Below are 113,771 nucleotides of genomic sequence, written 5' to 3'. Positions count from 1 at the left end.
ACCTGCTCCAATAATTTTTCACTGTTGGAAAGGAAAAGGCAAACAACACTACACAAAAATCACTTCCTTGTTTAAAGATGCCAGATTGGTAGTGGGAAAACCTACCATTCAGCAAAAGTTGGTGTTCCCCAGTGGCCCCAATGGGAAGGCTGCGTGGTCCACTTTCCTCCTCACCACCAGCACTGGCCGCTACTGAGAAAGGCACAGTGGACTCGTGTGTGTGTCATGACTTTAATGTTCGACTACAGTATGCATACACATACAAGAAGTAGGGAAGCTAAAGCCCAGGAACTAGGAAGGCTACAAAATACAACACATGGACCAATACATTTACAAAACATTCAAAATCCTTACAAAAGGGGCTGTATTGGTCCTTTTGACTTTGTTGTTCAGCTTAGTCTGTATGGCCATTCATTGGGATAATGGGGAAGGGCAATTCATAATATTTGGTTCCTTTCCGCACAGTTTACAAGTTACCAGGAGAGAGATGGGGGAACTTTAGGCCTGGTTTGGCTTCCCTTTATAAAAAGAAGTGTCTCACAGGGCCCAAGGGGATGTGTTCTCCAGCAGAAAAGAGAAAATGGTGCTCTGCCAACAGCCAGCTTTAGATTTGGGGAAGAGGCAAAATAAAAATCCACGGGATCTCGATTGTGAACTCTTCCCATGTTTCCTGGCATACCAAATTCTACACATCCACATTTTTTAACAACTTTGTGATTTTCAAGGTCCCCATCCGTATTTTAAAAAAATAAGTCACATAGTATTTAAACTGGCTTTCCTGCTATTCTTTGGGACACCAGGAATGTCAGATGACATGGAGCTATGCCCAACCCCCGCCCCAACAAGTGCACGGCATCAGCAGCCTCTTCAATTTATAAGCTGGGAAGTAGGTACCACCAGTTTATCTACTTGCCTTGGACACATTTTGCACAAACCCAAGAAGTTCCAGACAAAGGTTTTCTCTTTCATATATTTACACAAGTTCAAAATGATATTCACAGCATCTTCTAAATGTTGGCCAGGAGTCCAAAAAATGCATTTAAATTTGGAACGTGTCCAAGTAGACAGGAAGCTGACCCAAAACAGTAATTGGGGCAGATACCCGAGACCAAAGGGCCGGAAAAGTCAGGAAAAGCTGAAAGGATCTTCAGCCAGTTTATGAGCTTGGTACAGTGGGACCTCCAGGCTGACAAAATTTACAACAGAGATGTGGTTCCATCTAACTGGCACCTGTCCCTTCCATTACTTGCTGAGCCTGCTTTTGTCCCATGCAGCACTGTGCGACAGACTGGAATAACCTGAAGAATGGAGACAGTTAACAAGTTTGTGAGAAAACTTCAGGCCTGACTAAAACCTTGTGTCTTTTTAATTTTGGTTACTATGACCTTCTTAATCACCCACCCAAGCTGGAGCCATCAAATGATTCTCATTCTTCTGTCTTAAGAATGTAACAATTTAAAAATTACTTTAACTCACTTTTCAATTTCTGGGGCACAGTGTACAAACTCGTGGTTCCAGAACTTAAACGCTGGATTTTTAATCAGCTCAATGAAGGTAATAAGAAGCCCCCAAGGATGTGGCCTATTTACAATCAACCGTTCCAAAAGAACCCTGGAGAAGGGAAGAAAAAGTTAGTCAATGCACAGAAACATACAAATTCACGACCACTTCTCCATTTGTCTTTTTTCCTAACACTTTTTCCCTGATTATTACACTACATGCAAAAATGGTTAGCTTTACAAAAGGCAGGTGGATTAAGTCTTTTCTATAGAATGGTTAAATGGATTCTAGAATTACATAACAAACGTGGGTTTGAATCCCTCCTCTTCCCATTACTGAGCCTACAAGACTAAGTTAAGGTAAAGGATAGATAATAGATTACATGACACAGAGAAGATAATCGCTTAAAGAATACATACTCAATGAAAGTAAATAGGAAATAAGAATTTTACTACTAGTAGTACATATGTAAATTGGGTGGGATAATTCTTCACATCCCCTGATCTAACCAATTTTACTTCTAAATTTACCCTAAGGATGTAATAAAGCACAAGAACAAAGATTTAAGTTCGAGGAAGTTCACTAAAGCTTTATATAGTCCACAAAATAGGACTTTTACCGTCTAAACGTCTAATAATAAAACGCTAGTTAATTTTTAGTATATAAACCTAAGGCATACTAATGCTCAGAAACTACTATTAGGTGAAGGGGCAAGTTTAACAAGTCTGGTCCAGTTTTTTAAGTTTGTGTATATCTCTCTCACTAGGATGTACCCATTTCCTGATCTCCAATGCTGTACATAGTCCAAGCAATCTGCAACAGATTCCTAACTATTATTAGTAGAACACACGTATGATCCTGTTATTTCTCCTGCTTAAAACCTTCCAACCCAGAGGTAATGACAAGTCTAAGTTCTTTAACATGGCCTTTAAAAGGCCTGGGTGTTTCAGGACTGGTTAAATATGCTAACCCCACCACCTGAGAAAAACTCCTGATCTATCAAAATGCTGTGCCTTTTGTCGAAAACTTTTTGTTTCAGCAGTGATTAATAATTCTCTACTTGTGATTTTTTTTGCATCCATCAGACTAATTATCAGGAGGGCAGAACCATGCCCATTTCGTTCACAACTATTTAACACATTTAAGATGCTCAGTGAACATGGAATGCATAGGGAAAAAAACACTCAGAATTCGTAATAAAGGGGAAGAGGCTCCATTTAGAACCCTCTGAAAAACAGACCTCTCTCTTACCTTGTGATCTGTTCTTGGATAGCTTCAGTGTTGGCCTCTGCAAAAAGGTAGAGCATGGTGCAGCTGAAGTAGTGAGTGTGGCTATTTGGGTACCGCAGCTGATTTGCAATTGCATTCAAGAAGAGATACCGACCTAGATATTAAGAAAACCCAGCTTAGCGAGAATTTGCTCTGAAAGGCCAATGTGAGAAGACAAATCACATTCTGACTGGATGGATTTGCATTTTTGATATAGGTTCTCAAATTATCCTTTGGTTTCAACCAGCAGTGCTCAGGGCCCTAGAGTTCATTTCTGTGGGTTTTATTTCACTATTTTTCACATTAAAAAAATTGTAGTTAAAAAAATTAGTCTATTTAAAAATAAGAGACCTACTGCATATTAATATAACCTGTTAATAAAAAATTTAAGTATTTCCCCCCAAGAAACTTAGAGAAGAATGTCACTGTTTCACATTCTGCTGGATTCTCATTTCTGCCCTTATGTTCAATCTGTTCCAGTATGGTTATTTCATGTGGCCTCTGGAAACAGTCACTGTACACTTGTGACAACATGAGTGTGAAAAAAAGCAAATGTCTTTTTATTATTAAATAGTTTTAACCACACAGCCCTTTTTCTTTTTTAAAAAATATTTATTATATATTTATTTTGGCTGCACTGGGCCTTAGTTGCGGCATGCATGCGGGATCTAGTTCCCCAACCCAGGATCAAACCAGGGCCACCTGCATTGGAAGCGTGGAGTCTTACCCACTGGACCACCAAGGAAGTCCCTCACGACCCTTCTATAAGGGTCTTGGGGATAATCCACTAAGGGTTCCCAGACTATACTTGGAGAAATGCTAGTTTAAACTTTATTGGAATAAGTATTAATTGGATTTGGTTGTCTCCCTCTGCTTGATATTACTGAGGTTTGTAAGGCCATCACAGTGAGCTTTAACACTTAAAGGCTATCCACTTTTTTTGTTGGGCTCTGGACGTAATGGAATTCATTTGTGTTAAATCTTGATTTTAAGCTGCCTCAAACCCCCTCCTACAAATAGGCAAGTAGTATATACTCAAAATTAGCCTCTCAAAAATCCATAGTGAAGTTAAAAAAAGTAGTCATCCTCCTAAAGTGTATGCGTGTTAGGCTGAGCAGCACTATATCGTTGGTCACCGTCTACTATACAGAACACCAAAATTGGTAGTTCAACCAAGCAAGATGCAAACCTACAACAGGATTATACTGTGAACTTTTTTGCAGAGCAGGTAGGGGAAGTTCTATTCATTAATCTTTACACATTTAATATTTAACATATTGCCTGGCAAAGAGGCATCAGTAAATGTTGGGATAAAAGGCAGGCTAACAAAAAAAGTAACATGAGCCTATTTTTAAAGAGAGGCTAGTAAAAAGAACATGTTTATTTTCACACTAAAAAAGAAAAATGCTACAATCATACATACTGAAATATTAACTGATGTGGTAAGGATTCTGGATGATTTTTTTCCTTTATGCTTTGCTGTGTCTTCTGCATTGAGCAAATACTATCGAATTCAAGATAAAATAACCAGCCAGACCCATAACCATATTGACAGAACATTCTCTATTGTGGCTTAAAGTATTTTTGGGACCAGACTGTGACAAAAAGTGCACAAATCTTGACTCTGAGAACTAGCTGGCTTCACTCACCTTCAGTGTCCAAGTCCACAGCCAGGTTCTGGAAGATGTCCATGTGAGCAGAGTGGGTGATCGTGCTCATTGAAGGTGTGCTGCCCTTGTTGTGGATGTGTGCAATTGCCTGAGTCCCTACATAGAGCACCAGTGCATTAATGAGCTGGAGGTTGTAGCGATTACCAGGCTCATTGGATACCTAAATGAACAAAACAGAAAGCTCCTGACTTACTGTCACAGAGGACTTAGGCATCGGATTTAGGCACCAATATTTCTAAGAACCCTTTTTATGCCTTTCATAGAAAAGCTGAACTGTTCCCAATATCCTCTGTGACTTAAATTTTAGAAATCTGCTTGAATTTGTGAGGTTATTTAACAAATACACACTTGCACAAGGGTAGTTGTGTCAACAGAAATGGGATTTCCCTTGGGAAACCAAAGCTTTGACAGTTACCAGCACAAAAATAAAGTTTATAAAGTCAAAATTTGCACTATCTCACTTATAAAAAAGATTTGGAGAGGGGAAAAACGTGGTTTCTTGGTATGGAAAGATAATACAGCCTCAATCAATTTGTATACAGCCAATTGAACCAGAATCCATTTACTTAGAAGAGTCTTGGAGCAGGGGATGGTTATCAGCAATCTTTTCTTACAGAAAACCAGTCCATTCCCTGGCTGCCTCTTCCAAAGCTATATAGCTTGTCACTGGTAAAATGTATAATCCAGTTAATCTCATCCAACCATTAAAAATGACAATGTGCTTTAAAACCTTTAAAGCAGGTTGAAAAGACTAACTTACAAGAGACCATGCATAGGACTGTGTGTACAAAGTGAAAGACACAACCAAGAGTTTAAGTCAAACCACTAACCTGTAGGTTGCTCCGCAGATCAGACAGAAAAGTGACAGGTGATCGAGTTTTAAGATAGGAATCCAAATCCTTTTTGAACTGGGGTGGCATCACCCCAGTAAAATTGGTGAGAATCCGGGGTGCAATGTTAATTTCACTCAACATATCCACCTGCCACAAACAAATACAAGAATCATAATCAGAAGCATCTGTAGGCCTTAACAGCAAACTGTATCTATGCTAGAAAGTAGTTGGATTGTTTTTCTAAAGTTATACACTTTACATCTTGAAGAGTAATCAATATTTTAAGAAATTTTTATTGAAGTACAGCACAATGTTGTGTTAATTTATGCTGTACAGCAAAGTGTTATTACTCATCTTTAATTAGAAGAAATAGATTCTTCTAATTAAAGGTACCCATATACAAAATGATAGTAATCTCTCATTCTATACTATTTTCTCATTCTTAAAATAAGGCATGATAGATACCTTTTGTAGAGAAGTCTAGTTGATACCACTAATTGTGTTTTTCCTGGAATTCGATTTCAAAACAAGAGTACAGAATGAGATTCCTTGCTCACCAAGAGCCCTAGTCTTTGAAAAGATGCCCCAAGCTGAACAAGACATTGTACTTGCTACTTTAAAAAAAAATGCATGTGAAAAGATTAAAAAAACATACATAAAAATTACAATAGCCATGTCAGGGTGGTATGATTTTTAAAACAGTCCCTTCTCTCCTGATAATTTAAACAAAACACAAGTACACAAATCCAAAACACCTGTGAAATATGACATTACAAGTGTCTATTCTGCAGTTCGGTGCCACTGGGGCCACCCAGCAAATGACTGGCCCAATACCTAGGTTGAGGTTCTGTAAATATAGCTAAATTTAATATCAAAACTGAAAACAGCAACTAGACGAATACTGTGAATCAATATTCAGCAGCAGTATCATACTTTATCAGGCTTAATAACATGACAGCTTCCCCCAAAGAGCACCCTTACCCAACAACTTGTAGGTGTGTGTGCTGGGGACAGCAAATACCCCACTTACTAGAGAAAGGACTAAAATACTAAGATGTAACTTGCTTTTCCTTGAACTGTTTAGAACTTTACCTTCAGATTAGGAGTGAATGGGTCTGGGAGCCTCATGTTTCTTGGAAAGGCACTCAGGATCAGATTTCTTAGCTGGATACAATTAGGTGGGATCACGTCACAGAATCCATAATGGTAATCACAAAGGAACTCAGGGAAATCATGCAAAAGAACCAGCAGCACTCTTAAAGTGCCCTATATTTTAAAAACAAGAAAAACATTGGCTGTTTCTACATTAAGTAAGAAAATGGGAGTAGCATTTTTTCTTTTTAAGTGTAAATGTAAAAGCCAGAATTAATGGCTTCTTGGGCAGGAGGCAGGCATGTGCAAAACAGAATGCAATTTGAGATGGGCAAAGATTTCTTACCCAAGACACAAAAAGCAACATATAATAAAAGAAGAAAACTGGTAATTTTGACTACATTAAATTTAAAGCTTCTATCCCTCAAAAGACACATTACTTTTAAAGGAGTGAAAAGGCAAGCCACAAGAGTAGATGTTTGAATATACATCAACAAAGGGCTTACATCCAGAATACATAAAGAATCCCTGTTAAAATAAATAAGAAAAACCCAGATAATCCAATAGGAATATGAGCACAAGGCTGGAAGAACATCACAAAAGGAGGATACCCAAATGGCCACAAAAATCTCATTAAGAACTGAAGGAAATGCAAATTAAATCCACAATGAGATCCTACTGCACAACTGACAAAATGACTAAAACGGAAAACAATTTCAAGTATGGTAAGGATGGGAAGAAATAGTAATTCTAATGTGCTTCTGGAAGAGTTAACTGGTATACACATATATGAACGTATGAATGCCTTATGATCAAGTACTGGTTATGCAAATATGTTTGACTTTTGTACTTTTCTGAATATATGTTATACTTTAAAAGCTTAATGATAGAGACATCCCTGGTGGTGCAGTGGTTAAGAATCCGCCTGCCAATGCAGGGGACCCGGGTTTGAACCCTGGTCTGGGAAGATCCCACATGCCGCAGATCAACTAAGCCCATGCGCCATAACCATGGAGCCTGTGCTCTACAGCCCACAAGCCACAACTACTGAAGCCCGTGCACCGCAACGAAGAGTAGCCCCTGCTTGACACAACTAGGGAAAGCCCATGCAGCAATGGAGATCCAACACAGCCAAAAATAAACAAATATATATATATATATATAGCTTAATGATAAAAACAAACGTTAGACCTCATATTCCCAGCTGAAGTGTTTGTTTTTAACTGCTTTAAGTGTTAATTATTTTAATTTTAGAACTCCAAATTAATTACCTTGTAGAGGATTTGCATAGGTTTGGTGAGTTCCACATTTCTAAGGAAAGGCGCTAAATATTTGAATAAATCAATCAGTAGCTGTGCATACATAGGCCATCCCTGAAAGAAAGAAATGTATGAGTCATAATTATCCTCAGTCAGCTGTCGTCCTGCCACCAAAACCGTTGCCCAAGCAGCTACACTGTGACTTTATTATCTTTTCATATAGCTAGAGAATATGGACATTAGCACCTCTCTTAAAGACTGACTGGCCCGAGAAAGGAATAAGCAAAATTATGGAGATAATGGGAAATGATATTTGAAACAAACTGGCTCCAGAAACTCCAGGATATATAGGTCCTTGCGCCTGTAGCAACATTTTAAATAGGGGGAGGAACTTTCAGACAGAACACAAAACACGTAGCCAACTGAGAAACTTGGGTCTGTTTTCTTAATTTCTTTTAAGTCCTGGATCTCAATCATTTATTTTCCCACTCCCAATTCCTCAACTCCTGGCAAATAACCTCATCCAATTTACAACATGAATCCTCTATTTTCACCCAAACTTGGCCTCCTCACCATATCCCAATTATAACAATTATGTTCATTTTGAAGTAGTTTTTATTCAATATATTTTCCCTCCTCCTGGAATGCACTTATTTGTCAAACAAAATGAAATCCGTTCAAGGATTATTTCACTTTCTTTTTTACTAAACACACAGTATAGTTACAGTCTCCTGATCTGAAGGGTCAATCAAGGGTACTTCCTGGAGTACTCATTTGCCATTTAATTGCAAGATGGGAGAGAAACTTCTCATCACAGTTAAGACTAAAAACTCTTTACTCAAATTTGATCTGAATTTTTCAGATACAGTAGAGACGAGTGGTCCTCAACCCTGAATGTGAGAGCCTTTAGTATTTAGAGAACCTGTAAAACTGGCAGGTTTCTGAGTTCCATTACTCGGAGTTTTACATAGCTGTCTACAGAGGTGCTCTAAGGTTTCAACTTTTTTTGAAAATCCCTTAAGAGATTGACATAAGGAGACTCACAACAACTTGGAGAAGCAGTACCCTAATCATTGAGGAATGGCTTTCAGGCAGAGGCAGTCAAGTACTTGTTAGAGCCTTTCTCCACGACTTGACTCCACATTAAATATAAGAACTCCCAACTAAGCCTGAAAGAAGTACAATGACTACTGAATGACTAAGAGTGCTAATAAGTCCCAGGTAGTTACAGTCGTCATCTGTAGGAGATAAACTGCAGCCACACCTTCTGCTGTGGCGTATGTGCCAGCATTCTTGCAATAAATATCCGATGGGAGATCAGTTCAAGCCAAGCATACACAAAGCCAGGAGCTTTGGTAGGCCTCAAGATGTGGAATGTGTTGCTGAAAGAAGAAAACCTTAGTCAGAAGCACAAGCTTAGATATGGTTAAAACAAAACAAAACACATGAATATAATTAAGTGGACAACATGTAAGCTGCATTATGAATCAACATGCCTCAAATCCACGAAGTTCTACTTCTCAAATTTTACTACACTACAACAGCAATCCTTAACAGGAAATCCTTAACAGTATTATATTCAACAATACTCACCAGAAAGCTGTAAGTGTCTGGAAATTAATGGTTTCCAATACATGCTCAGGTGCATTGAGTTCCAAGAGCAGCATGATAAAAATTCGATGGTAGGGAAGCTGCTGAAATTCACTTTGCCGAACATCATGATCCTGCAGGAGAACTCCCACTACTATACCAAGGACCTATAGAGCACACAGATTATAGAGCTTGTAAATCACGAAGATAATTCATTTACCACTGTCTAGCCATGCTTTTTTACCTTGCATCGTTATGCTCCACATGAAAGGAAATATAAAATTACATACTGGTAGCCAAAGGGACCATGCATTGGGGTTTGATTTGCCCTACAGAATTTTGCATGGTTTCTTTGAATCTCCATACCCCTGTATATGAAAGTATGCTAGACATATATACTTTCCACAAGTTTTTCTAAAGCTCTAGAAATCAGCATGGTACATCATATTTTATCATGTTAACACAATCAACCTAATTTTTCTGGTCTGACATAAAGGTGACAAGAGGCAAATGATTTATCCTTCTCTTGGCATTTAGTAGATGGAAGGTCAGGTATGCTATTAGGTTGCAGAAATATTTAAGAACTATCCTGCATTCCACTTGATTTTATCACTGAACAGTGGGGGATGTATGTGAACCCATTTGTAATTATCCGAGACCAAGCTCTAAGTTCATTTTTGCACTATCTTAACATTCAAATTTCCAGCAATTCCACTGCATAAATCAAACAGAAATTCTGCTTTGTTCCTTTTCAGAAAAATCAAGAAAACTGCAATGTCACTCATGGTATTTGAGTTACCAATTTTTGTTTAGCAATGGACATGTCTAGCCATCTCACTCACAGTGATTCTGTACATGGGGGCAAATCTCATACGACCTAAATACTTTCTAGTGTACTCATTACTAAACATTAACATACTGAAAATACGTTATATGTTTTTGTTTTGTTTTAGGGGAGGGGTGTCTTTCAGTTAAGGCACCATACTCTTCCTCTAAAATTCAGTGATTATATTTACATATTATCTATGAATTTAGTATCTGGACAGAAAAGGGGATATTACAAAATGTTTTGAGGGCCCTGTAGGGTTAAGAGCCATTGATACAGACTTCAAGTGTGCAAAGACTAAGGCAAGAAAGGATTTCAGACCTTATTCAGCAGATTAATCTTTGTGACAGTGTTGGTGGCCTCCCCTGAGTGCTTTACTAGCAGTGCAATGAGTCGGACAAAGGCATCCAGGTTGTGATAGCACTTGGCTCGGATCATGGTGGGATTAGCAGCAGGATTGTGCTGCTGCTCTGCCTGAGCACGGTAACTGATTTCAACACACATTTCAGTACACAGACGAAAGAACCTTGTTATGAGGTCATCAGTCTTCAGAATTCCTTGCTGGTGCATCTACCAAGGGAACAAAAACATTACAAGGCACAATGAGATAATACACATGAATAAAATTTTAATTTTCATGTCAGAAGTATTCTTTCATTCAATCCTATTGTCACATTTCTGATTCTTACTTTGTAAAAAAAAAAAGGGGGGGGGTCATGAAAATGACTTTTACATTAAGGATCCATGACACATTTCCTTCAGTTTTAAGTTTGATGGGAGTTGAGAGATAATAACATGGCAATTTTTAACAGCAGTCCATAGCCAATAATTTCAAAAGTTAATTATGCAAATTAAACCAACTTTTAATAAACCATTAAGTCATATTAAGACTTTCTGGTCAATGTGTATTTCTCCCAAGTAAGAGATTAAGTTACATATATTTTAGTTTCTCACATAATTTCTTCTAATAACAACAAAGTTCTTGAAACTCCAACTAGCTGCACTAGGAAAATCAAATAATTTATACTGTAAGTAAGTACCAAAGCAAAATGCTCACAGATCATCCCTGGCTATTTTAATGTAAATTAAGATAAAGTAGAAAGGGCAAGTTTACTTAAAAGAAAGGATAAAATACAAATTTTATGACATATGATTTGGAAGTGGAGCAGAGAAGTTATTTCGCTAGTATGAAAGAAGAAAAAGAAAGAGTAACAAGCGTTAAGGCTGCAGAGGGAGGAGGTCAGTGCTGAAACCAAGCCCAGAATGAAAACTTGACCATTATCTTGGAAACTTTAAAACAATTTAAATGTCCCTTGATAAGCAATAAATAACACAGCTGAATTGACAATAATATACCCTAGGAAAAACAGAAGGCCAGCAAAGGGACTTTTGTACAATGAAATCTGAAAAACTAAGCAGGGGGAGAAGAAATGAGGATGGACTGCTATGATCAAGAAGGAGCAGAAAAGGAAAAAAGGAATTCTCAAAAGGATTCAAAAGAGAATAGAAAAGTATAATACATTATCTTTTTCAAATGGAGAGAACAAGAGCAAATAAGCCAACAAGAGAGCTGAGACAGGTGCCACATCCATACCCATGAAATATCAATGACCACAAAAACCAATTGATTTGAAATTCCTCTATCCAAATCAGAAATCAAACTGTAAGTATACAGTAACAGCTTTTCAATAGGGTGTGTTTTTATAATTCCCTCGATTCTTTTAAGGGAGAAACTTACTTAGTATGATTTACTAAGAAATTAGTCATCTTGAAAAGTAAATCCAATTCCTGACAACTTCTAAAATTCAAATCAGCTCTTCCACATTCAATTGTCATTTATCTGATAATAGATCTAATTTGCATCTTTCTTTGGTGGCACACCTAAGCTTTGGTCTCAGTTTGAAGAAATACAATGGTCGAACTGCAGAAATAAGCTATTTTAGGTAGCTAAGGTACTTAATTTAGAAAATAAAAATCTCCACCATTTAAATACTTAAGGTTTTTTGGTTGTGTTTTATTTTACTTCTAAATTAAAAAACAATTTTTTTTTTTTTTTTGGCTGTATCTCAGGGCTTGCAGGATTCTTAGTTCCCTCAACCAGGGACTGAACCCAGGCCACTGCAGTGAAAGCACCAAATCCTAACCACTAGACCACCAGGGTACTCATTATTTTACTTTTTAAACATGGGCTATTATAAGAACTGTACAGATTAGCCCGTATCCCATCACTGCTGATTATCAAACTGGTAAAATTACTATATACATTTGGCAGTTTCATTATTCATTACCTGACCCATTGTACTTTGTAGCTGTGACAACTGAAATCGGACAAAAAGAACTAAAGGGGATGGGAAATGTTGACTTTACTGCTTAGTGACCAATGATGGGAAAATAAATAGTATCAATTTAACAGTAATGATGGTGACATTTTTGGTTTACATGAGTATGGAGGTAACTGACCACAGGTACATAATACTGAGCTTTAATATTGGAGGCATCACACCCTACTTATGTTGAATAAAAAGCACCTTTCTTTCCAAAAGCTCTACCTGTCCAACAAACGCAGAGAAAGCTTTGGTACTGTCACGACCAGCTGCTGCTGAATGGTAGAGATTCACCCATTCCCTCAGAAGATACTCTGCCTTCTCCCTCAGGCCTGGAGGATCATCATACTCTGAGGCTTGAGAGATCCCAGAATGCATCATAAAGTTAGGGCCTCCATGAGCACGATCAATCATTGCTTCATAGTTGGATCGCACTACTTCCATCAGCTGGGGCAATCTAGTACAATAAATCCAGAATGAAAATCAGTCTATTCGTGGCTGTGATTTCACAGACATACAAGTTGGACAATTTGTTTATTTAAGAGAGACCACAAGAGTGATGATAATTTTACCATTCCCATATTTAAACAAAACTATCCTCGGTTTCTTCATATCTGTTTACTCATGAGGACATAATGTGCAAATGACTGACTTAAGTCACTTCTTGACAACAAAACGATGCCCAATGAAATGGAGCTGATGTTCGTGGTCAAAAAATTATTCACTGCATTGTGCCATGCTTTGTGTTATTCATCTTAATTCTCAACAGTTCTTCAAGATATTATTTCCATTTTATACAAGAAACAGGCTTAGGGAGGGTAAGTCGACTTGCCTAAAATCAGATTTTAAGCAGCAGAGCCAGGCCTTAAACAGAGGACTCTTGACACCAAATCTAGTGCTGTATGTACTGCTCTACAGCAAGAAGGCTTGGCAGCTAGTCAAGCTTTCATATCTCAAGGGACAATATTAGGCCTCACCAAAGCTTACCATATGTGGTAGGTAAAGCAGTTATATAACAGGTAACGTTACTAAATCTATACAGTCATTTCTTAAGCTCTTAAAGACTGCTGAATACACAAGAATCCCAAAGCATTTTCTTCTCACCCTTCAGGAGCATTGCCTCTGGAGTGAGCATTAATCCTCATGAGGGTTTCAATGGTGTGGAACAGATCTGCCTCAGTAACATGGGCAACACTCCTTTCATCCACCAGCAGGATTTTTACCAATTGCATAGCAAATGCCACAGCCATGTAGTTTAAACCATTCTCCATTGACTGGAAACACAGAAAGCACAACGTAAGAAAGACAGCACTTACAGCAAACACACTTCTGAACTACCAGAGGTCACTTTTCCTGTTTAATTCCTTCCATACCTGAGCTAGGTGAAGATCATACTGTTGCATATTGACCAAATGATTGCGAATTAGCAACTCCACTGCCTCCACATTATATTTATATTCATCCCGACACTCAATTAGGCACCTAGAAAAGTCAGTATTTCTTTATTCATAAAGTCTTAACCATACTATATATCAGGTAAAATAAAGAGCCCATTTTATTAAATGGTAACTTGTTCCAAATTAAGGATGTCTTGAGAACCAACTAAAAATCAGTTTTCAAGATTCAAAATAACCAGTAAAGAAGTAGAACAGACGACCCAGTGTTAAAACACAAGCTTTGTTCTCGAAGTCTAGAAAACAAAGCATTCCATTTAAAACATTATTTATTTATGAACATCACTTCTATGAAATCACTGAAACCTTTTAAAATCCATGATCTATCATTTAGTCCCCAAAACAAGGTACTGGTTTTCTGTATCCATCATGGGCACCAGACAGAAAAAGAACAAACATTCAACAATTCTCAGTATTTAGGGTCATGTATGTGAGAAAGCAGTTCACTAAATATTACTCTTCTAAGATGGCTACTGACCTTGTGATCTGTTTGTTACACCATGGAGACCCATACGCCCGGCCATCTTGAAGAGCTTTTAAGACCAAGAGGTGGCACTCTCTGTAGCGAAGCAGGAGGTCAGCATCAGCACCACTGGTGGCATCTAGTAAGCCCTCTACAGCCTATGGAAGAAAAAAAGTGTTCAGATCCATGGAAAATACAGTATTCAGCCCAATTATCAAAGTCAATAACCAAACCTTAATGCAAAGTACAACATACCTTCTAAAGCCACAAGTTAACAATCTCTCCATTCACTAAAATCCCTTTCACTTGCCTAACACACACACTCTCTGAGTTCTTTGTAGTCCATGCTTAGTGCTCTTCCCTGTCAAGAAAGGTGACACTGTCCCTACACAGTAATAACCTAATGCTGCCCCATACCCTACCCCTTACCCAAGTACTTGGATCAACTGTCCCTCATAATCTAAAGGACTATCTTTCAAAGTTTCTTAAATAATAATTCCAGAAAATCTTACCTTTATGGAAAAAAGAGAAGATTTCACACTTTACTGTTGTAACTATTTACAACACTCTACTCTGGAGAAAATCATCTACTTATTACAGAACACAACTTGCTTTATATTAATTTTTAAAATTTTAAGCATAACTTAAGTAGATAATGGTGCAGGTCACTAGATATTTACAAACCTAGTTTCTTCTAAAATTAACAGTTTAAGAACTAACCTTCTGGAGCAATCCAAGAGCAGCTATGGCATCCCGAGAGTTTCGAGATAATACTACAACCTCCAAAAGACTTCTAAGAGCCTGAGCTTGGGGGTTCATGGCCAAAGTTGGTGGGATGGCGTGAAGGTGCTGCTCCAGTTCTGTAATGCACTTATCATAAATCTGAGCTACGTCATCCGTTGCCCAAGCTTGCTGTTTTGGAGGAAATAACCAAAAAAGGAGAGGGGAGAAAGAAAAAAAAAAGAGAGAGGAAAAAAATTAAAGATTTTCCACTGGCACAGGTAGCAATTTAAATGTCTATTGGGGGGCTTCCCTGGTGGTGCAGTGGTTAAGAATCCGTCTGCCAACGCAGGGGATATGCGTTCCAGCCCTGGCCCGGGAAGATCCCACATGCCGCGGAGCAACTAAGCCCATGCGCCACAACTACTGAAGCCCGTGCGCCTAGAGCCCATGCTCTGCAACGAGAAGCCACTGCAATGAGCAGCCCGCACACCGCAACGAAGAGCAGCCCCCGCTCGCCGCAACCAGAGAAAAGCCCACGTGCAGCAACGAAGACCCAACGCAGCCAAAAATAAAATAAATAAAAATTAAAAAAAAAAAAAGTCTACTGGGGGACTTCCCTGGTGGTCCAGTGATAAAGAATCCGCCTTCCAATGCAGGGGGAAAGGGTTCGATCCCTGGTCAGGGAAATAAGATCCTTCATGCCATGGGGCAACTAAGCCTGCATGCCACAACTACTGAGCCCACGAGCCTTAACGAGAGAGCCCGTGTGCTGCAACTACAGAGCCCACGTGCCCCGGAGCATGTGCACCACAACTAGAGAGAGTATCCACACGCCACAACGAAGAGCCCGTGCCGCAATTAAAGATCCCGCGTGCCGCAACTAAGACCTGACGCAGCCAAAAAAAAATATATATTTTTTAAAAAGTCTATTGGTATATTAACTACCCTTATTTTTTTTTCTCTCTCTCTTTTTTTCATCAAAACATGGAGGGGCTCTTCCATTCCCCTTCCTGAACTGTTTGGTCTTGATGCCACTAAGTGGTGCAGTGCAAAGCAAGCACTGGTGGGAGTGTGTTTTGTTTACTTGATAGTGGAAAGCCTTGCAGACACCAATACAATCAAGTGATGAAAGAGCGTGATAAATAATGGGAAAGGCTGAGAGCAGCACCACTTGTAGCATCTAATCTGCAGCCTATGAAAGTATATAATCCAAACCATGGAAAATATAGTATTCGGGCCAACTGTCAAAACCTAATAGGACAGAATAAGAACACAGCATCATTTCTGTGGTATTACTATCAAAGATGTACTACCTGAATCTATTCCTGAGAACATATTGTACAAACCCAAATCAGGTTATTCTATAAAATCACTGGCCTGTAATCAAAGTGGAAGGCCATGGGAAGATGAGAAAAGGAGCTGGAGTAGACTGACCTGTGGGAAAAATTTTAAATATAACAACTAAATGAAATGTGTGGTTCTTTTTTTGAGGGGGGGGGTGCGCCACACAGCTTTCGGGATCTTAGTTCCCTGACCAGGGATTGAACCCAGGCCCCCACAGTACAAGTACAGAGTCCTATCCACTGGACCGCCAGGGAATTCCCTGAAATGCGTGATTCTGATTTAGGTCCTTTTACTACAAAAAAAGAATACTGGGACACTTGGTAAAACGTGAATTAGGTCTAAGGATTAGAGGATACTAAGGTATCAGTGTTAACTTCCTGATTTCAATGGTTATACAATGGTCACACAGAAAAACGTCTTTGTAGGAAACACAGACCAAAGAATTCAAGAGACTGGGCCATCAAGATCAGCACCTATGTTCAAATGGTTCAAAAGGAAAATGTTTCCCCTTACATTTTCAACTTTTGTTTAAATACCATTTCAAATTTTTAGGAAACGTTTTTACAAAGAACAGGGGAAGCCATGAGGTCACCACGTAAATTCCTTTAGTTAGGCCAAACATGAAAGTTAAATCAACTTCATGGAGTTAAAAAAATTCCCGAATGCCATGCTGATGTGATACAAAGAATATCTATACAACTCAACAACCGTGGGTAATCTTCTTCCCTATAACTTAAGCTCCCGGGAACCAGTGATAGATTAACTGACAAAAAACATTCAAATTAAACTGTAAATTACTCAATTTAATCCAAGACGAGTATTTACCTTCATGGGCTGAGCTAAAAATCCTGTGGGCTGACTTAAATCATTTGTAGGCAAGAAGCCAGGCACGTTGCGCGCAAACTCTTCATAAACAGCCAGCTGCTTTGGGTCCACACCACCAACCTTGGAAGAAGAAAACTTACTTTAACAAGATCGTCTTCACAATCAAGGGAAACCTTTTTATCAAAGTGGAAATTTTGCATGGGAGTAAGCACAGGGGTTCTGAGAAGGGACACAGGAGTCATTACAACATTTAATAGCATGACTGAATATGCATGCATGTGCGTGCACACAGTTCAGTGTTTCCTATTTCCCTGAGACCTGTTAGAGTCACCCTTATTTATAGATTAAGAGCTTTTCCACTGGGAAATGACTCAAGTAGGACCATGCTGCCAGTGCAATTCTCCAGTGCAGCTGGTAAAAATGATAAAATTTCTCAACATTGTCTTCTCACCAACAACCAACTAGCAATAAAAACTCAAGTATCAGAAGGGAAGACCAAGTTGGGAAACAAAAACTAAAAGGCACTTCAATAATGGGGGGGGGCACATCTAAGCTATTTCTATGTCTTCTCCACAGGTAACCTTTAAGTGAAATGAAATGCTTTCTCAGAAACAGCATTTAAACCCCCTATCCTAGTCCTGGTGAGGAGTTAAGCAACAAGAACAGAAAGAAAACAAAGATGGGGCAGGGAGAGACAGAGCCCCCAATTCTCACTTTCAGCCTGATTTGCTCTGGCATCCGCTCAGCTTGGTATGTTAACACAACAGGATCACAGTACCTGCGTCCTTCTTGCCTAGCATGTTTTCTCAGCTCAAATTCCTGCAAACAAAAAAAGTCACTGAGGTTCTTGTTATGAGGCACTTTCTTAAATGGAAAAACAAAATACTTAAAAGGCAAATGCTAAACACTTACAGTTGCTAATCTCTTGTCCATCTCAGGGCCTGCTTTTTCTACTGCAGTCTTCTGAATAAAACAGCAAGCTAATTCACAATTGTCCTGAGCTAACTGAGCAGCTGCCTGATCCATCATTTCCCTTTGTTGTGGGGATGCAGTCTATTGGGAGGGGGAGAGACAGAAAAAAATTTAAAGTTTTCTGTGAGTAGATGAAACAGATAGATGGGATAATAGAAAATGCAGTGCTTAGACAAATTAATTTTAGAAGTTTCAACTCTATGTATGACTCATTAGCTGTGACCATGAAATAGTCTAACAATCTTCATCTACAAAATGAAAATACTACTCAACTGGAACATCTTACCAGGTTTCTGTGAAGATGGTGAACACTATGAAAGCAGTAAAGCAGTAAACAAAGGCATTATTAACCATGACATATGAGACCCCAAATTAATAACTGAGTTACCTGAAGAGTGTGTGTGTGTGTGTGTGTGTGTGTCTGTGTGGTGTGTGTGTTCACACAGACATACAGAGTCACTTTAAGGTGTTTTGTACTGTTCTACTCCAAAGTACTTTAAATCTAAATTCTTCATGGTAAACAGAATCAAGACTGTTAACTTAGGCAGTTTTAAAAAAAAATCCTTAGTTTCTTTAAACCAGTAAATATCTGGAGTATCTACTATCTGCCAAACACTATTAAGGATATAATAGTGAGCAAAAACAGACACAATGCTTCATCTCACAGAACTTACAGTCTAAAGGGGAGGACATCAAATACATATGGTAACTATTATAAGTGGAAATGCTCACTGTTACTAGCAAAGGAAAAGGAACATTTTCAGATAAGCAATAATGAGTTTTATACAACAACAAGAAAATAATCAACTTACACGAAGTGCTGAGGCAAAACTGTTTTTCAGGTTGGTGGATATGCTCATGAGTAAAGGTTCCCTGCAAGTAATCATAGCCATTCCAGCTGTCAAGTTCCTCATCATGTGATGAGCTGCTATTCGCATTCGAGATTCCTCAGAATCCAGGGCAAAATCTTTCCTGACTATTTGCTCACAAGTAGTCATGGCAATCTTAATTGATCGATCCACTACAGGATGGACCAGCTCCTGGACGGCCCGTTCAATTGCTTGGCGCACACACTGCTTCAACTGTGGATGGGCCTGAAACAAGGGAATCTAGGGAGGAAAAAACAAGTCAACAGCTTGTTTAACTAAGACAACCCAATTTCTATCAGTAATCACACCCATGTTTTTGTCATTATTTCAAGGTTAACCATGAACTACCAATTTCTACTTTAAATTAACCAATGAAAAGCTAAGGAAACAACCTGGGCTCCAAAGAAGGCGTAGTAGTCAGTATATCTTGTGATAGATACATGATTATAGATAAAATTTAATGGGCAAACTGTTCATTACAAGATGCTTAAAGACACTACCTGCTTAGTCAAAATTTGTGGCCCAAGTACTCCTAAAGAAAGTAACTTCTGGGGACTTCCCCGGTGGTCCAGTGGTTAAAAATCCACCTTCCAATGCAGAGGACGCGGGTTCGATCCCTGTTTGGGGGACTAAGATACCACATGCCATGCCAAGGGGCAGCTAAGCCCGTGTGATGCCAACTACTGATCCCATGTGCTCTGGAGCCCGCATGCCACAACTAGAAAGAAGCCTGTGTGTGACAACTAAGACCCGACGCAGCCATAAATAAATGTTTAAGAAAGAAAAGAAACTCCTTTAGTAGCATGCGGAAATGCAAGAAGAATCAAGTTTACAGAGAAAAGGCTTAAAAAAAAAAAATCACATATTCAGTTTTAATAGGTTATGCCATATTTTTTTCCCCAAAATGATTATATTATACCCCCCACCAGCAATGCATAACCGTTTCTATTGTACCAACAGCTGGTATGATCATACTTTCAATTTTTGCCTAGTTGGGGGATTTTAAATTTTATATTGTGGTTTTAATTTGCACTTTCCTGACAGCTAATGAGGTTTAGCATTTTCCATATGCTGGATGACTTTTAATATTTCTTCTTCTACAAAATATATCTTTAGTTTTTCTGTTGGGTTCTTTTCTTGGTTTGCAGGTTTATTTATATGCATTAAATACTAATCCTTTGTGGTTATATCTATTGGGACTATCATTTCTCTGTGGCTTGTCTGCTCACTTTCTGCATGGTACTTTTGTCTTTTAAATTAAAAAAACTTTATTGAAGTATAGTTGACTTAAAATATTACATTAGTTTCAGGTGTACAGCGTAGTAATCAGTATTTTTATAGATTACATTCCATTAAGTTATTACAAGATAATGGCTATAAGAGAAAAGGCTTTCTACAAAAACTATTATTTTCAAGATAGCAAGCGTTTTATAAAAATTTACCATACACTGAAACCTGCTTCATTGAAAGACTGCTTCCAGGTATTCACTGAATTTTTAAGAAACTTAAAAAAATATTCATGATGAACTTATAAAAATATTCAATTATTGGGAGTATTGTAAAAGAGAATCATAATTTCTAGACCTAGTTTTCCCCCAAAAAACCAAGTGCCACATCTACAGAAGCAAAAACAAACAAAAAACAGGTTAAAAATGATCTCTTTAAAACCCTTTCAAAGTCCTTTAAATACAAAACTTCAATGTATTTACGTTACGACTGTTTCAATTTCTAAAAAGCAAAGACCATGAAATCTGATTTTGAACTAAACAACTGTGTTAAGCAGAATAAGAGAATGAGGATAAACAAGCAATCATCACCCTCAATATACAGAGTAGAATACTACCTTTAAGTATAGGAAAAAGGGACTGATGGGAAGTTAAGAACAGACAATCTCACAGAATCAGGCCACAGAAACATAACTGAGCGTACTAAGTCCACTTCCAGACCTTGGCCTGGAGACTTTACACACACACACATGCACACACCAGCTCAGTTCCAGCTATCTTCCAAAAGATATGGCTTAATGCAAGACTAAGGTGACACGATAATAAAGAAGAAAAACCTGGAGATTTCCCTGGTGGCACAGTGGTTAAGAATCCGCCTGCCAATGCAGGGGACATGGGTTCAAGCCCTGGTCTGGGAAGATCCCACATGCCGCGGAGCAACTAAGCCCGTGTGCCACGACTACTGAGCCTGCCCTCTAGAGTCCGCAAGCCGTAACTCCTGAGCCCACGTGCTGCAACTACTGAAGCTTACGCACCTAGAGCCTGTGCTCCACAACAAGAGAAGCCACTGCAATGAGAAGCCCGTGCACAGCAGCGAAGAGTAGCCCCCGCTCGCCACAACTAGAGAAAGCCTGTGCACAGCAATGAAGACCCAACACAGCCAAAAATAAATAAATAATAATGATAAAATACAATAATAATAAAAAGAAAGAACAAAAACCTATGGTATACACTAAGCATCTTCTGACTATATAAGGAATACTTGGAGACTTTGATTATACTGGCAGCTTACTTAATTATCATGGGTTTGGACATGAGGGGCCAATATAAGTGATGTCTGATCACGACTTACTTTCAGAGTAGAAAAAAGATCTCAGCTATACTACACAGCAACTCATGATCCCTACTCTCTGCCACAAAAGCCTACAACCTAGGAATCCAGAAGGAAGGGGAAGAGGGATGGGAAAGTAACCAGTTTACCTTGTCACAAAGTAGGAATTTAGGAATAGGGTGGTGTTTACTTACTGTCGGGTTTAGAGTAATGTGTGGTGCCAGGCCCGCAAGGGAATAGACATTGATGTCATGGTAACTGTACTGTGGCTGTGGTGGAACCGTGGCTGTACAGGTGGTACTGGTAGCTGGTGTTGTAGAAGTTGCTAAATGTAGAGAGATAAAATAAGAGCTAATAAAAGGAGCACACTTCTTGACTTTACTATAAAATTAGCAAGGCATCATGTGGTCTTTATCTAATTAAACTAACTGAATGGCGGGGAAGGGTGGCACAGGTCACATTCTTCCACCTTTAATTATTATAAGGGAAATTGTTATTTTAATAGAGATTTGAACAAAGCATGTAAAACTGTATCGGTGCATGGTGGGCACAGAAAGCAATCGAGGGGTCATGCCACATTAGCAGGCCCAAGCCTTGTTCGATTATTCTATATTATAGATGTCAGTTTTCAACCTAGGCTGTTCCCTTGATTTACCTGGGGATTCTTAAACTGAGAGCTGAGAAAAAGAAGAAAAGCTGGTTCATTCTAACCACAACTCCCAATCATTCTACACTCCTACAGCCCCCGCACTTCCAGTCCTCCTGGACCCAGGTCAAATAATCCAGTCCCCTAACAGGTCGAGCTGGTCTGGCCACCCCCAGATTTGAGGAATAACACAGGTCATCATGCCAATGCAATTCTTTCTCGGAGACCTCAAACAATGTAAAAGATAACCTGGCTTAGTTGGGATATGAGAAATAACTGATTAATAATATTAGTTATGAATACCACATGAACTACCCAGATAGATTCTAATATAGTAAGACAATGCCTAAACATAACTAACTTTTCCTTAATAATTTAGAAGGCTCACCAGAAAGTACACAGTTTCAGCACCCCATTACACAGAATAATTATAATTTGTTATACGCATGGGAATGTACCATTAAAGAGAACATCTGATAAACAGAGGGCTAATTATCACACTTACTTGTGGTTGTGATTGGAGGGAGCTCTTCTGGCTGCTTGACATCTTTCTTTGGAGCAGAGAGTTGCTCATCTAAGTTCTTTAGGCGATCTTTATCCTTTAGGAGGTTTCCAGGTTTCAGCTCATTTATGTCTAATGCAAGGTTCTTGCAGAGGACCTCAATCTCAAACTTCAAGTTTAACTGCATAATTCCAGTATTCAATTAGAATATTAAAAATGAAAATTTACCTTCATAATATACAGTATTCTCACCCATTTGTCATAGTGCTTCCCCACAAATACCCTCTTTTTCCTGTAAATCTTAATAATGTAAAGCCAGAGAGTGTTCTTAGGGATAAGGAGCAACAAATTTACCTTTAAGTCATGTTCCTGATGTAGCTCAGCTAATACATTCATAATTGCCATTGTCCAGGGGTTGGGTGGCCTAAAAACCTAAAGAAAACCGTTATGTTAAATAAGCTTGCCCCAAAATTACTCTTTAATTTGTATTATCTAAAAGTTAAGCACTTACACCTATGTGGCCATAATAAAACCCCTAGCCTTCCCATTTACAATACTGTATTTCAGAAAAACACCAGAACCCAAAACCACCCATTAAAATCAGTCCTATAATACTACTTGGCCTCTCAATTTGGAAACCCGAGTTTCCCTGAGGAAAATTAACTGAACTAGCTCTATGTCCATAAGAACTAAGGTTATAGCCTCTAAATCTTGTGCTAAAACAAACTAACTCTTACAAATTAGCCATCAATAAAATATTAAAATTTACTCACCACACTACGAATGCTAGATTCTAAGACTTTGGCAACAAAGGGGACTACATAAAGCAACTCTTGCTGTCCTTTAACATAAGCCTCTAGCAGCAAAGATTTTACATCCAAGTCCTAGAATAAAAAACGTATTTTTAAAAGCTAGTAATATACTAGAAAATCCCTCACAAACACCCCCAATTATACCTTGCCAAACTCACCCCTGAAATTGAAATCAATAACCTGACCCTCGCCTTATGAAAAGGAAGGGGTAGCAATCATACCTTATTGGTTTTTGTTTATCCTGCTAAACAATGTAAGGCCATGAGCATGCAATTAGGGATTCAAAACATGGGCCAAACTTTTACAGCCCCAAATAAAGTCAAGACTTTTAAACAGAATATGCTGTATGAACATTCTCAAGTTTTACATGAGCTTTTAGTTGAAACTCACAGTGTGTAAGATGGGTTTATTTTTAGCTAGTGTGATCATTCCCAGCCAATGTCCCAAATTCTTCAGCAAAGAACGATCAGAGAAATTGGCTGCAGCTTTATCAGAGGTCAGGAGCACCTGAAATAGTGCAGGATTAAGGAAGGTATGACAATGAGCTTATAAAAAAATATTCTCAACTAAATGTTTAAGAATTCCATTATTCTACATTAAAAACAAGCTGTCAATAGAGAACACGCCCCCAAAGTAGATCTCGTCCATGTATCATTGTGATATTTTGTGTGTTCAGTGACATTTTTACCTTCAAATGCCTTTCCATTTAAAACAAACAAAAAAAAGGTAATACAAGTATATTGTATAAAGTAACACAAGGTTAAAAGTATCATGTATGGTCCCACAACTAAAAATTTTAGCTAGGTTTGAAGCAGAGACCCAACTGCAAATCTATCTGGAAGAGCTAAATTCAATTCAAATGAAGACTATAGCTATACTTTTTAAGTCCTTCCCAGACAGCAGGCATACTGAGGAACATAACAAGATTGCAGTAAATGTTGTGATCTTTAGCATTATCTCTGGAGACAACTAAGATAACTTTCTAGAATACAGTGTAATATTGCTTACACACTTATCACATTTCTAGGATACCTAATCCATTTCTTCAATTCTTTACTTCTTTCTTAAGGGGGACAGAACCAACACATGAGAGTGCCTTGGGTACACATGAAGAGTGTCTTGGGTACACACATATATCCACTTACTATATGATACCTTTTAATTTATGACTTTAAGTTTAAATCTGTAATTTAAACTTCTGTTTAAAAGAAAGGATCTTGAAATTCTGCTCCAGATTATGTGGAAATTTTTATATATCCCAATCATCCTTGCTATCAAATAACAAAGGCTGAATATAGTTATGTTCCTTAACTCCATACAGCAACAGCAGAATGGCACAAAGTCAGCTGTGCAACAGAAAGGAGACAGGAATTCTTTTGCACTACAGCGTAACCAAGAATAGGGAAAATTCCTATCCACAGGTTTAAATATAGTGCTGGTTCCTAAGCCAATATTCCAAGTTATTCAGCAAAGAATGTTTTCAGCTACATGCTGGTTCACACTGTTTTCTTGAAAAGTTATTCCTCCTAAGAAAAATACTTGGATTTTATAGAACAAGCATTAGCTCATTAGGAAGAGTTTGAACTTAAACTTCTGAGAATGCTAAACAACAGCTATTCCACAATAGGTCTAGAGTCTTGAGATATCTGGCACTTAAGACATAAGGGAAAATACTCACTGCAGCACTGTTTCTGTAATAGTGAAAGATATTATCAACCAATATAATGGATTTCTATAAGACTATTAAAAAGAGAGGGATTAAAGCTAAGAGTATATAATCAAATAATATGCGGAGGGAGAAAAAAGAACTGAAACATCTACTGTCACTTTAAACTTTAAAATTACAAAATATGTAGTCCCTCAACCCCATCTTTCTTACTCTCCACTTGACCAAAAGAGGATAAATTACTAATCTACACCCTGCTATTAACAGACCTGACACCAGAACTATTGTTTTCCTAAAAACATGCACAAAGGGTAAAGATTTCAAAACCATGCATAGAATGATGAAAACAAATTCACGAGTGGTTACTTTCAAAGTAAATAGCGCACAGAATATGTCTGTGAGACTAAATTCTTCAGGAAAATTTAGTTCTATATTTGAAACAAACCCTAGAGCAACTTTCATAAATACTTTAACATATACACATACAGGGGAAAACAGCAATACCCCTCCCCCTCCAATTACACCTGTACAATCAAGTATTCCCAAACTCAAAACATTAATAAAAAGAAATACAAGAACACTTACTTTGATGTTTCTATAGGTCTCATTCAGAACCATCTTATTAAATTCAGGATTCTTCAGTGTGTCAAGGAAGTTTGAATATAGGCTGTGAAAGTTTGGCTCAATACTGACTCTCTTCATAACCAGGTATTGTGAAACCCAAGGCATAAATTCTTCCTTCACAGTTTCCTTTAGTTCTTCAACCTAGAAAACCATTATGACATGGGAAGTATACAATTAAAAGATGATAAAATAACAGTTTTGTGTTTTCTTTCTGTGAACAATACTACAGCACGTGCTCCTTGCAAAATTAGAAGCTAAAGTACATGCTAGGGCTTCCCTGGTGGCTCAGTGGTTAAGAATCCGCTTGCCAATGCAGGGGACATGGGTTCTGAGCCCTGGTCGGGAAAGATCCCACATGCCACGGAGCAACTAAGCCCATGCGCCACAACTACTGAGGCCACGTGCCACAACTACTGAAGCCCATGCGCCTAGAGCCCATGCTCCATAACGACAGGCCACTGCATTGAGAAGCTCGCGCACCACACAAGGAATAGCCCCTGCTCGCCACAACTAGAGAAAGCCTGCGCACAGCAACGAAGATCCAACACAGACAAAAATAAATTAATTAATAAAAATAAATAAAGTACCATGCTACATCTCTCCCAATTTCAGACAGATGCTATCCAAGTACAGTATGTTCAATTCCATCTAAGTATAGAGTCAATCATCTCTAACTGGGTGATTAGAACTGGAACATCTACTGTCACTTTAAACTTATAAAATATGTAGTCCCTCAACCCCATCTTACTTACTCTCCATTTGACCAAAAGAGGATATATTACTAATCTACAAACCTGCTATTAACAGACCTGACACCAGAACTATTGTTTTCCTAAATTTATATCTCCAGAAATTATCGGTAAAGTTTGAAACTTCTCTTCCAAAAGGGATGCTGAGTGCTTCAAAATTCTCCCCCAATCAATTATGGTGGGATTTTCAAAGGCAGCACTTGCATTATAAATTACATCTCAAAACCCACTTGTTCAGGCTAATCTTGTTGACTAAAACGGACATTTCCAAGTATTGTCTTAGCACATAATCTTGTGCATCATTACCTTTCAGAAGCTCTACCTCACTTACTAGGTGCCTAATGGTTTCTGGGAGGGCATGAATTGTGATTAGAAAGACAAATGAAATTTCCATCATCATGAAATCATTTTCAAGTTTACTTCAAAAAGGCTATAACTCACTGCAAAACAATGTTATTTGGGACTTCCCTGGAGGTCCAGTGGTTAAGACACCGCACTTCCACTGCAGGGGGTGTGGGTTCAATACCTGGTAGAGGAACTAAGATCCCACACGCCACAAGGTGCAGCCAAAATAGAAAAAAATAAAAAATAATACCAGTGCTATTTAATGTCTACAAAATCCACAACCAGTAGTTGTATATCCATGTTCCCTTCATTTTCATTCTATTATCTCTACCTTTAAAAGTATTAAAAGGGTGCAGAATGTCATATATAAATCCCCCAACCCATCAAGGAAAAGAATAGAGAGCATTTGTAGTGATATATAAACTATTATTTCAGACTCACCTTTTGTGTCATATTTGACTGGGAGAGGTTGTTGAAGATAAAAGCAATTTTCTCTTGGATATTTTCTGGGGGCTCTACGATTCTCTCTGTTTGATCTGTGGCCACAAGTAATGTATCTATATTTGTAGTATTAATAGAAGGCTAAAGAAATAAAATACATAAAATAAACAAACTGAAATCCTTCCTAGACAAATCCCGGGGCGGGAATGTATACAGATTTCTTTAGTATACAAAATATACATGGTGTGTATGACTGTGTACTGGAAGTGCTGGAAAGACTATGTATTGAACTATTATTAATAGTGGCTGTGTGTGGGAAATCGGGGTGGGAAGGCAGAGAGACAAAGGGAGAAATGCTTTTTTTTAGTCGGCATGTGTTGTTTATAATAAAATTAAAATACATGTTCACTACTGGATATATTACAACATATCAAATCCAACAAAGAAAAAAGACAGACCTACTTACTGGCACATCTTTCTTAAAGCTGACTCCAGTTGGCCTGGTGACTGTAACTGTTTTAGCAACAGTGGTGGTTGTTGAGGTGGTTACCATAGTGCTAACCTGACCAGCAAGGGGAGCTTTCGCTGGAACCTGGGCCTGGGCCTGGGCTTGAGCCAGTGCAATACTTCCAGGGGTTGTGATAGAGCCCTGCATTTTCACAGGAGGATCTCTAGATTGCTGTCCATACTCGATATACTATGGGGGTAGGAAGAGAGAAACACATTAAAAGAGTTCTTAACAGAAACTGAAATTTTTGAATTACACCTCGCTCACTACTGAGAGAATAGAAATTATTTCAGAGCATTCTTTTGGTTCATATATCTCCCTTACATCTCACCCCATTCTGGTCCATATTCCTATATCTATAATATATAAATATAATATATATATAATATATAGTGGATACCATGAACTCCTTAAGGAGTAAAGGTAAAATATTAATATGTTTCTAAAGTATTTATCAGAGAACTAGTCTAACAAAACAAGTTCCAAAAGAGTAGCCACAAATGCCTGCATATAAATTTCCTTAAATCCCTTAATACATGTAAAGTTTTAAAAATTATATAGTAAACTGATTTCTTTTTCTTAAATTTTATTTATTTATTTTTGGCTGTGTTGGGTCTTTGTTGCTGCATGCGGGCTTTCTCTAGTTGCTGCAAGTAGGGGCTACTCTTCCTTGTGGTGTGTGGGCTTCTCGTTGTGGTGGCTTCTCTTGTTGCAGAGCACAGGATCTAGGCACGCGGGCTTCAGTAGTTGTGGCACGCAGGCTCAGTAGTTGTGGCTTAGTTGCTCTGCGGCATGTGGGATCTTCCTGGACCAGGGCTCGAACCCGTGCCCCCTGCATTGGCAGGCGGATTCTTAACCACTGCGCCACCAGGGAAGCCCAAACTAATTTCTTTTCTATTGGATGCTGATGAGAAAACCGTGGCCTAAAAAACACACTGCAATATGAGTCCGCTCTCAATAAAGCTATTACCACAAAACAGTGTATACCACACCACCTAGCCAACTGGAGGTAAGCATTATACTGGATGTTCTAGGACAAGGTTTTCTTTCCATTTCACAGACCAATAAAAGTCCTTCTCACACACAAATCAGAAGACTGACACACCCTTTGTGATACTATTTCCCACAGCTTGTACCTATAACAAAACAAACTATTATCTATATATACAATAACTTTATTCAAAAAAGGGGACGGGGCTTCCCTGCTGGCACAGTGGTTGAGAGTCTGCCTGCCGGTGCAGGGGACACGGGTTCGTGCCCCGGTCCGGGAAGATCCCACATGCCACGGAGTGGCTGGGCCCGTGAGCCATGGCCGCTGAGCCTGCGCATCCGGAGCCTGTGCTCCGCAACGGGAGAGGCCACAACAGTGAGAGGCCCGCGTACAGGAAAAAAAAAGGGGGGGGGGACATTTTCAAGGAAGGACAATCTCTGAAGAAAGTACAGCCCTTTAAATTGACTATAGAAATATAAACAATGACCTCCCTTCTCTTCTCTGGGTATCTTGTTACAGTGGGAACTAGGATCACTGCTTTGTGTGATCACTTTCATACCACCTCCCTTGTTCTCTCTAGTCTTCCAAGGCCCATATTTCCAGCTCTCAATTCCAAAAACACTCGATTGTAGTAAGCCTCTGACCTCCCATCCTAGCTTTTCAAACTCTGCTTTCCTGTCTAGTTTTCAGTGCTATAGTTTTGGCACAGTCCTCCACCCCCTCAAGAGGCATGAATACACTCCTGCCCCCCATGCTATGGTTTCCTACGCTAAACCATCATAATGACCCTACCCTCCTACAAACAAACCCAGTGGGATGAGGTAGAAAGCGCTGGACTAAATTATAATAGAATTAAAAGTAAGTTCAAATTCTGATCTTTCTGATTTCTTAAAAATATGATCTTATAAAGCAGTTCATCTTTTATTTTAATAAAGTAAAATAAAGTCAACAGAGATTAATCAACTTTCTTTGTTCTCTATAAGCTGACTTTGACCAAAGGTAAGGCAAAAGTGTGAATGTTTAGTAATCACCTAAAAATCAATCATTAAAGTAATAGTTTACAAATTTCAAGAATAATCACAAAATGTGGCTTAAAATATATATTCTCTAGGTCCATTTCCTCAGGGACTATCTCCTTTTTAACCTCAAAGGAATCTAAGCAGGTAGTTTAAGAAGGCTGTATTTTGGGCTTCCCTGGTGGCGCAGTGGTTGGGAGTCCCCCTGCCGATGCAGGGGACACGGGTTCGTGCCCCGGTCCAGGAAGATCCCACATGCCGCATAGTGGCTAGGCCGGTGAGCCATGGCCACTGAGCCTGCGCACCCGGAGACTGTGCTCCGCAATGGGAGAGGCCACAACAGTGAGAGGCCCGCGTACCGCACAAAAAAAAAAAAAGGAAGGCTGTATTTTTAAGAAACAGCTGGTCTGAAAGTTTTATATGAAACAGCTCTGGGAATTCTCTGGTGGTCCAGTGGTTAGGACTCGGCGCTTTCACTGCCGTGGCCCTGGTTCAATCCATGGTTGGGGAACTAAGATTCTACAAGCCGCGTGGAGCAGCACACCCCCCGCCCAAAACCACAGAAACAAAAAAACAAACCAAACCACCACCACCACCGAAACAACAAAAAGAAACAGCTCTGATTCATGTTAACATTTAAATCAGAGGGACAACTTTACTTATTTTAATCAAAGAGTCCCACTCCAAATCCTTTTTAGACTCAGGCAAGGGATTCTTGGTAACAGCGAAAGATGTCTACCTCAATAGCATTATTAGGCTAAAAGAACTAGCAAAAGCCTTTTATTAAATCAAGCAAAACCACTGCTTACAAAAGGTAACCCAAAATCTGTATTTTTTCATGATTAACCTGCAAAACAAGCAACAAATAATATGTATACTTGTATCATGCCAATCATTAAGAAATCTTAATGCCATTGCCAGTAAATCCAAATTCAAATTAAAATAGATAAACCATCCAACTACGTAGGTACTGAAGACACTTACCTCCTGTAAATGATGTGGAAATTGCATAAAGTGACTAATAGAAGCCAAGTGCTGACAATACTGGGGATAGTCCTTCAATCTGCCAACAAAAACATTCATTCTTTACCATTTCATGTAAGAACAGAGGCAGCACAATTTAAAATTTTTCAAAAGCTAGTCTAGGCCATTTCCCCCCTTTCTCCCTTTGAAATACCTTATTTGAAGAGAATGCCAAAAGGAAGAACAAAGAAGTAAGGGGGTGGATATTTATGAACTTCACCCCTTTTACATCAAAAAAGTTATTACTGATTGTTTTTTAAAGGTCTTATTCCACTTAATATTAGATTACAATGAGCCACTAAAACTACTGTCTGGAAACGACTCCAAATGTTCATCAACAGGTGAATAGAAAAACAATTTGCTAATGAACCCACAGAATGGAATACTACTCAGCAGTAAAAAGAAACAGACTACTGAAACATGCAGTAACATGGATAAATCTCAAAAGCATCATGCTATGTGCAAGTCAGACTCATACACATTGTGTATGATTCCATTTAAATAATACTCTGGAAAAACTAGACAAATCAGATCAGTGATTGCCAGGGGTTAGATGTGAGGGAAAGTTAACTACAAAGGGGGAATAAGAAAACTTCTTGGGGGTGACGAAAATATTCTGTATCTTGATTGTGGTGTTGGTGGCAGTGGTTATACAACTGTTAGAATTTGTCAAACTTCAAAGAGCTGTTCACCTGAAATACTGACTTTTATGTATATAAAGTATACCTCAATAAACAAACCAAAAAAATTGCTATTTCATTTTATACTTTTCCTACCACATATTTGTCAACTGTAACGAATTTAATTGTTTTCACTTCTTCCTCTTTTACTTCATACAGTCATGAAGATTAGTTAATATACATATCATGATAAGGCATGGCAAGAATTAGTTGAAAAGTAAGCTACTGTTTCTCCTTATATTAAAAAAGAGAAGCTTCACAGGAAACCTATCCACTCACCTATTTTTAAATCTATCTAGTGCAGCAATCCCAAAATAATACATTTTGGATCCAAAAGGCTTGCGTAAGGCTTCAAGAACATATCGTAGGGCCAAACCTAATGCCATGTAAGTGACCAGTCCTTTTTCGATTATACCACCGAACAGGCAGGCTGTTATATGTAACTCTTTATCAGGGTACTGGGGGAAGAACCGATATTCTTCGAACAAGTTCCTTAGCATACAGTTAAATACTTCTCGTTCTCTCTTTATGGTAGAATCTTTAAACCTCTGTAGCATTTCTAATACCTGGAGAAAGCAAGAAAAAATAATATACACATAAAGGAAACCATTATTAAGAGCATTCCTCAAATATTCTTTATTGTTAAGCAGAATATTTAAGAATAAACTGAGCTTGAGACAAATATTAAGGTTTCCAAAGATGCACAAACATATCAAAACACTTTGTGTTGGGATTTCACTTTGAAAAGGGCATTTAAGATTTACCTAAACCATAAAGAATTAGATCGTCCTAGACACTCACCTCATCAACAGACATGGTTGGATGTGGTGGGTGATTATATATTCTCTGGAAATAGCTGTTTGCTTCATCATCTATCTCTTTACTAAAGTGCTGATTTGCCTCTGGCCACACCTGAGACAAGTCCGCTGTTAGAAACAGAAAAGCAACCAGTGGGCATTTAGGCTCTTCCTTCACTCCCCCACATAAAGCATCACTCCCCCACATAAAGCAGAGCCAGAGAGACCAATACAGTTTGAATTTTAAGGAAAAAATAAAGTGTTTTAAGTGGTCAAGTTTCAATATTCAAGTGCTCTAGGGACACAAAAGATTCTCACAAAACTGCCTTACAACCATAGTCCTACCCTAGTACTTTCTTCATAAGGATTTATCACACCATGAAAGTTCACTAGGTTCAAATTCATAATGCACTTACCCTCAATACAACCTCACTTGAGGTTAACAAATCTTTACTACTTTATTAAAAAAAAAAAATCACCTTTTACATGTAAGAATTCTCAATGCATGTGCATGACACTTGATATAAACACAACGCATGCTACAAAACATAACATTCAGACAAGTCTTTCACACTAACATTTTAAAGTCACTGTCACTTGGTATACTTTCAAACCTTGTATGATGAATGTTTAGACCCAATGACAAGGATATTTATAAGCCAATGATACCTATGTATTTACAAAGAGGACGTCTCTGATTTTGAAATAACCTACTAAAGGAGATTAAAACTTAAAAAATTGGTTTTTGTAGCATCATATATATGGCAATACTTATGTGTATTATAAGGCTATATATATCATAAAGCTATTATATTAAAATAAACATTAAAGTAAATATAGTTATTTACTTTATAAACTGCCAAGCTGAAACAGAAATCTGAAATTCTCCTGGCTGCTCCTGATTTGGTAAAAAAAAAAAAAAAGGAAAGAAAAGGAAAGAAAAGAAAAAAAACACTAAAAAATCTTTAGGATAAGTATAAGACTTACATACATAGACTTAAACTGATGAAAGTCTTTTCTCTTTACTTCTTACTTTTAGGATAACACCTCAAAGGATGCTACCTCTTATTAACAGTCACCTTGTTCTGGCAATCCAGGATCAAAGGTGGAATGATACCTCAAATTTTTGTTTTAATAATTTAAATGTATGAATTTACTCCCACTGATCTAGGAGGCGTATCAACGGCCCTACTAACAATATATTAAGATAAGTCAATGTCTTTGTCCATGTATCTCTAGGGACAACAAATTGGACATGCAAGTTTTATATGCATCAGTCACACTTCACAATCACAGACAACACTACCACTTACAAGGTTTCATCTTACTCTGCTGGAATGTAGGCTGGTTCAGTCCAGAGGTGCCCAGTTTCCTCTGCACAAAAGGATCGTTATTCACTGCAGGGAGTCCAAGAGCCCCAGTTCCTATACCAGTCAGGCTGCCTGTGCCAAGACCACCTACTAGAAAGAACGAAGGCAGCCAGAAGTTTTATCGTTACTCATATTCTTGACTTTATTCACATCAGAAAATAAGTTTTTAATTAAAAAATTATATTAATTAAAAAATTAGGGTCTTTTGTTAACTCAGTGGTAACTAGGTTACAGAGTTATTACAACATTTCACTCCTTAGCTTTTAGTACTCTAAACTTATACTCTGGCAATAAAAGGTTCAGATAGCTTAGGAGAAACATGTGGTTACTAGAGGGGGAAAAAATGTAACCTTTACTTCAACATTAAGTTAAAAGCCAAAATATGTGGGGCTTCCCTGGTGGCACAGTGGTTGAGAGTCCGCCTGCCGATGCAGGGGACACAGGTTCGTGTCCCGGTCCGGGAGGATCCCACATGGCGCGGAGCGGCTGGGCCCGTGAACCATGGCCGCTGAGCCTGTGTGTCCGGAGCCTGTGCTCCGCAACGGGAGAGGCCAAAACAGTGAGAGGCCCGTGTACCGCAAAAAAAAAAAAAAAAAAGCCAAAATATGTGGAAAAGTTTTAGGGATTTACTATCATTTCCAAGGTAGGTGCAAAAAGGCAGAACATATACCTGAATCTGGTGTGTGAAATATTCTACCTCTATTATACCAACCTTGAGTAATTCATAAAGCTATGAGTTTTGATCTAAGCCTAAGTTCTTCAGAATGTGGTTAACACACTTTTAATATTTGTACTATCATCTGATAATACAATCCGTACTGAATAATTCAACTAACTTTACAAGTACAAATATCCTCATTGCAATTTGACTAAATTAATGTAATGTTTTTCTCTTCCCAACTTTGGATATGAGCGCAATTTTTCACGATTTAGTTCAAGCAGCTTTCCTTTATCATAGTGACTCCAAAACACCTTATATACACTAAGGCACGATGAGGCTTACAAATAATCTGCACCCCTACCCACCAACCCCCTTACCTGGAAGCTGTGATGAAAGTCCTCCAATACCACTGAATGCAGTTGTCTGATTTGGGGTTGAAAGGGGTGGAAATGCTTTTGCTGGTGACTGTGGGGTACTGAATGCAGAACCCAAATTTGGAGGAAAGCCCTGCATACTCTGGGTGTGAGGGGCAGCTGAACCACCTATACTAAGAGATGCCATTCCAGCAAGAGGGTCAATCTAAAGAAAAACATTATAAAAACGTATTAAACATACTTCAAGCAAAGGCAGACAAACGACACAGGTAAAGCAATCTTTAGCGACAGCTCTTCAAATGCTTTATATAAACTGCAAAACCACACACAATCTTGATGATGCTTAAATCCCCAAATCAAGAGTACCAGTCATTTTTCTTATTATATCATAGATAGACTAGGTTTAAAGAGTTAGCCCCTGCCAAAGAACCAGAGCCACAATATGAGGGCTATAAAACTTCAAGAATAACATTTCATACGAATTTCTCTGAAGCTGTACTACTAAACATTTAGTAGTGACATGGGGCAGTCCGTAAAATTTCCCGTAAGCCCCTTTAAAAGAATTCTCTCAATGCAAGTTATTTAACTTTCAACACAATAAAAGCATTAGAAATTAGAAATCTAGTCAAAACAAATATATCTAGTCAAAATTTGAGAATCTTGGGGTTGGAGGAGATCAGCTCTGATTAAAAAAAAAAAAAAATCAAAACCAAAAAAAACCCCAAAACAAAAACAGAAACAAAAAACAAGGTATACTATTCACCAAAAGATTTTATAAAATATCTAATAACTGCACTTCTAAGCTTCTTAGTTTGTGGCATTATTTCAGACCTTTGTGACTATAGAAAATAATACACAAAATGCCTTTTATAAAGTGGTCACTGAAGAATCACTAAATGCTCTTTCTTTTCTTAAAATAAACCCCAATCTGCCATTCAATGCAGCTGAAAATAGAAGCGGAATATGTTGCTCCCAGAGAGAAGGGGGTGGTTGGTGTCAGGGAGTAACTTAAATGTACCTTGTTTTTAAAAGAGCAGTTCAGTTGAGAGCTGAAGAGCCCCAGTTATAACAAGTCCTTATGCTCTAGCACTGTTGCTTGGCCCGTGAAGCTACAAACAAGACACATCAGGTTCAAAGGCAGTGCTTATTTCTCAAGTCTAAGTTATTCTTATCTTAAAAAGAAGCCCTAAATAAGTTGTTTTGTATCTTTCCTCTCATAGTCATGTTCTTTCTACTTAATGATTAAAATCTATTCTCAACCACAATGCCTATTTACGGATCTCCTTTAAGTGGATACTAGACATGCAGTTATCTAAAATATAATAAATTCAGACAAAAATTTCCTTTGAGTAGATTATTAATGATGATGTACAAGTTTATTCTATTCCAAGTCTATGAACAAATGGAGATGTACCAAGTGTAGTGTTCATTTACCTGAACAGGAGAAATGGCATCTAAGCTGCTAGCACTAGGAGGGCGTCCTTTTGGCATAACTCCAGGTGGTGGCTGTCTGGCCTTGTTCATAACATTACTGCAGTTGGCTACCATGGTGAGGATGGTTTCTGATAACTCCTGAGAAACACTCCTTAAGAGAAATGAAAAGTGAAAAACGTCACTTATTATTTCCTAGAACACCTAAATAAACAAATCTAGGTTTCTAATAAAGAAAACTTGCTAGAACCTATGGCCAAATTTCCACCATATCCCATGTTTTTGCACCTGTCATTAATCACCAGGATTTTCTGAGCACTGGCTTTCTCTTGAAAATATTTTTTACACCTCTGAAATTAAGCCTTGTGTATAGTGTTGCCTATGTATTTTGAAATACTATGCTGTAAGAAACATTCCATATCCTCAACTACTTCATCAAAAATTATGCCCAAATCTGGACATATCAAAGTAAACAGGTAAGCATTTTTTAGACTAGGTTCTCATAGTCAAAAATAAGACTTTTATTTAAGTATAGATAAAAATGCCATACCCATAGTCACTAACTATATTTGGCAAGCACATACAGAATTGACTGACTTCTAAAATGTCAAATAGGATGCGTGGGTTTGATCCTTGGTCGGAGAACTAAGATCCTGCATGCTGTGCAGCGTGGCCAACAAAAACAGCACTACATCAAAATCTACAATTTTTTTACTTTTGCCAACATGAAAAAAATGAGTGGTTCAAATACGGACTAGAGGGAGGGGGCAATGTAGGGGCAGGGGATTAAGAGGTACAAACTATTACGTATAAAATAAGCTACAAGGTTATATTGTACAATACAAGAAATACAGCCAGTATTTTATAATAACCATAAATGAAGTATAACCTTTAAAAATTATGAATTAGTACACCTGTGACATATAATATTGTAAATCAAGGATATTCAATAAAAATAAAAAATATGGGCTACAAATGAAAATGAACAATGAGTTATTTTTACATCCACTGAAGCAAGGGAGAAAAACATTACAGACCATGGAAAAGAAAAGAGAGATGTCAACTCCTAACGGTGTGGACCTACTTATTTAAGTTAGTAGTAAGTAGTAAAACCATTAATTTCCAAAAGATATTTCAAATAGAAGAACATGAGTAGCTGTCTCTAGCCTCTATGTACCTGGGTTAAAAATACCCACCTCCCCTGCAATTAAAACTTCATGTTAAAAAAACTTCATGGAGATAGCCATATTTCAACTTTCAGATTAGCTACAAGACAACGGGGAAATAGACCAACTGCCTCTGGTTATACTAAAAGGAGAACTTGCTATAGAGAAAACTTTTGCACCTAACAAAATTACACATGCATTTCCCTTTAACGTAACAATTACTTCTGGTGGGCCCAAATATACACTGGCAAAAATGATGTATGCAAAATGCTATTCGTTGCAACATTATTTGTGACACAGAGTGGAATAAACAGAATATCTACCAATGGGTACTGATTTACTAAGGCACAAAACATCTATTCAGTGGAGTACAACAGATTAATTACAAGGAATAAGGAAACTATAATTTCATGGCATGGACTCTGGGATATATGATCAAATGAAAGAAGCATAGTGCAATAAGTATATAATATACTACCTTTTCTACCGGAAAGAGGAAAATATATACTTTTCTAACACAGAGATAACCCACAAAAAAACAAAAATGGTTAACTACAGGCGAATAAAAGAACAAGGTGTTAAAGTTCAGTGGGTTTAACAGTATTAAAGTTAGTGTTAAAGATGTGCCTAAAAATGCATACAGAATCACAGGGTAAAGAATAGCTTATTGATTCTTATTGATAAGAAAATCTCCAATCTTAGCTGAACACAAGGCTTACCCAAACAGAGATTTCAGGGACCAAAGATGACAAAGAATACAGACATTACTGAATTCGTTCAGAAAAGAGCAATAACAAAACAAAAAACGCTTGTGTGGGGGTAAAATCTGATTTCAAGAATTGCCACATTATTTAAACTTTCCAGTTTTCGACCACAAATTATAAGACATGCAACACATGCACACACACACACACACAAAGAAGGCATGGCCCGTACGTAGGGAAAAAATGCTATCAAGAGAAACTGTCCCTCAGGAAGAACGGATGTTGGACTTAACCAGACAAAGACTTTAAATCAGCCATTTTAACTATGTTCAAAGAAAAAAAAAGTCAAAAGAACTACAGGGCCATTTCTCCACCTGTCTGGAAGGACATCGTTGTTGAGCTGTCAAGGAGAAAAACTACCATGGCTTCCAGTTCTTTGACAAAACCTCAGATGCGTGGCCTTCTGGCCAAGCGTCTGTGATTTCATATTGCTGGAGCATTCATTATCTCCTTGGGAATTGCAGCTTTCTGTAAGTTTGCTGTGGCTGAACCAAGAAAGAAGGCCTATGCAGACTTCTACAGAAATTATGATTCCATACAAGATTTTGAGGAGATGAGGAAGGCTGGTATCTTTCAGAGTGTGAAGTGATTTTGGAATATAAAGAATTTCTTTGCATTTAGTTCCATGCAAGTTTGTCACTTACCTGTGTTCCTGAACTATGAAACTATGAACTACTAATATCTGGGCTAAGGAACAGCTTCTCTTGATAAATAAACGATTAACAAAAACAACAAAAAAAGAACTACAGGAAGTTTGAAAAAGATGTCTCAAAAAACAGAGTGTATCAATACAAATTTAAAAAGAAGAAAGTAAAATAACTGAAATGAGAACTTCACTACGGGTTCCCAACAGCAGATTCAAGCACGTAAAAAGCATCCAAGAACTTGAATATAGTCCAATAAAGATTGAAAAACTGAAAGGGAAAAAAATAAACACAGACTGAGACATGTGCAACACTACCAAAGGTACCAACAAAACATAATGAGAGGAGATAGAAAGGGGTAGAAAGAGTATTTGTTGATAAAATGGCTGAAAACTTTCCGAATTTGATGAAAATTAATTTACACATCCAAGAAGCTCAACAAATTCCAAGTAATATAAGCTCAAAGAAATTCATGCCTAGAAACAACATAATCAAGCTGTTGAAAGAAATAAATCTTAGCAGCAGCAAGAGGGGCAACTTATATACAAGGGAGCCTTTAAAAAAATTAATAGCTATGGAAGCCAGAAAGTAGTGGGACGGCATATTCAAAGTGTTGAAGAAAAAGTAATGTCAATCAGAAATCCTTTATTTGACAAAACTATCCTTCATATATAAAGGAAAAATTAAGATATTCTCAGATAAACAAAAGCTGAGGTAATTCATCGTTAACAGACCTGCCCTAATAGGAAATAATAGAGTGACTTTCCTGGTGGCACAGTGGTTAAGACTCTGCCGCACTACCAATGCAGGGGACCTGGGTTTGATCCCTGCTCAGGGAACTAGATCCCACATGCATGCTGCAACTAAGAGTTTGCATGCCACAACTAAGGAGACTACGAGCCGCAACTAATACCCAGCACAACCAAATAAACAAATACATAAATACTTTTAAAAAAAGGGGAAAGAAATAATAGAAACCCTTTGGGCTGAAATGAAGACACTATACAGTAACTCGAATCTGTATGAAAAAACAGAGCACCCGTAAAGGGACATAAGGAAATATTAAAACACATCATGACTGTATTTCTCGCTTATATATAATCCTTTTATCTCCTATTTGGCTTAAAGGACAATGATTACATTAAACAATAACATCAAATCTTTTGATGGGCACACAACGTATAAAGATACTATTTGACAATAGAAGCACTTTGTTTTTGTTTTTTTTATTCTTTGCGGTACGCGGGCCCCTCATCGCTGTGGCCGTGGAGCACAGGCTCCGGATGGGCAGGCTCAGCAGCCATGGCTCACGGGCCCAGCCGCTCCGCGGCACGTGGGACCCTCCTGGACTGGGGCACGAACCCGCGTCCCCTGCATCGGCAGGCGGACTCCCAACCACTGCGCCACCAGGGAAGCCCAAGAGCACCACTTTGAAGGAGGAAAGGAACAGAACTGTTTAGAGGAAATTTTTGCATCTTACTGAAATTCAGTTGGTGTTAATTGGAACTACATTGTTTTGAGTTAAAAATGTTAATTTTAATACCCAAAGGAAGAAAGAAACTCAAAAACATGTCAAAGTTAACAGCAAGGAAATTAAGGTGATACGCTAGAAAGATCTATTTAATATTAAAGGAAGAGACTTCCCTGGTGGTCCAGTGGTTAAGAATCCACCTGCCAATGCAGGGGACATGGGTTCGAGCCCTGGTCTGGGAAGATCGCACATGCTGCAGAGCAACTAAGCCCGTGCGCCACAACTACTGAGCCTGCACGCCACAACTACTAAGCCCACACGCCAGAACTACCAAAGCCTGCGTGCCTAGAGCCCATGCCCCGCAACAAGAGAAGCCACCGCAATGAGAAGCCCACGCACCACAACGAAGAGCAGCCCCCTGCTTGCCGCAACTAGAGAAAGCCTGCACACAGCAACAAAGATCCAATGCAGCCAAAACTAAATAAATAAATAAATAAAGACAAAACGAAACAAAAAAAAACACTAAAGGAGGCAGTAATGGAGGAATGGAGATGCAAAACAGACATACGACATATAGAAAAACTAAGCAAAAGAGCATGGGTAAATCCTACCTTAGCAGTAATTATGTCAAATGTAAATAAATTAAATACTCCAATTAAAAGGCAGAAATGGTCAAAATGGATTTTTAAAAAATAATCCAATTATATGCTGTCTAAAGGAGACACTTTAGATTTTTAAAAAACACATATAACTTGAAAGTAAAAAATGAAAAAAGGTATGCCTTGCAAACCTTAACCAAAAGAGAACTACAATGACTATACTAATTTCAGACAAGATCGCCTTTAAGAAAAAAATTAATAGACAAAGATACTTTATAATAATAAAAAGGCCAATCCAACAGAAAGACATACATACTTACAGAGTCCCAAAACATATGAAGGGAGAATTAAAGGGAGAAATAGATAATTCAAAAATATAGCTGGAGGCTTCTATACCTCACTTTCAGTAATGTGTAGAGTCAACACTACTTTATTATAAACTTCAAAGTTGCTGAGAGCCTAGATCTTAATTGTTCTTACCACAAAACATAAATGATAATTATATAACATGACAGAGATGTTAGCATAAAAAAGCCTAACCTTCCAATTAATAAATTTTTTAAAAGCTCAAACTAAACCCAAAATAAGCAGAAGGAAGGAAATAATAAAGTTTAGAGCTGCAATAAACTAAATGGAAGACCTGAATTACTAAAACCAGAAATTCAAAGAGAGGACATTACTACCAACATTACAGAACCAAGAAAGATTATGGGGTATCGTATAAAACAATTGTATGCTAACAAATTAAATAAGCTAGATGAAATAGACAAATTCCTAGAAAGACACAAACTACTGAATCTAACTCCAGAAGAAACAGAAAATCTCAACACAGCAATAACAAGTAGAGATACTGAATTAGTAAACAACATCCACCCACAAGAAAAAGCCCAAGACCAGAGGGATTCACTGAATCTTATGGAACATTTAAAGAATTAACACCAAACCGTCTCACAACAATTAGAAGACTGGACACTTATCAACTCATTTTATGAGGCCAGTATTATCCTGATACCAAAACCAAAGACAACACAAGAAAACTACAGAACAATATCCCTTAGGAATACAGACACAAAAATGCTCACCAAATACTAGCAAACTGAATTCAGCAGCATATAAAAAGGAAGTGTATACAAAGACCAAGTGAGATTTATCCCAGGAAGGCAAGGTTTTCTAACATCCAAAAATCAATTAACATAACATACCACACCAACAGAATAAAAAACAAAAACCACATGATCATCTCAATAGATGCAGACAGAAACATTTGACAAAATGCTTTAATGAAAAAACACCAAACAGGGACTTCCCTGGCAGTCCAGTGGTTAAGACTCTGAACTTCCACTGCAGGGGGCATAGGTTCCATCCCTGGGTCAGGGATCTAGGATCCCGTGCCTTGAGGCGCAACCAAAGCCAAACCAAACCAAACCCATCTCTCTCTCTCTCTCTCTCTCTCTCTCTCTCTCTCTCTCTCTCTCTCACACACACACACACACACACACACACACACACACACACACACGGAAACCCTCCTCAATGTGAAATATAACTATAAAAAACCCACAGCTAACATCAAAGTTAATTCTGAAACACTGGATACTTTTCTCCTAAATCAGGAACAAGATAAGGCTGTCTGCTCTCACCACTTCTATCCAACTTTAGACTGGAGGTTCATGACTTGTACAAAATACCTATCAATAAGCATAACAAAAGAAGTGCAAACATACTGAAAGAAATCAGAGCCCTAAAGAAATGGGTAAATATCTCAGATTCATGAATTGGAAGGCTTAATACTGTTAAAATGGCACTATCCCCCCAAATGATCTAAAGATTCTACATAATCCTTATCAAAATCTCACTGGGCTATGTAATTTCTTTGCAGAAATTGACAAGATGACCCTAAAATTCTTATGAAAATTCAAGTGACGCAGAATGACCAAAACAATCTTGAAAAAGTAGAGCAAAGTTGGAGAACTTACACTTCCCAATTTTAAAAGTTACTAAAAAGCGATAGTAATCAAGACAGTGTGGTACTGGCATAAGGATAGACAAGATCAATGGAATAGAACTAAGAGCCCCAAAATAAACTCATGTATTATGTGTAACTGATCTTTTAGAAGACAATTCCACAGGGACAGACCAGTCTCTTCAACAAATGGTGTTAGGACAAATGAATATTCACATGCAAAACTATGCATCTGGGACCCTGTCTCACACCACATACAAAAAAATTAACTCAAACAGATCTCATACATATTTTATGTAGTATATATAGTACTTTGGACTTAAAAACCACTGGATTACCTTAGATGTTGTCACTTTTAATCATTCAACCCCTTTTCCTCAAATCAACAGTTATCCATTCAATCCAATTCCAATATTAAACAGTCATTTTCAAGCATGCTATTCTTACCCTGCACAAGCTTGTAAACAGGCCAACATTGTCGCCAGAGTTTCTGGAGGAAGTTGAGCACTTTTGGGCTGATCTTTCTCTGGTGCAAGTCCACCCAAAATAGAAGGACACCGTCTCTTTAAAAAAGTCATACAAGCCTGGATAAAAGGTTCCTGGAAAAGAGAAAGTCTCTCTGTATTTGAAATTCATCATTAATTGCTTTCAGATAAGACTAAGCACTATGACTAAAATCCAGAATACAATAACATCTTCATTGCCACTTTCTTAAGCTATCTTGACCATCAAAAATTAAAAGCAGTAATAAACAGACAAATCCTTACTCCATGCTCTCGAATTTTATCTGTGAGCCACTTGTCAAGTTTGAGGTATTCACGACGTGAAGCAAGTGCAGCAAGGTCAATAACAAAGGCAAATGGAGTACCATTTAGCAGCATTGACAAGGCCTAAAGAAAAAGGATATTAGAAACTACGAGTCAAGCAACTGAGTGACTTTTCTGTCCTATTTTCTGTTTCCAGTTTTTATTTTCACAAACAAGTCTAAATAAAACATACTGCTAATATTTTCTTAGTCATAATTTTTTAAACAGCTTAGTAGAAATCAATGGTAACACTTGTCCCTACTTAAAATAAGATCACATTTCAAAGACAAACACATGACTTTACCTTCAAAATAAACTTTACCCTGTGTTTTTTCAAATAATTTAACCTAAAGCAAAGCAAAACACAAAAGCGTGAAAAATTATCCTTACCCATTTAAAAAAATCTAAACTCAGGCTTACTCTAACCTAAGTACAACTACAACACCATTACCAGTGATCAAAGACATCAAGAATCACACTATTTATCAAAAGACCCTGTTAATGCTAATGAAATCTGCAAAAGGGTTGAAAGCCAACCAGTTTCTCCAAAAATAGTATCTCACAGATTACATCTGAGGTCAATTATCACTTGCTTTAAAACAGCCTTACAAATATCACAGAAGACCAAACAAAATTCAGTGAAATGTAAATGAAACATTTTTACATTTCTAAAACCACTCTTCTTCCAATCTCTTTCTACAATACAAGGAAAAATTCTAAATCTCAACCATTCTAGCTAAGAGCTAGTTACATGTGAATTATTCCTAAAGCACCTATGTTACATAAAAATGTTATTTTTTATCATTAATAAAGAAAAACCGTTAATCTGTCCCTCCAAGCTCACCTTCAAGTCCTGGGCCACATCAAGTATTCGAGACAATTTGGCCTGGTCATACTGTTCCCCTCGCATGTACCATTCTGCCATCGCATGCATGATAAGTTGGCGGATTGAGGGAGACTGTCCCTAAGAAAAGAAAAAGGAGGGTTAAATAGCAATACTACTGACCATTTTGATAGGCTGTTGCAAATGCTGATTTTACTTGTATTTGTGTAAAACTGAGGTGTATCAGTGCAGACAACAAAGCTCAAGCCTCAAGCATTGATTACAGTGACGTTTATTTTGTGGGAAAGCAGTTTTGTCCATATTTCCCAAATGAGGCCTGCCCCAAAACCCTGGGGTCATGTAGTCACATACAACAAATTTATTTGTCCTATAAAAGTCTGCCTATACATTTTCAAAGCCGAAGTATGATGAGAATATGACGATGCATCAAGTTTATATGATCCCTTAAATCAAATCACAAATCACTGGCCTATAAAAACAAAACAGTTTACGGTAATCATCTCTCATGCTGCACAGGGTAGTGTTTTATCAGTATTTCTGGGACTAGAGTTTGTACATTCTAAATCTAGCTATTTTCACAAATGATCATGCTCATTTTTTGTAATTATTCAATTTCTTTTTTGTGCGGAAAACAGCCTGTCTTTGAAGACTGATCTAAAGGTGTACAGTTGAATGGTAATTTAGAAAATGTTTCTCACAGAAGCAACAGCAAGGCAATTACTATCACTGTCTAAATCACTTTCCAGTAACTGTCTTAGACTGACAGAAAGTCCTAGCAAAACAAGTATCTAACCAGGAGTGGAGATACAAGTCCTTCCACTCTGCCCTTTCCACCTCACAGATGTGGTGAGAAAAGCCTAAGAATGTCTGGGCTACAAACTTTTGGTTAAATGTCTGATAAACATTACTGTCATGTGATTTGAGTCTCTAGAAATGGAGTTGGTCTGACTGAAAGGCATGCAACCAAGGCTAATGTTTTTCATTTATAAAGTCTTATCTGAATTTTTAAAAGCACTTGTTTACAACAAACTACAGCAAGAATATCTTAAAAAGGGAAGGGGCTCATTGATATAAAGGGGAAGATGACTGCTTTTTCTTAAAGCTTCTACATATATCTTTATTTAAAATGTAGGCTATGCGGGGGGGAAATCAATGGACAAGAGAGTATTTGTCAAATATATTCTACAAAATTGGCAAGGGGTGGGGGGTGCAGGAGCACAAGGGCTTGAAATCTCAGCAGGAACCAAAATAAAATTTAAATGCTGGATCTGGATAAAACAAAATTATGTCAATTAAACTGTTTTTGTTTTCTGCGGTACACGGGCCTCTCCCGCTGCGGAGCACAGGCTCCGGACGCGCAGGCTCAGCGGCCATGGCTCACGGGCCCAGCCGCTCCGCAGCATGTGGGATCTTCCCGGACTGGGGCACGAACCCATGTCCCCTGCATCGGCAGGCGGACTCTCAACCACTGAGCCACCAGGGAAGCCCTCAATTAAACTGTTTTATGATCTTCTTCCATTTACTGTTAAAAAGTGAAATGAGAACCTTCTAGTTCTATGATAAATGATTAAGCTCTTTATTGCTATCGAAAGGATACTGGTACACTAGCAATACAGACCTTTCATAATACTGATTTTTTTAAAATTGTCTTGCCTCCTTGCTCTTTCAAGTTTTATACTTTAATGCCCACATGATGCTAAAAGATAAAATAAGTTTTATAGAAGTGTGACTTTTTCAGTGTCAAAATTCCATGATTAACAATTTCTCTAGGTAAACATCATCAAAAGAATGTCAATTATGCAGAAATAGAATCACAGATGTAGAAAACAAACTTGCAGCTACCAAGGGGGGAAGGGGAGGGTGGGCTGGGATGAACTGGGAGATTGGAATTCACATATACACACTACTAGTATAAAACAGATAACTAATGAGAACCTACTGTACAAAAACTCTACTCAATGCTCTGTGGTGACCTAAATGGGAAGGAAATCTAAAAAAGAGTGGATAGGGCTTCCCTTGTGGCGCAGTGGTTGAGAATCCGCCTGCCAATGCAGGGGACACGGGTTCGAGCCTTGGTCCAGGAAGATCCCACATGCCGCGGAGCAACTAAGCCTGTGTGCCACAACTACTGAGCCTGTGCTCTGGAGCCCGTGAGCCACAACTACTGAGCCCGCGTGCTGCAACTAATGAAGCCCGCGCACCTAGAGCCCGTGCTCCGCAGGAAGAGAAGCCACAGCAATGAGAAGCCAACGCACCGCAACGAAGAGTAGCCGCCTCTCACCACAACTAGAGAAAGCCCACGCGCAGCAACGAAGACCCAATGCAGCCAAAAATTAAAATAAATTTTAAAAAATAAAAAAGTGGATATATGTATACATATAACTGAATGACTTTGCTGCACAACAGAAACTAACACACCATTGTAAAGCAGCTATACTCCAATAAAAATTAATAAAAAAAGAAATGTCAGGACTTCCCTGGTGGTCCAGTGGTTAGGACTCCATGCTCCCAATGTAGGGAGCCTGGGTTTGATCCCTGGTCAGGGAACTAGATCCCCCAATGCCACAACCAAGATCCTGCATGTCACAACTAAAGATCCCACGTGCCGCAACTTAAACCCGGCACAGCCAAATTAAAAAAAAGAAAGAATGTCCATTATGGGGTGGGGGGAGATAAAATGGAAGATTGGGATTCACATATACACACTACTATATATAAAACAGATAACTAATAAGGACCTAATGTATAGCACAGGAAACTCTACTCAATACTCTGTAACGGCCTATATGGAAAATGAATTTGAAAAAGAGTGGATACATGTATATGTAATAACAGATTCACTTTGCTATACACCTGAAACTAACACAACATTGTAAATCAACTATATTCCAATAAAAATTTAAAAAAAAAAAGAATGTCCGTTTATTAAGACAAAGAAATGGTCATATCTTACCTGCCCATGCCATGCATAGTGCAAAATTATAGCTGAGTTAGGGTGGTTTCCAAGGAAAATTGGCATCAGAGTGGAGATGAGTTCATGGCGCAAGGTGTGCCAGGAGGTGTTGATTTGTAGTAAGGCCAATACCAGCATGTCTGGACAGTGTTTGATAGGGAAGCTGAAGAGTTGTTTGACTTGCTCATATTGCCCTACCTCTGCGAGCCTCAGCAGAGATTCAATCAAATCCAAGCTCTTCCTAACAAGAATGGAAGTAAGATACTCTATCAATGAAAACCTAAGTACACAAAATTCATTTTCCTAATAAGTGATACCAGCTATCAAGACAAAACCAAGTTGTCATCTTTTAATATTTGAAAAATATTTAAATTGGTGTTCATCTCAAATATATAATGCTGGTATGCTTTCAAACTAATTTCAAAGGCAGTCCAAATTAAGAGAATACATGATGAAGCACAGCAGACATGACTGACCATGTGCATAACCATGGACCGCCTTACCAAAGAGTTACCATAAAAAACTTTTGTGATTAGAGTGCAAAATAAAAACAAATAGTAGTTTAGAAACAGTCAAAAATCCAACACAAATATAGATATAATTATACACAAGAAAAATTCTACATAAAAATACAGCCTGACACAACACTGTAAATCAACTATACTTCCATTAAAAAAAAAAAAAAAAAAAAAAAAGCCCAAACACTTAGTTCGGTAACACCAAGTTTTTACTTAGGTGCACAATGCCCCCTATGAATTATTCTTGCCCCAAGAAGCTAAATGTGGTTGACTTCAATCTAGCCTCAAGGTTTTGCTACCCTTAGTCCATGAAAACTATGGGGATAGGGATCAAATTAAACACCATGAGGAAACAGATACCCCATACCACAGGGTAGACTATAGGATAACTGATCCTACTTCTCCATTAAATCGATGGCCAAGAATTATATTTAAGAAAAAAAAAAAGGGAGAAGAAAGACTTACAGCATAAAAGAAACTATGTGGACCTTGTTTGGACTCTCAATCATACAAACTGTTAAAAAGCATTCTTGAGACAATTAGGGAAATCTGAATATATAGCTATATTAAGGAATTATTAAATGTATACGACATTTCAATTTTATAAAATGGAAAGAGGCCTTTATCTGTTAAAATAAAATGAAGACATACTGCCGTACACATTAGACTTAACAGGAGAAAAAAAAAAAAACTATCCTGTACATCCAATGTTGGCTAGCACCTGGGGAAAGGACACACTTCAGAAAAAACCACTGCTTTGGTCAATCTTTCAGAACAGGGATCAGCAAACTACATCCACAAGCCAAATCTCACCAACTGCCTATTTTTGTAAATACTGTTTTGTTGGAACAGAGCCACACCCATATTTACATTGTGCTGCAATTAAAGAGTTAAGTAGTTGCTACAGAGACCATCTGGCTTGTAAAGCCCTTTACAGGAAGTTTACCATCCTTTGTTTATAAGATGTGTCCCAGGGGAGTATGGTTGGAAAAAATGGAAGAAACATTATAAAGTAGATGTCTTTGGGGACCAATCCAGTCCATGCCCACTCTGCACAGCTGTGGGTTTATTATAACAGTGATGGAAGTACTTTTACCATCTTTATCTCACATCCCCAGAGAGGAGTTAGTTCCAGAAGAAACCAACTGAGCCAGTCAGATTCTCCAGCAGAAATTTTGAATTGAAACTCAGAGAAATAGATAATTCAGCTTAAAGTTTTAGATTTCATCCACTGGCCATTTTGAGCCACTTAAAAAGAAAGCAAGCAAGCAAATCTACAGAGAGAAGAAAGGGATTTAACATTAAGGGAGAAGTAAAAACCTTCTAACATTTGATTGTTACAGAAACTATACAATGGCAGACATTACAAGAGGAAAGATGTATCTAGTGATAAGGAGACTAAATATAGATTTTCATCCACGAACACCCTACTTTATAAAAATTTAGGGTAAGTAGGCTTACTAAAAATACTGTTTCGTTTAAACCTTTTAACTACGTAGTTGGCTCACTATTAATCTTGTAATTCAAAAAAGTATAAGTGACCCTTTCAAGAAAAGCTAGATGAAGAGTGTTTACCATGTGGCAATTTCTCGATTGTCATCCTCTGGTGGTGCTTTCAGAATATCAGTGGCAACAGTATGACATGGGTAGTCGGCAAAACAGAAGATCTCTGGATTTATAAGGGAATGCTGAATGAAGGAGAGCTGGAACAAGAGAAAAAAGTCCTTACTACCATAAATGAGTGTGAATGTTATAAAAATGTGAAACATTTTCACTAGGCTAATCTCAATCTTAATTCTCATTCATCAGAATGAAATTTCCCTTTAAAATCTTAATTATGCGATCTTTCAAAACCACAGACAAGTCAGACAAATGAAAGGTGCATGGTGAGGTGACCCTGGAGACAAACATCATTAAACTATTGGGAAAACAGTTTGATTGCTACACTTCAGCTGAGTCTGACTGGTACTAAACTATAATAATGTTCCTTCAAAATTTATCAGTCTCTGCTTTTCTGAGCAATGCCAAACAAATTCTACATTAAAAGAATGTTTTAATCAATGGATAGACGGCACTATCTAAGCCATGATTCTTTGCCTCTTCTATAGCTAAACATCATTCACTTACCTGGCCTTCTGCATGTTTCCAAGGTCTGTATATGAGGTCTACAGGGAACACTTCCATACCCAGACCCCTCTGAATGCCATACACTACATTATGAAGTCCTTTACTGTCACGAATTTGAAATCCAGGATGGTCCAGTTCGTAAGTTACTTCCTTGAAATTCAAACTTGGGTTCTAAAAAAGAAAAGCATTTCAAAGTTTAATGAAAAGGGACTTCCCTGGTGATGCAGTGGTTAAGAACCCGCCTGCCAATGCAGGTGACACAGGTTCGATCTCTGGTCCAGGAAGATCCCACATGCTGTGGAGCAACTAAGCCCATACACCACAATTACTGAGCCCACGTGCAGCAACTACTGAAGCCTGCGCGGCTAGAGCCTGTGCTCCGCAACAAGAGAAGCCACCGTGAACGAGAAGCCCGCGCACCGCAACAAAGAGTAGCCCCCACTCTCTGAAACTAGAGAAAGCCCACGCACAGCAACGAAGAACCAACGTAGCCAAAAAAAAGTTTAATGAACAAAAGTGTTTGATTGCTTTATCCAAAGAGCCATATTAAATCTGAAGTTCAATCAAGATGGTCTAATTATAGACTCAAAGTCATCTAAATCTTTCTGGCATTTCCAAAGAGACTTGGAAAGGTAAATTCTTAATATTCAAAATAAACTGGCTCTACCAGCAAGCTACTCCAAGTTACCTTTCAGTTCACAACATACTCGTGAATACGTGAGTACATAAAGGGGAAATCTCTTCCCCTACTTTAGTCCAACGAACACTCCCATCCCAATATGGCAAACAGATAACACTTCACTTAGTGCCTCATCTTTATAGTAAGATTCCACTACCTTGGAACAAAGCTGCAAAGATAAATCAATTATCCCAAATATCAATCTTAATTAACAAGGACTTCCCAGGTGGTGCAGTGGTTAAGAATCCTCCGGCCAATGCAGGGGACATGGGGGTTTGATCCCTGGTCCGGGGATCCCACATGCCGCGGAGCAACTAAGCCCGTGCGCCACAACTACTGAGCCTGTGCTCTAGAGCCCACGAGCCACAACTACTGAGCCCACGTGCCACAACTACTGAAGCCCGCGCCTAGAGCCTGTGCTCCACAACAAGAGAAGACACCGCAATGAGAAGCCCGTGCACCGCAATGAAGAGTAGCCCCTGCTCGCCGCAACTAGAGAAAGCCCGTGCGCAGCAATGAAGACTCAATGCAGCCAAAAATAAATAAATAAATTTATTTTAAAAAAAAAACTTAATTAACTAAAGATCTCCCCTAAAAGCATCCCAATGTATGCATCAGGAAAAGTGGTCTAGATTCTTTATGTCAAAATGACTAAAAATTCCATTCAAAAATGTTTTATGAAAAGGTATTCATAAAAGCCGTATGAGATTCCTTAAAGAAACACAAAGCAAAGGAAACACATTTAGAGAAGATAATTTACCAAACACTCTGCACCAAGCAATAAGAATATTTTGTGCTTGGGACTTCCCGGGCGGTCCAGTGGTTAAGACCCTGTGCTCCCGATGCCGGGGGCACAAGTTCGATCCCTGGTCGGGGAACTAAAACCCCGCATGCTGCACAGCGTGGCCAAAAAGAAAAGGGGGAAAGAAAAAACAGAAGAATATTTTGTGCTTGAAAGAAGAAAAGGCTGCGCACACTTCATAATTAAATCTCCAACCAAAGCGTTATGTCCAGTTTAGTTTTGCTCTAAGGTGACACCTTTCAATCCATAAAGACTTTAATGCTTGCTTTGTATATGGTACAAAGAATAAACGTCAGTTGGGGTATTCACTCTAAGACAACAATGGCATTCAGAGGTAACATTTTTTTCTTTCTAAAATTTGTTTCAAGGACTGGCTGTGACAGAATAAAACCATAAATATACTATTAAACAGCATTATCCTAGAGAGAGTTAAGTTTGGTAAATCCACAGGCGTGCCCCTATGGTTTCCTCCTCCCATCCTTGGAAGTAAATCAGAAAAATTATTAACCCAATGTGTATCTGAAATTGTCCTCTGTTCCCTTTCTACAAAAAATTGTACAGAAACTCAAATATACGAGAAAAAGGAAGAAGAAAAGAGATTACTAATTCAACTATTCAAATCCACAGTGAAGGCGTTCAATTTATAGCCTTTGCACTCTTTGAAATCAAAACATAGGTTCAGATAACATGGAAAACTGTCCTTGTCTGCAATTTTTATAAAAAAGAGTTTTTCAATAGTGCAATAAAGTACAAAGATGAAACTGAGGGAAAAGCATGTTTTCGTATTTGCAAGACAACCACAGGTTAAAAACAAATCAGTAGGGCTTCCCTGGTGGCGCAGTGGTTGACAGTCCACCTGCCGATGCAGGGGACACAGGTTCGCGCCCCGGTCCGGGAAGATCCCGCGTGCCGCGGAGTGGCTGGGCCCGTGAGCCATGGCCACTGAGCCTGCGCGTCCAGAGCCTGTGTTCCGCAACGGGAGAGGCCACAACAGTGAGAGGCCCACGTACTGCAAAAAAAAAAAAGAGTCCGCCTGCCAATGCAGGGGACACGGGTTTGAGCCCTGGTCCGGAAAGATCCCACATGCCACAGAGCAACTAAGCCCATGCGCCACAACTACTGAAGCCCGCACGCCTAGGGTTCGGGCTCTGCAACAAGAGAAGCCACAGCAGTGCGAAGCCTGTGCACCGCAAGGAAGAGTAGCCCCTGCTTGCTGCAACTAGAGAAAGCCCGTGCGAAGCAACGAAGACAAAAATAAATTAATTACTTTTTTAAAAATTAAAAAAGAAAAAAACCAAACCAATTAGTAACTGGTTATCCTTAAGTGCTAAAACTGTGGTTTTATTTTGCTTTTCTTCCTTTTCACTCTCTAAGTTTTCTGCCATGATCACGTGTTATTTTTTCCCCTCCTCTATTACTAAAGAGTAGGTCTGAACACCATAAACCCATCTACTATTAAGAAAAATAAAAAGAAAACCCACTGATGCTGTTAGTAATAAGGTCACACAGAGAACAGTATGATTCCCTGTTACTCAATTTTACTTATAAGTTACAAATGTAGGAAACTAAAAATGAGAAATAGGATAGACAAATGACCTGACACCTTATCAAGAATGTTAGGGAAGTATTTATTTGTAGTCTTTAGTGTTACATTTTGTTCCTTGACATTTTATGAACAAGACTGAAAACATTACATCTTGATCTTGACTCCACTGTTCTCTCACTGACTAAATTTCATCACTCCCTTTTAATAACTAGAAGTTTCACTTTTTTATATTTTATTTTAACAGTTCAATATTTTAGGAGAGGTACGTTGTTTATTTGGGGACCAATTATTTAGTCTGTGGATATTTCAGAAGTGGAAGTAGTAAGATAAGTATGGCTTTTTTTATCCCTATAATAATATCCCATAAAGAAGGTTGGCGGGGTTTTTGTTGCACCTTCCAGAAAAATTTCAGAAGACTTTCTTTCTCCTCAGTAATTCCTCATACAATCATTACTTTGTAACATATTCATCCTCCCCAAAAAACCACACACTAACAACCTACCAAACCACCTCAGCAGTGCTACTCAGAATTGCATAGCAACAATTCATTATGAACAAAGCTAGAGTTTGATTGCATACTATTTCCAGTACATAATTATCTCGGACCCTTCATTACTTTTTTTTTTTTTTTTTCCGGTACGCAGGCCTGTCACTGTTGTGGCCTCTCCCGCTGCGGAGCACAGGCTCCGGACGCGCAGGCTCAGTGGCCATGGCTCACAGGCCCAGCCGCTCCGCGGCATGTGGGATCTTCCCGGACCGGGGCACGAACCCGTGTCCCCTGCATCGGTAGGCGGACTCTCAACCACTGCGCCACCAGGGAAGCCTGCTTCATTACTTTTGAAGTCAGAAATTATAAAACACTGCAGTTCTCATTCAGCTAGGCATTTTATTCATTAAAATTTTCTTTCTTTGGGCTATATCATACTAACATCATAAATATATAACATTACATGTGTACTCACCAGTTCTTTAAGAACATCAATCAAGACTTCTACATTCCATGTGTGTGCCTGTGCTCCATCACTTTTATCTTTTCCATCACTCCAGATCCCACTGCCAGGAGCAGAGATACTCTGTAGAATTAAAATCTGAATTAAACAAAGCCAACTACTCAATGTGTTCAGCTCTGGTTGGTAGAACAATCATACTGTAATTTAATAAATAAAATAAAGAGGGCAGGACATTAATTCACTTTGTAAAATAGTTTATTTCCACACCTACCTGTAATGGAATTCCATCTGTTAATCCTGAATGAGTTCGAGCCATCATTCCCAAAACCCTTGCAACCTGGGCAGCTGTGACCTCCCGAACACCAAACTGCATGATTATATTGCGACATTCTTCAATACTGAAACAGAAATTTAACTTCAAAAAATGGTACCCTCACTCTTGCACTGCTGGTGGGAATGTGAATTGGTTCAGCCACTATGGAGAACAGTATGGAGGTTCCTTAAAAAACTACAAATAGAACTACCATATGACCCAGCAATCCCACTACTGGGCATATACCCTGAGAAAACCGAAATTCAAAAAGAGTCATGTACCAAAATGTTCATTGCAGCTCTATTTACAATAGCCCGGAGATGGAAACAACCTAAGTGCCCATCATCGGATGAATGGATAAAGAAGATGTGGCACATATATACAATGGAATATTACTCAGCCATAAAAAGAAACGAAATTGAGCTATTTGTAATGAGGTGGATAGACCTAGAGTCTGTCATACAGAGTGAAGTAAGTAAGAAAGAAAAAGACAAATACCGTATGCTAACACATATATATGGAATTTAAGAAAAAAAAAATGTCATGAAGAACCTAGAGGTAAGGCAGGAATAAAGACGCAGACCTCCTAGAGAACGGACTTGAGGTTATGGGGAGGGGGAAGGGTGAGCTGTGACAGGGCGAGAGAGAGTCATGGACATATACACACTAACAAACGTAGTAAGGTAGATAGCTAGTGGGAAGCAGCCGCATGGCACAGGGATATTGGCTCGGTGCTTTGTGACAGCCTGGAGGGGTGGGATAGGGAGGGTGGGAGGGAGGGAGACGCAAGAGGGAAGATATATGGGAACATAAGTTTATGTATGACTGATTCACTTTGTTATAAAGCAGAAACTAACACACCATTGTAAAGCAATTATACCCCAATAAAGATGTTAAAAAAAAAAATGGTACCCTCAATACCAAGGTTAAGAAACACTCATATAAAACACTCATATAAAACGAGTGAAGTCGCTAGAGTTTTACTAACATAGAGAGTAATAAGCTTCATTTCTTGTTACTTTCACATAGCTAGGAGTGTAAAATCCACCTACTTAAGGAAATAGAAAACGTTTAAAATACCGATGGAAGAAGGAAATATGAGTTAACAGTAGTATCTACAAAGAGACATAAAATTATGTCAATATTCGGTATAAATCAAGTTATTCTTTAAAATACTGATAACTCAAGAGTTATTCTGATATGTACAAAGTCCTGAAAATGTATTTTAACTTTTTCACTTTGCATCAACAAAAGTTTTATGCCAGGCACATTTATACACACACAAGAAATACACTTTCAAACATAAGCGGAAATGTGGTTTGTATGAGTTTTAAAAACATTAAATGTTACACTTAAAGTCAAAGCAAAGCACATTAATGCCCTTAATAACATATTCTCAGAAAAATATTAACAATCCACTATATCACAGTCCTATGTGCTACCATTAGGGTGAAACAATTTCCTTTTATGCCCCTGGCAGGTGAGGAAAATAAGTGAGAGGCAGGGTATGAAAAAGGCAGAAAAGGAAGACTGTAGAAATCAAGGTACAGCAAGGAAATTGAGGGTGCGGGCAGGGAAGAGCATATTAGACATGATGGATGGGAAATGATGCAAGTTCCATGAACACTTGCCTCAATGCCCTCCCTCTCAAAAGCTAAAACTGCCTACCATGGCGACTAGGCTAGGAACCTCTGATCCTTAAATTTGAGAAACTAGGGAGGATGGAGAGATGGAAATTTAGCCATGAGAACATTTATAGCTGCCACCAAAACTAATATGTGGAAGATTAAATTTAGAAGCAAAATTCTTGAGGCAAAGATAATACATTAAGGAATCTTTAGGAACTTGCTTTAAAGAATTACATTGTGCTTTTCACAAGAGTAATCAGAAGTTTAAAATGTCTGACTACCAACCTTGCACAAAAGCCATAGCCCACTTCTTGCATGAAGTCAGCCAAAGAGCTCTCCATCATGGTTTTAGCTACCCCTCCAGAATCAGGCAGGATTCTGTCCATTAGGATGTCCCGTTTTTCAGGGTATAAAAGTGGTGCAAGCACCACGGGACAGCGTTCCTGGGGAAAATCTGAAGAAGGAAAAAGATAATTATAACTGCTATATTGATTAATAACAAACTATCCTCTTTTACTCTTCAAAAGCCTCTCAAACCTGAGTTTTCACAAGTCCATATTCAAACCAACGTTATTCAGTTTTTCCAATCCAGCTAGCCTAGCCCAATTTATGACTTCAACCCCAATTCTAAAATTTGAATGTTCTTATGTCACAAAAAATGGTCATAAGTATATTTTTAATTTTTTTATTAGGATCCCATTATCTATTGCACCCTAAATATTACTTTAAAATTTCACAAAAGGGCTATCAATTCCCATGCAAGGAACACATCAGAAATAATTGGTACATCAGTCTCTCTCTATTTCACTGACAAGTGGAAAACGTCCTATTACTGAGAAAGTTAATGAAGTTTAAATTAAACTATATCAATGTTAAGAAGTAAACAATAATAAGAGTGAAACTGGTTAGTGGTTAGTCCACTATAAAAGATTTGTTTTAAACACTATCTCTAAAAAAAGGATCAGAGGAAGGAGGATGGCAACAACAGAACCAGGAGTTATCTTAGCATAACAATGCCAACAGCCAAGAGGTAAAGTGGATATATGATAGTGATTGACATTTTAAACTAAAGAGAGCATGTCACAAATACTGTAGTCTCTGTCTCCCTAAAAGGGAAAAATCTGACCACGTGGAAATATACCAAGTCTGAAATGAGATTGTACTTAGATAACAATATTGCTGGTAAGTGCTCTTCATTTTATACCTTGTCTATAATGAGGCTTTTATCATTTTCATATTTTAAATTATAAAATACTCTCTTCCTTGAAAGATTACGAAGTTAACAGAAAAGTAAATCACTGCCTTCATTTGTATTCTACAATCCTTTGTAATGTGTGTTCATCCAAAGAAATCATCTTTTGTAGGCTACAGACACTCCTTTTTACCTCTGCGCAGCGTCTTAAGAAAAGCGTCTATCTGTTCCTGTCCAACTCCAAAGGCTCCCTTCTGCCCAAAGAGGAGATGGGAGAGGAGGAGGTGTAGGACTTCTATTGCTATATCCTGGAAGCCACCTTCTTGATTTCCACTGACGTCTGCGTCAATGTAAGAACGCAGAAGATCTGGAAGCTTCTGTTTGATAAACTGGGCAGCTAGAAATGAGATAAATAAAAAACCACAAGTTATTTTTGCACCACGATGGGTAAGAAGTCACATATCATCAAAATGCAGGTGATCATCATTCTCATTCACCAACTCACCCTTCACACTCTAATGTTTTTACAGCTCTAGCTGGTAGGCATAAAAATAAAAGACCAGTTACCAGGGACTTGGCGGTGGGGGGCAGGGGCAGGAGGAGGAGAGGGAATGGAGAATTTTTGGATGGGTACAGAGTTTCAGTTTTGCAAGACAAAGAAGTTCCAGACATCCATTATACAACAATGTGAATATAGTTAACACTACTGAATTATACACTTGAAAATGGTTACGAAGGTAAATTTTATGTTTTTACCATACGTACATATACATACATATATAAAAGAGACCAAAAGAAAATAATCTTACTCTCTAAACTATGGAGGCTCAAGACTCAGAAGCCCACGGGTTTTAAAGACTCTAACTTCACTATAGGATCTTTAGGGAAAAGGAAACTTACCAAAACCTCTGAGATCTGAGCTGGAAGAATTCAAGAGGGCAAGGCCAAAAATTACCTGAAACAAGAAGGGTTAGATTGACCAAAGAGTCAAATAGTTGTTTTATTTCTAATTTTGCCTACATCTCTTTTCTTAAATCACTTACCTCTTGTACTTTGCTTAACTTGAGAACTTTACTCAGCTGGGCAAATAAGTGGGGTGCAGGCTTTAAACTCTGAAACAAACCAAACTTTATTTTAAAATAAGAACATACAATTTTCAAAAAGTTTATAAAAGCATCTGTTTACCCAATTATGGTGCTACATAGGAGTGACAATTCTGTAGTGCTGCTACCAACAGCTGTGGAACTGTGTTCTGACAAGCTTAAGCCTTCACATGATCTGGTTTTATTAAGATTCTAATTATTATCAAACCACCTTGACTTTGTTAGAAAGCTACAAAAACTCCAAAGAAAGTATCTGAAATTTTTATTTACAATATGATATTATGAAGCCAAGGATTAAGGCCTTTTTAGAAAACCTAATAAAAGATCACATTCTTAGGACCACTAAAGATAAAAGGAATACCAACCTTCTGATAGTGCAATGGATTATCAATGGCATAGGACAGCGTGGAGATAAAATTTGGCTTCGTAATCAGTGACGCACACTCCTGAATCAGAAACTGAGTCTTTAAAAATAACAAATGAATTTTCATTAGCACTAACAGTCATCTTCTTGCACAAATAGAAGCAGCATTGCTCAGAACATTAAAGGGTAATCTGATACTGTACACTGTTTCTACATCAGCTCTTTAAAAATCCTATTGAAACTACCAAAGTCTATTAGCAACAGGTGTTAAACCAAAACCTCTACAGAAGAAAGTCCACTGACAAGATAACTATAAGGAGTAATATCATGACAAACTGTTCCCAGAATGAGAATCAAACCATAGAAACTCAAACTAGGTGAAGAGATCCTCTCTCTGCCTTACTTACTTGTCAAGCTGGACTTCCCCACAGTCCTGCTTCCTTCAGGCAGGTCTGATTCCCAGCTCTCTAAACCTGAACTAAGTAGCTGTAATGGTCTGCAGTCAGGCAGGAGAAGAGAAGGACAAGAAAAGGAAAAGTCCCACTGCCTTTTAGCCATTCAGCTAAGATTATTTTTGGATCCTTTATGTGTTTGCTACACAGCTATGCCCAAAATGCAATTCATGGAACAATTAGATCTAAGTGAATATATACACTATGTAAGCCCCAAATACCTGATGAAAATCTTTGCCACTGCTTTTACCATCGCCACTGAAATCCACATGCGAAAATAGGCAGCGTAATAAATGCCTGTCTGCCTCAGGACCGTGCCGATTCACAATCTAAAAAGACCAAAAATATGAGTTTGCTAAGAGTGACTTTTCTTTTTTAAAAAAAATTCATCTCTAGGACAACATCCCAAATTACATTAATTGTTCATTTTGGAACAAGAGTTCTAGGAATTATTGAGATGGAGGTGCCAACATTTTATAATTAAATATTTTTTAAGTGTTTCCTACAGGCATTAGCAGGAAAGAGAGAAGAAGAAAAACTACCAGTAATTAGCCCCATGTAACAGTGTGCTCTGACCAACCTCTACACCAAGAACACCAAACAACAGCACAAATGACATGTTTAAGTTGTAAGGCGACAATTTTATAACTGGACTCATGAGAGCATCACTTTTCTATCCATTGTTGTTTTTAACCCCTAAAAAGTATAACCTGAAATCTAACATAACTGTGACTCTCTGTAATAGCCTATAGGGCAAGGCCCTAAAGGAACTGGTCTGATATCAGTACTGGCCCTGAGCTTCTTGCTGTTCCTCAAATTTACCAATGTTTGTACTTGCTATTCCCTCTAACTAGAAAACTCTAGATATCTACATGCGGTTTGTTCTCTCACTTCCTTTAGGTTTCTGCTCTAAAGCCACCTCATCAGTCAGAGGTTTCCTAACTACCATCCCTAAAATAGCAACATGAACTGCCCCACCATCACCGCTCATCCTGCTTTACTTTTCTCCACAGTACTTAGCACCACCCGATAATTTCTGTTTATTGTCTATGTCTCACTCGACTGTAAGTTGCATGAGAAAAGGGAATTTATGTAGTTGTGTTCACTTCACATTTAGGTCAGGAAAAGAGCTTATTTAGCACAATGTATGTGCAGAGTAATCATTTGCTTATTAAATGCCACATTAAAATTTTATAATAGTAAATATTTAACTACCTACTTTGGCCTAAAAATGTGACTGGGCTTCCTTGGTTTAATCTTTAACAACTCTGCCAAAAATTACTCCCATTTTATAGATGAGAAAGTGGACACTTCAAACAAACTCCATGAGCCTAAAATCCAATAGTCTATGAGTTAGGAGTCTGGTATTCATAGTCCAACTCCAAAGTCTATACTCTTTCTACTGTATCATAATTATGTCACAGCCAGCTAAGTTAACTTATTTCAGTTTCAGTTTTCCCCATCCAGAACATGTGAGAGTTAAGTAAGACCAAGCTTTACACTGCCTCAGACATCTTAAAGTTAAAATCTATATAATCATAGGTTATTTTTTCCTATCCCCTGGAACCCTGAAGACATTATCTTAAAGAGCCAATTCAAATTAATTAAGAAGAATTACCTATGCTCCAACCAACCAGACCTCTCCCTTGAAAGAACAAGAATAACTGGCTTAACAAACATTTGTTGAGTACATGCTAGATACCATTCAAAGTATAGCAAATATAACAGCAGAGGAGACCAATGTGTTCCACAGCTCTCATGAAGTAGAAAAGTACAGGCAAACAATTTCTGATAATATTAACTCATGAAGAAAACAGGGTTATATGATATTGACAGGATGGTGGGGGGGGTATACCTCAGAGAGGCCATCCCTAAAGATGTAACATGTAAACTGAGACTTAAAATATTTAGGCGACAACCAAAGATACAATGAAGGAAGAGCATTTGAGACAGAAGGTAAACAATACATAAAGGATTTTAGTAACAGAAAAAAGGCCAGCAGGAGTCAGGGAACCAGATCATGGTTAATCAGCATACTGACTTAATTGGTACTTTTTTTTTTTTAAAGAAGATGTTGGGGGTAGGAGTTTATTAATTAATTAATTTATTTTTGCTGTGTTGGGTCTTCGTTTCTGTGCGAGGGCTTTCTCTAGTTGTGGCAAGCGGGGGCCACTCGTCATCACGGTGCACGGGCCTCTCACTATCGCAGCCTCTCTTTCTGCGGAGCACAGGCTCCAGACGTGCAAGCTCAGTAGTTGTGGCTCACGGGCCTAGTTGCTCTGCAGCATGTGGGATCCTCCCAGACCAGGGCTCGAACCCGTGTCCCCTGCATTAGCAGGCAGATTCTCAACCACTGCGCCACCAGGGAAGCCCTTAACTGGTACTCTTACACCAACCTGAAAGATGGAAAGACAGGGCTTTCCTGGTGGCGCAGTGTTTGAGAGTCCGCCTGCCAATGCAGGGGACACGAGTTCGTGCCCCGGTCCGGGAAGATCCCACATGCCACAGAGCGGCTGGGCCCGAGCCATGGCCGCTGAGACTGCGCTCCGCAACGGGAGAGGCCACAGCAGTGAGAGGCCCACGTACCACAAAAAAAAAAAACAAAAAACAAAGGAAAGACATTCCAAGAGACTGTCAATGGCCACTGAAACCCCAGAAATTTTTGTTTTAATTAGGATCACCGAATTTAATGAATATCCCTTATCCTTAGCATTTATTTCTGTAACAATTTATAATTTTAAAATTGCTTTTACAACAACTCAATCTTCACAACAACCCTAAGAAGTATATACATATAATACATATAATACACCATGTTATTACAGACAAGGTTTGTTTTGTTTTCTTTTTTTAATCAAGATTGCAAAGACTAAAGACAAATGTCATATAATTTGCTGGATAAGTGGTAGAATCAGAAAGTGTGTTTTATGGCTGCTAAGTGAATGAAATATTCCTCCTGTGATACCATGCTACCCTTCTCTAGGAGCAACTGTTTTCTTTTAAAACTAAAGTGGTATTTTAAAAACATGATCTTGGGTTGCAAAGATGCTGAAATAAGATTTCATTGATCCCATAAGATTAAGCCTTACACATTTTCCCTTAGGTTCAAACCATTACACCCACTGGGCAGGGGAGACTAGCAAAATCAACAACCTTTTAGTGAAGTTAACTACACCTTACAATTTGATAGCAAAATCTTTGGCTATTAAAAATAAAGTAACTTTATCAAAGGCATTCATTCTACAATACTTTTGTAAAAATCTGATTTGTGGCTAGAGTAACATATTCTCATCTAAGAGTCACATATTAAGAGGAACACTAAAAAATAGTGCATCCACGATGGATGGTAGAGATTCAGAAAATCATGCAGAATGGTTGGGGAAATGGGGCACTATTTGGCCTAGAGAGCACACATAAGGGAAGAATAAAGACTTAATTATGTGAAGGGTACTTGAATATTAAATCCTCACAAAAAGAGCCCCAAACAGTTTATTTTAGCTTGTTATAAAGATACTCCTAATAAGGTTGTCCACAAATGGTAATGAGTAAATGAAGTAGTCAACTAACTTCCACAGTCAGAAACATCAAAAATCCCTACCTCTATTAATACTTTAAAAGTCATTCTTTGGGTAGAATACTGATAAAGCAGCAATTATCTGAGGAATTGTAATCAACCCCAGCTCCTAAAAACAGCTTAGAAAAAAACCCACATTGGGACTTCCCTGGTGGTGCAGTAGTTAAGACTTGGCTTCCAGTTCAGGCGGCACGGGTTCAATCCCTGGTTGGGGAACTAAGATCCTGGTGCAGCCAAAAAAACTCCGAACAAACAGGAGAAAACAAACCACATCTATAGAGATTTTCACATAAAAACAAGATTTATATAAAGAAAACTACTAAATCTAGCCTAACAGATGACCTCAGAGGCCCAAGATTCTATATAATTACAAAGTACCAGATTTTTAAAATTTAAATTGAAGACAGTAACTCACTACATTACAATGATTATAGGAATTGGAATAATTGGATTGTACGTAAACATACATATACTCCACCACACAAATAACGTAGGATCTTCATATTTCTTAAACTTGTTATACATATTCTAACCATTAAAAATAGTCATTCCAGGGCTTCCCTGTTGGCGCAGTGGTTGAGAGTCCGCCTGCCGATGCAGGGGACACGGGTTCGTGCCCTGGTCCGGGAAGATCCCACATGCCACGGAGCGGCTGGGCCCATGAGCCATGGCTGCTGAGCCTGTGCGTCCGGAGCTCCGCAACGGGAGAGGCCACAACAGTGAGAGGCCCGCGTACAGCAAAAAAAAAAAAAAAAAAAAAAAGGCATTCCAGGTTTTTACTGTATTATCTGTATGAATGCTTTGGGTTACTTTATAAAAAATAGTGTACCTATTCAAAACAGTTTAACATACTGAAAAGACCATGAAAATTTTTTGCAGTAAACATAAAGGGTTACTTTTAACACAAAAGGCACAGAACTGTCAAACTCCTAAGTAAAAGATGGTGGAACTAAGAGCCCTTTTTTCCTATTCTAGCCTCTCATATATTATTTTTCTTCTAGCCTCTCATATGAAAAAACAAAAATCCATTTTCAACAAAACATTCACATAAGAAGTGGTCCAGAGAGATATGTCAGATAGCTTATTCTCAGTACCTCAAATGACGGGCTAAATGCAGCTTTCTATTTGGGACTGATAAATCCAGAAATAAAAATGTTTAGGACTGATGAATGTCCCAAAACACACATAGTTATCCTTTGTTCAAGTGATGAATCTGGAGCACAGATGAGCCATGAAAGAAGACTGTCCATTTAGAGACCCAGATCTATATATGGAAATTAGAAAATGGCAAAGGAGACAGAGCTGAGGGAACCAAGCTCAAGATGCTACTTTTAATGTCTGTAAGCAAACCATCGAGTTAAAGGAGAATCCTGGAGAAGCAGAATAACAAAGAAGAAGAGGTAACCATTACCAAACCTGGATACAGAACATGGCAGACTACCCCAACACACTTCCCCACCCTCAAGCATCCCCAAGATGGTTTATATGTGAGTAAATAATGTGTTGATTCAAAGACAAGCAAAAATTCAAAGACTCAGCCTGGAACCTATTTGAAGAAACTGTAAAACAGAGCAAAGAAACAAACAAGACAGGTGAAGAACATACTTTCAAAAGACTTACCCCCCACCCAGAAAAAAAATTTTTTTAATTTAAAAGAAACAAAAGACTTACACAAACAAACAGAAGAGTTCAGACAAATAGTATTCCATATCCTTGAAGAGATTATAGGAGCTGTTTTTGTTTTTTAAAAGGAAAGTCCTCAAAAAGGTAAAACAAAACATTAGGTTCAAGTACAACATAACAGAAGGAAATGAAAGCAAACTTTTGGCACTTAAGAAAGCAAAACTCTTACAGAAAAGATAACTTAATAATCAATATATAATATCTCAATCCACAAGAAATGAAAAGAAAAACATTCAAAGAAAACAACAAAAATATCCCTGAAATAAACATTTGAGTTGGAAGAATGAAAGGTATACCATAGCACAAGAAAGGCTGATGCAGAATAATCAATACTACAGCATACACTCGAAGTTAATAAACTCTAATGAAAAGGAAATTCAGGGACTTCCCTGGTGGCGCAGTGGTTAAGAATCCGCCTGCCAATGCAGGGGACACAGGTTCGAGCCCTGGTCCAGGAAGATCGCACATGCCACGGAGCAACTAAGCCCATGCGCCACAACTACTGAAGCTCGCGCGCCTAGAGCCCGTGCTCCACAACAAGAGAAGCCACCGCAATGAAAAGCCTGTGCACCGTAATGAAAAGTAGCCCCCACTCTCCACAACTAGATAAAGCCCGTGCGCAGCAACAAAGACCCAACACAGCCAAATAAATAATTTTTTTTTAAAAAAAGGAAATTCATAGGGATATTGAGGTTAGGAATAGATGCTGGCAGGAAAAGTTAGTCACCTAAAATGCATGAGGGAGGAGAGAGACAAGGGAAGATAGGCAGCTTTTGGTAACGGATGCTGTTGAAAGAATAATGGGGAACAGTATTTGCAAAACTAGGGGGAATATATATATCTACTGATAACTGGACTTCCAATAAAAACAAGAAAGATATTCTCAAGCATGAAAGAACTCAGGTAACGGCACCTGAGTTCCAAATGAAACAAATCTTCTGACAATGATGTATGGTCAAAAAAAATGTATGAAAATAAAAGATATTTTCAGGAATATAAAAACTGCAGTAAAAGAACAGGCTGCAAGTACTCAATCCATTTCAATATATAATACATTTTTAACAAGACTAAGCAATTCTTTAAAAAATTTTTTTTAAACTGAAGTATAGTTAATTTACAATGTTGTGTTAGTTTCAAGTGTACAGCAAAGTGATTCAGTTACATATGTTTATCTTTTTCAGATTCTTTTTTATTATAGGTTATTATAAGATATTGAGTATAGTTCCCTGTGCTATACAGGTCTTTGTTATTTACCTATTTTATATAATAGTAGGGTGTATTTATTAATCTCGAACTCCTAATTTATCTCCCCCTTCCCTCCACTATCCCCTTTGGTAACCGTGAGTTTGTTTTCGATCTCTGTGAGTCTCTTTCTGTTTCGTAAATTAGTTCATTTGTATCATTTTTGTAGATTCCACAAATAAGTGATTTCATATATTTGTCTTTCTCTTATTAATATATCTCTAAGTCCATCCATGTTCCTGCAAATGTCATTTTTTCATTCTTTCATTCTTTTTTATGGCTAATATTCCACTGTGTGTGTACACACACACACACACACACACACACACACACACATCTTCTTTATTCATTCATCTCTCAATGGACATTTAGGTTGCTTCCATGTCTTGGGTATTGTAATAGTGCTGCTATGAACACTGGGCGTGCATGTATCTTTTCTAATTAAGAGTTTTCTGCCAATATATGCCCTGGAGTGGGATTGCAGGATCATATGGTAACTCTGTTTTTAGCTTTTCAAGTAAGCTCCATAGTGTTCTCCATAGTGGCTGCACCAATTTACATTCCCACCAGCAGTGTAGGAGGGTTCCTTTTTCTCCACACCCTCTCCAGCATTTAGTATTTGTAGACTTATTTTTAATAATGGCCATTCTGACTGGTGTGAGGTGATACCTCATTGCATAAACTACTCTTTTAATAAAAGTCATTTTATAGATTTGACTTGGGAAATAAACGTTTTACATGGTATCAAGCAAAATTAGATTACTATTAAAAGTACTTTGTAAATATTGAAAATAATATGAAAACAATGAACCCAAACTCCATATCCAGTTGGTGGTGTGGCATAACTATTCCAAGAAGAACCATTTTAAATGACTTTAAAACAGTAACTTGATTTTACATCTCTAGTGAGATATACCTTAAAAGCTCCCCCACCAACCCCACCAAAAAATGGTAAACTACTTTCTATAATCACAGTGCTGTTAAGTAGAGTCACAGATAATCTGAGACTCTTGACTGTGGAGTGTGGAATAAAACAAATGACTTTTCATTACTGAAAACAGGAATTTTCTGCACTGGAAGTAAGGAGAGACAGATTTTAGGTAATGAATTGAAATAAAAATTCCTTGGTCCTAAAATTAAACTGGAAGTATTAGTATGAAATCATGGTGTATTTTCTCCTTAGCTTTGTCCACTGAAAGGCCTAATAATGGCCAACTGAGTAGCAGTAAACAATATAAGTGTTGAAATAACTTTCTAGGCCCAAAATGGAGTGTTCCTGCCCTTGGTGTAACATCAGCAAACCAAAACTTAGATAACTCTGGAGCCCCCGTAAATGTTTCGCTTGACCAGAAACACAGTATATTCAGTCAGCCAATTCCCAAACACCAAGCTGATTCTGGGTGCTCTAACCGCTATCTAACCCCTAACAAGGTTGACTATGTGGTCCCAGCCAATCATATATTTTCTATTTGTCTTTTCTTTATTCTTTTTTTTTTTGGCCGTGCCAGGCAGCATGTGGAATCTTAGTTTCCTGACCAGGGCTCAAACCCGTGCCCCTTGCGTTGGGAGCATGGAGTTTTAACTACTGGACCACCAGCAAAGTCTCTGTTCTTTATTCTTTACCCTATAAAAGGTTCTTGTCTTCTGCCCATTTTGCAGTTCTCTGAAGTAAGACTGTCCATTTCATGAAATGTTAAATAAAGTTTGTTTGTATCACCTAAATGGTCTTAATCATTTATTTACACAAGAGTCCGTAATCTCTAAATACCGTTTCCCAGTAAAATAAAACCAAGACCTCTTAGAGAAATTGCTAATTTTCCAGGTCTGAAGCAAGAAACATACGAGTCTGGAATATTTCACTTTCCAAGTTTCTGGAATCACAACAAAGACAACAAATAAGAATACAGTCAAAAGGACTCAGAAGCCAACATGAATAAGTTTACACTGGCCAAAGAGGATAATGCATGAATATCAATAATACTTTCAGTGAATTCAAACACATCAAATATGTTAAAAATACATGAGTTCCTAATATTAAAAAACTCATTTATTGGTCATATTTGGAGGATGCTAGGAAACAAGTCATTTTGAAAACCGGCAAATAGAGAGAGAGAATCAAGCCCTTCCTATATAAACTGTACTTCGGGCAACCAGATAGTTACAGTTGGTAAGGGCAAGTTTCCCTTTACAGAACTATTTCAACTAATAAAAAACGTCTAACAACTAGAATGTCACCACTTTCCAATCCCTAACAAATCAATGAATCCAGGCAATGAACAAAGCCTGCTAAAAATAACAAAAATAGAGATGACTAGACATTATGAACCTCCTAATAAAAGTATACACCACCACCTGTAAAACTGTCCTAAGGGAGAAAAAACCTTAATCTGATTAAGCTCCCAAATTTAATTACCAATTTACAGGAAATACAACAGTCAGAAGAACATGTAAAATACCATGCTGGGAATGTAATCAGCAATATTCAGACTGTGGGTAACTACAGGACAACCTGATTTCTTTAACAAAATAACTGCAAGAAAAATAGAAGGAGAGAAAACCCAGATTTTAAAAGAGATTTAGTAAGGGCCAATGCAACAAACAGACTGGGGAAAGGGGTGGGGGGGTGGTTCTAACTCAAGTTAACTTTAAAATTTTTTTTATGAAGCAAACTGAGGAAATGTGAATGTTAACTAGATATTTGATGTTTAAGAATTATTTTGCTGGGGGATGGGGTGTGGGGGAGGATTGGGAGTTTGGGATTAGCAGGTGCAAACTATTATACAGAATGGATAAACAGCAACATCCTCCTATATAGTACAGGGAACTATATTCAGTGTCCTGTAATAAACCATAATGGAAAAGAATATGAAAAATATACATATGTATAACTGAATCACTCTGCTGTACACCAGAAACACATTGTAAATCAAATATACTTCAATACAATTTTTTTTAAAAGAATTACTGTGCTTTTTTTACAAAAAGATGTGACAGGGCTTCCCTGGCAGCGCAGTGGTTGAGAGTCTGCCTGCTAATGCAGGGGACACGGGTTCAAGCCCTGGTCTGGGAGGATCCCACATGCCGCGGAGCGGCTGGGCCTGTGAGCCACGACTGCTGAGCCTGCGCGTCTGGAGCCTGTGCTCCGCGGCAGGAGAGGCCCGCGCACCGCGATGAAGAGTGGCCCCCCGCTTGCCACAACTAGGGAAAGCCCTCGCACAGAAATGAAGACCCAACACAGCCAAAAGTAAATAAATAAATTTAAAAAAAAAAGATGTGATAACAGTATTGAGGTTAGGTTTATATAAATAGATGAAATTATAACTGGGATCTGCTTTAAAACAACCGAGGACAATGGGTTAGATGAAACAAGATTGGTCATGACTTCAAATGAAGGTAGATGATAGATTCATGGGGGCTATATTATACTACTCGTGTGAGTAGCATAAATAAATTTTACTTACTTAATTTTAATATAAATTTTACTTATTTAATAAATTTTAATTTTTAACTTTTACATATGAAATAAATTTGAAATTTTAATAAAATGTTTTAACATTATATTTACAGAGACTATCATTTAAAGAACAGTATAAAATATTTTTATAAGCTACTTTTTTTTTTTTTTTTCGGTACACGGGCCTCTCACTGTTGTGGCCTCTCCCATTGCGGAGCACAGGCTCCGGACGACGCGCAGGCTCAGCGGCCACGACTCATGGGCCCACCCGCTCCGCGGCATGTGGGATCTTCCCAGACCGGGGCACGAACCTGTGTCCCCTGCATCGGCAGGCGGACTCTCAACCACCGCGCCACCAGGGAAGCCCTATAAGCTACTTTTAATGCAAAGACAAAAAAATACCCAGAAGTGTTAAAAAGCTGAGTAGAAAAACCAGAGTTGATTTTATTTTTTTCTATATTTTACTTACATAATTTCTGTAATAATGACAACAAATATTTTTAAAGAAAAGAACAACTATAGGAGTTACTCTCTAAAGCAGGGGTCCCCAAGCCCTGGGCCTCAAACAAGCAGCCGCACAGCGGGAGGTGAGCGGTGGTGAGCAGTGGGCAAGGAGCAAAGCTTCATCTGCACTCCCCATCGCTCGCATTACAAGCCTGAACCATCACCATCTCCCTCCCACATCCCCGCCCATTTTTTCCAGGAAACTGATCAATGGTGCTAAAAAGGTTGGGGACGCTGCTCTAAAGAACATCATAAAATCCTGACTGAGGGGGCAAATTAAATTTTAAACTTGTTTTTTCACCTATAAAATGGTAATATTAACTAGCTCATTGTTCATGTTTAGGGAACTCATACATCTAATAAATAAACATTCCTTCTTCCTACTAGTCAGTAGGAGAAATAACAAAGGGAACACAATCCTAGCCAACCTATTAGTCTAAGCCCCAAAAAGTATGGCACTAAAATATATCAGGCATCTAAGAAGTGCAATAAGCCTTTATGTATCACCAAAGGAAATCAAGACAGAGTCAAGAACTAGAACCCTGCTCCCATCCCAGTTCTAAATTCCTAATCATTCTAAAAGTAAAAGAGAGGCGACTATCTGCAAGGGTAGCACTGAGGACACACTTGTCTAAAGAATATCTGTAACACTGAAAACCTCAGCCATAGGCTGAAACCCAGCATTGTAACATTTACCTTCAAAATTAATTACTTACTCATTTATTCCTTCTTTCATTCCAATTGCATTTGAACACTTACTAAATGTTAGGTTTAAGAGACATAAACTAAAGGATAGTCCCACACCATGAGGTCTTGGGAGTAGTCTTGGGATCAAACCAATTAAAATATAGTATTAAATTGACCAGATCACGCAGAGCCTTGCTGGGGTAAATTCAGACAGTGCCACCATATTTCCCACTTCAAGTTAAAGTTGCAGGTGCCCCAGCAATCAGCTCCTTCAGTGTCTGTCTAAGCTGCAATCATACTACCCAAGGGAACAAGCCCTCCTGAGGGAGCCCTCACACAATAACAACAGGGATATGAAGGCCTAGCCATTTGGGCCCCCTATGGGACAACTCTGATACCCATCCCAGAATTCCCCATGGAGTTGATGAAGATTTCCACTGTAGTTCTCCTCCTGTCCAATTCTGTTTCCAACCAGTCCTCCTTCTCCTACAGGTGTTGAAACCTTATAAATAACCTGCATTCCAAAATGTTTCATATCTGCTTCCAAAAGAACAGCAATAGAGGCCCAGTTTAGGAATATGAGCTTTAAATTGAGTGGGACAGAGACACACAAAAGATTTTAAAGTGGCAAAGAGACTATTAGATATACATTTTAGAAAGGCCACTCTGACAAAAAGTGGAAGATGTTTTAGAGTAGGGGCTGTCAGGGCATCAAACTTGGGACTAGATGACCTTCCAATCCAGAGTCTCTAATTTCCTTCTACTTCTTTGTCTTCCGTGAACAATTACAAAGAGATTCAACATAGGAATGTTGTGGGTTACAATCTCACATCTGCCACTTTCAGGCAGAGTACCAGTGGGCAAAAATATTTAATGTCTTTGAACCTTAGTGTAAAATGGAACAATACTACCCACTACCCATCCTGCATGACTGCGACAACAATGTGAGAACTGACATAAAATCACATTAACAATACTGGAACACTGTAAATGCTTGAATGGTTGCTATGACGAGAGAACTGACCGTACACAGAATTACTGAACTGACAGAATGTTTAGCATTTTTCACTCAACACTGTAAGATCAATCCATGTTGTTCCACAAAATAGTCTCACTGCTTCTTATTAGTATACCTTGTTGATGGACACTCAGTTGTTTCCAACTTTGGGCTATCACAATACATGTTTTTTTGATCAATGTATATATGCATTTCTGTTCGTTACACACAGAGAAACAGAACTGCTGGGTCATAAGTGATATGTTCAACAACTAAAACAGCTTCTGAGATGCTAGTATCAATTTTCTTAATCTGCATGGTTATTAATAGCTATGTTCACTTTATGAAAATTCATCTGCACACTTACGATTTATGAATTGTTTGGTATATACATTTTAATTCAATAAAAAGTTGATTAGGAGTTACTCAGTTTTCCTCAGTCTCTCCCATGTATACGTTATTAAATCTTTGAAAAAAAAGCTCACACACACACAAAAAGAGTATGTGACACACAGCAGATGTTTAAATAGTAGCTGCATGAAACTGTTAGGTCACATTCAGACCAACACAGCTTTCAGAATGAGCCTAAGGAATTAATCCAAATAAAGGAAAAGGAGGGTAAGTCTTCACTGGCAAGGTGGTATTGGATTTGGTTCTTGAAAGAACAGAATTCCAAGAAAAGCATTTAAAACTGGACTTACAGTAGGGCCCTGAAACTTTTTACTGAGGAGCTTTGACTTTGTTCGGTAGTAAGAGGACCACTGAAGGTATTAGAACAATGAACTTAAGCACTATAATTTGTTAAAGCAGCATCAAATGTAATAAACTCCATAAGCATACACACCTGCTTTTTCAATGTACCAGAGAAACAGTGCTACATGTAAAGAAAAAAATCAAACAGAAATATATAATTCTAAGAATTGAGCTTTTCCATTAGAGAGAAGAGTTGCCCAAGCTTGAGTTTCTAGGAATCTATCCTACAAACATACTGACAGATATATGCATGCAAGAAATAACCTTGTAACAACACTGTCAATAGCAAAAAAAAAAAAAAAAAATTTTACATAACCTAAATGTGCATCAATAGTGAAGTAAATTCTATATGATTCACCCATACCATGGTTTACTATGCACCCTTAAAAGAATGAAGCTTTTTGTGTACGGATAAGGAATCATTTCCAGGATAAACTAGTTAACTAAACAAATTAAATAAATCAAGATGCAGAACAGTTTATACTGTATGTCACCATATGAAAAGGGATGGGAAATATTTCCCTATTTTCCATATGCAAATATCTTTGTAAGGACAGTTAAGAAATAGCTAGTATCAGTTGCCTATGGGTAGGAGAAATGGGTAGCTAGAGTAATCAGGTTAATATACTATCTAGTTTTTTAAATTTATTTATTTTTGGCTGCGCTGGGTCTTTGTTGCTGCACGCAGGCTTTCTCTAGTTGCAGCGAGCGGGGGCTACTCTTCATTGTAGTGTGCGGGCTTCTCATTGTGGTGGCTTCTCCTGTTGCGGACCACGGGCTCTAGGCTCACAGGCTTCAGCAGTTGTGGCATGAGGGCTCAGTAGTTGTGGCTCGCGGGCTTAGTTGTTCTGCGGCATGTGGGATCTTCCTGGACCAGGGCTCAAACCCATGTCCCCTGCACTGGTCAGGGAAGTCCCACTATATTATCTATTTTAAAAATAAAATTAGGGCTTCTCTGGTGGCAGGGGGGTACTTCCCTGGTGGTCCAGTAGGTAAGAATCCACCTTCCAATGCAGGGGATGCGGGTTCAATCCCTGGTCGGGGAACTAAGATCCCACATGCCCTGGGGCAATTAAGCCCACGTGCCACAACTAGAGAGCCCAAGTGCCGCAACTACTGAGCCCATGTGCTCTGGAGCCGCAACTAAGACCTGACGCAGCCAAATAAACAATAGAAAATTTAAAAAAGATTGTGGGGGTACAAACTGAAATTTCTCCAAAGATATACAAATAAGCACATGAAAAGGTGCTCAGCATCATTAACTCTAAATCAAAACTACAATGGGATACCAGTTCACACCCACTAGAATGGCTAAAAGCAAAGACACACAGTAACAAGTATTAGTGAGGATCAAGAAAAACTAGAGCCTTCATACACTGCTCCTAGAAGTGAAAAGTGATACAGTGTTCTGGAAAACAGTCTAGCAGTTCTTTAGAAAGTCAGAGTTACCATGTGACCCAGCAATTCCATTTTTTGGTAAATATCCTCAAACTTTAAAATAAACATCCACCCAAAACTTGTAAATGAATGTTGACAGCCACAATATTCACAACAGCCAAAAGGTGGAACCAAACCTAAATATCTAAATGCATGCTCCAACATGGATCAACCTTGAAAACTTATGCTAGTGAAAGAAGGCAGAAACAAAAGGCCTCATATGGTATGATTCCATTTATATGAAATGTCCAGAAAGGCAAATCCATGGAAGCACAAAGTAGGTTAGTGGTTACCAGGGGCTGGAGGGAAGAAGAAATGGAAAGCAACTGCTAATGGATTCAGGTGTTTCTTTTAGGGGTGATGAAAACATTCTGGAGTTAGATGGTGACAGCTGAACAACCTTGTGAAAGCTCTCTTTTATATATTAAACTGAAATCACTTGAAATAAGGAGCAAAGATTACTTTTCATGCAACATACCCACAAAAATTTCCAATTTTCTTTTCACTGCATACTCATTCCTTTAATGGTGCTTGTTTTCTCACTAGTTTACTTACATGCTGTATTTCCTGCTGGCTGGCTCGGTAGTTTTTCTTGGTTAAATTGTCCACCAGGTAGCTGATTTGAGACAAGGCCAGCGAGAGCGAGTCAAGATTCATTGCTGGTTGGGGCGGAAGCAGGCGGCCGAGCCCGGCGCAAAATCACCATTATTCCCCTTTAGTCACCTCAGAGGCAGGTTAATGCTTTCTTTGTAATTAGCCTATATCTGATGTCTGTACAGTGTCTTCAGTTCTTTACCAGGGGTCTTACTCTGTTCTGAAACATGGCACCTGTTAAAAAAAAAAAAAAAGATATTTTAATTAGTTAATGTTTTATTAGGGTTAAAAAGGGTTAAATAACCATCTTTCCATCTTAATACCTGAAATATCACTAAGCATTTTTTTTTAAAAAGTAAGATGTCTCAACCACTATTGATAAAAGATGCCAAGTTTTAAAAATTAGGTAGGGCTGGTATAAAAAAGAAAAATCACACCCACCCACCCACAAAAAAGTTGTCGTTTTAGCAAGACGTCCTATAATATTTGAGGCTTCTACTCTATCAATTTCAATGATAATTTATACTATCCCCTTTAGAAGCCACAGAAAACTGATTAAGTAAAATTAGGGTCTGTGGAAAGAAACACTCATCTGACATTTTCAATCCCTCTTCTCACACTATCTACAACTTATTTATAAGATCCCATTTATTCACCTTACAACTTATGTATTGCTTCAGAATCAGACAATAGTTTGGTCTTTAAGTTTTATCTTAGGATATATGTTTTCGGTATGTGAACGGCTAGCTTAAAAGTAAGTTAAGGGCCTCAGAACCCAAATTCCTTCCTGCACTAGGAAAATTTAGAAAGGGAAGCTCGAAGCAGCAATATAGCTAAAATGACAGGATGCTTATCATTTTAATTCCAACAACCTGGTGAGTCAGAGGAACATTCTGTATCACAACACAAAAAAACAAACAAAGAACACAAGTGTTTTTAAGAATTCACCAAGTACCACTGCTGAAACAAAAATCTTTGAATCCAAGGAGCTAAGCTTGTCCACAGCTTCATGATCTGAAATCTGCTCATACTTTCATTACCATCAGAACTTACTATGTAAGGTAAAGAAAATTCATGAAGATTAAAAGCCCCTTGGTAAGGGCATTTAAGCCTTTATCTTTAATAACTTATTAACAATGTAGAAAGACTACACTGTCCCTACATTTTTGTTCTGTTTTGTTCATACAAAGCAAAGATTCTACCTATGCTATCCTTTTCCACATCCTCCCTAAAAAAAAAAAAGAGAATCTTGGGAATGTGGCAAGGTATTTTTGTTTATTCTAAAGTAATAACATATGAGAAGTTAAAGATAAATTGTGTTTATATCTATCCATTATATGTAACTAAACTTGCTTGCTATAAATTCTTAGAGCAAGCTGTTCCTTCATATTACGATGACAGCATATTTTCTGTATCAGACAATCAAAAACCCAAGTCTGAGAACACACCATAAAACAGAGGACTTATCAGATTGTTAACAACATTATTAACTGGTACCATCTTTTCTGAAACTCAAAGTGGCAATATTGTAAATAAAGAGTTTCTTACACTACCCCTGAACCTAAATTCCACAATTAAGACTGTATCCCTCCATGTATATTGCCTCAACAACTCAAGGAAACAGAGGTTTTGACTGAAATACTGTGTATCATAGCAAAAAGAAAGTGCAGCAAAAAGTAACTGCTTAAATAAATTATGGTATATCCAAACAAGGCAGTTGTTAAAAAGAATGAAGCAAAACTGTGCAGGAAAGGTACTCATTAAGACAAAAAAAAAAAAGGACACAGATAAGAATTCCCTGGTGGTCCAGTAGTTAGGACTTGGCATTCTCACTGAGTGGCCCCAGGTTCAATCCCTGGCCAGGAAACTAAAGATCCTGCAAGCTGCACGGTGCGGCCAAAACACTAAACTAAAACTAAAACAATAAAATAAAATGTTCATTCTTAGTACCAAATATAATTCAAAGTATTTTTAATTTTTACAAGTTGCGTTCAGCTAAAACTGTATTATTCGAAGTATATTATTCACAGGAACAGTAGTTACTTTACACTATATTACACACATCTAATAATTATTATTCACAATTACATACAAAAAGGCAATAGATGATAAGAGTTTGCAAGACATAAAGTTTCTCCTTGCTCAGAATTTGTATCACAAATGCTGACACAGAGGGACAACAGAATCACTTTATCATGAAATAGATGTGATCATAGCCTATTTTAATTATTTTTTTACCTATGGTACAGCACAAATCCAGCAAAACAAGTGTTGAACGACCTTCCAAGAAAATGAATTCCTGATACTTTGGCACTTCAACTTTATCTTCTGATATGAGCCCCATGACAAGGGTTACAACTTCTCCATGTTAACATCTAAAGGCTGTGAAGGAGGGAATTCCCTGGTGGTCCAGTGGTTAGGACGTGGCGCTTTCGCTGCCAGGACCTGGGTTCAATCCCTGGTTGGGCAGCTAAGATCCCACAAGCCTCGAGGCATGGACAAAACAAACAAACAAACAAACAAAAAAGACTGCGAAGGATAAAAATACTAGTGTAACACAAATTTCAACAAGCCAATCGTCATTACATGAGCAAGTTAATGCATTAAACTAATGACCAATTTTGAACCATCACCTTATGAGATCTATTAGTAGGATGACAACATAATTTATTAACCAAACTACGACGCTTCTGAAAATAAAGAGGGTACCATTAACAATTTACACCAAGACAACAGGTATAAACTAGGACACATGATCACCTTAACCATCCAGAAGCCTTAGACAAGCTGATCCCTCCCTCCAAGATACACCTTTGTTACTTTGTTTCTAAAATGCCATTTCACTGGTCTCTTGTTCTCAGTCTCCTTTACTGGCCCTTCCTTTTTTGACCTCGCAGTATTGGAGTCCTTGGACTTCTCTATATTCACTTTCTTGATATACTTCAGTCTTATGGCTTTCAAAACCACCTATAGCAATAACTCCTATAAGTTCTATCTCCAACCCAAATTTCTCACGATGTCTAGAAATATATTATTTAATTTCCTAATGACATCTCAAATATTGTACAACATGTTCAAAACTGAACTCCTGGGACTTCCCTGGTGGTCCAGTGGTTAAGACTCTGCACTTCCAATGCAGGGGGCTCGGGTTCGATCCCTGGTCAGGGAACCAAGATCCCACATGCCGCGTGGCACAGCCCAAAAGAAAAAGAGCTCCTGATCTTCACACCGTGCCCCCATAATGTTCCACCCCATATGTGTTTACCCCATCTCAGTTGATACCAACTCTGTCCTTAAAGTTACTCAGGCCAAATTCTTAGACTTCCCACTCCCCATAATCAATCTGTCAAAAAATTCTTTTGGCTCTACCTATAAAATATACACAGAATCCAGTCATTTCTCACCATAGCTATGATAACAAAGCACCATCATTTCTCACTTGGATTACTATGTTAACTTCCTAACTAGTCTTCCTGCTTCCACCCTTGCTCCCTACAAGTCTATTCTCAACACAACAGCCAAAGAAAAAGACTTTTCAAATATTAAAAACTCAGGGCTTCCCTGGTGATGAAGTGGTTGAGAAACCGCCTGTCAGTGCAGGGGACACAGGTTCGATCCCTGGTCCGGGAAGATCCCGTATGCCGCAGAGCAACTAAGCCTCTGTGCGACAACTACTGAGCCTGCGCTCTAGAGCCCGCGAGCCACAACTACTGAGCCCACATGCCACAACTACTGAAGCCCGAGCGCCTAGAGCCCGTGCTCCGCAACAAGAGAAGCCACCAGAATGAGAAGCCCGCGAACTGCAACGAAGAGTAGGCCCTGCTCGCTGCAACCAGAGAAAAACCCGCGCGCAGCAATGAAGACCCAACGCAGCCAGAAACAATAAATAAATAAAATAAATAAATTTATATATATATAAAAAACCTCAGATAGGTCATCCTGTGCTCAAAACCCTCCACTGACTCAGAATGGAAGCCTGAGCCCTTATAATGGCCTATGAACGAACGCAACTTGATGGAACCTAGCCACCGGTACTCTTCTGGCCTTCCTCTTCTTCACTCCCCCTTGCTCAATCCCCTTTAGCTACAATGGCCTCCTTGCTGCTTCTCCAGCACACTCTCACCTTAGATGCCTCTGCCTGGAATCCTCTTCTTCCAGATACCCAGATGGCTAACTACCTCACTTCTTCAAGTCTACACAAATGTCACCTTCTCAGTGAGGATCACTCTGACCACAAAATTGCAACCCCCACCCTTTTTTCCACATTACATCACCAAACATGGGTAACATTTATATTTGCCCATCTCCTCATATGTAAATTCCATGAAGGCAGTGATCATAATTGTCTATTGTTCACCAACTTATTACAAGCACTACATAGTAGGAGCTCACTACATATTTGAAGAGCTGTAAACTGAAGCTTAGGATTTTGCAACCTATATTTTGACTCTACCAAAAGGCATGGAAACCCACTGAAATTTTCCTAGTCAGAAATAACAATCACACGAGAGGAAATAACAATCACATGAGAGTAAATAACAGATGATTTTTAATTTAATTGCCTCAGTAGCATACACTATCAAGTTGTTAAGACCCTTCTAAGTAACCTTTAGCATCATAATGTGTATATATAAATTGAGTCACAATGTTTTATAGAACATGTTTCTTGAAATATGTTAAATGCAAAGCTATAAAGTGACTATTCAACAGCTTTCCACTAAAATGTTTAGATGTTAAATTCTTTCAAGATCACTAAATTTGAGATTCCAAGATATTCCTTAACTGTAAGGAATTTGTGGCCCAGGAGCATTCTATTTGTATATGCAGTGCCTAGTATTGGTCTCCATAATACACCAGGGACTCAGAGACTTTAATTAATTATTAATTTCCTATCAAGGCAAAGTCTTAAAGAACAGTTCAAAAACAGCTACCACTTCAATAGGCCTCCTTATCTTCATTATTAAAAATGTACACAGGCATAGTCTTCCAAAACCCCAAAGGACTTGTTATCACAGAGCTGGGATTTCAACAGTGGAAACAATAATAGCAACAATCTTGCAACAAAAACACTAAATCCTTCCAAGCAGTAATTCTACTACTGTTATTCCCCCCAGCATTTCTCAATTTAACACTATGAATGAAAGGGCACTGACATTTGACAGCAATATACTATAAGACAGCTGTTACCTGAACAGTGATAACAAAAAATCTCCCAAAGATATGGTTGTATAAAAAGTAAAACAGCAATTCTGGAAGACTGTTTAAATGTGTTCTCAGTATTTTTCCTAATATTTAAAATTTTAGAAACAATCTATATATCCGTCAGTGAAGGATTGTCTACCTACATGCAATGGAATCCCACCCAACATGTGAAAGACATTTAAAACGCAGTTTTGCTGTAAACATTCACTACACACTGGAAAATGAAAGAAAGCTTATAAAATGGTATGTAGACGTCCAACTTATGTAAAATTACTTCACATTTTAACTGGAGAACACTACACAGTATTACAAATTGTTTCCTAAACACCCAATCTAAGGAATACAGAAGCAGTTGTGGTTTATAGCTAATCCTCTAAGTGTTATGTAAAAGAATACCCATGACACTGACTGAAAAGCTGCAGTACTCTGAACAGCATGATCCCATCCCATAAACACATCCATGTTAACATGTGCAAAAAAATAAGCTCTAGATTAACAGAGATTACAGAGAGGATTTCACTTAAAATTCCATTTTTACAGAAGTCCAAGAAATCTATACACTTCATACATGTAACATATGCACAATGTTATTCACTGCAGCAATATTTATCACAGCAAAGGAATGGCCGTGAGTTAGTGACTGGTGAATAAACATCCTGGACTATGTACAAAGTAGTCTACCCTTTATTTAAGCTTTAATTTCTATATATATGCTACTTTTTGTTTTGTATATATGCATACATATATGTAGTTGCTTTTTTGCAAAAAATACACAGGAAAGATCAGACATAAACTAATAAAAAGTTACCTATACTGGAGTGGGTGAGAACTGGGTAGATGACATAGAAATCAGAACAAAAATTCACAGATTGTATCTTTTATATGGTTTTGACTTTTGAACCATATTTACGTTTGAAATTTAATTAAATAAGATAAAAACTAATATCAAGCACAAAGAATGAACTGGAATATCAAGCTGATAACAAAGAACACAGTGAAAACAAATATTTCAAGTAACTACTGAACACAGTATCTGAACAACCCTTGATGTACAGTGGGATATATTTTTAAGGACAGAGAAAATTCAAAGAAATTTGACTCAATAAGCTTACTGTTAGCAATAATATTTCATTGCAATTTTAAGCTACTTTTATATATTACTGGATACAGCAAATAAATTAATAGGAATCCAGATTCAGTGCAGATCAATGTAGTAAAGATGAAACTTTTAAAAACCTGAAATATTTTATTCAAAATAGAAGTATCAACAGGAACTCATTTTTAAAATTTCCTAATTGAGTCTAATAAAACATACTAGATTGTACAATAAAAACTACAAAACTGTTTAAAGAAATCAATAGAAAGATGACAGGAACAGGGGACATTCCCTGGTGGTGCAGTGGTTAAGAATCCGCCTGCCAGTGCAGGGGCCACGGGTTCAAGCCCTGGTCCAGGAAGATCCCACATGCCGTGGAGCAACTAAGCCCTTGTGCCACAACTACTGAGCCCATGTGCCACAATTACTGAAGCCCGCACACCTAGAGCCTGTGCTCTGCAACGGGAGAAGCCACCGCAATGAGAAGCCTGCACACCACAACGAAGAGTAGCCCCCACTCGCTACAACTAGAGAAAGCCCGTGCGCAGCAACCAAGATCCAATGCAGCCAAAAATAAATAAATAAATAAACTTTAAAAAAAGACAGGAACAAATGGAAGGACATTCCATGTTCATGCATTGAAAGAGTTAATATTGTTAAAATGTCCCAGCTACCCAAAGCCATCTACAGATTCAACACAATCCTTATCAAAATTCCAATGCATTTTCCATAGGGGAAAAAAAAAAAAAAAAAATCCTAATTTTTTTTTTTTTTTTTTTTGGCGGTACGCGGGCCTCTCACTGTTGTGGCCTCTCCCGTTGCGGAGCACGCTCAGCGGCCATGGCTCATGGGCCTAGACACTCCGTGGCATGTGGGATCTTCCCGGACCGGGGCACGAACCCGTATCCCCTGCATCAGCAGGCAGACTCGCAACCACTGCGCCACCAGGGAAGCCCAAAAAATCCTAAAATTTTTATGAAACCACAAAAGATCCTGAATAGCCAAAGCAATCATAAAAAAGAAAAAAACCAGGGACTTCCCTGGTGGCACAGTGGTTAAGAATCTGCCTGCCAACGCAGGGGACACGGGTTCAAGCCCTGGTCTGGGAAGATTCCACATGCCGTGGAGCAACTAAGTCCATGCGCCACAACTACTGAGCCTGAGCCTGCGCTCTAGAGCCCGTAAGCCACAACTACTGAGCCCACGTGCCTAGGGCCTGTGCTCTGCAACAAGAGAAGCCACAATGAGAAGCCCACGCAAACCACAACGGAGAGTAGCCCCTGCTCGGTGCAATTAGAGAAAGCACTCACGCAGCAATGAAGACCCAACGTGGCCAAAAATAAATAAATTTATTTATTAAAAAAAAGAGAACCTACAGAAAGGGAGAGAATATTTGCAAACCATGTATCAGATAAGGGGTTAATATTCAAAGTTCATAAAGAACTCATTCAACTCAATAACACAAAAACAAAACACATGTGATTTAAAAATGGGCAGAGGAACTAAGTAGACAAAGATGACATCACAATAGCCAACAGGTACATTAAAACTCTAATCCTCAGGGAAATGCAAATCAAAACCACGGTATCACCTCACACCTGTAAGAATGGCTATCAATAGGAAGACAAGAGGTTAAGTGTTGGCGAGGATGTGTAGGAAAGGGAACCCCTATGCACTGTTGGTGGGATTATAAACTGGTTCAGTCACTATGGAGAACAATGTGGAGGTTCCTCAAAAAATTAAAAACTACCATACAATCCAACAATCCCACTTCTGCATATACATCCAAAGATGAAAATAGGTTATCAAAGAGATATCTGTACTCCCATGTTTATTGCAGTATTATTCACAATAGCCAACATATGGAAACAACCTAAGTGTCCATCAATGGATGAACGTATAAAGATGCAGGATATACAGCGGACCCTTGAATGACACGGGTTTGAACTACGTGGGTCCACCTATACGCAGGTTTTGTCAGTAAATATGTACTATGGCACTACACAATCTGTGGTTAGATGCGGAACTGCACATAATGACACCAACTGTAAAGTTATATGTGGGAACTGATGCCCCTAATTCCACATTGTTCAAGAGTCAACTCTGTATACAATGGAATTCTATTCAGCCATGAGGGGGAAAAAACATCCTGCCATATGCTGTAACATGGTTGGGTCCTGAGGACATTATGCTAAGTGAGATGAGTCAGACAAAGACCATGACTTCCCTTCTATTCCACAAAGAAACCCCCCCCCCCCACCTAACTTATAGATACAGAGAGGTGATAACTGATTGATGGTTTCCAGAGGTATGCATGTATTAAATTTTTATGTGAAGGTGGTCAAAAGGTACAAGATTCCAGTTATAAAGTAAATAAGTCCTGGGGATGTAATGTACAACATCTAGAATGTACAACTTTTAGAATAAATCTTGAAAGTCAGGAAAAAAGGAAAAAACAGATTTTTTCATAACTCTGTGTGGTCATGTTTAGATTTATTGTGATCATTTTGAAATATATGCAAATTTCAAATCATTATGTTGTACACCTGAAACTAATATAGTATGTTGAGCATCTTAATAAAAAATAAATTAAGGGACTTCCCTGGTGGCGCAGTGGTTAAGAATCCACCTGCCAGCCAATGCAGGGGACACGGGTTCGAGTCCTGGTCCGGGAAGATCCCACATGCCGTGGAGCAACTAAGCCCACGTGCCAAAACTACTGAGCCTGTGCTCTAGAGCCTACAAGCCACAACTACTGAGCCCATGCGCCGCAACTACTGAAGCCTGTGTGCCTAGAGCCCGTGCTCCACAACAAGAGAAGCCAACGCAAAGAAAAGCCTGCGCGCTGCAATGAAGACCCAGAGCAGCCAAAAATAAATAAATAAAATAAATTTATTTAAAAATTAATTAATTAAAATGTAAAAAAAATTGAACTTGAAAAAACCAAGTGGAATGGTGGTTACCAGGGGTGGGGGACTGGGTGTTTAAAGGTACACACTTGCAACTAGTAGATAAATAAGTCCTGGAGATCTAATACATAGTACAGTGATTACACACAACAAAACTGTATTATAAACATTAAATCTGCTAAGATCTTAACTGTCCCCACCACTAGAAGAAAGGATGATAATTATACATTGATAGAGGTGTTAGCTAACAGTACAATGGCAATCATATTGCAATATAAATGTATCAAATCAATGTGTTATACACCTTAAATGATACCCCAAAAGCAATGAGCCCATCTAACTTCTGGATCATGGTTTCTAAATACTAAAAAGAACCAAGGTTCCTTGGAGATATGACTAACAAGGAAGATGCAAGGTGAGTTTGGCTCATCCTATGACAAAAATAGGAAACACTTAAAAATTTCGTCAGAGAGAAATGAGCCAATTAAAAGGATTCTTCTAATTCTGGGTCTATCTGAGCACCAAAAGGAACTTATAAGCAATGTTTCTATAATCTTCCCTAAATGCAGCATCATTTAGAAATGCTTGAGGGAACAAAACATAGAAATAATCTGGTGATTTTACTATTGCCAATCTGTATACTCTAAATTGTTAATTTATCTCAAACATATATATTTTTGAATCCACACACACTGGTGATCAAGTTTACTTTTTGCAGCCACAAATTTCTTTCTACGAATTCTAAGTTGTTCATATGTGTGCAGATGAAGAAAATTCCAAACAGTTAAGCATCCTGACATAAACAGAAGATTAAATGAAAATGTGTTACCTAAATCTGAAATTTCAGTAAGCCACTATGGATAAAAGTTCCTTCCAATAAATCACAGGGTAAAAAAATTGACTACAACTATAATACAGTGAATAAGAATCCCTAAATCCATGATTATACTTAAAGAGGAAGGACAAGATGCACCAGAAAGGTGCTGGCTAACAAACTTAGAAAGTATAAAAGAAAAATAAAGTTACCATTGTGTAATACCCCTGATCAGTATAAAAACTGATTCAGGCAAGAATCACCAATGCCTAAAAATCCTCAGGTGGGACATTTGTACAGTATTACCCACTAATTACAAAGGGAAAGAAATGTTCCTCTACCATAGAGATATGACTGTCACTACCTTAAGTAAATGATCAAGTTACTAATGGTGAGACTACCCAACAAATGTGCCTACTGATGTGTTGCAATGTGAAGTGTCACTTTGGAGTATTCTTGCCAAAGATGGCTAACATAAACCTAACCACACCTCTACACCTATCAATTCACAGGAAATAAAGGGTTTAAGGAACAAGTTTAACTATACATGAGAACCTAATCAGACAAATCCAAGTGTTGGATTATTCTACCAGACCACTGGCCTACACTCGCGAGCCAGAAAGTCAGGAAGACAGAGGAGAAAGTGGGGTCTGTTCTAGATTACAAAACCAAAATGAAAAGGTTTAACGTGAACAGTAATCTGAGCTTGATTCAAAAAAGCTATAAAAGGGTGGTCCAGTGATTAAGACTCCACGCTCCCAATGCAAGGGGCCCAGCCAGGTTCGATCCCTGGTCAGGGAACTAGATCCCACATGCCGCAACTAAGAGACCACGTGCCCTCAACTAAGACCTGCCGCAGCCAAATAAATAAATAAATATTTTTTTTAAAAAGCTACAAAAGATATTCTTGAGGCATCTGGGGAAGTTTTTAAACTGACTGGATATTATAAAAGTATTTAATATTCTGGGAGGGATAAATTGGGAGACCGGGATTGACATATACACACTACTATATACAAAAAAGGTCACTAATAAGGACTTACTGTATAGCACAGGGAACTCTACTCAACATTCTGTAATGGCCTATATGGGAAAGGAATAAGTGGATATATGTATGTGTATAACTGATTCACTTTGATGTATACCTGAAACTAACACAACATTGTAAATCAACTATACTCTAATATAAGGTTTTTTAAGTATTTAATATTCTTAGATGTAGTATGACTATGCCAGAAAGTCTTAACTTGTAGGAGATACATGCCGAAACATCTGGGATCAAATACTTCAGTAAAAATATAAAAATATAGAGAAAATAAACATGGCAAAACGTTAACTGTTTAATCTAGGAAGAAGTTATGGGATTGTTCACTGTATTATTCTTTGCATTTTTCTGTACGTGTGAAATTTTTCTTAACAAAACTGAGGATGGGGGCATGTATTACCTTTATAATTTAAAGCAGGAATTACAAGCACGTGATAGGATTTCCAAAAATTCACTTTGTACTCAAGTGTATTTTAATTTTTACAAGTATATGGTAATTTTTACAAAATGAAAATTTAAGCTAAGTTTAAGCAATTTTTAAAATAATTCAAAATTTAAAGCCATAATACCAGTAACTACACATAACACAAGGGTAAATGACCTTGAATAAGTGATGAACCTCTATGCTTCCCCCTCCCCATTGGTAAAATTAGGCCTCAACTATATCACAGCTTTCCCAAAGGGTTTATCTTTAAGAGGCAGGAGGTGTAGCAGGGATAAGGATCTCCTAAGCCCTCAAGGCAACAACAGGAGGTATCCATTACAAGCACAGTGGATGATGCTCTATCACCTCAACATCAGCTTTAACAGCTAGCTAAAAAGTAAGCAACTATCAAATCTTTTCAGTGGAGCTGATGGAGAAGTTTACAAACCACATGCTAAAGGAGTATAGCCAGGCAGACCAAATTGGTACTGACTGGTCCAGAGTGATGATATGGTAAAGCTGAGTGGTTGGCTTCTGACAGGAGCAATTAATACCCTTAAATCTCTTGTCTTCTCTGTTAAAGTGGCATCCAAGACAGCTGCAATGCTGCTATGCACACAAACTCTCAAATTAAAGCTTCATCTTTACTTTGACATCATTTTTAATGTTGGGCTCAAAATACATTCACATTTTTCTAAAGGTATTACATTTTGTCAATAAAAAAGGATGAGCCTTGGGCTTCCCTGGTGGCGCAGTAGTTGACAGTCTGCCTGCCGATGCAGGGGACACGGGTTCATGCCCCGGTCCGGGAAGATCCCACGTGCCGCAGAGCGGCTGGGCCTGTGAGCCATGACCGCTGAGCCTGCGCGTGCTCCGCAACGGGAGAGGCCCAACAGTGAGAGGCCCGCGTACTGCAAAAAGGCTCGGGGGAAAAAAAAGCTCGAAAAAATGTTTTAAATGTATCACATATTTATTTATGCAAATGAGGCTTCTCTTTGATGATGACTGTCAACAATTTGGAGATTGTTAAAATGTATGTAGCCTTTTCAAGCATAAAACCGACATAAACCTGATTACAGAAACAAGCTCAAATTCATTAAACTTTGAAAATATTTTTAATTGAAAAAGTTTACTATTATCATCCCTTATTTTATCAGGATTATGCAAAATGTCAAATGCTCCTTTTCCATTTCGCTCCAGTGTACCATAAAAATCATCTGCTAGAGGTGGCCCTCCTATTAATTCAAACATTTGAGCCTAACCATATACCATGTACATAACTTTAGATGCTATAGAAAACACAAAAGTAAACACTGATCTCAAGGGGCTTAACAGAATACAGAATTTACTGTAATGCTTGCAACTAAGGCAACTGTATATAAGAACTGGGAGAAGAAAGAGAGGTATTTAAAATGCTGATTCCTGGGAATTCCCTGGCTATCCAGTGTTTAGGACTCTGAGCTTTCACTGCCGTGGGCAGGGGTTCAATCCTTGGTCAGGGAACTAAGATCCTGCAAGCTACGCAGCATGGCCAAAAAAAAATAATTAAAAAATTAAAAGTAAATAAAATGCTGATTCCTAAGCATTACCCTACACCAAAAGAGTCAAAATCTTTAGGGAAAGACAACAGGACACTGCATTTTAAACTCTGGAGGTGGGCTTCCCTGGTGGCGCAGTGGTTGAGAGTCCGCCTGCCGATGCAGATGGATGCAGATGACACGGGTTCGTGCCTGGGTCCGGGAAGATCCCACATGCCGCGGAGTGGCTGGGCCCGGGAGCCATGGCCGCTGACCCTACGCAGGCTGAGCCTCTGCAACTGAGCCTCCGCAACGCGAGAGGCCACAACAGTGAGAGGCCTGCAGAACCGCAAACAAAACAAAACAAAAAACTCTGGAGGTGATTCTTATGCATTTTGAAGTTAGAAAACCACTGACTTTACAAATAGCTCTGGGATTAGTTTAAGAAAAGTATAGCTTGAGGCAACCTCTTGCTACTAAGATAAGGAAAGCCCCTCCCACTGATTCCTTTTTCTCCCCTTTATTTCTTTCAGCTGGACCAAAGACATGTCTAAAGACACTTTGGTTTCCCATAGCAACCTTAATAGTTACCACCTAACTTGCTCTAGGTTTAAGTACCAATAGGTACTTTAAGAAGCCAAATACACCAGACCAAAGGCTATCAGTTTATTGAACCCCCAACTTCCAGTATTAAAAATACATAGAATTCTGAGGTCTACTAATACCAAAGTCTGACTTTGAAAATTCCCAAGTCTTAAAAGTAGCATCCTGATTAGAAGAAGCTGAGTTGAGCCTTCTTCTCATTCATTTTCTCCAATTATGGAAATGTTCCACAACAGCACTGTTCAATGTGGCAGCTACTAACCACATGTGGCTACTTGAAATGTGGCTAGGGTGACTGAATTTTTAATATTTTACTTAATTTTAACTAATCTTAGTATAAAATTAGGGACTTCCCTGGCGGTCCAGTGGTTAAGACTCCACGCTTCCAATGCAGGGGGCTCAGGTTCCATCCTGGTTGGGGAATTAAAATACCACATGCATTGTGGTGTGGCCAAAAAAAAAAAGGCCACATGTGGGTACTGTTACCATAATTGACAAAGTTGCAAAGTACTAATGGCCCATATAAATCAGGGAAAAGTATGTACGCTAGCATCCAGAAGCAACCATTACTAATTTTCCCAGATGTCCCACTTCTTCCTTTGGTTTTAAGAGAGCTCACTATTTTCTACAGAACTTCATGACCAACTAAGCACTAACTTAAAACAAAATACATACCCTGATATTTAATATTCCTCCAGGAGGCAGGGACTCTAGATTTACACTGCACAGTTCCAAGCCATTCATCCAAAATGTTGGCTCACTTATTAAAATTTCAGTTATAATTACTGTGTACATAATAGGATAACTTATAGGAGCATAATCACAACAAACACTTAAATACAAGAATTGTTCTAAGCATTTTACATACAGTTGACCCTTAAACAGGGGTTTGAAATGAGAGGATCCACTTATTCGTGGATTTTTTCAATACAGTACTATATCCAAAGTTGTTTGAATCTATGGATAAAAAGAGCCAACTGTAAAGTTACCCGTGAAATTTTGACTTCAAAGCTGTTGGTGCTCCACCTCTCATGCTATTCAAGGGTCAACTATATTAGTTTATTTAAACCTGATAACTCGTTGAGGAAGATATTATCTCAACTTTAAAGTTTAACTTGCAGCTACTAATACAGTTGTGAAGACATGATAATAATAGAGCAATAGATGTATGATTTTTAAAACTTGTATTATAACTTCAAAATCAGTATTTTAAAGAGTCTAATTGTTTTGGGGTTCTTTTTTGTGTTTTTTTTTTGGCTGTGTTAAGTCTTCGTTGCTGCACGCGGGCTTTCTCTAGTTGCTTCATTGCGGTGCGCAGGCTTCTCACTGCAGTGGCTTCTGTTACGGAGCATGGGCTCTAGGCACGTGGGCTTAGTAGTTGTGGCACACTGGCTTAGGCCAGCTTAGCTGCTCCACAGCATGTGGGATCTTCCCAGACCAGAGATCGAACCTGTGTTCTCCTGCATTGGCAGGCGAATTCTTAACCACTGTGCCACCAGGGAAGTCCCTAACTTTTAATGCCATTTCCTGATATAAATATCTCCAACCTTACAGAAAGTGATGAATAGTAAGAGCTTTAGGTCCCTAAACCCGCATCTCTGCACTTTGTCTTTTAACTCATTTCTTTTTCATCCAGGAAATGACCAACTCTTTATTTTTTTAAGATTTACTTTATTATTTATTTAATTTATTTTTTGGCTGCTTAGAGTCTTAGTTGCGGCACGTGGGATCTTCCGTTGAGGCATGCAGGATCTTTTGTTGCGGCGCGCGGGCTTCTCTTCCGTGGCGTGTGGGTTTTCTCTCTAGTTGTGGCGGGCAGGATCCAAGGTGCATGGGCTCTGTAGTTGTGGTGCGCAGGTTCCAGAGCATGTGGTCCCTGTAGTTTGCGGCACACAGACTCCCTAGTTGAGGCCTGCGAGCTCAGTGGCCCCGAGGCATGTGGGATCTTAGTTCCCTGACTAGGGATCCAACCCACGTCCCCTGCTTTGCAAGGTGGGTTCTTTACCACTGGACCACCAGGGAAGTCCCAGACCAACTGTTTAAAATGTATCAACTGAGAACTGCCTAGGTATCCATCAAAAGGGCACTGGTTAAGTAAATCATAAAATGGAATATCATTTAACGCTAATAAAAAGCTAGAAAGGTTGGAAATATCTATTAGGGTTTTTAAAAGCAAGTGACATGTTGTATGTATGTCCTTATATGCAGAGTATCTAGAAGGATACAAACAGTAACCATAAATGAAAAGTTAGATGAAAGAAGCTGAAAAGGAAATTGAACTTTTTTCCCCCACTGATAGAAAAGTAATTTTAGGGCTTCCCTGGTGGTGCAGTGGTTAAGAATCTGCCTGCCAATGCAGGGAACATGGGTTCAAGCCCTGGTCCGGGAAGATCTCACATGCCACGGAGCACCTAAGCTTGTGTGCCACAACTACCGAACCTGCGCTCTAGAGCCCGCAAGCCACAACTACTGAGCCCACTCACAACTACTGAAGCCCATGCACCTAGAGCCCGTGCTCCACAACAAGAGAAGCCACCGCAATGAGAAGCCCGCACACTGCAACAAAGAGTAGCCCCAGCTCGCCGCAACTAGAGAAAGCCCGCGCGCAGCAACCAAGACCCAACGCAGCCAAAAAAAAAAAAAAAAAAAGAGAGAAAAGAAAACTTAGGTCAATAAAGTTTGTTTGTTTGCATATTCTAAGGTTCTCTATACAGAATCCCAATCTATAGAGGTCTGAACCTCAGTCACTGTGCAGAAGAGTTAATTTAACATAGAAGGCCTGAGGCTGCTATACTTAGGAAGGCTTGCCAGGTTGGCTCTTGGCCGGTGTCAGAATTTGGATTTTGAGAGAACGAATTCCCACTCCCAGAACTAATAAGAGTGGCTCACTGTGCCTAAACTGTACCCAAAAACGTGGTTTATGTTGAACACCTGCTTTCCCTCTGGGAACCTGGAATTTTGCTATGTGGTAGGCAGAAGGTGCCTACATGACCAACCTAGGCACTGAGTTTCTAATAAGCTTCCCTGCCAGGAGGCATTTCATACACATATGCTGTCACAATTGCTGGAGGAATTAAGTAGGTCCTGTGTGACTCCACTGGGAGAGGCACTAGAAGAGGCTCATGCTTGGGAGAATGAGCCTAGTTTTCTCTGGACTCCACCCCACATGCATTTTCCCTTTCCTGATTTTGCTTTGTATCCTTTTGCTGTAATAAATCATAACCCTGAGTACAACCATATGCCAAGTCCTGTGAGTCCTTCTAGTGACTGAACCTGAACCTGGGGATGGTAGTCCTGGGGGACCCCCCCCCCACACTCATCCTGTTACTAGCCAAGAGGAAAAGCCTTCTGAAGGTAACTGGGACTCATTTTGTGGGTTTCTTCTCTAGTATGTGCAGAATCCATTTCAGAATTTTGCATTTTATCATAAAGACAATCCTGGAAGCTATTTGGATTGCCTTAGATATGTTTTAGGGAATAGGGAAGTGGCAGAGTCTGATTAGATAATCATCAAATCTGTTTCCTCTTCCTGGATAAACAGCTAGACTATATTTCTCAGCCTCTTGCACAGGTGTGGCCAACAAACTAAGTTATACCCAATGAAATGTAGGCCAAATATGATACCAGCCACTGGTCCATAAAACCTCCTACTCACGACCCTCTGGTTCTTTCACCAAGCACCAGCTATGAACAGAACTCCTAACACCTAGAGGAGGGTGGCACCAAAAGATGGAAGGAGCCTCGGTTCTTGAATTACTGCATAGAAGGTAACCTAAATGAACACTCTCAATGAAAGTTATCTGAGGAAAGTTATCTGAGTATAAACGTCTACTTTGCTAAGCCACTGATACCTTGGGGTTGTTTGTTACAACCCTAGCCTGCTTTTGCCTACCAAAAGAAGACATGATTGGGTGAAAACTTTTAGAAGTTACTCTTGACAATGTGAAACACTGAGAAAGAAGAGTAGGTCACAGAGAAATTAAAGACTATCAGTGGGAAAAAGAAGTGAATGCACTCAAGAGGGAACTGCAAGGATTCTAAAACTGTGAAGAATAAGGAAAGAAGTGAATAAAGAGAAGGAATCAAACACACCTTTCCAGACTAAGCAGCTGGGTTCCACTCACTCCTGACATGAAACAACTGAGGAAGACAAAGTGTGAAGGGCAAGAAAGATAATGAGGCATGCCTTGAGTAAAGCATACAGATGAAATCCACTGGGCAGTTAGATTTACAGTCTGGAGCATGGAAAGTGTGGGCTGCTAATAACACATCTCAGTGTCATCAACATATAGATGATAGCATGGGAGAACTATAGAAATGAGAATAAGAGAGGGCCTATAGAGTAGCAGTTCCCCAACCTTTTTTGGCACCAGGGACCAGTTTTATGGAAGACAATTTTTCTACTGGGGGGCGGGGGGGATGGTTCGGGCAGTAATTTTGAGCAAAGGTTCAGGTGGTAATGCGAGCTATGATGGGGAGAAGCAGATGAAGCTTCTCTCACTTGCCCACCACTCAACTCCTGCTGTGTGGTGGGGAGGGGTTGGGGACCCCTGCTATAGAGAGTCCTAAGGAAGCTTAGCACTTAAGGGAAGGTGAAAAAAACCACCCAAAACAGAGGAACTCAAAAACTAAAAACAGGGACTTCCCTGGTGTGCAGTGGTTAAGACTCTGAGCTCCCAAATGCCGGGGACCCGGTTCGACCCCTGGTCAGGGAACTAGATTCCACATGCATGCTGCAACTAAGGAGCCCACATGCCTGCCTGCGTGCCACAACTAAGGAGCCCAGGAGCTGCAACTAAGACCTGGCACAACCAAATAAATAAATATTACCAAAAAAAAAAAAAAAACCCTAAATACAGAACTACTATATGATCCAGCAATTCCACTCCCAGGTATATGTCAGAAGAAAATTAAAACACTAGTTCGAAAAGATACATGCACCTCAATGCACATAGCAGCATTATTTATAACAGCCAAGATATGGAAGCAATGTAAGTGTCCATCAACGGAGGAATATATAAAGTAGATGTGCCCATTTATATACACACATATATAAAATGGACTATTACTCAGGAATAAAAAAAATGAGGGACTTCCCTGGTGGTCCAGTGGTTAAGACTCCATGCTCCCACTGCTGGGGGTGTGGGTTCAATCCCTGGTCGGGGAGCTAAGATCCCACATGCCATGTGGCTCAACCAAAAAAAAAAAAAAAGAAATTCTGCCATTTGCAACAACGTGGATGGACCTACAGGGTATTATGCTTAGTGGAGTCAAAGACAAATACTGTATGCTATCTTATATGTGAAATCTTAAAAAAAACACAAACGAATATAACAAAACAGAAACAGATTCACAGACAGAACAAACTAGTGGTTAAAGGTTGGAGACGGATGGGAGAAGGGGCAAGACAGGGGCAAGAGATTAAAAGGTACAAGCTACTATGTATAAAATAAATAAGCTCTAAGGATATATTGTACAGCACAGGGAATACAGCCAATATTTTACAGTAATTTTAAATAGAGTATAACCTCTAAAAACATTGAATCACTACGTTGTACACCTGAAACTCATATAACATTGTAAATCAACTATACTTCAATAAGAAAAAAACAAAGGAAGTCAAAAAGGGAAATAAAGAGTGGACAGAGAGGTGGAAGAAACAGTGATTAATATCAGAAACCAAGGAGAGTTCTCTTCTTAATGGTAATAAGTAAAACCTAGAAACAGATAGCATCCCTAAGAGAGCTCCAAGGAAGAATCTTTGTCCACTGTGGTAGGCAGCCTCTAAAATAACCCCAATGATCCCTGCCTAATATTTACTTACACCTTTAAGTAATCTGCTCCCCTTAAGTGTGGGCTGGACCTTAAACGTGGCTTCAAAATAAGAGAACAGAAAGCCATTTCCAAGATTAAGTTACAAGAAGACTGACTTCTGTCTGGTTTACCTCTCTCCAAGCCTGTGCTCTGACAGAAAGAAGCAAGCAGTCATGTTGTGAGTAACCCTGTGGAGAGGGCAATGTGGCACAGAACTGATATGTCCCAAACAATAGCCGGCAAGGATCTGAGACCTGCCAACTGCTACATGAGTAAGCTTGTACCCTTCAGACCCTTCTCACTACCCTTCAGACATGAGATGAGTATGGCCTGTGAATACTTGCACTGCAACTTTGTGAGAGACACTGAGTCAGAAGCATCTAGCCAGGTTGTGCCTGTGAAATAATAAAAAGCAAAGAAGCTTTAAACAGCTAAATTTGGAGGTCATTTGTTGTACAGCAACTGATAACTAATACATCCGTAATAGTCTATGAAAACCATGGGGGAGAGATCTTATGACATACATTTGGCAGTATAAAAAAAAAAAGAAACTATTATAAATTATCAGAATTACCAACTAGGAGATCCCTAATACCTTCGAGACCGGGACGTTAGTGGTCACCAGAAGGCAAGCAAATAAAGAGGACAAAACCATAAGGTAATAAGACCAGGGCCTAGCTCAAGCCCCAGCCCCTCTGAAACCTTCCAAACACATCAGATTGTCTACAGGTTGATGTGCTGATCTACCTTCCCTTCCCTTCAGTATGCATGACACATACTGTTAAAATTTAATCACACTGTTCTCTATTGTTTCATGTGTATTATCCTTTTCATCAGTGCCTGGGGACATACTTTGGGTTTATTCCCTATCTCTTCTTTGCCACCACTCCCAACCAAACAACCAGCTTTGAGGGCATCAAAAATTTTCCATAACCCTGCTAAATAAGTCCAATACCATATTCAGTTTCTAGGTCCCTAAAATACAATTTGACTAGACTTAACAGAAAACAAAATGTAGTCAAAGTTTGGTAAATTTCTTCTACCTTCATCACCCATCAAAGGCGGAGATAATTTTCCATAATCTCATTTCAGGTTGGTTTGTCTTTAATTGTGATAGCATCACTATCTTATGTATCACTTACAAACTTTATTTGGCAGTTTTTTTTCTGACATGATACATCCCAATTTCAGAGGTGTTAAAATGTTAAAAATTTCTTTTAGAATCAGTGAAATATGGTATTCCTTTTCCATATGTAGTGTTTTCACATATGCTGTTGTAAAATTAAAATAATTTTAAGTAAACTTGTGACTTACCCCAACAATAGTTGGATAAAAGTTAAGTAAAATAACCCTGACAACAAATATGAACCCCAAAAGGGTATTTATACTGGTATTTATAAACTAGAGGGCAATATCATCTCCAAAAGCGTTTTGAAAGGGAGAGCCACTGGTATTCAATGAGAATTAGAGATGCAATAAACATCTTGCAAGGAAGGAGGACAGCACCACCAATAAACTATTCTGCCCAAACATCAATAGTGTCCTTATTGAGAAAACAGCTTTTGCATCCACTTTCTGCAGGTGGGCCCTACATGCCAACACCTCAAGTTTGGCTTCCCACAAAGTTAATACAAAGCCAAGCACAACTTAAATCCACCAAATGGTAGGAAATAGTATATGGCTAATGTGAAGTGGCTACCAAAACTTATCAGAGAAACAGTTTACACACTACTATTATGTATATTAACCTAGTCAAATACTTGTTGAGTACTTACTATGTGTCAGGTATTTGAGATACATCAGTGAACAGCCATGCATACATCCCTGCATTCCCAATGGGGGAAAGAAACAGTAATCATAAAAAATTATCAAGCATTTCAAGAGACACTAAGTACTATGGAAAAATAGCAAGGGTAAAGGTGAACCACACTGGGGGTGAGGAGGGCGGGAGGAGATTGCAAAGTAGGGTGGTCAGAGTAAGCCTTATGGAGAAAGTAGTATTTGAAATTTTAAGGAGCTGAGGGGTTTAGCCATGCACATATCTGAGAGAAGAATGTTCCAGACAGAGGGACTGTCAGTTAATGCAAAGGCTTCCTCAGAGAGTACATGGCATATGTGAGAAAAAGCATGGAGGCCAAGTGTAGGTGAAGTACTTAGTGAGGGGGAGAGTAAAGAGAGTAAGTTGGAGAGAAGGGGGAACATATGAAGAGGTATAGGGCAGGGCTAAATCCTGTAGGTGATAAAAGGACTTTCTTTGGCTTTTAATAAAGACAAATGGAGAATCAATGGGTGGTTTTGAGCAGAAGACACAATATAATTTTTAAAAATATAAGAATCACTCCAGATGATGAACTGAGAATAAACTACAGGGGAGCAAGGGTAGAAAGCAAGGTAGATAATAGCACATTAAGAGGAAATTAGTGACTAAAACCCAAACACAGAAGAACCCTACAAAGCTATACACAAATATCCCAAAACAAGGTTACTATATTAAAGTAAGTTACCATACCAACGTTTTGCAGTTGCCAGAATCCTTTGAGGGCTTACTGATTGAAGAAGACAAAAATCAAAATGAAATACTTTCAAGTAATTTTTACATTTTACCTTTGGACAGACAACCTCAACTTCTGTAATCTTTGGTGTAACTGTCTGTTTGAAAAGGAAACAGGAATATTCCTAAAATATCCATGCCATAACAGTGGATATATATACATGGTACACTTACCTCTTCATTACCTAAAGAGCAAAAAGCACTAATATGAGTAATCCAAATCAAGGACATCCCCAAATTATGTATTACTGGGCTTAGAAAGGTCTAGTGTAAAACTTTTTTTTAGAACCCAGCTGGCAAGGGATAAGGAAATATTCAAGAACATTATGGTCAACAGGTAATAAATCGGTTTGAAATGAAAGCTTTGCCAAGGATAAAAACAAATGGATCAAGAGTTGACTGGGACTTCCCTGGTGGTCCAGTGGTTAAGACTCTGCACTTCCAGTGCAGGGGGCACGGGTTCGATCCCTGGGGTCAGGGAACTAAGACCCACATGCTGGGCGGTGTGGCCAAAAAAAAGGCAACAGAACCTTAATAGTAACTTTTAAAGCACATTTAATAGCCTTGTGTGGATAGCTTCACAATTTTATTTCACCTTATTTTACTTATTTACTTATTTTTTGGCCACTCAGCATGTGGGATCTTAGTTCCCCAACCAGGGATTGAACCCGCAACCCCTGAAGTGGAAGCACAGAGTCTTAACCACTGGATCGCCAGGGAAGGCACTTCACAATTCTAGAAGAATTACTACAATCTGTACATCAGCATAGTTTAAACAACTGTTAGTATTAGCAAATAACCATCCATTTTTAAAAACTGAAAAAGTGAAAAGAGCCCAAAAAGCATGTTTACTCCAAAATCAGAAAAGAACCAAGTTCTTGATCTGAAATCAACTGAATATTCAGAAGCATCTTCCCAGTAGCATGTGTAAAATTATAAAGCTATACACTATGTATTTAAGATAACTAAAAAATAATAACAGAGAGTACCCTTCTTAGAACTACTTTATCTTAAAACTGTAACTACACCGGAAGAAAACTTACTCAAATTATCTGTCACAATTCAATTTACAGTGCTGAAGAACATTTTAAAACTTAAGTCGCTCCATCCTTTGAAGGCCTCAATGGAAATGCAAGTTTATTACACTGAGGTTAAGTAACGACCATTCCCAATAATTGCAAAAGACTATCTTTTTGTCAGACTAGAGTTTTATATTTTCACACTGAAGAGATGAAAAACTCAAATCTTGTGTCTTGTCCTCCAAAAATAAGTGGTTGATCATAGATTATTCTCACCTTTATGATGAATGATCAGATTCACAGAACTTTTTCTTGTACTGAATAGCAGTACGGAAAGACAGAATCACCATTAGGCTAGAGTAGGAAAACCTGGTCTAACATTAAACTTAAGGAAGTCACCTCACTTTCCTGGGCTTCAATTTCCTACAGATGACACCATAATTCTGTATGACTAGATTTCAAAGTTTAACCTTCTAAAAGATGTCAACAGAATTATAAGTATATAGCTCCAAGAAAAACAGTCTGTGTCCTCAAAAGAAAACCAGAGTGTACTGTTTTCCAAGAACACCATGTTCTATAAATCTACCCAACTGTAACAAATGAAGTATTATTCAATTACCATTCAGGGCAACTGTATGTATATGTTCGGAGGATGGGAGACTTCTTACCTACTATAAAATGAGACAACTTATAAGGCAATACATGGTAAAGATAAGTGAAACTAGCCAAGAGGAATGTAAGAAATCAATTTTGCTTAGGGAAGTCAGGGAAAAGATTATAGACAGTACATCTGAGTATGAACTGGAATGATGGATAATGTTTTTGTAGATACAGACGATGATATTCCAGATAAAAGGGGCAAAAATGTATTTGGGAACCACTGTGCAACAGTCTTAAATTTAACTAAAGTGTAAGTTGTAATATACTGCTATAAGTAGGGAGGGATCAATACTTACACAATAAGCTCCAGGCCAAGGTACTTGAAAAACTTTGGCGTATAGGATGCCTAGTTTCAAACCAATGATTTAGTAGACAATTTGGCATTAATGTAAAGAATTAACTGTATTCCCAGAATCATTTACAATTAGAACATATTCACATATTACTTATGTAATAAAGAAATCCAATAAACAAATGATGGGGAAAAGATACTGGAGATTAGTTAGAAAGCTACTGCAGAAAAGACAAGGTCTGAAACAAAGGAGTAACTATTCTTATGAGTCTACCAAAAAATTTAAAAGTAACACTGCATTTCAAAACTAAGAGCTCTAAATCCAAGGTGACAAAATTTCAAACTAATTATCTGAAAGGGAAAATGCTGAGCTCTTAATATGAAGTTTAAGAGCAATAAAATGGTGTCTTTCACAATATGCTTTCATTCCATGTTACATTTCATATAATTAGTCCAAAAAACAAAAAAAAAACCCAAAAAGCACAACAATAAAACCAACACCTCTCCTGCAGACAGTTTAACATCTCATTCAACATTTTAATTTAGCCTAGAGGTATATCCTGAGCCTTCCAGCATTAAAGACAGAAATGCATTTTTCCCCCAGAAATGCATTTCTTAAACCTATGCTCCACACTCCCAAAGGCTGCATTTCCTTCAAATCTCAACACAGGATTTCAGATTAAGTCTACACCTCTAATTAGTGACTTCTCAAACAATGCTTTCCAACGAATAATTTGTTTTATTTGCTTTGCTACATTCTTGCAAATGTATGAATGAAAAGTACGGTAAAATTAACTACTGTGTACATATAGGGTGCAAAAGGTTTTGAGCCCATTTTAGCTTTGAAACATGCTTCTGAAAAATTGTGAGCAAACAGAAGAGGAACTGCTGGATCTTTCTTTATATAAGGTCTTAAAATAAGACTCAGTAGGATGCCATTTTGAAACTTCCCAGCAGGAAGTTCAGTTTGATCAGAGGGCTGGTTAAGAAATGCTTCAACTAATAATATGAACTGACTTGAAAGTCAGCTTTGTTCTTTTACAAAAGAATATACCAAATTCATAGCAGGTACTACTTTTGTTAATTCAAGAATCATAAACTTCTCATGAAAAATAAGTGTCTTGAAATATCTGAGCATTCAATTAAAATTACTGTGATAAATTCTCTTCCAAGGTATTGAGTACCAGAGATCTGTTACGTGGTAGAATGAAATAAAGACTCAAGTTCATAAATTTAAATTGGCTAAAAAGAAAGCTTTTCATAACTAGATCAGAATCTAACCAAAAACATACTTGGAAAAAGCAAGGATAATTTGAGATTAGTCTTAAAACATGCTGTCAAGAAATAGGAAGCATTTCCTCTTCTGTCCTCACAATTGTTTTTGCTTTTTTTTTTTAATGACTTAACCCAAAGTTAGGAGAACATCACAGTACTTAGCCTGAAAAGATCCATATTAAAGAGATTGGGATTTAAAACCCCAGTAGAAATTTAAGAGACCATAAAGAAAGAAGCTAAGCCAGAGATCCATTCGAGTGAGTTAGGAACCAAAAGCGTTTCAGTTCTGTTCCACCATAATGCCACAAAAGGCTGCCTTAAAACTTCTACGATTACAATCTTAGGCAAGAAAGGGTAATACTTTCAGTTATTGATGGTCAAATCTTGGTGCCTTGATTCTAGACTTAAGTTTCCACGGAAGGACTTGGGCCCCCACTTGTTGAAAAGAGACCAACTCTCTAAACAAGTTTTATCATCATGGGACCTTTTCAGTCAAAGCACAACTATATGTCTAAAACTTTATGTATCATCAGCTCATTTTCTCCTCAGACAAGGTAACAATCTGCAGTGTCCTACAACAGGATTATTTAAACTGATACCATATATCTTATTAATAGCTAAAATACTACACTGCCAATCTCTGGATGGGTAGGAATGTCAACCTGAGCACATTAAACCCAAATACTTCTACACAAACAAGTTTGTTCTTATTCTGTTTGACCTATTTCCTGATTTTGTACGTGTCCAACCATTTTTTCATCCGTGTATCCCTAACTCCTATCAAACGGATTGTCATGAGGCAAATGTTCATAATTTTTTTCGCAAACGGTAATAAACTACACTCACTCAATTATTAACTGGTCAAATAAACTCCCCAAGGCAATCGAATTTTAGAGAAAGAGGGAGACTAAGTGCTATTACTCACTTTCAGGAAAAAAATACTTTTTATTAGAGCCCTAAAAACTGTGATATTTGAATGACTTCAAGGGGCCAAGTTTCTGCTCGAAGTTTACTTTAAACACAACATTTCCAAACCACAGACATTAAGCATTAAAGCTTCATCCTAGTGAGGGTACTCCTCTGTGGGAGCCCGGTGGTGTGAAATCTACAGAGGGGGTGGTACTGAAAAAGAACACCTGTGCGTTTGGCCTCACGGAACCCTCTAGTAAGACCTGTAGTAAGTCTCTCTGCCACCAGCGCTGAGGCCTACAAGTGCTCGGCTAGGAAGCGGGCACTGCCTACGGATGAGCGGAACCGCCACTACAGCACAGACACTGGGCCCGGTGGATGGGGGCCGACTTTGGAGACAGCGCCCGGGCGCGCGAGTGGAACAAAACCTGTGGCAAGAAGTAATGAGGAAGTGCTCTCTCCCGCCCGCCCCTCCCACCTGCGGACACCCGAAACACCCGGGATTTGACAACGTGCTGGGGGCGGGGGAGGGGACTGGCAGTTCCAGGTCCGCCCAGAGAAACTGGGAGCCTGTACTCCAAACACGGGCCCCTCGCCCCCGGAGCTAGGCCTCCGGGGCCGATGCCCGCTGCACCCATCCGGCAGTTGAGGAGCTCGTGGGAGTCTGAGAAGGGTGCAGTCCGCGCGAAGCGAGGCCCAGCCGCCCCAGCTGCCGCCACCGCCGCCCTCAGAGCCTCCAGGCCCGGACCGGGGGCCATCCCGGGTCTCATCCCGCGCTCTGCCCTCCGCTTTATGGAGCCTTCGCCTCGGCCTCTTCTCTTCAGAGCCCAAAGACTCTACAGCCGAGGGGAGAGAGTCCGCCTTCTCTCGCCTCTCCACTTCCCCGTCCCGACTGCCCCTCACACAGCGGAGCGCCGGGAAACGCTCCCAGTGGCCCCGGGACCACCCCCGGTCCTTCCCGCACCGGCACCCGCTTTCCGTAGCTGACACCGCCCGCCGGCCCCAGCACCCGACCCCAGCCCACCTCACCTCAGGCGGCTCCGACGGCGCTGGACACAGGAAACTCCTGGGTCCCCGACTCCGGCTCTCCTCGACCCCTCTTCGGTTAACTCCGCTTGTTTCTCTACAAAATGGCGCCGGAGGTCGCGCGCTCACGTCGCGGCCTTTCCCCTCCCCGTTCCCATTTCATCATTCGCTGCCCGCCCGAGGAGGTAGGGCCCCAGCACCAGCCAATGATCGTACCCCGCCCGTGGCTCCTGCCCAATCACCGACGGGTGCCCGCGGATTTAAACCAATCACACACTATCACTTGCAGAAGTCAAGGAAGAAACCAGGCTCTTGCTAGCAACTACCAATCCAGACTCCTACTTCGCGGGCTTTGGCCAATTGCCGCTCACCAGTCCCCAGGGACGGGAGTAGGAGCCCTCGCGCCTGCGCTCGAGGCGAGGGCCAATGGAGAGACGCAGCTAACTTCGATTTGGGGTTTTACGGACTTCCCACCTGCCCTCGAGGTCGTCGACCAATGGGGGCCTGGCATTGCCTCTGAGAAACAATAAATAAAGGAGAGGGCCCTTAAATCCTCGCCACCTTGCGCGGGCACTACTCTGAGAGGGAAAAACAGCCTTCCGATACTCTCCTTCCTCTTTCGAAGTGTCAAGTCTGGTAGACCACCGGGCTTCCCAATCTTAAACATTTCCCCACCCCCACCCCCCACCCCCACCCTTCTTGTCCATTTGGCGGGGAACGCCAGCTCCCAGAAAGCAAGCCAGCCTGTAACTAGAGTGGTGGCGCTTTTGCATCCTGGGATATGTAGTTCCCCCCTCCCCGTTCCTGTCGCAAACGTAGTGCGAGTTCTTCCGTCACTGACTGCGCCCTAGGAGGAGTAATGCGTGCTGGAGAACGTAGTCCCCCAGGTTCTCGTTTGGTCCTAGCCTGCCTCACTTTCGTCAAGAGAACTTTCCCATCTAGTTCTGCCTGTTGAAGAAGGGACTCTTTACAGAGAGGTAGGAAGCTCAGTCTCTCTTTGGCTTAGTCCCTGCAATTGGTATCAGAAAGAATACTTACGCCCTTTGCTCTCGGGAGAAAGAATAGAGAAACATTTTTTTAAAGATTTTGTGGTCACGTGTTCCTAGCTGAGTGTGGGAGGAGTGGAAGGAAGTGTTGGCTGGTGGCTCTTTTAAGTTTTGAAAAAAATGTATCCTCATCACCCCGTCCTGAGGCTATGCTGGGTTGCTTGTCTCCTAGCCATCTCTCTCATACTACCTTTTGTGCCTAAAAATGCTTTAAAAAAAATTATGGTAAAAACACATAGCATAAAAATTACCATCTTAGCTGTTTTTAAGTGTACCGCATAGTAGTGTTAAAACTATATGCATATTATTGTGCAACTGATCTCTAGAACTTTTTCATCTTGCAAAACTGAAACTGTATGCCCATCAAACAACTCCCCATCTCCTCCTCCCAATCCTTGACAACCACCCTTCTATTTTCTAAGAGTTTGACTACTTTACATACCTCATATAGGTGGAATCATGAAGAATTTGTCTTTTTGTGACTGGCTTATTTCACTAACGTCCTAGAAATACTTACTGACACCTGCCCATTCCTTGGTTGGAGGCAAACTCTTTCAGCAGACATTTACTGAGTGGTGATTTCAAACAACTGTAGGATACCCAGGGACCCCACATACAGCAAGGGCAAGGGTTGCTTCAGTCCTGTTCATGGCTGTATCCCAGCACCTAGCACAGTGCCTGGCACATGGTAGACATGTGAGCAAATAAATGTTGAAAAATCAGGAAATGGAGAAATGGACTTAAAACATTATGATATTAGTGATAGAAGGCCCCCTAAACAGACCAAGGATGAGGAATAAGTCCCTTCTATACCTTGTTGCTGTATAAAATTGCTAAAACCTCTATGGATAGCAGAATTTTGGCCAAATTTATCAAAACTGAAAATGCACAGACCCATTGACCCAGTGTCTAGGAATTTATTCCACAGGTGAATATTGCAGATTTGTACAGAGATGAATATATAAAGATATTCACTGATGCATTGTTAATGGAGTCCCAAAAGATTGGACACAATAGGGAAGAGGATAAATAAGTGTATGGTACTGTTATACAATGGAATACTACAGAGTTTTTAAAACCCGTGAGGTAGTCTATGGGTACTGATATGGAATAATTCAAAGATTTATTGTTAAATTTGAAAGTTAAGTGCAGAAAAAGAACAAACGAAACAAAAAAACTGATGGTATAATCAGTATGTTACCATTTGTGTAGGAGAAAATAACTATATTTGTATTTACATATAAATAAATGCATAAAAAGATTTGAAAAGATACACCCTTTCCCCAAACTGACACCAGTTGTTATCCCTAGGGAGGGGAGTGGAATGAGGAAGGGTAAAGGGAGCTTTTGCTTTTTGTTTTGTGTATTACTATATTATTTGAACTTTTTGCAAAGAGGATGTATTCATGTTCTATTTGTATAATTTAAAATAAAATTTTTTTAAAAGGAGACAGCTAATGACATCCATAGAGGTCAACTATCTAAGATCAATTCTGTAATTCTACAACTAAATCAGGTCTCAGACATAAATCTCCTAAAGTCAGTTGAATAAAATAAAGCTGAGTTGCCTTTCCCCACTTCCGCCTGTCTTTATACTGAGGCTGCTCTGGGAGACCCTTCTGCCCACTGCCAGTGCCGCCCTCCCACGCCCCATCCTCACCCCCAGCTACACCAACACCACTGCTAGGATTTGACGTGCCTTGGGGACTTAGCCTAGTACTTGCAGGATTTGCACAATAAATAGCCTGGAGATCAAAGTCCTTCAACTGTGTGTGGTCAAGAATTCTGGGTGGCTTCTATCCCTGCTAGAAAAGAGAGAGACTCATAGAATGTTTACAAATTGGAAGGGTTAATGGAGATAACTTAGTGTACTTTTTTCACTTTACTGAAAGACATAGTTGGAAATCATGCCCAGACAAACTAGTTTACTAGAGACTATCACAAAGGCATCACCTTGTAACTTAGCAATTATGTGTTCTGGGGTTCAAACATATTTAGAAATAGGATATTTTTACCAGCTGTTAATTACTCACCTGGCCTCTTTCCTCAGCCTTCTTCCAATCCTTCACCCCCAATTAACTGTGCTTCCCATGCTCTAGAAGAACTATACAAACTCTTTTGTTTCCCAAAATAGCCTGGAGAGGGAAATCTAAGTGTTAGGAAACAAAAGCCTTATTGAATTGGCTTGGGGTGGAGGCAAAAATACCTAGAACACAAAGGACTTTGAGAGGTTGAGATCTGTGCAAACTGTGTTATAAAATGTTTGGTGCTTGAATGAAGAAGAGATACAAGGCCTTTTTATTCAGTGTTCTTGTTTTTCAGTCCCATTTATCAGAGAGTCAGTAACTTCAATTTACAGTAGTTTTGTTTTGTTTTGTTGTGTTTTGGCTGCATTGGACAGCATGCGGGATCTTAGTTCCCTGACAAGGGATCGAACCCATTCCCCCTGCAGTGGAAGCATGGAGTCCTAACCACTGGACCACCAGGGAGTTCCCAGTTTATAGTAGTTTTGACTGTCTTATCCAAAGCAACTGACTGACAGCCTAAAGCTAAATTCTGATCTCCTTCCAGACCATCAGCAATGCCTAAGCAAACCTTATGGCTCCCTGGGCACCCAGGCTTTGGTATGACTTTGGTGGCTCTACCCTGATGGGAGGATGACCAGGGAGGCACATTGCAGAAAGCCCATTGAGGAATTCAGAAACCCAGGCCCCGAACCAGGCTGTGCCCCTAACTTTCTGTGTAACCTTGGGAAAGTCATTTCCCCTCCCTGCACTTCTTTTTCCCTCTTTACTATGCTGAGGATATTGGATTTGGCTCCCAAAGTGTGTTCTGTGGACTCCTAGGAAGCCAAAGACTTACTGTGTGGTCCTGGAATTCTTATGTGCACATAGGTTTATTAATCAACTAATATACTCTAAAAGTAAAACTTTACATGCTTTATCTCATCCACACCTCAAGACCCTGTAGCGTAGGGACCCCATTTTACAGATCATAAAACTGAAGCTTAGAGAGGTGAGTCACTTGCCCAAGGTCACATACCTAGTCAATGGCAAAGCAAGCCTTGAAACCCAAGCTCTCTGACTTCAGGGCTTACATTCCCAGCCACTGTCCTCTAAGCCTTTGTTTGGAAACCCCCGTGCCTAGGTGATCTCCCAACTGTCATGTTCAGTGGTCCGTAGTGATCAGATACTTTCCAAGCCAAAAAATGTGATGCATCGTCTGATAGGGTGTTATAAATGAGTGAGACAGATTCTGAAAATACTGCTGTGAGTTTGGTGTTTTCCAGCTGAGTTTACATTTGAATTTTTAGATTCTCTCTTTTTTTAAAAATTTTATTTATTTTTGGATGCATTGGGTCTTCGTTGCTGCGTGCGGGCTCGCTCTAGTTGCGGCGAGGGGGGCTACTCTTCGTAGTCGTGCGCAGGCTTCTCATTGCGGTGGCTTCTCTTGTTGCTGAACACAGGCTCTAGGCGCGTGGGCTTCAGTAGTTGTGGCACGTAGGCTCAGTAATTGTGGCTCACGGGCTCTAGAGCGCAGGCTTAGTAGTTGTGGTGCACGGGCTTAGTTGCTCCACGGCATGTGGTATCTTCCTGGACTGGGGATCGAACCTGTGTCCCCTGCATTGGCAGGTGGATTCTTACCTACTGTGCCACCAGGGAAGTCCCTAGATTCTCTCTTTAATACGGGATTTTGTCGAAGACTGTGTAGGAAACTCCTGACTTTTTTTTAAGGTTATTTATCCCTCTCTCTCTTTTCATGAGAGAACAGGGAAGAAGCTAAGAGGAAAAAGGAAAAGCCACAAAGCATCTCCTCTGGTTCATGGTTAGTTTAGCACTGAGTGGATGCTTGCGAACAAGTTAGAGCAGGTCTGAGAATCCTACCTGGGCTTTAGACAGATTCGCGGACTTTAGGATTATTGATGGAATTCTTCTGAGCTGGACAGAGTCTGTATGACTCTGCCGTAACTTTCTGTGTCCTCCCTGATTACTCTTCATTCTCTGCCCATTTGGGCCCCTGCCTTGGCAGATAGCTCTCGTTTAGTACTACAGACTTCTCTGTCTCAGCTCCTCAGCCCCCAACTTACACTTAACATGGTTTACCTAAAACCTGTCTCTACTGTCATCTTAGAGGGGTAAACTTACAAGGTATCCTCAACTGAAGGTGGGAGGGGGCAATGAGTTGAGCATTGTCTTCCAAATTCCTTTTTTTAGGGTGGAGGGCCACACCTCCCGGCTTGCAGGATCTTAGTTCCCCAACCAGGGATTGAACCAGGGCCTCAGCAGTGAAAACCCAGAATTCTAACCACTGGACCAACCAGGGAACTCCCCTTCCAAATTCCTCTTGACCATTCCATACTTCCTTCTCTAGGTTATTAAGTCCATCAGACATTTAATCTCTTCCAAATACAGTACAGAGTCTTGGAAGTCTGAGAAAAAGAGGCCTCTGTCTTTAATATGTTTACAGTCACTCTTTGGAGGAGCAAAAGACAGACCAGGAAATCATTAGTGAACAATTCAAGCCTGTATGTTACCTATAGAATGAATAGGTCAATAATCTAAATGCTGGAAGCTGATCCAGGAGAAATACTTTTGCTGGAATTCTTTCAGGATATGTAGCTTAAAACAGTACCCCTTCCCTGAACCCCAAAAGGTAAGCTTACTAGCCACCCACACTGGCCTGAAAAGGACTTTTCATGACCAAGAATCCCTGAATTCAAATATATTGGGGGCCTCTTGGGCTTCCCTGGTGGCACAGTGGTTGAGAGTCCGCCTGCCGATGCAGGGGGCACGGGTTCGTGCCCCGGTCTGGGAAGATCCCACATGCCGCGGAGCGGCTGGGCCCGTGAGCCATGGCCGCTGATCCTGCGTGTCCGGAGCCTTGCTCCGCAACGGGAGAGGCCACAACAGTGAGAGGCCCGCGTACCGAGAAAAAAAAAAGAAAATCAAATATTTGTCCTTCCCCACACTACGCCCCCCCCCCCAGAAGCTACAGCAGCTATCATTAATTAGCTCATCATATTTGGTAGGCAAAAATCTTCCAAAATTCAGAACCCGTAGGGAAAATAATAAGCAAACATCTTTGGAATAAAATATTGGGGAATCTCTACGGAGGCCCATTTCAACCCCAAAAATCTGAGGCTAATTAGCCTCATTCACTGACCTGAGGATGAGGCTAGGCCCATATTTGTCATTGCAGCCCTGTGGTTTTAGAGTAGTCACAGATGGTGAAAGAAAGGACAGACTCCAGGTTCAAGTAAAAAAGAAAGTGTTTGGAATAATGTCATTCAAGCTGCTATAACAAAATACTGTAGACCCAGTAGCTTATAAAAACAGAAATTTATTCCTCACAGTTCTGGAGGCTGGGAAGCCCAAGATAAAGGCACCAGCAGATTCAGTGTCTGGGGAGAGCCCAGAGCCCACTTCCTCGTTCATAGATGTACATCTTGCTGTAACCTCACATGGTAGAAGAAGCAAGGGAGTTCTCTGGCATCCCTTTTATAAAAGCATTAATCTCATTCATGAGGGTTCCACCCTTATGACCTAATCACCGCCCAAAGGCCTTACCTCCCAATACATCACACACACCCCTCCACCACCAGGGCAGAACCCTCATTTCTTCAACAGATAATCATTGATTAAACAACAGCTGTGTCCTGGAACATAGCTCAGAGCAGAATAGGCACTTCAGGTGTCTGTGCAGGTTGACGTTGCTCATGATCATCTGCTCAGACTAGCAGAGCAGCCAACTGTCAAAGAATCACAGATGTGATAAATGTTAACAAAGGGGGAACATAGGGAGTTTTGGGGAGCCTGCAACCCAGTCCGGGGATTCAAGGACTCTCTAAGGATGTGAAAGGGAGTAGGAGTTCTCTAAACAGAGTGGCAGAAAGGGAGTACATTCCAGCAAAGAGCTAAGCCTCACCGAGATGATACTGGCATCTTTGAAGAATTAAAAGACCAGGAAGGTTGGAGCCTAGAGAGGCAGCCAGAGGACCATTTAAGCCTCTGTGCTCAGCCCTTTATCCTAAGGGCTCTGGGAGCCTTTGAAGGGTTGGATGGAACAGCTGTTGTGCTCATATTTGCACTGTTTGAAGGTCACACTGGCTGTTGCGTGAAGCAAGTACTGGTGTCCAGCCAGAGAAGTTGCTGGGAGACTAGCCAGGAGGCTACCGCAGGAGTCCAGGGGAGGTGCTGGCCATGGGAATGGAGCAAAGTGGACTTTGGCAACCGATGGAGTGTGAAAGGTGAGGGAGAAAAAGTGAAGAATTGTCTGCCCTTGGGCACCTCCTTCCTCCCACCTCAACTCCGCCTCTTGATGCAGGGAGACTGGAGGAGCAGGTGTGGAGGCAGAGACAGTGAGTTCAATTTGAAGGTGAATGTGTTTCACACATTCAGGCCGTGGGCTAAAGCTCTGGGCGGCTGAGAGCCAGAACTGCTGATGGAGGCACTGACAAGCCGGTTGCCCTGGGGGAGCCTTCAGAGAGCAGAGGCCTCGGGGCCCTGAGAAGAGCTGTGCTCAGGCTCCTGGTTGAGGAGGGAAGAGTCTCCAGCATGCTGGGAAACAGCCCAACCCAGGAGGCCTGAGGACTGCTGGAGGCTGAGTGAAGTCACACAAGCCAGAGGACTGAGGGACCCAATGTGTTTGAGCAGTCAAGCAGGGAGGAGGTTGACAAGGCCTTGGGCTGTGGGACCTTTTCTGTGGCTGAGAGGGGGTTTGAGCCAGATGGGATCAGGCTGCCGAGGAGAGCTGTAGCTGGAGGGCAAAGGAGGGTTTGTACTTTTTAAGATAGAGGGATTGGGGCACATTTAAATGCTAATAAATTTCTTTTGGAAAGAAGTTATCTCTCCTCCCTGTGATGTCTCCTCCCAGGAGTTCAGGTTTAGACAGCTGGAGGGCCAAGGTCTTCTTTGTTTTTGAAATACTTGGGCTTTGATCTTCTTCCGTCCTCCTTCTCCTGAGGGTTCTTCTCCCAGGCAGAAGGTATCCAGCAACAGCACCCACTTAGAGCTGCCTGGGAAGTGACTCTTCCTCTGACTGTTGACTTCTGGGAGAAGAAAGGGCTGCAGCCATCCCGCCCCCACCTTGGCCACCCGGAGTCCACCCTTCCCCTGGGGCATCACGTCCTCACTGGCTGCTTCAGGGCCTCCACAGACCTCTCCCCACTCACGAAGTTGTAAGCCAGGTCACTGCCCCCTTTATAGACAAGGGCTCAGAGGTCATTCTGCAGCAGCTCCCAGGGGAAAGGGACCATGTCCATATACTGCATCTGGTACTGAGGGCAAACCTGGGCGCTGCAGGCAGAAGCAGCTGAGGATGTCCAGACATCCGGCGTCTACTCCAGGAAACTGGGAACTGGGATTCCTGGAGCCCCTTTTCAGCCTTGCCTCTTAATCAGCAAAAAGTTGCCTGTAGATATGGGCCTGTCCACTCTCCCAGGATAACGATGGTTTCCCTAGGGCCTAGGCTCTAGGACCCCCACCTCCATCCCATCTTCTTCCAATTGCAACAGGTGCCTCTCCCTCATCCATTTCCTCTTTCAACAAATATTTGAGTGTTTACTGTATTCTGTCGTGGTCCGAACGCGGGTTGGAAAAGAATTTCCAGACACAAAGCAGAATGTAAAGAGGTTAGAATTTATTAGAGGGAATGGTCGCTGCCAGGACAGCAGGCCGACTTCCTAGTAGTCTGGGAGAGCCAACCCCGAACACGTGCTATTAGTCAGTTTTTATAGCCCTAGAACAAGGAAACGGTCCGAGGTGAAATTTTTGTTTTCTGATTGGTCGAGGCACATATACCTTCCTTCTTTAGAGTGGGAGTGGGATGGGGCAGATGCCTTTCCTTATTTGGGACGAGAGAGGAACAGGTCTCGTAGCCCAGGTGGGCTCAGGAATTTCGTACCCATCGCAACATGGTGATTAGAGTCCAGTAGGATGTGTAACGCTGAAACTTTTTCAGGCAGGGTTGTCCTTTGTCCTTGAAACACCATTGTCCTTGGAGCACCACACGTTCCAGGCACTGTTACAGGTGCTGGGATCATAGTAGTGAACCAACAGCCTGCCCTACCCTACATCTTAGTGTCAGCTATCTCTGCCCTACCTCTCCCCAAGAAGGCCCCCCAATCTTGGGAGGTCATATCCACGCTCTCGTGCCTCTGCCAGTGGCTGCTAGATCTCCTCGGGCTTACCTGCACAGTTCCTAGGCAGGGAGGGAGTTGAGGGTGTGGCTCAGCTACAGGTATGTGGTACGGCCTGGCCTGGATACATTCAGGCACCCCAGAAATGGGGCCGTCAGGAGGCTGGAAGCAGAGAGTATGGAAGGGGTTATGGGGTTGAAAGCCTCAGATATTCCCTCCCACCATCCCATTTTCCATGCCAGTCCCCCAATACTTGGTGAACCTCATAGAGATGCTATTTTGGGATCCCACAAGCTCGTCCCATGCTCTACAGCCCTGAGCCCCTTCTGTAATTCTGCTCATCCCCTTCCCATGCAGACTAAGTCCTTCTCTCTCTCTAGAATCCTTCTCTGTAAAACAGAAGAGTTGGCCTGATGATCTCAAAGTCCTTTCTGTCTGGAAATGTTCTGACTTCCACAGCAGTCACTGGTCCACCCTGTACTCCAAATGGGAGTTGTCAGGGAGAGTTACCTGGAGAAGGCAGGACAGAGAGAGGAGGGGCAGCCAGGCCACTTTGCACGTCTTCCTCTCTTACCATCACTACGTGATAGTCCCAAGAAGTAAGGATCCCAAGGACACACCTGTCCTGGTCAGGGGACCCTGGGGAAGTGCTGCCTGTTCCCCCATTCCCACCATCCTGAGCACCTCACATTCTGATCTCTTTCAGGCTCAGACCATGCTGTCCACAGTCCAAGGCTGCCCTAGGTAAGCTTTTTTTTTTTAATATTTATTTATTTGGTTGCACCAGGTCTTACTTGCAGCAGGCAGGCTCCTTAGTTGTGGCTTCAGGGCTCCTTAGTTGTGGCATGTGAACTCTTAGTTGCAGCATGCATGTGGGATCTAGTTCCCTGACCAGGGATCGAACCCAAGCCCCCTGCATTGAGAGCGTGGAGTTTTATCCACTGCGCCACCAGGGAAGTCCCCAACAAATTGTTTTGTTTTGTTTTTTAAAGAATCAATTTTATTTATTTATTATTTTTGGTTGCGTTCGTCTTCGTTTGTACACACGGGCTTTCTGTAGTTGTGGTGAGCGGGGGCTACTCTTTGTTGCGGTGCACAGGCTTATTGTGGTGGCTTCTCTTGTTGCAGAGCACGGGCTCTAGGCGCGCAGGCTTCAGTAGTTGTGGCTCATGGGCTCTAGAGTGCAGGCTCAGTAGTTGTGGCACACGGGCTTAGTTGCAGGGATTGAACTCGTGTCCCCTGAATTGGCAGGCAGATTCTTAACCACTGTGCCACCAGGGAAGTCCCCCCAACAAATAGTTTTTAAGTGCCTCCTATGTGCCAGGTGTTGGGAATATAGCAGCAAAAAAGCAAAGTTCCTGCAGTCATTGATTTTGCATTTAAACAGGGGGTTGTGATAAACAATACTACTAAGGAAATAATGTTGAGCAGTCTAAGTGCTATGAAAAGAAATGGAGCAGAATAGGTGCTGGAGTGACAGAGGTGGGAAGGTTGGGGAGGTGGTAGCAGCTCTTTTTGTTTGGGGAGACCTCTCTGATAAAGGGTCTGAGCAGAGACCTGAAAGAAGTGAGGGAGGAAACCACACAGACATCTGGTGGCTGAGGGTTCCAGGCAGGAGACCAGAAAGTACAAAGTCCCTGAGTCTGTAGCTGAGGCTGAGCAGTGGGAGAGGAGGAGTAACAGAAAAAGAGGTCAGAGAGGAGCCAGAATTGTGGGGCCCTGTCAGCCATGGTAGATGAGGACTTTGGCTTTCATCCTAGTAAGAAGAGAAGCCATAGAAGATTTTGAGCTGAGGATGTGAGCTGACCTTAGTTTTAAAAGGTTACTGCAAGAAGAAGACTACAGGAGAGCAAAGGGGTGGAGGGCAGCAGGAATCTTCAAAGTAGAAGGATGTAATAGTCCAGGCAAGAGATGATGGTGGCGCTCGCTTCAGCAGCACGTATACTAAAATTGGAACGATACAGAGAAGATTAGCATGGTCCCTGCACAAGGATGACACACAAATTCGTGAAGCGTTCCATAACTTTATGTGTATAACTGATTCACCTTGTTATAAAACAGAAAGTAACACACCATTGTAAAGCAATTATCTCCAATAAAGATGTTAAAAAATAATAATAATCAGCCCAAGTTCTTCATTCTGTTCTTGGATTTTGTTAAAAAAGATCCAAGGGGGAAAAACATTCTTCTGGAGCAAGATTCTTTTCAAAACTCTGTCAGAAAGAATAAAATAAGAAAGAACATAAAAAAAAAAAGAGATGATGCTGTATTGGACTAGTTGCAAAGGTGGAGAAAAGCATTACCTCTAATAATTATATCCAGACTACAGGGCACAGCACTCACTGTCTCCCATCCCACCTCACCAACCAGTTCCTGGGGTGGCCACGTTGGCCTGGTACCTTCAGAAGAGGTTGCTCATGCCAGCAGCGTTAAGGCCCCTGGTAGCCATGTGCCCCTCAGCAGAGTGAGTAGAGGTTGCAGATGTTGAGGGCAATGCCCTGAATCATACCATAAGCTTCCAGGACCTGCAGAGAGGAATCAGTCCAAGGACTTTCCAGGGTTGAGGGTAAAAACACAATTTGCTACTCTTTCAGGCACAGGGTCTGTTGACTGGGACACCTAACATGGTGAAAACGGCCAGCAAAGCATGAGGGACTGAGCCTGTGCCCTCTGGCCTCTTGGGTCAGGAGGCAGTCTTGGAGCTGACCCCCAGGGACACATCCATGCCATACCACAGGGAGCTGAGGGCACTGCTGCTCCCCTCCTCATGGGAGAGAGCTACCAATTATAAGCCAGCTCCACAAAGTCAGGGGGCTGGATTATGCTCTAGAGGCCAGGATTCACAATTTTTTTTTTTTTTTTAAGTTTTGACCCCATTTAGATAGGCCCAAAGGCTCTGTGGTCCTCTTATCTCACCCCTTCCTACTCCTAGTGGTATTCTACTATCTCCAGGTGGCCATGCACAGCAGGAACTTTGCAAGGCTGCATGGCAGGCAAACCCCTGGTAGAAATCTGGAGTGAGATTGCACATTAATCTAATGTGAAAATCAGAATTTGGTGAGCCGTGATTGCTCCCTGTGCACAATAACCCAAGGGTCAAAGGAAAATGCGAGGCATTTGTCATTTTGGGCTCTGGCAATGGCTAATCAGAGCCTTAAGGGCCCAGCACCAGCCCCGGGAGCAGAGGCAGAAAACACTGCTCTGGGAAGGTCATCCCCTCAGAGTTGTCATCATTCCCTGTGAGACCTCCTGCTGTTTATTTGGTTTAAAAAAATCATAGAGTGCTGAAGTTTGCGTTCAGATTCGCATCACTTGCATTCAGATATGCACACCCTCTTGGGAGGAAGAGACAGGAGGGGTGTGACAGCAAATACTGTGGGAGGAATTGGGGACAGTCCTATCTCCTGTGTCAGAGAAA

General features: G+C 39.6%; 1 protein-coding gene and 2 pseudogenes across 8 annotated transcripts in view; 1 reads left to right on the top strand and 2 right to left on the bottom strand.

The window, feature by feature from the left end:
- Positions 1-943: 943 nt before the first annotated feature.
- CNOT1 (CCR4-NOT transcription complex subunit 1) lies at positions 944-101,415 on the bottom strand. Of its 6 annotated transcripts, none has more exons than XM_079907378.1 (49): positions 101,174-101,415; positions 73,976-74,248; positions 59,311-59,418; positions 58,639-58,737; positions 58,214-58,282; positions 58,071-58,125; positions 57,364-57,567; positions 56,264-56,432; positions 54,309-54,435; positions 54,050-54,160; positions 50,061-50,231; positions 49,509-49,636; positions 47,416-47,656; positions 44,463-44,582; positions 43,580-43,702; positions 43,260-43,411; positions 36,209-36,359; positions 34,778-34,979; positions 33,698-33,826; positions 32,374-32,498; positions 31,852-32,138; positions 30,854-30,932; positions 27,821-28,051; positions 27,355-27,495; positions 25,781-25,960; positions 23,920-24,036; positions 23,491-23,601; positions 23,072-23,149; positions 22,721-22,898; positions 21,764-21,894; positions 18,957-19,253; positions 18,085-18,225; positions 17,887-17,991; positions 17,173-17,292; positions 15,001-15,192; positions 14,296-14,438; positions 13,737-13,845; positions 13,468-13,637; positions 12,568-12,820; positions 10,361-10,609; positions 9,217-9,380; positions 8,888-9,005; positions 7,636-7,737; positions 6,365-6,538; positions 5,270-5,419; positions 4,419-4,599; positions 2,752-2,884; positions 1,477-1,611; positions 944-1,298 (listed from the first exon to the last, which is right to left on the bottom strand). In XM_079907378.1, exons 2-49 carry the CDS (start codon positions 74,075-74,077, stop codon positions 1,220-1,222), a joined length of 7,134 nt encoding a protein of 2,377 aa, XP_079763504.1. In that variant the 5' UTR covers positions 74,078-74,248; positions 101,174-101,415; the 3' UTR covers positions 944-1,219. The 6 variants fall into 6 exon arrangements, with proteins under 6 accessions (XP_079763504.1, XP_079763503.1, XP_079763502.1 ...); XM_079907377.1 differs by having other exon boundaries at positions 33,698-33,829; positions 101,174-101,414; XM_079907376.1 differs by having other exon boundaries at positions 33,683-33,826; positions 101,174-101,414.
- LOC307178841 (cytochrome c oxidase subunit 6C-like) lies at positions 36,370-39,346 on the top strand (annotated as a pseudogene). Its single transcript has one exon. The product of its transcript is annotated as a cytochrome c oxidase subunit 6C-like (transcript).
- An 8,014-nt stretch (positions 101,416-109,429) lies between the features above and the next one.
- The window catches only part of LOC307179124 (lysosomal protective protein-like), a 10,733-nt pseudogene continuing 6,391 nt past the window's right edge, over positions 109,430-113,771 (bottom strand). Inside the window, exons 5-7 of the transcript in view lie at positions 112,728-112,878; positions 110,466-110,515; positions 109,430-109,511 (exon numbers count right to left, since the gene is read on the bottom strand). The product of the transcript in view is annotated as a lysosomal protective protein-like (transcript). The remainder of the gene's footprint in view (positions 109,512-110,465; positions 110,516-112,727; positions 112,879-113,771) is intronic.

This window comes from Stenella coeruleoalba (assembly GCF_951394435.1).
Source record: "Stenella coeruleoalba genome assembly, chromosome: 20".
Lineage (NCBI taxonomy): Eukaryota > Metazoa > Chordata > Mammalia > Artiodactyla > Delphinidae > Stenella > Stenella coeruleoalba.
Note: the sequence above shows the minus strand (reverse complement) of the source record. Positions and strands in the feature narration are given on the sequence as shown.

Coding starts and splice junctions, on each gene's coding strand:
- CNOT1 (XM_079907375.1), bottom strand. CDS start 74,077: ATGAATCTTGACTCGCTCTCGCTGGCCTTGTCTCAAATCAGCTACCTG. Junction 58,738..59,310: donor GTGGCAAAGATTTTCATCAG/GTATTTGGGGCT, acceptor TTATTTTTAAAG/ACTCAGTTTCTGATTCAGGA. Junction 24,037..25,780: donor AGACCTATAGAAACATCAAA/GTAAGTGTTCTT, acceptor GCACTATTTCAG/GTGCTCCTGACCTCTGATAA.